Source organism: Psittacula echo (genome assembly GCF_963264785.1).
Source record: "Psittacula echo genome assembly, chromosome: 3".
NCBI lineage: Eukaryota > Metazoa > Chordata > Aves > Psittaciformes > Psittacidae > Psittacula > Psittacula echo.
The window spans coordinates 3,171,916-3,295,232 of record NC_137736.1 but is presented as its reverse complement, the minus strand read 5'-3'; the positions used below and the strand labels follow the sequence as shown (position 1 = coordinate 3,295,232).

The following is a 123,317-nucleotide window of genomic DNA, read 5'->3' as shown; positions in this document are numbered from 1 at the left end:
TACTGAGCTTCACATATGTTCTGCTGAGAACATAAAAATAACCATGGTGTTAAACTGAAGCGGCAACGAGAGTCAATTGAAAGGTAGAGTATTAAATGCGTGCTTTAAACCTGGTACGAAAATTATATACCATTTTCTCGAGACTATACAGAAAGGCTGAGATGAAAGTTATTTCCATCTCTTCAAAGAGGTAAATAACATTATTATGCACCTTTCACACATCTAAGGTGGATGGGGGCTGTAAAATAATAAGCAAAAACACAATGCTGAAGGAGGAGGATGCTCTCCAGGTGCCAGGATGGAGGCCTATGCTGCAGTCCATGTAGGAGACCACACTGGAGCAGTTGGATATTCCTAAAGGACTGCGGCCCACAGAAAGGCTGAGTTAAAGCAGAGGAAAAGAGTGAACACCATCCCTGGTGGTGTTCAAGGCCAGGTTGGACAAAGCCTTGGGTGCCATGGTTTAGTGTGAGGTGTCCCTGCCCATGGCAGGGGGGTTGGAACTGGATGATCTTAAGGTCCTTTCTAACCCTAACTATTCCATAATTCTATGATTCTATAAGAAGGATCGTCAGAGAGAAGCCATTGTACACTGACCATAACCCCCCGTCCCCACTGCACTACTCTGGGTTTGGGGGGTGGAATGAGGTGGGCAAGTAGAGGAGTGGTATGTGAAGAAATGAGGCTGAGCTTGGGCAAGGGGGAAGGAAAAGTGTTATTTCCATGTTTCAAAATAGTAGTTAAATTTTAATCGCCAACAAATTAAGTTGATTTTCCCCAAACTGATACTGTTTGGCCTGTGACAGAAATCGGCACACAACCTCGCTGTCTTTGTCTCAAACCATTATTCTTACCTCCTTGTTCTTCCCATTTTCTCCCCTAGTCCTGCTGAGGAGGGGAGGAAGGGACTGAGCAGCTGGGTGGGAGTCTGGGTGACAGCCATGGCTAACCCACGACAACGCTGCAGTACCTGGCACTTACTTTCCACCTCCTCCTTTACAAAGGCTTGAGGGGTTATTTTCCCAAGATAAGTACATTCTGTTTCCAAGCAAAGCTGAGAATAAAAAGGCTGGCAAAATGAAATAAAACACGAAACACATTAGCAATAAAATCATCTTACGTAAGCCAGCACTGCTGTTTCCTTCTGATCCATTAATTGCATGTTCCCTATATAAAAAAAGTCTGAAGACTAAAAAAAAAAAAAGATAAAATCAAGGCAATGCTCCCTCATGTTCCTCTGATATCAACCATTCCAGGTCACCTTGAAAAGTGAGCATAAGCCAGTTATTCCATTTCTGAGCTCTGTGAAGAAACATGCTTTCACATAGGTCCACCTGAAAGGGCTATTGGTTTTAAATCGTGGCTTAGTGTGCATGAACTGGCTGGTATTAAGCAGCTTGATTTTATCTCCTGCAAGTAACACATATCAAAAGACAACTCTCATCTCTTTCTGACGCAAACCAACATACCACCTACGTTGATTAATTTTCAGATGCATGCTATTTTCTTGCCCTTCATGACATCCACAGCAGTTCTACCTCCCCATGCTTTCCTACTGCTGCAAAACCCACTACCTCAAATCACAGACTTTCAGTTAATTCACACAATGACAGTGACTCTTGGGTTTACTCACACCATTCTCTCTTAGGGCTGTAGCTTTCTCATGCACATCTGTTTGGCAGCTTGGCTATCTGTTTCCCACCTCTCCAAGACCATCACAGAACCAGGGGCAGCTTTTTAGCTTAATATGTACTCCTCCCTCTTCCACACTGAGTCCCTGATTAAAGGAAGAGCTGCAAGCCACAGCTGTGATGCCTGCCTATATTCCACAGATATCATGCAGGAAGCCAGGGTACCAGCAGTTCAGCTCTGTAGGAGGAAAAAAGCTCATTTTGTGCTGCACAAACCTAGTGTGATGCTAGGAGAGCAGTAGGGTTTATCTCACCTGGCTCAGCCTGTCTAGAAGTTAGGCATATCAATCCAAGTTTGTTTTCAAAACTCAGTCTATACACAATGGTGACAAAAAAGCAATCAAAACAGAAAAGATGAATCACACTTTCACCACTGAGCACAGATAGAAAAGAGGCAATTATTTCAGCAAACTTGTCATCCACAAAATCCTCTCTGTGTAATAGAAATCTTTCCCTTCTGACCAAAGCTGCCTCCATGATCAGTTCCGAGGCAGTCTTTCTTGCTCCTTTAACTGGTAGGAGCCTAGAACCAGCTCACCAGCATCAGCCTACTAACTCATCAGGGTACTCTAAAGGGCTACCAACCTCAGCATGATGCTTTTTCCAAACTGCACAACAGAAGTGACAGTCTGCTTGTATCTCAGGATCTCCCTTTGCTAAGAGGGAATCATAGAATGATAGAATAGTTAGGGTTGGAAAGGACCTTAAGATCATCCAGTTCCAACCCCCCTGCCATGGGCAGGGACACCTCACACTAAACCATGGCACCCAAGGCTCTGTCCAACCTGGCCTTGAACATGGCCAGGGATGGAGCACTCACAACTTCCCTGGCCAACCCATTCCAGTGCCTCACCACCCTCACAGTAAAGAGCTTCTTCCTTATATCCAATCTAGACTTCCACTGTTTAAGTTTGAACCCTTGTCCTATCACTACAGTCCCTAATGAATATCTCACAAGCTGCAGAAAAACATAGAAGGAAGAATAGTGCATGTACAATGCAAAGCGTATTCTACCATGACCTTGTTGTAGTATCCGTAAGAAATCCTTTGCCTATTACTTGTAGCTTTTTCTTTCCTCAAACTCTGGTAAAGCACAGGTCTTAACGTGCCTGTGAAAACTGCAGTGTTGAAGTGAAGATTCATGATAACATTTGAGAAGGCATTCATAAATATTCTTGAGTCAATCAATTTTCATCACACCTGACAAAGACTAATGCCAAATGATTGCATATTTTGTCCCTTGAATCATTTCTTCAAATTACAGCCAAGATTACTTCCAACAGAGAAAGAAAAGTTTTTGGCTGCCCTTTCCAATTTATAATTCAGCTTCATTTTGAGCCCAGCTAAGGTCAAACACCTTTACCTTTGTTAAGAGCATACTCACAATGACTGGTAATCTATTAACACTACGCAAAGATTTGCATACACGCAGGCAAGTCAGTAACATTTTGGTCTTCCATCACAAGAGACAAAACCAGCACACAATAGCTGTCTCTTTTATTTCTTACTTTTTTGGAAGCTGAAATTGTGAGCAAATTGAAATGAGGATTTTACCAAAGTATGGAAATGAATTGCAATTGATTATTAAATGCTCAATTAGTAATTGTCTAGTAATATTTGTTTCAGTATCAAGTTTGAACCTCTTCCTCCTCCTCCACTGAATGAAGACCATGCTGCTTGCTTTGTCATGTGGAGATGCAGCTTCAAATCACAGCATTCATATTTACTTCTCTTCCCCTTGAGCTCTTAATTTCCAATTCCTGACAATGCTTGACTATGCACTAGAGGCCTCTGATGTGACACCACAGCTTACAACACACAAAATCATCTTGGACATCACAGCCAATTGAACTGTCTTCGTAAATCCAGACATGACATATAACTGCCATTGACAGAGCATCTCATCTAAAAGGAAGCAGTTGACTGCCCTGCCTAGCAGCTTCCCCGAGTGCTAATGGAGGAGCTATTTTGCCTCGCCTGTGTGGACTGAGAACAGCTTTGTTATTTGTATGCCCATCAATTCACAATAAAAAGGCTAAGCAAGCACATCTTTTCAGCACAGTATCCATTTATCAGTCTGTGGCATTTTAAAGGCAGACAAGACCTGCTATTCCATCAGTTAATGGTCTTGTTCCACTTGTCTGGCCACTAACCAATTTTACTCTCATTTTCCCCTCTTGCTTATACAGACAGCTACGTGTGGCAGGGAGCAAGAGAAGTAATATCGACATAGAGTATATGAATTGTAGATTAAATACAGCTTGTTAAGAGAATCACAGCACTCCGAAACCTGCTGCATTTCAAATAAATAATACATAAAAAAAGATGGAGTTTCTACAATAATGAGGTTGACCCAGTTAAGCTACCACTGAAGCCAATGATAACACCCTCTACAGAAGTCAAGCCATGGCAGTGCTTCAGCCAAGCAAAAGCAACGTTTGAGCTTTCCAGGTGATGACAAGTGCTGATGTGCAAACTCACATCTACCAGAGTGCTCAGTCATGTGCGCTCGGATAGGTCAGGCCTGAGCAGAGTTTGACAAGCCAAGTCAAAGCACTTTATCAGTGAACGTGCCTGTGCTCCCCCCTGCAAATCACACTTCACATGGTTCTTAATGGGTGCCCTGCTGAAAGTGGACAAAAAGTTAATTCATAAGTTCAAGGCTTCAGCTAATCAGCAGGGCTGTCCAAAAGCATTGGTCCACGAGGCTGAGACCCCCAGAGGCTGTTATGATTAATGGATACCCTGTTCTCTGTGCACCATGCGGAAGGCAAACAGGAAAACATCTCTCTTCTTACACATTATTAGCATCCAGTTGCCACAAGGGATGTGCAGCTGAAATGAGGCTACTTTTTAGTGCAAGCAAACCAAAGATATCTCATTCACATATGCAGAGCTGCAGTGTTTCCCCCAGGAAACACCATGCCCAGGACCTCCACAAGCTGCCTCATGTCAGCTTAGCCTCTCTCTTTGCCACAAATAAATTTACATGTGAAATGCCAATGTAATCTACTTGACCTGCCTCTCCACAGTTGCATTTTCCTTGCAATTAAGCAGAAAGTAGCTTTGATACCCTGTAAGAAAACCATCACTGGAAATTTACCTCTGTCTTTCAAAACCTATCCACGCCTCTCCCTTTCAGTCTTGACTTTTCATCTCATTTCAATTTCTCCTATCATCTTCTAAGTAGGAAAGGAGAACAAAAACGAGAGAGAAAAAATGAAAAGAAACTTCAGGTTTTGTTAGCATTATTATTTCCACCTAAACAACTTCAGCAGGTCATTCAGCCCACCTGTGCCACTTCTATCCCTACTCAATCAGGTCTCAGAGTTGTGTGATGCTATCACCCAGGCAGTGATGGGCTGCAGCAAGCACATAGAGCTTCATACTGTTAAACAGCAGAACAGATTTACTTTTTTTATAGGAAATACCTTGAATGAACTTACTATTACACCGATTATTTGCACTTCCAAGTGTTAAACAAGCTGTTTCATTCACTCTTTTGAATTCGGGATTTCAGTTTCTTTGTTCAGGGGTTATGGGGCAGCTCAACATTCCACCCCCTAGACACAACTTACATTGCTGTTGTCATCCCTCACCCACCAAATAGATTGCTAAGTAGATTACCCAAAACACCTGCAGAGGTTATTCAAGTACTGAAAATGCACACTTGACAGCGAGTGACACCAGGAAGTTAGTCCAGTTAACTTTCAAAGGAAAAGATAGACAAAAGTATTAGTAGCATTTGAATTACATAGCTGTGTTATAGGCAGGCTCCTCATTGACATAAAGGAAGTTGCAAGTGTCAGCAGAGGCAGGACAGTGCAACTAGATAACTTATAAAGAAAATCTGGTGTTCTGAATAAAAACCACACACAAGCACAGACAAACCAGTTGAGATCAATCATTAGAGAGGGCTGTTACCATGAATACAACCGACCAAGAATTGCACTGGCTCCTGGCTCCTGTTGACTATAGTGTACAGTCCCCTGCTCAAACCTTGTTTTCCTGTGACATTCCTGATGTTCTTGCTGGGTCATCACAGTCCCCTTTGACCTTGACATCCTTGAGCACTGACAGGCAACTGCTATGTGTCAGCAGCAGGGACACTAATCTTAAAATAGTTAGGGTTGGAAAGGACCTTAAGATCACCCAGTTCCAACCCCCCTGCCATGGGCAGGGACACCTCACACTAAACCGTGCCACCCAAGGCTCTGTCCAACCTGGCCTTGAACACCGCCAGGGATAGAGCATTCACAGCTTCCCCGGCCAACCCATTCCAGTGCCTCACCACCCTTACTGTAAAGAACTTCCTCCTTATATCCCATCTAAACTTCCCCTATTTAAGTTTTAACCCGTTACCCCTTGTCCCATCACTACAGTCCCTAATGAAGAGTCTCTCCTCAGCATCTTTACAGGCCACCTAATCTTCATTAGGGGGTTGATTGCTCACGCCCTTGGGCTGAGTGCAGTGAAGTAGCTGAGGATCTAGACTGGAGGAAACAAAAATGAAAGTAAACATAAAACTTGTTACTGTGACCCACATAAGCTGCATTTGTTTCTCCTGCTTGCTTCTAGATTCTGCATTATCAATACTGCTGTTTGTATGTCGGTTAAAGCACCAGGAGTTAGAAGGGCTGAATATGTTGTGGTCTGTATATGGTAGTGTTCACATACAGTGAACGAAATCACAACAGAAGAGCTATTAAGAGGATGGAGCTACAGCCCTGTCCACTCCATCTACAAGGTCATCACAAGACATTGACAGAGAAAAAGTGACCATAGTTTGCACTACAACTGAGGGGGATTTGTTTCACTTTTACCTTTTGCGTCTGCTGTGTGGAAGGTCAGCAGAGAGAAGGACCCTTTCCAGCCCTTGGGTCTCCACACAGCCTCAATTCAAGCTTATGAAACTTGTGAACCTTCCTCCAGCACCATGATATTACCCAGCTCCATCAGTCAACATCTCCTAGCAGTACCACTTGAGCCAGCTCTGTGCACATAATCTTTATCTGGGATTTAAACACTGCGTTTTTCCACAAGCAGTTCCCACTCCCTATTCTTTCAAGCAGGTTCAACTCATCCAATACTAGAGCCAATCACCTCACTGAAGATAAAACCAAGCTGATCAAGACCATTGGAGAAATCAGTCTGACTGGCCATGTGCCAGAGTGGCAAAGCCACCTGAGATTCGTTTAATGCTCTGTACTTGAGGATCAGGAGGATATCACAGCAAACAGAAGCTGATCACACATGTACCAGTACAGTGCCTGTTAAAGATAGCTGGACACATAAGCTGCATTTGCCTACTGCAGTGAAATTCCAGTATTCCTTGTTGTCTGGAAAGCACGAGATAAGGTTCCCACACCAAATCCTTTGTGTACAGTAATGTCAGAACCTGCCAAGACTTTGTGCTTCCTCTGTGTAACAGAGCAGAGCTGAAGGTCTGTGTGCCTTGACCTTTAAACACAGGATGCTTCCTATATCCACTTCCCTGTTGGCTGGTCATCTTCCTACCTTTTGCCTGTCCAGACTTGTAGTGAACAGATTTTAACAGGCAAGATGGATTCGTCATGGTGTTTTGCTATGTCAAAGGAGGGGAGAGCTAATTTAGGATCATCCAAGACGCTGACAGAGCCACCCTCTTAAGAGTTCTTACTGCCATGGCCGCAAAACAACACAAACATGACAAAGAATGGCTACAGTCTTATGCGGACCCCTCCTCACGTAGCTTAGGATCCTGTGCAGCCTCACAGTGTCTTGGATCTCAGTCTCGCAAGCGACATGGAGGGCTGTCAACATTTCTCCTTCAGAACCATTGCAGGGACACAGCTGTAAGGGCCTTGCCACCCTTGCCCTGCACCCATCACATAGCTGGGATCCTGTTCGAGACACCAGATGTCTGAACTTGCCTCAGCCTCATCATTTCTCAGACTCTTCTTTTCCTTACCTTCCAGGGGGGTGGTGTCGGATGGGACTGTATGCGCAACGTGATTCCTACCATTTAAATGAGTGATACAAACTGTGTTTTCCAACGAGTCTTCATAGCATTTTCAGTGCAGCCCTCCTCCAGAGGATTTTAAAGCACTCCTAGACACCACGATAAGTCTCAGAAGTACTTTGCATTTGTAATGAATCCCGAGGGAGGAAACATGATTCATTCTGCAAAACACCAAGCAAACGGCAATAGCCAAAGCTTTTATCTCAAAGGACAAAATGTAGTTACAAGAGCCCGGATCACAAGCAATGTTCTCTAAAGAGCTATTTCTGGAGTTAATTTTCCTCACTCCAAGGAGAAAAACAGTTGAAAAAAGGAAAGAAAAGAAACATGGCTTTTTGGAGGTCTGGGTTTCCTTTTGATGAACAGACACTTATCCACCTTAGAATAAAAACACTTCAGCAGGAACACTGTCTTTTGTTTCTTTGGTCTTCAGTAGCTCCCACTGGACACGGGTACAGCTTATCCCAGTGCAGCAGCTTTGCCTATGCAGAAGCTTGGTTCTGGGGAAAGCATGTACATTTTGCTGTGCATTTGGTCTTATTTTTAGACAGCCGAGGGAAACAAGCACATGCCAGTTCTCTTTAAGCAATGCACATTACCGGCCCCTGCTATGAGCAACTTCCCACTAATGCAAATAGAGATCCGCCTTCCCTCCTTCCCAGCCAAGATGACAGGACTTTCCCCGTCACTTGCTATATATAAGATTAAATTAGAGATATTATCTGTGAATATATAAAAACACTGACCAAAGGGACAACTAAAATTGGAGACCCTTGGTGGCTTGCAATGACAGAAGGAGTGGTATCAACAACATTAAACCTGACTCTTTTATGTTTCCATTTGTAGAGGTCACTCATCTCCTCCTCACAAATGAGGGGGATGCCCCTTTTTCTAATAGAGCAGTTGGCTCCCCTCCTAGGGATCCCCTCCACTCCAGTCTTCTTTTTGTCCAAGAAGATCTTATTGTGGCTATCTTTTCCCCTATTCCATGGGTTATATCAAGCCTGCTCACTGGAAAGACAACTTCAAATCCATCTATTCCTCTAATTCATCTATTTTCCAATCTGCATTTTTTCCCTACAGACCCACCACAAGTTTGAAACAGACAAGCCAGTACCAGGCAGAAAACCTTTGCTTTTGATTTCTCTTTCCTATCAGATCTTCCCCTCCTCTCTCTTTTTACTTCTAAACAAGGAGCCCAGGAATCAGCAAAATACCTTTGTTTTCTCTGCCCATCACAGGGTGCTGCATGCATCATCCCCCAGTTAGAGCAGTCATGACCACTGTGGTTCAGTTCGTTGCAGGCTTTGTTGACCACACAGTGCTCTGTTGGGAGTTCACAACTCACCACTATGACATAGCAAGCTAACAAAGAAATCCAGCTGTTTCCATCCTCCATTGTCTGATTCTCCTACTCTAAAAATATCAGGGCAAGGAAAGGTTTTGAAGTTTCAAGCACTCTTACTGCTCTCAGCTGGCCTTGATCACACATGGTAGACCTATAGTACTGATGAAACTACCATTTTAAGATGATTGTCCTAAACTCGAAGCTGAATCACTGCTTTTACTTCAAAATTACTATGAAGAAGGTAGCATTTTGCTGAAATTTGTTGTCTTCAAAACTGAAGATTCATTCTAGATGAATGCTAAGGTTTATGATTCATCCCAGTATAGCTGGTACACAGCCTCTTAATGAAAGCAGACGTTCAGAACTGAAACATCTTGCTCCATACCTTTTGTAAAAGACAGCATTTCTACTTAGCTGAAGGGCATGAGCATCAGCACTCCCTCAGTTAAGTGCTCCCAGGGCCCATTTATCTCCAGCTAATAATCCAATTTGCCTGGATGTGCTTACCTCCAGTGGGAGCGTAATTCACAGAGCAACTGCAGAAGGCAGTTCTTAAGGGACTCATCATATTACACCGAGACAGACATCTTAAATACAGAACATACTCTGCCAAAGTGAGGTTCACTCGTGCAGCCTGCTTCAGTGACATGGCAGTAGTACGGCTTGGTTTCATTTCACAGCTCCCACTTAAAAAGCAAACAGCATAAAAGCTGTTTAATCATTTATGGGTTCCTTTTGCAGAATACTGCTGAATCTGGCTGTAAAAAGTAACTTTGCTTTGATCCTTTGATCCTCATCCTACACCAAATATATAAAGAGAGGAAAAAAATAAAGAAGTAACAGGAGAAAAAGAAAAACAGACAATTACTACAAAGGCTATTTAATAATAGACAATTTAATAATAGACAATTACTACAAAGGCTACTACTCCTTTTTCTAGTTACTTTGACTCAACTGGTTACAGGTGCTTCACATCCAGAAAACATAGAAACCTACCACAACAATCACCTTCACTTAATGCTTCTCTTTTTATTCTCTCTCTAAAGGTTATGGCAATAGCTTGACTGATTAACACACATACAAAAATCATCTCTGTTCCAGCCATTGTTTTTAGCACCTCATAATGCAGCTTCTACTATAGTAATGCTTTTGGGGAAAGGATTCATGTGATTAAACCTTTCACAGCAGGAAGAGAAAGTAACATGTTTTGAAGCAAGACCTTCAGGGCTAAGTGAATGTCTTACAAAACACACACTGTGATTTCAGGGGGTCTCTTTCTGAGATCCAAGCAGAAATGCTTTTTAGTTACACTAAGGAAACCTAAAAGGATACCTCTCCAAGGCAAATGGTAGAGAATTAGACTGAATGCACAGGAACCTGAAAATCAGTTACTAGGAAATAGGGACTGCAGGTCTGTTCCTGAAAGCTCCCTACACTGACCTTCACAGTGCCACTCAACACATCTGAACCACCAGCCTTTCCAAAGAGAGCCAGCTGCCCTTTACCCCAGCAGCTCCTGCAAGGACCATGAGCACATAGGAGGCACATGCCATCCTCCTACACGGTTCTCTTTCAACTGTGGCCACACTGCCACAGCTCCATCAACATCCATTAATAACATCTCCATCAACATCCAGAAATAAAACACCCTTAATAACAAACAGCAAAGAAGGATTAATAGCTGCTTTGTTACGTTCCCAGCAGCTCCTGGCAGTGCTGAGCCATTTCAGGATCACCGCCTCAGAGCAAAAGCTCCCATAACAGCAAAACAAAATGCAATTCAGCTTACGCACATGAGCCTGAAGTTTTTGTAACCTCAACTTACCTTTCCCCAGCCGAGGCCTGAACCTTTCACTGCAGCTCCTTCATGCAATCTAGCAAAGAAGCCTCCTGACTACAGCTCAAGCTCTTGTACTGCAGTAGCAAAACCTTCTCCACCTGCTATTTGTATGGGGACTCAGCTGTAGCCCATCTTCACAGGGACAGAGAATCCTTTAGGTTGGAAAGGAGATCATCAAGTCCAGCTGTTAACCGTATTCTGGGTTCTTGGGAATCCCAAAAACACTGTTCTGATTTAACACCACTGCCACAACTGCGGCACAGTGCTTGATTCATCTGGACTGATGTGGCAGATCAGGGGAAAAGGTCCCTTTGGAGGATGTCAGGACATGATGATTGCCCTGGGCACATGCACAGATGCCCTTCATATCCTACTTGCACCCTCTGAGTTGCTACCTGGAGTACTGGTTTTCCTCCTTGTATCAAAAGCTTTTTCTATTCACTTGGAAAACCAATGTTGCCATGGTATCCAGGCAATTTAAAGCCAGACCTGCACTTATGCGGCTGTGGAAATGGTTTTGCTTCCCTCTTACCAAAGCCAAACACACAAAAACCAGGCCCGGTACTCAGCAGCTCTGGGGTGTTAAGGCACAACCATGGCACTCTAGCATCTTTAAGATCAAAACAATACCTTTTGGGTTGTGTGTTGGAAGGATCTGGAAGCAGCAGAGCAACCTTTCAATCTACGTTATGTGTGGGAGCTAATACAAAGAAACTTAGAGTGAAGTGTTGACTCATAATGACACTAATGCAAAACCTGTTCCTAAAAACAATCTCTGCTCGTTTTTGTCCTTCTCTTCTTCCGTGCCTTAACAAGAAATGAAAGAAACATAGCATTTAGCTGCTTTTTGTGCAAACACAAATGCTTTCATGCACCTCACACTGTTATTGACAAGATGACAATGCATACACTTCCTTAGAATCCAGTTTGGAAACACCCAGCAGTCATCAGTCTGTCTCAGGCACGTTGTGCTGCTTCAAGCCCCCGCTATCCACGTGCCTGATCCTTCCCTCTGGTTCTGCCTCTCCCCTCACAGTGCCAGCCTGGCCCTGCAGATCCTAAGACCAGAGCAGAGACCACTCCTGCGTTTCTGGACATCACTTCTGAACCTACACATGAGCATTGAACCTGCCACGTGGTCTGCAGAGCGCTGACTCATTGGGGCTTAGCATTTGCTCCTGCCCAATAGCAGAATAACATTTCTACCAAAGTGAGCCATTTAAGACAAATTTAATTAGCAAGAAAGGTCGCCTCTTTAATTTCCCCTATAAATCCAATAGGACTACAGTCCAATTTATTTCTGCATCTGAGAAATAGCGCTATAACTTTACGTGAATGTCACAGCATCGTGCGCCGTGCTGGTGCACAAACACTGCAAGATGCGAGCAGAAAAATATCCTTCCATCCAAGGCTGTGATTTTCCCCTTAAGGTAATAGTTAATGCCCTTTTTAACTCCCCTCTCTGCCATTTTATACCATGGTTTTCTACTGCTCGAGCTTTGTCGCGGAACTGTGGTGGGTTTATTTTGGAGGCTCAGGTGGGAATACCAACCTCAGAGAAGTGTGAATAGGTGTATCAATGTGTTAGAGTGGGAAGAGGAGGCTGTTGGACATGTTTTCCTGGCAGTCACTTGCGTTGTCTTCCTGCCTGTCTCACTTACCTTTTCTGCAGGACAGGCAGCCCCACAGAGAGGGAAAACGCAGTGAAGAAATGCATGGGCTCAAAGCACATGCCAACAAAATTGCCTGTTCCTCACCCTACCCTTTTGGTGATTGTCTTAAATTTAGGGTGTTGCAGATGGTTTGCCTTGGTAGCTTAGGCATGCATTAACAAATTAGCTTTTACGCTTCCTTTTAAGATTATAGAAGACAAAAGAGCTGGAAGGAGGTCTGCGTACACATGCTCATCTGCAGCCTTTGCGGTCCCTCTCTCTCTGGCTCAGGAACTACCATTGGCAGTGACAGAGCAGGCTTAAAGCAACTTAACTTAAAGCAGCCGCTTCTTCCAAAGGTGCTCACTTCACTTTTCAACATACTTAAAACTTATTTCTAGGAGACATTGCCACGTCACTGATCCTATTGATGTCTGGGATGTTCAGATCATCCTTATTCAGTATTAGCCCTGCTTCCATACAAAAGGAACAGAGGCAGCAAATTCAAACAATGCAGCCAGAGCCAAATTCAGTTAATCACAGACATAGAAATGAAAGTCTGACATCTTGAGTCCTTATTCTTCTCCTTGGTGGCTCTGTTTTGGCCTAAGCAGCTAGGAAAACAGGTCAGCTTGGTCTGAGCGCATTGTGGCTGGAGTGCAATCAGCCCACCCTGCCAGCTCATAGGCAGAAGGCAACCATGGGTACCATCAGCCCCTTCTCCTCGCACCCAGCTAGGCCTGGGGATGCCATTCAGCAGAGGCATGGAGCAAAGCCTCTTCATGCCATTCACTCTCATTAGTTTTTATTTAAAACACATGATGTTATTTTAGCCTAATGGTCCTTAAGCTCCAGCTTAATTGAACTGGCTGACCTTAATATTGACTTTCTGTTTGTTGTATTTTCTTTCTGCTCTCCTTATAAACGGGGATAAACTTCAATCCCATGCTCATTTATGTGGTTCTGCACTCATACCTATTGAGCATCCTTTTGGAAGGCCATTAGATGTCACTTTAGTGTTGTAAAGGTGTTACTAAGCAATTGTCCATAATGAGGTCATGATCTCAAAATCCTCATGAAGGCAGACAAATGTCATTTACGTTAGTACAAGCAAGGCAAACTGAAGCACAAGGAGGGCAATGTTTAAGGTGTTTCTCATCCAGCTTGCTCTGATGGGGCTTTCTCTGGTACAGCTGCTGAGGGGGAGGATATTGAAAGCACTTTCCTACAAAAACATTGTGGTTTATTTTTAAGCTGGGGCAGCTGACCAACTTACAGCCAGGCTTCAAAAAGCAACGTAAGGCAGCATGTGAGGTGCCTTATATTAGCTCATAGTTGCTGTCAAAGCCAGCCCACAGCCTCAAGTGAGATGCTGTTCATCATCTGTGGAAAGAACCATCCCCCAAGCATTAGCGAGCCAAATAGTCAGGAGAGGGAACACACACACATACAACATACCCTTCAGCACATGTTCAAAGCTCCCGTATGTCTCATTCTAATGTATATCAAGGCTTTTAGTAGGAACAACGCAGAAGGTTGTCATAGAAATCAATTAGGCTTCTGGAAGAGCCCAGCAAGTGCTTTTGGTGCAGTAGAAGCAAACTTACAATGGTTTGTTGTTAATGTAAGAAAAGCAATAATGCTTCCTGCTAACTTGGTTGCTAAACTAGCCTGGTATTGTATTAACTTACTTGCTGACTTAAGATGTTTGCAAACTTAGTAGTAAGGAGGTTTTAATAGAAGAACATTAGTAGGCCAGAATGCGTTAATATCTAATTAATAATAATATTAACATTTCTGTATCACGTGGGAATAGGGAAGGATCAGATTAACCCACAAGATAAACTATAATTTGCAGCATCTACCGCCTTTTTACTAAAATCTACCGATTTTAACAGCTAGATTAGTTTGATGCTTTAAGGTAAAGAAAGAATGTGTTGTGAGGAGGGGTTACCAAAAACAAGACCCTGGGGAATCAATCATTTTTGCTGCTGTTCCCATACTAAGTCAGGTCCTGTATCCGCAGCCACAGGGTGCAGATTTTCTTTCCTAACGCACTTGGCTGTTGTTGCTAATACAGGCTGCTAAAATTGCCTTTTCTTTTCAATTACTAGTTTTTGTTTCTATAACTTCCATGAAGCTAGAATGTCAAACCTAAGGAAAGGACATTCAATTAGCGACTGTAGCTTTGATGAAGGAACAGCTAATTCGGGCATGGTCTTTCTTTTGCTGGGACATACCCTATTGCAACAATATCAGATGCTGATGGAAAAGGAAGGGCAGGGACTGCAGAAAGCGGGGCTCAAGGGCTCTAAGCAGCCTTTTTGCCCCTGCTGCAGGCAGAGTGATGCGCTGGGCAGACCGCTGTGCTGACCAGTGGATCTGTCTGCCCTTTTGAGTCAGCTGTGTTGATGGCTGGGACCTGAATTTGGCCTGGTCCCCTCTGCTGGCTGCAAGGTCAGGAAGCAGATGTGACAGAGGAGGGCAGGCAGCAGGGATACAGAAAGCAACGTACCCTGGGAATCCAATTGGCACGTGGAACGTGAAAACCGTGTTTCCAGAGGGAAGGACATACAGAATGGCAATTCTGCAGCCAAACAGAGGGAAGAGACTGAGGTCACCAAGCTCAGGTCTGGCTCCTGGAGGCTGTGTCCCCCATGCAGGTGTTGTGGGACAGAGGGGTCAGGTTGTGACCTCTCAGACCTCTTCCCTGCAAGGCAGCTCTCACTCAACCACTTGGTCTGCTGTGGCTGTCACTTCCTAGTTTCTGTTGAGGGAGCATGGCTGCTGTTCCTATTCCCCAGGGTGAAGTTTCTGGTGGCAGTCATTTGCCTTGCCATCAGCCCGGATTTTCCTAATCAGCTGATTTGCTTTTAGGACATAAAACTGCTCTTCTCTTCACGTTACACCTCGTGTCATATCTAGGAAGAAGTTATGTGTTGTACTTTGCACTGAGCTAATGCCCCATCACAGCTGGAAGGTGACCTCCTACTCCAGACGCACCATCTGGGGTGTTCATCTGGCCCTCTACTGAGGTGATTCACTTAAGTAACTGAAAAATAGCCCTAAACAGGTAGTAAACACCAAAAAGATGCTTGACAAGAGCACAGCAGAGGAGCCAAGATGCCCCGGCAGATAGAAGAGGACTCTAGAAGTCACCTCTACCTACATACGTAGGCACTCAGCTGTCACAACAGATGACCCTTCATTCCTTACCTGGCCAGATATTATGTTTTCAAGCCTTCTTGGATGTCTGTCATGAGTTTAAACAGAAAAAGCCCACAGAATTCAATGATCATGTTTCCCTTCCCATTTGCCTGTGGGGAAGAAGCGAGTGAAACCGACAGATAGCTAAGAGCAAGAAAAACCTGCAGAGGAAACTGTGTGCATCCCCTAAGTGTACACGCCACATAGCAGCAAGGCAGCCTGTACTGACTAGCAGGTCAGCCTGCTCTGGTAAGATGGATAGACGACTATGTCAGCAAGTTCTTCTATTGACTCGCCAGCAAACTGTCCACAAGGAACTACGAGGTGCATTGACAGCCCATCACAGGTGAGCATTAACAGATTATTTGATTTTGAACTGTGGGAATTTTTCAAGTCAGAAGCATTCTGGAAATTGTCTGCTATTCCTTCCTTTGCATGTAAAACGCACCTTGTTTTTGTGTTCTCCTTGAAATGATATCAACTACCAAGGTAAAGCCTGTTCTCACCTCTGACCGACAGATTGTCCTTTCACAGTGCCCTGGTTTCAGATGGGATAGAGTTAATTTTCTTCCTAGTAGCTGGTTCAGTGCTGTGTTTTGGCTTTAGTCTGGGAACAATGCTGATAACACACCGATGGTTTAGCTGTTGCTCAGTAGCGTTTACCTTGACCAAGGACTTTGCAGTCTCAAGCTCTGCCAGTGAGGAGGGGCACAGGAAGCTGAGAGGCAGCACAGGCAGGACACCTGACCCAAACAAGCCAAAGGGGTATTCCACGCCAGAGCATGTCATGCCCAGTATATGAACTGGGGGGAGTTACCCAGGAGGCCCAGATTGCTGCTTAGGTTGGGCTGCGTATCAGTCGGCAGGTGGTGAGCTATGGTACTGTGCATTACACTTGCATTTCTTGGGGTTTATTCCTCTCTTCCTTTCCTATTATTTTACTTTGCTTCAATTATTAAACTGTTGTTATCTCAACCTGTGGGTTTGACCTTTTTCCAGTCCTCCTCACATCCCATTGAGGCAGGGGGAGCACAGGGAGTGAGTAAGCATCTGCATGGTCCTTAGTTGCTGGGTGGAGTTAAACCACAATACATGGTGAAGAATTCCCTAAGTCTGGAGACTCACCTGCTGCTGGGTGTACTGAGACTGGCTGGGATGGACTCAACCTTCTCCCCAGCAGCCTGCAGCATGCCGTGCTTTGGATTTGTGACTAAAGCAGTTGACAAACACCAGTGCAATGGCTATTGCTAAACAATGCCTGCACAGTGTCAAGGTCTTCTCCCTTTCTCATCCTGCCCCTGCAGCTGAGGGTGAGCAAGAAGCCGGGAGGGGACACAGCCAGGACAGCTGACCTCAACTGACCAAAGGGATATCCCATACATATGGTGTCATGGTCAGCAACCAAAACTCAGGGAAAAGGAGGAGGAAGGAGATACGTCTAAGGTAACAGGTTGCCACCACGCGTGTTGAGGCCTTGCTTTCCAGGAAGAGGCTAAATGTCTGTCTGCCAGTGGGAAGTAGGGAATTAATTCCTTATTTTGCTTTGTTTTCACACGCAGCTTTTGCCTTCTTTATTAAACTGATTCTAGGTCCATCCGCAAGTTTGCTGGCTGCAGTCAACCCAGTACGCTGAACTAAATTGGGTGGGACTACAGGAATCAAACTCAATAGATAACAATAGAATCATAGAATAATAATAATAATAATCATACATCATATAGAATAATAATAGAATAATCATACATCTTAGTTTAGAAAAATACGTTAGATGTCCCTTTAGAAAACCATTAAATTGAACATTAGCACAGACTGTAAAGACTACAGCAGGGAGTCACTCAGAGAGGGCTCAGAGTTAAGGATGAGAAAGACTGACCCTTCAAAACCCTTAACTCCTCAGCACTGTACCATGTGTTCATTGGTTTTGCTTTTGCCTCCTTTAAATAATGAGTCGAAGAGGTGGTGTCTTTAATTGGTCTTTATTCTTAGGTCAAACAATACCATCACCGAATCGAAGAACGAGGTTACCGGTTGAAATACAAGTGCAGTGTGAGACAAATACGGAAGATAACACTTCGCAAATAAATTAATACAGAATAATTCTCTTTGCATAGTTCAGGAGTGAAAAGGAGGAGGCAGCAGTGCGCACGTGCTGGGAACTGACACACACCACCACGAAAACCAGAGCTCCTAGGTGAACTCTTGCAGCTGCAAATAAAACAAACCAAACCCAAAATACCCCAAACCTCAGAGAGCACTAACTATTAAAAAACCAGGCAGAAAGGGAAATAATGAGCTTTTTTTTTCACTTTTTCTTGCTTTTTAAACAGACCATGCTGCAGAAGGAGTGTTTGCTCTACAGAGATGCTTCAGATAATCTGCCTTGGCATCCCATAGCCTGTCATACCCGACTGCGATGCTCCTTTGTTGCTGCCCATCTGAAGGCCTATAACATTCTGTCCCTGACGAAGCTGCTCTTCTGAAAATCCTCGTCGATTCTGCTGCGCTTTCCTGTCCAGACACACACAAAAAAGCAACATACATCATTCTGCGTGTGCCCAAAGGATCATGAAATATTGGCTGACGTTAATAGATGTGTCCCCTGTAATGCAATATTTCATTTGCAGCATCCCATGAGCTGGACAATACGGGCTGGGCTAATTGCTTTCCTGCAGTTAGAAGTAATGCTTTAGTCAAACCTACAACACTTCAGGCTCTCACTGTACCACTTATGCCAGAACCCAAAGGACCTTCCCAGCAGCTGTGACAGGTAAAATACTTACGTAGTGCTGTATATAACACACGTGATAGAGTTAATTGGTGTTAAACCTTACCGCTCTCAACAGAAACTTGTGCTATAATACAAACACCCGTACAATAATACAATTATTTCATAATACAATTATATATATTATGTGTATATTTTATAATACAAATTTATAATACTATTTTATAATACAATTTATATTTAATAATACAATTATGTGCTATAATACAAAACACCTGTGCTATAATACAAATTGATACCCATCTATGGCAACAGTAAAAATAGGCATAATTTAACTCTGTGGAGTAAATAGGAACTGGATGTACCCAGAGAAACAATGGGTCAGCGATGTGACATCCTCATTTTGGCAGAGCAGATGATGGCTGCTGGCTGGACAGAACAGTTGCTCTGTTGCCATTTCCAGTTCTCTCTCCTCTAAGCAATAGACTTTGCCCTTAGCACCTGTGTCTTAACTCTATGACAGTCCTTTATCTTCTGTCAAACCATACTGAGCGGGTTTGTTTGGTGTCCCTGGTCTCAAAAGCCCTTTGGATCAATAAACCTGTGTTGGAGTTTAGAAAGAGCATCTTTTCCCTGATAATGGCACTGGAGCCCAAAGAGAAGTTTGTACTGTGCTGCCCTGAGAGGAACTGTTCATCTTGGATTAGTCTTACATCTATAATAGGTGGGGAAAACAAGCAATTTTCACAGGGGAGAAGGATCAGCCTGTTGCTGCCAAATAAATCATATTGAAACAAAGATGAGAATGCTAGATTAGGGGCCTGCTGTGATCTAAAATCATCAACATGATCCTCTCCACAGGGGTCTGATCCTGCGCCATGCTGAACACCCTGGCTTGAGTCCACAGAAGCACTTGAAATCCTTGCTAGGCTCAGGGTGTTCAGGATCTTGCAGGAGAAGAACTCAGATGAAAGCCCAGCAAAGCAGAGAGGTGAGAAAGGTCCACAGGACATCAGTGCTGACCCATCACTTTCCAGAACGGGTCTCCAGTGTTAATGCATAGACTAATAAGAGGGCTTGGAGAAGCCCATGTTGAGCTCTCAGATGCCACAGCTCACAGAAGGCACGCCGCTTTGCAGGGACGCACACACAACTGCGGGCGCCTTAGAAAGCAACCTCACTGCTGCTTAATTCCTTTCCCAGAATACTTACACTGTAGGATCTCCACAAGAGGCTGTTTTTAGAACTACTCCTATTACCTCATTGAATCCCAGGTTCACTGTGCCTGCCTTGGTTTAAATTAAAATCCCAGGAATGCATTCTTCCAGTACCTGAAGGGGGCCTACAAGGATGCTGGGGAGGGGCTCTTCACCAGGGACTGCAGTGACAGGACAAGGGGTAACGGGTTCAAACTGAAACAGGGGAAGTTTAGACTGGATCTAAGGAAGAAGTTCTTTACTGTAAGAGTGGTGAGGCACTGGAATGGGTTGCCCAGGGAGGTTGTGAGTGCTCCATCCCTGGCGGTGTTCAAGGCCAGGTTGGACAGAGCCTTGGGTGCCATGGTTTAGTGTGAGGTGTCCCTGGGCATGGCAAGGGGTTGGAACTGGATGATCTTAAGGTCCTTTCCAACCCTAACTATTCTATGATTCTGTTCTTTCTTTCTCTTATCTCCTAGAGTTTTCAGCCGTGTGGTGGAGTAATTCCACAGTACTAATTCGTTGTACAGCTTGGGTTCTATAGCGTTATTTAACCATCATAAGCACCGCATTTATTATACAATGGTCTTGCAGATAAGAACATGTACTTATATTCTGCTTTTAGTTTGGTAGAAATAGCTTTAATTGAGACTGCAGAGAAAGAGGGGAGGGCAAGTCTTTCCCCCTCAGTGTCCTACACCACGTCAAGTTCTGTTTGGCCTGTCTGCCATAACCTGGCGTCACCCATACCACAGACTGAGCCCACCAGATTTGTTCACTTTTTATGCCAACTTGGCACCAGTGCTTGTGGTTGTCAAACCATAAGATAAGAAATAGCCACTGATCCATGAACCTTTCTAGGGCACACAAGGAAGGGCGAATCAGGCCTGGTGGGACTGGGCATGCGAGACACTGACAATGGAAAGCTAAACAGCTTAGCTCAAGTGTATCTTAATCACTGTAGATCCCTGCACGGATACTGTTACTCCATTTAATCTTGACTTCTTTCAATTTAACTTAAGGAGATTAAGAATGAGCCTGAAAGCCCTGACTCGCAACTAATACTGGGTGGCAGTGAGAGGGCTTGACCTGCCTACAAGGGATGGGTAAACTACTCAGAAAACAGCTCCTGATCTGCAATATGCTATCTCCTTATAGAAATAAAACCTGTTTTCCTTAAGGCAGTGGCAACAAAGTGGAAGTTCAGGGATTGCAATAGGTAGGGGTTGGCTATTCAAGCGGCACGGGCAGGAGAGACAGCTAGGGGAGGAGCGAGGTGATCACATCTTCATTTATGCCAATGAAAACTGTTCCCACCCACAATTAGGAGTCCAGATGTAAATTAGTTTTTCCATGTAGTACTTTGTTTTAGTTACATAAACCAAATAAGCCTGTCTGAGTCATAGTGATTTCATGTCTGGTTTATATTAAAGCATGTAACTGGATTTGAACCCAATTTTAAACCCAATTATATTCCATAAATACAAATCTATTTGTGCGCTGTATTAAGTTAAAGTAATTTCATATAAAGAATGCATGGGAGTTTGCAGTTATTCTCCTAAAACTCAAGTCTCCCTTAGCCTCAGTTAAACCAGGTGAAGGTTTAAGACAAACCAAGTGAAGTTTGTTATCCTTCTGCTGAGCCTCACCTTGACATCCGAAAAGCCAAGGACACCAAAGACAAGCAGTCAGGATTCACTTTGCTAACACGCTTCAGACATCTCAGCATAAGAAGTACTCGTGGATGGCAGAAGCTCACGTCAATAGCATGTCTGTGAGGCAGGAGTGCTAACTAACCATGGGAAGATTTCCTTTTCTTTCTGTGCCTGCTTCTCAACTCCAAAACAAATGGAGTCTTAAAGCAAATAAACAGCTTTGCCAGGATAGAAAATTCTCCATAGGGAAGTGGTTCTCTCCGAGGGAAAACAAAGACTGGAAATGAATTAATTTCTGGTGTGATAAAAAAAGGGAAAAGGCTTCACCCCTTCTGTTTGTTTGGTAAAGGGGTTGTTATATCGGGGTTTGCAGACATCCATGACAGCGATGTCTTCATTCGTCTTTCTGTCTGTTACCTGATGTGAGGCAAAAGTACACTTTGCCTGCCAGCTCCTCTTAGGACACGCGTATCTGCATGGCTGTTGCCATTTTTGTTCCCTTTCCTTCATAAATAGATAGAGAGGATTAGCTGAAGCTGCTAAATAGATGAAAGTCATCAAAACTGGTGGCTAAATTTCCTAAGTGTCGTTGACCTCCTTTTGGTGAATAAGAATCAGGGATAACATCAGTGGACAAGAGAATTATCTCTTCTTCCGCGATCAGTGTGGGCCCCTCATGAAGCAAGATGGATAAGCCCCAAAGGTGCTTGAAGCAGGGTACTGCAATCCTCCTCCCTGTGTGCACTACCAAAAGCCAGCCACCCAGGAGGGTCTCCACACCAGCACAGCCTCTAACAGCATCCTTCAAAAGGAGTGCCTCCAGGAGAAAACCAGAGCTGGAGCCAAGGCAATGTGCTCCTTACCCCTGGTACCAGTAATGCTGTCCCAGCTCTGGGGCAGGAGAGACAAGGAAGGTGGCCTGACTTGGCTACATGAGAAAAGGCTGCACTACACAGCTCCCACAAGGCTCCTCCCGGTTGTAACTCTAGGTTGACAAGATATAGTAAGACATGGGCCTGGCAGTGCTAATGATAAAGTTGGGAACCATTGAAGGGTAGAAAACGTTGCTGCATGGTGGGGTCTTTGCTTTCCTCCTCCAGGCTGTGGAAAGACAATCTTTCCCTTAGAAGGAAACTGGAAAGATTCTTCCTCTCTATTCCCAACCATATTACCAGCTTCTCAGGGAAGGCAGCTCTGAGCAGATGTGCTTTGGACTTTACCTGTGAAACCAGGATGGATCTCCTTTGTAGCAGCCGTCATCCTTGGTGACTGCCAAACTGCCTAGAGCCATTAAAGTTCTCTGCACTGCTGCCATGTCCTTCCCTAGAAAGCCAGACAGAGAAATGAACATAAGAAATCCTTGCACAACAAATAGCTTGGCACAGTAATTAACAGCCTTATCCAACGTATTAACTAACTCCTTCAGCCCCCCCCCCCCCCCCATTGCATTAATAGCATTTCAGAAGCTATTTTACTGTTGCTGAAATGGAGGTACCGACAGGCAAGAGCATATTAAAAGTCATCAAAGGGACAGCATTAAAGCTAAACTTGGCATTTCCAGGTTTCCAGGCCTCTGCCTATTTTAATGCCTTCCCCCATTCTATTCTATCCTTCCTCCTATTCCATTTAATGTCTTCCTCCTAATTCTATTCTAACTTTATTTAATGCCTTCCCTCTATTCTATTCTATCCTTCCAGATAACCCTTCTGGCAAAATTTACTCCTAATAAAAGATCCCTTTGGTGTACAAAGAACAATAAACAGACTCAGTAAAATGTGTCTTCAGGAGAACAGCGTGTTTCTTCACCTGTAACTTGCTAAAACTGCTCACACCATTTAATCCCTGGCAATTCCATGCAGTCCCTCTGCTAAAAGAACTCACAGCAGCCCCTGCACAGATAATCCCTATCAGTCCTTCCCAATTTAACGATAAAATGAGCTCCCAAATCCTTCCTACTGGCTTCCTTTCTCAGGCTGCCAAAAACTGATGCTTTGCGGTTTCATACCTTCGGTTCCTGCCATCCGGTCCCCAGTTCTTTCACCTCCTTCCTCACTTCACTCACCCCATTGCAAGAAGTCAGGGCTCATCTCATCTTTAGCCAGGTAGAAGCTACTGATCTGATCATCACTAGTTCTTTACGTTCCCTCCATAAACAACAGCAAGACAAAAGCTTCTCAGGAGATAATTTACCCCACCTGTATTGGGAAGGGTGAAATTGCCTGTCACTCGCTTAGAGGCAAGCCTTCCACCTAGCTGAAAATTCACCAGCTTTCCAAAAGGGCATCTGAAATCTTTGCCATACAAGGCTCACTTCCAATAGGGTTTGTGTGTAAAAATCCTGATTCCTCCTGTCTCTCCTTCAAAATTGAGGATAATCAATAAATTTTCCTTTTCGGTCATATCTTGCCCATTCCTCCAGGAAGTCAAACAAACAAACAGCAAACAAAACAAGGCAGGCATGGAAAATCTTATAAAGTTCAGATTGCTCCTCTTTTCTTGGTTCTACCCTTGCACTTTGCCACTTGGTGTAAAAAAGGAAGGGGCATAAAGATTTCAGCCAGACAGACTCTAAGCCATTACCCAATATCTTAACTTCTGGAACACTTCCTAGCCAAAATGAGCTGCAGAGTGTATTTCCAACTGTGTGAGGTGGTAAGTTATTGGAAATCTGCCTTTTGCCTCTCCCTTCTTCTGAAATCCTTCCATAAGCATTCCTATGAGTCCCCTCCCTTCCTTTTGGCTCCGGTTCTTCCTCTTTCCTAAAGTAATTTCTCTGGTTCACAGATTTGATTTTGACTGCAGGTTCTTCACAAGGGAAAAGAGGTAATTCATTACATTAACTGTAGATCCTAGAGACATGATGATGATAACAGATTTCAGAACTACCTCCAGAGGAGCGATATTAATGAAGATCCCTGTAGAGCAGCTGGAACAGAGAGGGAAGCGAGCTTTGCACATCCTCTGTTTATGCTGCGCATCACCCTGATTATAGGCAGATGCAGTTCAAGGCTTTGACTCATACAAACCTAACCGTGTAACACACTGGCTGAGGTGAGGAAGGCGCCCTAAAGCTGAAAATGTCTAGCAGCTTCCAACTGTGGCTGTCATACAGCCTATTATAGTTTATAGCAACCCTATCTGCAGGGGACCATTTGCTCAGACAATAAATTGTCAGCTATCCAGAACCCTCGTTTTACTGTATTTGTTAATGCAGGGTGCAGCAGACAAGGTCCTTGCTTAAGAGGGCAGCTGAAGAGCTGACATCCCACACATGCATGTACACAGGCGCTCATGGAAGAGGGTGAGGCAGAGGCACTCAGAGCTCCCCGAAGCAGCAGAGGTACCATATGCTGTAACAGATGCCACACGCAACGTCCTTGCCATGCCTCCCATATAACAAGGAGCGTGGCGACTGACTGGGATGAAGAGGGATGCGAAGACGGATTTAAAAGTGAATGAGCCGAATAATGACAGCAAGCACAGAAAACAAGAGAAAGAAACAAAAGACGGGTGGCAAAATACGATGATGGGCTCCATGGAGCCATCTGGCAGCCCCCCCCCCCACCATGCTCTGCACTCAGCTCTGCTTTATTTGTCGTTGCCGAGTGGGAGATGCTGCAGGGAAAAATAGACCCAGTGGGAGCTGAGCACCGTGTGACAAAACAAAGCCACGGCCCTGCTTTGCAGAGCCTTCCTGCTGTGTATGAGGGGTGCTGCAGGGGAGGGAACACCCCAAACCCATGTGGTCTTGTGATGTTTGCCTGCTTATAGCAGAGGATACGTGGGGCTCAATGGTCAGCAGAGAAAGGCATGTGAAGAGTAAGCGTCACCTCGCACTGCAGCGGCCTGACAGCAGGGACCATACACACTGTCCTAAGCCAGGCTTGAGCTGGCATTGCAGGAAACTGCAGCCAGAGCCTTTCCTCAGCTCCAGCACTTGTTCATCAACAGCCATGGGGGCTGCCCGCCGGGCCCCCCACATCAGCCCCCTTGACTCATGCTGCAGGGACCTATGCTGATGGCATTTCTTCTGCGTCTTCAGTGTCCCCTGCAGTACGCTATGGATAGCACAGCCTCATCAAGGATCTTGGCACTGCCTGCACAAGGAGGAAGGGGCCTCTGTTCGCTTCTTGTGCCAAGTCTTTCTCTTTGGGGAAACCTGGCTGGAAAGCCTTCTTCTCCAGGATCAGAAATGGGAAGTTTCAAAGCCAAAGACCAAGAACTGCTCTGCATAGTATTCCTAAAATGCTTTCTAGTAAAGATTAACAAGAACCTAGAGGTACATCTGCTGCTTGCCTGCCTCAAAATATACCAGGGAGGTATCTGTAAAAAACAATGACTATAGTATCATGGGATGGATTAGGGAAAGCTGCTCAGCATGCAACATTTACGTAAGAAAGGACCAGAAGAGGCAATACTTCTTCTGGACCAAGAAGTTGCAGAGATGAAGGAAAATGCACCAGATGGACTGAGTGAGTTGGAAACAGCCAACAGCAAATTGCATCCTAAACCATTTTCATTAACCATTACTAAGATTCAAAGCAAAAGCCCTCAGAAAACAACCAGTGCCAGAGAAAAGCTATTTTTCAGTCACAAATATTGTTATTTCCCTCTTTCTCTATAAACACACGTTGACACCTCTTCTGCTTCTGAAGAGGTTATGGTGTGAATTATGGGAGTGCTGTAATTATGATACAGTGAAAAAGAGACTGCCCTTTCTGTCCAGCTAATGCATCCAGGATTCAGCCCTGAAGCAGCACAGATGCTAGAGGTCAGAGTTACGGTTAGACACAAAAAGCTTGCGGCGAGTCCCTACTGGAGACACATACTGTTTCATCTCAGCACTGAAATGAGCAGCAGAAGGGATGAAAAGGGAGCAGGGAAGTGAGGAGACACAGATTAGCTTTGGTAAGTCCTAAAATAAGAGTGGAGCAATGACTTGCATGTTTCCCTCTTCCGTAGCAAGTTGGGTTTTTACTTCCTGGCCTCTGGAAGTTACCAGCTTTTCCCCTTACATTTGTTGAGAAAGGGTGATGAGTGAAAGGAAATGAGGAGAGAGCCACCGTCATTAGCAGCTTTTTGGTCTTCAAAGCAAGTTGTTTTGTACCATGTTTTCATTTGCATGCTGTGAAGCCATTATGAGAAGCAAAAGACTGCAAAGCTCATCTGAAATGAGCTATTATCATCCCTTGCAAGAGCTTCTCTTTCAACAGCATGCTAAGCTGAGGGGTGGGAGGGTATTACACCAGGGAAGTGAAAATCCCTTCCTTTGAGATACTTAAAGGTAGATGGGATGAAACCCTAAAGACTGAACTGGAAGAAACAATCCTGCCCTTGCACCCAAGGGAAGGGTTGTCAAGCAAATCTGGCACCCTGAGAACACCACAGATCCCAGTAACTCCAGCTGTCAGTACATCCTTCCCTTCTAACCCAGTCACAGAGTACCCTCAGTCTTTCATGTCCTTCAGAGGAGCGATCTCTTCCACGCATCCCGACACCCTGTGAATACAGACCCCACTGTTTGTGCGCCATGCGTGCCCCCACAAAACTGTGCCGGCCAGCTTTCCCCGTGGCTTGTTTTCCTCTTTCCACGGTTTCACTCTCATGGCAGACTTCTGATCCTTTCACTATCCTGCAGCTGTCCTTGCTCTGAGCCCGCACGCAAGGCATTTTGCCCTGCTTTGTCCAGAGAGATGCAGGATCTACAGTGAATTTGGTTAGCATCACCACAGAAGCGGGCAAACCCAGCCGTACAGATGCACAAATGACTCAGCTCTTCAGGAACCAGAACACACAGTTTCCATTTCGAGCATTGGATGGAGATATAGGCTTCACCTGGCTTACTGCAAAACCATCAGGGTACTCTGAATTATTTCTGCTGTTGCCATAGTGACCTCTCTTACAAGACTGTATCCTTAGAGATGCTCAGCTAACATGGCATAGCAGTGAGTTCTACTTCTCTCTATTCATAAACGAGCCCTCATACGCTTCAGAGAGGCATATATGCTCCTGGGAATGCATTTTAAAGCTCTAATTTAAGCTTTGCTTGTAATTTGAAAACTGCAATAAAATCTTCTCACCAGAAAATGAGGGGTTACCATATTTGCTAGTAGAAGCTATTTACTTGGAAATAATTAGCATAGAGAACATTGATTTTATTAGGTCTGTGGATTTCTATGAGAATGATGGGCTTTTGGATAACATGAGCTTGGAAAGGCTCCGTTATGCCCTCAGGGTAATATAAAACCCTCAGAGGAGATAATGCACCACGGGAAGAACATGGCAATAAGGTAAGGCAAACAGAAACAAAAGATAATTACATGAGAGACTGTGCCTTAGACAAAATGCACCGTTCACAACACATCAAAGCAAAGTCAAATGAAGATTGCAAGATCACTTCCAGTTCATTATTTTTACCTTCCCATAAATCCACTGTCTGGAAAATATCTGTTGTTCTGACTCCGTAGATTTCAGCAGCTTTTAAGAACTGAGAAATTTGTTCCATCTGCTTAAAAGCCATTTTTGACTCAGAGATCTTTGCAATGGGCTCATTTCCCTTTGGATGTAAACTGTTTATCAACTTGCATAACAGCTGAGAGAGAAACACAGAAACAAAATTAGACAGCAGTCACCAAGCTAGAAGGCAATTTCTGCACACGAAATGATGCTGCAAAATGCTTTTTTGACCCGGCCAGTTTCTGTCAAGGACACAATCCCTTCAATTCAAAACAAAAGCAGTGAATTGATAATAATCAAAGTATATTAGAAATACATTAAAGCTTTCATTAACTGATGGCAATAGCCTGACCATATAAATCCTAATCTGCTTGCCAGGAACAACAGAGCGATCGCTGGTAAAGGTTATATAACAACTGACAAGGAAGAAACCACATGCCCGTGCCAAAAACATAAGCAATGTCAATTGAAATATTGTTAAAGTCACTTTGGCAGAGGTTCAGCCATTAGCGTATTCTTACAGCCCACTGCAAACAGCAGCATCTGCCTGTTGTTCAATAGCCCAATGGAATACAATGTTTGAGCTGCAGAATTATTTCCCAAGGAGAAAACAGCTCTGACATAATTCAGTCCTTCACGTTTTCTAATCTCTAAACCTTTTCCTTCTCAACACTGATTGTTTCTTAATCGGGAAAGTATGCATCTGATTTTAAACCAAATCTCGTTTAACTGTATGAGAAAAGGTGGCTGAAGGAGTGAGTCATGCTCATATATAACATGCATGACTCACAAGAATCTGAACTAATCACACTGCACTGGTAGAATAATTATCTTCTGAGATTAAGACTCCGGTCAAAAGAAGATAAATCAGATACTAACATACCTATTTCTGCACTGGCCATAAGCTCTGACCAGTTTAGCTAGAGGAACACAGAAAATGAGGACACTGTGAATACAAACACATGCAAGAACATAATTGGACAAACCACTTACCGTTCCATCCATCAACCAGGTCTGAAAGTGTTGCCTGCCAGGAGGAGGGTGCTCTATCTGTTCTCCACACTGTACAATAATCCAGTTCACCAGCCTCGACTCTAATTCCGGGTCGTATTTCTGTTCAATCTTTTCCTGAACTTCTCGGCTTAAGCCATAGCTTGGTCCCCTGTTTGCCATCTCTGGAACCAAAGCAGAACTTTCTTAGTGGGCAGAGTCCAGATCTGCACCGGAAAATTAAAGGATAAAAGAGTGAGCAGCTTGCCCTGTACGTTAGACAGTTGAACAGATGTTCATCAACACTGAAAGTAACTGTATGGCACCGGTTATAGCTGTTCTGCAGAGCAGGGGAGGGATCAAAGAGGGAATATCCTTTTCCAAAAGCACAAATCAGCTACAACATTCTTTTTATTTAAAGAAGGAAAAAACAACAGTCCCCCCCTGCCCAACCACCACAGCAAAAGAAGAAAAGCAAGATCTAAAACAGAGTAGGTTTTAAAGAGAGGCTTCTGCTGTGTTTACAGAGAATACAATAGACTTTTCAGATCAACATTAAAGCTGCCGGCAAATCCAAAAGCGCTTTAAAATTGCCTACCTAATACTTGCTAATAAGAAGGCGGCTGTACATGGGAGCTCAATCAATCCGATTAAAGATGCAGTCAGGGTCTTCCTCAGCAGAGATGCAGGGATGGGTATCCAGAGATCAGCAAACCGAGAAGCTTTGATGAATTTAAGAGACGAAGGCTGCCACAACGCCCTGCTGCTGCTGCAGCATCGTGGTTTGAAGAACAGTGTATTGATTTGATTTTCCTCGCGTATGAGGAGGGTCAAAGCAGGGGCGTTGCTAAGAGCCATTAAAGAGGCCTGCCTACTCAGTCACAGCCTGGGGATCCTGTTTATCTCGCCCATCTGCAGTCTGTTTCCATGCATGTTTCCTCAGCCTGGCGCTGCTCACCCTACAGGCTCAGTTTTACTCCTCCTAGTCTGCATCAACCTAAACTGCACTGAGCACCTCAGTATCAGATAGTAAGGAATACAAATGGAGGGGATGCGTTCTCTTAAATGAAGATAACATAAATTACTACCGCTGAAACCAGGACACTGCACAGCTTGTGTATTTTTAATCACAAAGCAGAAGCAAAACCTTTTTCTCCCTGTTCTGCATCACACTACTAACAGGCTTTGAGCGTGAAAATTAACTTCTCCTCTTCCCTGTCCAAGTGCTGATAAAAAGTTTCAACAAGGGGGCAACAGGATGAAAAGCCAAGGAAGAGAAGGCAGGTAGTACAATATTGTTATCACCCTATCATCAGTATATATTTGACTATGCAATAGTGTAATAGTATCCTGAGAAAACAACTTGAACCCCTAAAACCAAGGGGAAGTTGCAGAAAACTAGCAAGCAGAGAGATCGTATGGTATGAGTCAGCATACCTCCAGTGATAACAAGGGAGCTATGGCCACGTACAGTAGTTTAAACTTTGATTACACCACTGCAGTGGTGGGAGGGTAGAGAAGGGAAGTTAAGACAAGAGACTTCACGTCTGGTCTGATTTGCACAGATTTACCTTTCATTAAGACCATGAATTCCAAGACATAAACAGCTTCAGATGCTGCTGGGCTTGGGCAGACGCAAGAGATGAAAAATTGAACAGATGACCCAGTTCATCGTTGTCCTCCACAGGCTTTTCATTGAGTGCTTTCTCTTCTCTGCACCGGTAGTTTTAAATCCCAATGAAATATTCGCTTACATAACTGAGAGCACGCTACGTGACAAGGCCATCACTTGAGTGCTTTCCGGCCCAGTGAACACGCTGTTGAAGGCACAGCAAACGCACAGGAACCAAGATGCAAACCAAGCCTGGAGTATAAACTGCAGCTGCAACGGTAAAAGGCAGTATGTGATTTTGACATCCTTTACATTCAAGTAACTGTTAAGGGTCAGGCCTCACGCTCTTTGGCTGGCCCCACAAAGAATAAAACACTTTATTTTGCACTTGGAGATATTTCTGCCCTCTTCTGTTCATAAGGGAGCTACCTAGGTTGCTTGGCTGCTTCTGGTCACACTCGGGTGTTCATTGCTTCAGAGGTCTCACAAAAGCCACCTTCCTTTGCCTCAGCCCCTGACCTCATTTTCCAACTTGGGGGCAGGGATGGGTAATTTAACCTTCCTAAGCTGCAGAGCAGAGGTCTCCCCCTTCACAGCTGTTGGCTACGCAGCCTGTTCTCCAGGGACCTTCCCATACTGTGAAGGCTGAAAAGCAAGCTTGTCCATCAATATCAATCTTTAATAAGGCTTTGAAAACCAGGAAAGCTGCAGAGAAATGGACAAATGCCAGCCCCCACCACAATTTCCAAAGTACGAACGATCCAATCATAAGCCCGCTTCTGTGCCATCAATCCTGGGGAAAACAATGGAATGATTTATTTCCTTTTAAAGCCATAGTGTTGATGCAATCTACTAAAAGCTCTGTAATATATTAGAGTTGGCCATGACACGTTGATTAGGGAACTAAAGCGATTCTGAAACAACATGACACTTTAAAGAGATGAAAGCTGGCTAACTAGTAGCTCCTATAGCATGCCTTTAACTGAAAAATCATTAATGACCGTATATTTTTATGCAGTTTGTACAAGAATGCATTCTCAGCCCTGAACTATTGACTAGGTTATCAGAAGCCATAAAAAAAGCCCAGACTTCCATCATCAGAAAAGTGCTTTTCAGAACACAGCAATGTCCCATGTGTTAAAATGCAGACGGTGATGGAAGATAAATAGGTGGGCAGAGACACTGAGTAAGACATCGTGACCAAAGGGCTTGGCTGAAGAAGACGTGGGAGGTGCAACAGGAATGGGGACATCATATCCAGTTCTGACCATCGCTCTTTGGACAAAGCGGGGAAAGAATGAAGTCAATTCAAATAGTCACTCCAGCAACCAGAGGATGGAAAATCAGAACCGGTACCGTAATCACTTGGGAAGGATTATCTGCTTAGCTCACCAAAACCAGAAGTTAAGAAATGGCAAACACTTGTGGCTACAAAGCCAAGAAGAACTGAAGGAACTCGAGTTCTTTCTGTGAGACACAGGCACATTAAAGCCTGGTGGCTAGAAACGTGATGTAGAAGAAAGGGAAGGGTTTCAGCAGCAAAGGTACTGCAGCAACAGTTCCATGTCCTTTTTATGTTGAACTGTTGGAACAAGTCCAGAGGAGGCCATGAGGATGATCAGGGGACTGGAGCACCTCCCGTATGGAGACAGGCTGAGAAAGTTGGGGCTGTTCAGCCTGGAGAAGAGAAGGCTGCGTGGAGACCTCATTTAAAATTCATATTCAAATAAACACTCATTATAAAAACTCCAACTTCCCCATTAATTTGAAATCTAAAATCTACAAAGCCTCAAAGACAAAAGCTGCTAACGTAAGCATCCTCTCTTACCCCTGCAGAAGGGTTTCCCTGCCAGCTCTGAAGATGTTAAACCCCAAGGAAATGCATAGTTTGAACACTTGAAATTTGAGATTAAAAGCAAAGTCATTTAGAAAGGAAGAACCTTCCTAGTTGTGAGACAGACCAAAATGGACTGACACTCTGGTCTGCAGAACAAGGCATCTCCTAAGGCTGCCATGGCCAGCAGGGTATCTGGGATTCTTATGCCATTAACCACCTTCCATGCAGCTTGCCAGCAGAAACTTTTCCCACTTACCATTGGAAATCAATTTCCGTGGCTATAATTGCCAGCATTCCCCAAATTCAAGATGGCCTTGGAGGTAAACTGTGCATTCTATTTCTCAGCATCTTTTGTCTTGTGCTGGATTGACAGGTTCCTGGAAGGAAAACCAACACAGCCCGTTTTTTATCTGTCCCCAACACAAATGATACCTTTGGAGAACTACCTTGGCTTGAAAATTACTCACTGGAAGAACAGAAAAATGGCAATGTCTTTATTTCATTGAAACATAGGTCAGACAGGCAGCAACATTTGCAAGCAAACAAAAAAGATCAAATCCCCACACTAAATCATAGAATAGTCAGGGTTGGAAAGGACCTTAAGATCATCCAGTTCCAACCCCCTGCCATGGGCAGGGACACCTCACACTAAACCATGGCACCCAAACTAATAAAAGCTGCTTCTTATGATTAGGGATTGAGCTTTGCTGTCGGGGACTTTTTCAACAGTTACTGTCCTAAGGGCACACTTTCTGCCAACAAACCGTATTGAATACAGAAGCAAAGGAGAAGCTTCTCACGAGGCCAACGCGCCTGATCCCAGGCAGCCTGTGCCCTTCAGGGATTGCTTTTCCAGGACCACAGCCTGGGCAGGCCATTTACATCCCTCCAACCTTTAAGTGTGCTGCTGTTCAGCATACCTTTGCCACAGACACGAGCACCTGCTTTCGCCCCAACAGGCAGCAGCGACCTTCTCATGTTGCCTTGTGGGAGGCGAGCAGGCAACACGGTGCAGGTCAGGAGGCCCAAAAAGAACGCAGCCTTTCACGTGCTAGCCTAAAAGCATTTGTATTTTAGTTTCAGAACCAAGCGAGTGGAAGCTCTAGCAGCTGTCACTTGCGCTTCATTCCAAGTATAAATGCAGAGCTAGGCAAAGCTCCTTTCCAAACGCAAATCAAGACGCAACAGCAGGCTGAGAGCGCGCCTATTCCTCATCCCCTGAGCAGAACACAAGCTACACTTACTGCATCGCACGGAAGACACTCGTTTATCTTTAATTATATAGAAGCATTGGACCATATAACTTACATATGCAGGACTTGAAAGAAATACAAGGTCAAGCCTGCAACTAGACTGCAATAGGTCCTGTAATTTAGATTTAGGCATAGCATGGCCAAGGCTGTAACTAAAATTCTTCTGTCCTAGGCAAACACATATTGAAGAGAGATGAGGTCCTACAGCCACAAAGTAAATCTGAGCTATAAAAACTGACCTATGAACAGTAAACCCGTGAGCAGGTATTTCTGTCCTTCATCTCTGCCTCTTCAACAGAGGCTGTAATACAGCTCTCTCTTCCCCTAGAAAACATCTGCCAGGAGAAAAGCACGATGCGCAGCAGCATTAAAATCCTGCATGCAGCAAGCTGCCTGCTGTTAAACAGGGTAACTGAGTTCCCTCGGCCTTTCCTGCCCCTGCAGGGCTCGAGAACAAGGGCAGAGGGGCAAGAGTGCGCACTGATTGTTGGTATTTCTGTGCCAGCCGGAACGCAGTTAGTGAATTCTCACCAAGCTTGAGTGAAATCCTGCGTTCTCACACATCTCATTGGATTTGTGCATCAGCTCAAAGCAGAGATTGCTCATGTTGCAGACAAGTGAAAGCCATAACCCTCTTCTATTTCCAGGGAAGCCTTTAACATGTTTTAGCATTAAGGAAAACCCCCAAAATCTGGAAGGGTAAGGTAGGCCCCTCTATAACAGCACAACTGTGTAACTTAAAACCTAAGTAAGTTCAAACCTCATTATTCCTCAAGACATCATTATTCCCTCCCACTGCTGCACCCTCCCCCAATCAGAGAAGGGGATAAAGCTCAAGGAGAAGTGACAAGCAGAGACCTAATGTAGTGACTCTGACCAAGTTCTGAACACGTAACTCTGCATTGCAGTATGACTAGAGCATTGGAAACATCTGAGCAGCTGCAGACACGGAGCTGGCTGGAAGTTGGGCTCTAAGCACGTTTTAATTCTGTGCGGAAAGTATGGTACCATAAATCTGTTAGCCCCATTGAATAACAGCCGTGTCCAAGAGAGCGCATCATCAAAATTAACATGAGAAAGAAACAGCACGAGGCAGTTCTTCTAAGGCCTATGCAGCTAGGAGGGTTTTGTGAACTGCTTTGTTTGCATTTAGCATTGATGCAAGAGAAAATAAGTGAAACTGAAATTACATGAAACACTTAACACCATTTAACAAAGAAAAAACAACAAACCCCAAAAGACCCCAACAAAACCAAAGCAGCTGAAATGTGTAATACAAAGCCAAACAATGGAAGAGACAGAACAAATAGAACACTTGACAAGATAAAAATACATGTATTTAAAGCTGCATTAGTACAGCTCAAAATACATTGAATAAGAGCCCTTGTTTATTAGGAAACAAGTTGAATAAGCTTTAGAGACTCCTTCAACACATACTGGTCTATTGCAGAGTTTAATCCCAAACAAGGAAAGCATGCCTCATCACTTCCCTTTTTAGAAGGTAAAATAGGATTGTTGGGGTTTTAGGTTTTGGGGTTTTGGGTTTTTTTCCCACAAGTTAAGGCACAAGTAGATTGATTTTGCAATAGAACTGAAACAAAAATGCTGGTAAGGACTAGGGACAGACAAGGTCAGCTGGCAACGCTTTTGCTTCTTGTTAACGAAAACAAGGTATTGCATGCTAATCAAGCTTTCTGCCTAGCTATAAAAGCTTTTTGTTATTAACTCATGAAACTTGACTGACTGGAACTCCCCAGCAGGAGCCATTTTTTAAGCATTACATAGATGACAAATACCTCCAGGTACTTCTTCAACTACTATTGTTTGATTAAAACCAACAACACAAGCAGCTGAGTTGCCCAGTCAGTGCCCAGAACCTCCTTGCACTGTGACAGCAGTGTCAGCCCCAACAGGTCCATACCACAGCCAGCGACAGATGAGCCCAGAAGTCACATTCACATCTGCCAAAGGTTATAGACAATTAGAAGGCTAACAACTTGAGCTAAGAGAGCTACTAAAAATAACTATGTGCAGATTACGGTAGTCAAAGAAAACCCAACTCCACAGGCAGCACAAGATGGAGCTGGTAAATTTGAAAGACACTGATTATTTTGTGCAAGGAAACACATATTCATTAGATACTCACAAAACATACTTTGTATGCAACAGCAAATTAGAAGTCCTTAAGAAAAAAACCCCAATGATTTTAAACATTTTCACCATGCAGAGCTTCCCAAATCTGTAACACCCTTGTTTAACATAGTATTTCTACAGAGAAAATGAATACTTGTTTTGAAACATGACTAATATTGAAAGTAATTCACTATCCGGGCACTTACTAGCAAAGACTAAAGAGATGCCACAGGGGACAAAACATGGTTCTGTATCATTCAAGATGGTCAAAAGTGCCTGACAGATCAAGAGCTAGTCATGGGTAGGATGCTAATCTCCCTGGTTATCATCTACCCCTTCTTTTCAGGCATTTGGACACGCCAAATTGACAGTAATCAACGTGCTGGTAATTTCCAGCATGAACACAAGAAAAATGCTATGCTTGCAAAATGAAACACCAATGGAACTATCGTGGCAAAGTCAGAGGAAAAACTCTCTGCTTAAGGTTACCTCAGAGCCACCTCTTCATACTTACGGAATATAGACTGGATTTAGAACATGATAGGTGAACACAGAGAGAAGGGCACTAGCACCCGCTGCATCTCAAAATACTATCTGGAGTACTGTATAAAGAAAGCATCATGTCTGCCTTTGCATTCATGCTGTATGTAGCAGATGTGGGATGTACCTGTAATATGAATGTTACCACTAACAGTCATATTACATTAACTGAGTTAGGAAGCAGAGAAGGAAAACAGCAAACAACAAAACTCCCTAGGACTAAGTTTCAGTAATGCTGTGGTTTGAGCAAACCGATGCTGCAGTTTTGGACCCTAGACAATTGTGTCAACCCTGTTACGCTGCCTTCTCCCACCTGAAGTTATTACAGCAGACTAATGTGGGAAAGGTTAGAAGAACCCCGAAAACCTAATCCTGACTGCTCCCCTTCATATTTGTTTTCATCTAGCTCTAAGGCATTGGAAAATAAGACCTTATCCATAGAAAATCAATTACTTAATAAAGGCTAAAGTGAAGCTTTGAATGACTACACCACCATTCTTGCAAGAGAAACACACTACAATGTATGCAGGCACATGAAGACTTTTCCCTGTCTGAAGTATTTTGGCTTAATTCAGTGTTTATAGGTATAAATCCCAATATAAAAGAAGAAATAGCTCAAAAGCTTTCAGTTACTGAAATACCTTTAACACCTGTGAACAAAAGGGACATCAAAACAACTCGTTACATTGAGCCTTAATTAAAATTAATTGCTCTGGAATTACTGCACTTCACTTTATGCCAACTTCCTCTTTCAAAAGCAACTCAAGAGCTGTGACAAGAGTAGGTTAAAAACATTGCCACAGGTAAGAGCAGAAAGCACTGAAGTAACTGGATTTTGATTTGCCTGTGTCCTTAAAACCCACAACGTCTATCTTTCAGGTTTTATCTGATACATAAAAAGATGGCAACTGTTTAACAATACACGAACATGAACACAGCTCAACCTTCAGGAGTGGAAGTGGCCGAGCAATCTGCATAAACCCCCTGAACTGATTTTTCTCACAAGTAAAAAACACATTCAAGAGGTTTTGAAGCTTAAGTAGTGGACAAAGAGGAAAAAAGTCTACTCCAGAAACAGAAATACCTGGAAATTCGTATTTTATGGAATGCTGCAATACATCAAACAAGTTTCCTGAGCTAGGGAATCAATACACTTGAATTAGAAGGTTTACATCTAAACTAGAGCTGTCTAATTTACTCTTATACCCAAATTCAATCTTTTATTACTTCATAGCGTCTTGAGTTTTGCAGTATTCAAGCCTAAATAAAACTGTATTTCACAGGAACTCATCTGAAATCTAGGGTTTGGAGTATTTTTGGTTTGTTGGTGGGTTTATTTTTTTGTTTGTGATTTAAAATTAAAACCTTAAATTAAAACTTTAGCAAAGCTCTGTACAACATACTTCTACTGAAAATAGCAATCTCTCTAGAAATACCTTACCCCCAAGAGCTTTAGTTTTTTAAGGTAGAATCATAGAATAGTTAGGGTTGGAAAGGACCTTAAGATCCAGTTCCAACCCCCTTGCCATGGGCAGGGACACCTCACACTAAACCATGGCACCCAAGGCTCTGTCCAGCCTGGCCTTGAACACCGCCAGAGATGGAGCATTCCCAGCTTCCCTGGGCAACCCATTCCAGTGCCTCACCACCCTCTCAGTAAAGAATTTCTTCCTTAGATCCAATCTAAACTAAGTTTGAACCCGTCACCCCTTGTCCTGTCACTGCAGTCCCTGATGAAGAGTCCCTCCCCAGCATCCTTGTAGGCCCCCTTCAGGTACTGGAAGGCTGCTCTGAGGTCTCCACGCAGTCTTCTCTTCTCCACGCTGAACAGCCCCAACTTTCTCAGCCTGTCTCCATACGGGAGGTGCTCCAGTCCCCTGATCATCCTCATGGCCTCCTCTGGACTTGTTCCAGCAGTTCCATGTCCTTTTTATGTTGAGGACACCAGAACTGCACACAATACTCCAGGTAGCAACAGTGATACCATTTACTACTTGAAATAACAAAGCCAGAACAACTATGTACTTTTGACTGATGTTTCATATTAAGGCCAGCCTGAACTAATTCCATCCTCTCACCTAAGCTCCTCTCTCTTTTTCAAGTGTATGAATGGGCCCGTATTTTTTGACAAAACAGATTACAGTCACATTTGCAATTAAATCCATTTACCATTAAATTCTACGGATTTATGTTACAGGAATTATCCAACTATCAAGTTGCATTCACAAGTTTCCAGGCTTGCACTCGTGCGCTTCAAAGTTCTAACTCTGAAGACACTGTTTCTACAGCTCCAAGTCACAGAGAAGAGCCAGCGTTACCCTATGATGCTGTACTTCCCACTTTATAAAGAAGTCACTTTAAGAGAGTCACTACATTGATCCAGTTTCAGTACACACCAAGATAATAGATTGATCCCTTAATAGTAGGCCCACAAATTAACTACTTCAAGATGTCAGCCCAGACAAGAGGACAGAAGCCCTACTGATAAACCTACATAAAAGAGGTCTGATTGCATTGTGAAGCCCTACGTTCTTTTAAGTTAACTTCTTCTTTACATAGCACTCAGAGCACACCATCAGGGTGTGCCTTCCACTTTTCAATTTTAACAGTACTAAAGAACAACATAATTTATCTGAAATCTGTTTATTGCACTTCATGGTATTTGCTATTTCTAGTAATAATAACATAAGTAAACACTTGTTATATTTTGCCTTGCACTGATGGTTTCAAACATAAGATACAAAAATGTTACAGCAAAAGGACAGTAGTGAAAGGGTGTCAAACACAGGAAATTAAAGTTTCACTGTACAGGCCAAGAGTGACAAAGACAAATCAACATTTCAGTACAAAAGTGTAGGAAGTCCATGAAAAAAGGCTTAAACAGTGGAGGAGAGGTTCTGAACACAACAGCAGCACTCCTTCAGCTTTGGGACTGTCTGTGCAAATACAGCATTAATACCTGTATTTACGAAACAGAGGTAAGAAAACAGCAGATAAAGCTCAGCTGCTACTGTGATAGTCACAGGCATCATCTTGTAAGATCAGGGTTTCTGCTACTCATGGAAAAGAGTCAGGTGGAGAGTTCATGCACTTATGCTACTCTGCAGCTTAAGAGAATGTTGCCAGCTTGTCAATTAAATCATCAACAGTGTTCACAAGAAGTTTTATGTCCTCCTTCTCACTCAGCCGATGTTGGCCAGTTTTGCGGAGGATAACATCCACATCTTTGCTCAAAACACGATCAGCAACTTGCATAGAGATCTGCCAAGGGACATCACTGTCCTTCATGCCATGAATAAGCCGTATGGGACATGTTACAGGAATAGGGCTATTTAGCAAACAGTGATTTTCTGCTTCTTGGATAACGTCATATCTCAAGGAGTAATATCCTTCCTCATTATACCTTGTTGGAAACCACCATTCACCTTTTTCTTCTATTTCGTTTTGTGTCTATAAAAAAGAGAGCAAAGAATAGACAAGACAGATGTTACAAGCTCTTTGGAGCACCTCAACTTATTTCTGTTCTAAATGCAGCAAAACTTCACCAGGCATAGAACTTCACTTTGTTCATTTTTATTAGCAGAGGAGCTACCTTCCTGTTTGCCTTCTAGCATTGGAAAAGACAAACCCATGTCACTAAAGCTACTCTGTGCGCCTCTCCTGCAAATTAATCTAATTGGGATTCACCAAGGAAATTAAGTTTCTCAGTCAGAATCTACCAGAAAGAAAAAGACATAGGGCCACCATGAGCAAGTAAGTCTCTTGGGCTTTAATCAGTTCACTTCAAACACGAAGAATCCTAGGAAAAAAGATTTTTCCAGTGATCAGGCTTTTTCAGTCATTGCCACAACAGCTATGTCTAAATACTGCGCTTCCAGAATCTCACCTAAGGTGCTATGAAGCGCCTTTAAAAAAAAAAATCAGTAAAATACTTTAATTATTCTAAGGTACAGTTATTTATTGCTACATTTATCTGTCACATTATTAACATCCGGCTTACTTTCCTTTAGACACCATTATCAGGGAAGCAACTCAAAGAAACTTCCCACCACCTAAATCTTCTAGTCTTTACAAACACACTGATTTGAAGAAATCCCTTTCTACACGCACACACAACCTATGTCAGACTCATCTCACCCAATGGCATCTGTACTACTTCAGCAGCTACTTCCCCATCCCTGAAAACATCAGGGATCCAATCTGAATGCAAATATAAGGTACTCAACACTGAAATCGAATGGACCCTAACTTCATGTCCTATATGCCACAGTAATACATGCCAGGTAGTGCTCACACTAGGTTCATACTCGAAGCACAGTATTTTGCACTTTTAGATTGATGTAAATTTGCAGCTTTTCTCCGCCACCAACACAGAAAATTTACAGAAAGACTTACAGGAAAAGTACAGTTTGAAGAACAGAAATTCTTAAATGCACGACAGACTTTTAGACTGCACAAAAACCAACAAACAACATTTACCTCAATGGGAAGCTTCTTAAAAGTTGTTACAAGATAGTCTGCTGCTGCAGCTACTCCAACTAGAGCAGCTACTTTACCTGGGCGTGCTATTGCGGCATGAAGCATCAGCCATCCACCCATGCTGGAGCCCACCAGAATCTGAAAAAGAGAGAAAATAAGATATTACTTTAAAGGAAATGGCTAACAATTTTCTTCTTTTGCAAGTTGTTTTTGTTTAACTACTTAAACCTTAGGCATTATCCTGCTGTCCATACCCAAGCAGAACTGCTGTCACCTCCAGTGGGAATTTTGCCTGAGTAAGCACCATAGGATCTGGTATTTTACTATTCTTTTTGCTTAGCATGGCTGGTTACTGCTGCCTGAGACTGAAATGCTGTAAACAAAATGAGAGTTGAAACAATTCAGTATCACATGCATACTTTATGCTTCTTTCTTAAAATAAATACACGTGGTAAAGGCTCAGTGCAGTGAAAGAGGTTAACAAATGCAGTAATACAAATCAAAATACAAATTCTTAATACAAAATCATTTTAGATACAACACTAGATATGGTATTTCCAGGCTGCAGGAGATTTTAAGTTTATTACAGTCATTTCTAAAGTAACTGAAGAAGTCAAGCACTGCTTCTGCTGATTTTTGTAAGTTATTTTATCATATAGAGTCTTTGGCAGCATCATCTAGTGCAAGGCATCCCTACACATGGCAGGGGGGTTGGAATCAGATGATCTTAAGGCCCTTCCCAACACTAACCATTCTATGATAGAATATCTTAACTTGTTACATTCCTGCGAATCCTTTAATTAATGTATCAGAATGGGGCAGTGACACTTTCCATTAGGAGGGATGACAGCCCTGCTATGAGCAGGAGGCTCTAATAAACAACCTCCAGGAGGTCCTGCCAATCCACATTTCCAAGATCTTGTGATCCACCCGCTTGCAAAAGAGGTCCCTATGAATATGACCTCTCAAATGAGTCAGCTTGAAAGTGAGCAGGTGGCAGTTGCTAAACAGAAGCTGCTGTTGACCAGAGCTATGATGATGTATTTTTGATTCATGTTCTACCTTGAGGACAAAAAGCATTCTATATTTAAAAATAAAATATAACCTGTGGTCCATCTGTAAGTTCATCCAGTACACACAGAACATCTTTTTTCCACTTCCCAAATGTACACTCTTCAAATTTACCATCTGAACTTCCACATCCTGTATAATCAAATCTGAAAAAGAAACCATCAAAATGAAAATCATCGTACTGTCTATAGCAATATAGAAGCCACCTAAATAGTACCATTTAACCAAATTAAACAGGGACAAGATACCGCATTAAATACTTTCTTACTTAGTCCTCTGCACCACTAGCAGCAGAAATCACATGAAAAGAGGTTTAAACGCAACACAGACAACTAGTGATGCAGTGCTCTCTTAAGATTTGATGTAACAATATCCCAAGTTACACGAGTATTTCCCAGCCAAAGAATTTCCCTTACAGACAAAAAAAACCCAAACCAACAAACAACCACCAAATACTGCAATTTTAAAAGTATTTTTTAAATATACAAACTCTCTTTCAAATGCTACACCCAAATATGAAGAATAACAAAACTCAGGATTCAACCCAGTCTATCAAAGGAGAGTATCACCAAGGATGCATGTGGTGTTGCAAAACTGCAGAAGACACTGGGTAACTTAAGATTTATTTGGCAGTTAAGAAGCACTCTTATAGTTGTAACTTAAAAACTGAGAACTCCTGGTCCTTTCTTCTTGATTTCTTGTGCCTATAGCCTTAATGTAACATATAGCACTGGCTAGACTACAAAAATCAATCAGTTTTCTGAATTACTTTCAGAACACATTGTCCTGATTTACCTCAGTCTTGCCACAGACAGAAAGCCCACATTTGAAGTGGAAGAAAGACACTTCTTAGCTTGTGTGCACAGCACAGCATGCATTCCAACCCAAATGCCAAAGTCTGTATATTTTTGTTAAAAACCCTTCCCCAACCCATGATATTAATCTTGTTTTCTCAAGACCAATGTAATTTAAATATACCTGACGAAGGCATGACCTAGAGAGCTGCAGAAATCTTCAAGGGCAGTTGCTTTCTGACCATTCATATTTGAATTAAAGCCTGGAAGGAAAATAACCCCTGGATTCCTGCCTTTTAGTTTATGATAAGCAAGATTTGGTTGATCTGGTCGAGTGAGAAAGCTGATCGATGATTTCAGCCTGCAAACTAATAAAAAGAACTATTTAGTACAACCATCATGAGAACCTTGGGAGAAATACTAATATTTTATAAAATTAGGATTCGGGAAATATGGGCATATTATGCGAAAATAAGATGTTCTGGTTCAAAAAAAGTAAGTATCTCCTTTATTTTTTAATGACTAACTAGCATTGAGCAATCTGAAAGGGAAAACTGATTGTGATTTATTCTCAAATCTTTAAAAGCCAATCACGTCTGCAAGGAGTTCACTCAGCAGAGTGGCTGACTGAAGCCAAATGCCAATATTCCCTATACGATATTTGTCTTTGTGTTTTATACCATCTAGAGTGTGTTCACTCAGTTTAACTCTTCATTTTTCACCTTTCCCTCCCCCTCTTCCTCCCAAATGAATTTCAAACAAATATAACTTTGGGACTGAATATGTGCAATGATAAGTCTACAATGACACGAGGAGACAAATTGTTTGATGAAAACTAAAACTGAAGGACAAAACTGCATCTGCGTAAAACCCCAGATCCACAAAACTTACGAAGATGACGTACAACAAGGAAGTTCAGAAGTGGAAACTGGGAAAGAATCTTGTGACTAGCTTTTCCAACATGATGAACATAAAACAACATTAGCATTGTTTCAAACCAAATGAAATAAATAACATCTTGCTTTTTTCATCATTCATCAATAGCTATTTTTGCTTAAGTGAAAAAATATTGCCAGGACAGTGAAAAAACGCCCATTTTAACACTATGCCATCTTAACATCAGTCCTTTTCTCAGATATGAAGCACAGAAGGCAAAAAACCAAAACAAACCTACATTTTCTGTAAATAACAAAGCAATACACTAAACACATCTCATAAGAAGAGAGAGCTGACCGTTGTAGAGCTATGATTTTCTTATGTCTCTACAAATGTGGCACAGATATCCCATTATATGGATTGGTGTATTCCCACTGTAGAGGTTACATTATTCCACTCCTCAAGACTGTTCTGTTTATACAGAATGAAATGGCACTGTGCAAATGAATTTGGTGCACAGTTTAAAAACGAAAGATCACTGAGTGCAACTTCAGTCAAAGTAACCTGCAACGTATTATGTAACAGCTTTCCTACTAGCATCAACTTCTTTTGCTGTTGTATAGCTCAAGATAATAAACTAGATACATCTGGAAACCAAACAGTTGGACCCTGTTATTCACATTAATAACTGAAAAAATAAAAAAGCTGGTTTTAAACAAGGAAAAAAGATTCACACAGGAAATATGCACTAATTAATAACTATGCTGAATGTCAACAGCTGCTAAAGTATTTAAGTTCAGCAGTTAATTGTACCTCTACTGTGGATGAGAAGTGATGCGTAGGGGTATGATGGAGACTTAATCTACTCTGATACCCTACCCAGGAAGATAATTTGTTAAACTGAAAGAGTGGTTGAGACTTCAACGACTCTGATACTCTTAATTCTTAGGTTAGAAGACGACTAGTTCTTCCACAGAGGGGTACATGCAAAAATTGGGCTTCCTAGTGTTATAAGTACTGGGTAAAATCAGTTGCAAACTGTTGCAAAATCAGGCTGTAACAGTGTCACCCAACTTAATCGTTTCACAAGTTTGAGTTCTGTTTTCTCGCTATCAGAGATATTACATTCAAGGGATTTGGGGGGTTTTGTCTGTCTGTTTTGAAGCTTGCACATGTATGAGCAAATATGGATGCATAACAGATGCAGGATGCAGCTAGTTTCAGCACTTTCCTTTCGTCAAACAGACATTATACCACTTAAACTATAGACTGAAACATACTACCTCTGAAACAATGGACATTTCTTTATCCTATTAATGCATCAAGTATTATATAGGAGAATAAACAACATAATGACGTATTCACTCATATGCATCCACACTACGGCTTTTTGATTGTGTGTGTGTCTATCAGTAAGCCAGTCACTTCTTCACCTGCCAGTAACAGAGGAAAAACACCAAGAATAAACTTGACAGAAAATGAACTAGGAGTATTTTTCTCTCCCTTAAGCCCCGATAATCATCTCTGAAGCCACAGTTTTCCCCTCTGCAGCACTCTGGAGGTGTCCTCATGCTGGTTTGACACTGGGAAGGGTTTCAACTGCAGCTACAAAACACAACTGCTGTCTAAGCTATTCCACAAACCAGTCTTCCACATTTAACAAGTCCCTGTAAATGCAGCAGCAGCAATCCTAACCTGAATAATGTAAAACTCTAAAACAACCACTTGGGCCAATTCAAAAGCAAGGTTGGTTGAGTCGTGCTCTGACTTCCCTTTAGACAGACAAAAGCATCAATAACTGAGGAGCTAGCCACGAATTTCTGCCCCTAATTTCAGTGAAAGACCTCGGTAAGAGCAGGGAAGCACTTCCGAAGGGTGCAAGGTAGTACTTAGAATTCATAAAAGCAAGTTACAGGCAGAACGACCTACCTACAGGATGTGTCCCCTCACCCCCACACCCCCAGACCTAATGCTATGGAACTCTCTTCCTATCGGAACCACTGTGCAATTTTTGGTTTATGACCACCAGAAATGTGACTGAGACCAGTGCTACATGCCAAAGAAATCCTCTTAAGAACCTTAGGAAGGTTCTAGGACTGTGACAGATAGCAGCAGCAGATTACCACTGTTCTGGAGATAATCGACTCAACAGTTTCCACGCCTCATTCCATGCAACCACTATGCTACAGGAGTAAGGCGGCCACCAGTTCTGCCAGCAGGATCTGCTGCTTAGCCCAGCCTCAGAGCACCTAACAGCACCCTCAACAACCAGCTATTCCGGCCACACCACCACTCTAAACACACGGAAGGAACACCAACACCACCCCGCTGTGTTAATGTTATTATGCGGATGCAAAGCCTGCACCTTTGGTAAGACTTAAGTTTTACCCCCTTCTACATCAAGCCACCTCAAATGAAGTTCATTACATCAGGAAGAAGCGGCTGTCTGTCAAATTTAAGGCAACGAACAAGCAAGTCGGACAAGCTCTGAGCCTCGAACAACACGAAAGGGCATCACGTGTTTGGGCAGCGGATCACCTGACACAAAAGCAGACACCAGCAAGGCTGCTCAGGTGCCTGGTGAAACCTCACCCATAGGCATGTTTCACCTCCGAGGAAGCGAACGGGCCCACCTCCTTCCTCTTACTGGCAGCTCCTCAGAAAGCAGCGGCTGCAAAGCCTACCGCGATCCAAACACCAATGTGAACGCAGCTGCCCTGCAAACAGACACAGGTTCGGCAGCAGCTGCTCTCCCCCATGCACAAGCTCCGACCCACGCCCCGCGGGCCCATCAGAAACCCCCTTCCCGCGGGGGGACCGGAGCCACATAGCCCCAGTCCCTGGAACGGGCCCGGCCGGGACGGCGACGCAGTGGAGGGGAGGCCCTCACCTCCTGCTACCCGCCCGCGCTCTGCTCTCCGCACGGCTGCTGCGGGTGCTGTACGCACCCACCGCGGACAAGCAGCCTCTCCCCTTTGGCAACCCCTCTCTCCTCGCGGGCTCCCACGCCGGCGGCGGCGGGACAGGAGAAGCCGCTCCGCAGTACCAGCACAAGTGCCCCGGGGCCCTTCCCTTACCCGGGAGCCCTAGGGCCGCCCTCATCGGCGACAACACCAAGGTGGCGGAGGCACGATGTCGGCAGCAGCCTCTCACCAGCCCCCCCAACGTGCCAGCCGCCGCCATGATCACTGCGACCCCACTATCCCGGCAGCCGGCCGCCACACTGCGCACGCGTAACCTGCAGGCACAAGGAACACGCGCATGCGCCGCTCGGACTCAGAAGCTCACACCGACGCGACCTTGCGTGCGCGGAGGGTCCGGAGTGCGCATGTGTAGCAGTGGGGTGGGAGGGATGGGGGTGCTGATCGTCAGCATCATTAAGTTTAAGGAGTAACAATTAAACGTTTTGCAAATAAAAGCACTTAATGAGCATCTCCTTGATGTGTATTCTGGAGAGGGGACTCTCGTAAAGGCCGCCTTCTACCAGACAGGGCTGGTAAGACCCGGCCTGAAGACCCGCATAGTTCCAGTTGTCTGCACACGTGTGGGTATAAACTGCTATACGGTATACATCTTACTTCGTGCCGGAGAGGGGCTCGCATCAGGGACTGCGGCAATAGGACAAGGGGCAATGGGTTCAAACCTAAACAGCGGAGATGCAGGTTGGGTATAGGTAAATATGTTATGAAGGTGGTGAGGCTCTGGCACAGGGTGCCCAGAGAAGCTGTGGCTGCCCCATCCCTGGCAGTGCTCAAGGCCAGGTTGGACACAGGGCTTGGAGCAACCTGCTCTAGTGGAAGGTGTCCCTGCCTGTGGCAGGGGTTGGAACTGGGTGAGCTTTAAGGGCCTTTCCAACCCAAACCATTCTGTGATTCTATGATAATTTGATGCTCGTAATTACATAGTACTCCAGACACCCAGAAAGGACATTTCAAACCCTTGTGTACCTGCACTGGTCACCTTTCCAGCAACATCAGGGCTTGGCCATGCCTTGGTCTGCAGGGCCTCTGAACCAGCTCATGCCTCCCCACTCATCTCTGCTCAGCCTAACTTGTACAGGAATGGTAGCCAAAACAACGCCTTTATGAACAGTACCTCTTACGTGAACCACCTGGATCAGAAGACAAGCAACATCTAACTTCAGAAAGAGTAGGAAGGCAGAAGTAATTTTGACAAAAAACTAGCAAATTGGAAGATAACTGTGTTCCTAAAGGAACTTGTTTCATTATATTGCTAAAAATCATAACCCTCTGAGATAAGAGACCCTTACGGAACATGTGTTGTGAAATACAGTGCCTTTAAACAGATGACAGAAGAGTCAATAATTGTAGGAACAGACTGTTACATAAACAGCGAGCACTGATTTTCACTGTTTGAAAGGTATAAAAGTGGATAGCTGGCAGACTGAGGGCATGCTAGCTTTGTGGAGTTACCACCTAACACTCATCTCTGCGAACATGAAATAATCAGGTTATCTTGACTCTGTGTTAATCTGCTCTCTGCATACTGAGGGAAGAACCCTGATTTGGGACAACAAGGCCAGCCCCTGTCAGCAGGTCAAGCGGTGCAGCAGCTAAGGTTTTAAGACACAAGCCTGTGTGGTTTGCAATTGCCCAAGATACTTTAGGGTAAGTGGGTACTTGGCTCCCATGGGGGTAAGCTCGGAGGGCTTGCATAAGGCCATAAAAGATGGTGCGTAATGCCATGCTTTGGTTACGCTGTCTTGATGGCTGTTATTACAAAACCCACCATGCTTTGTGATAGAATCATAGAACAGAATCATAGAATAGTTAGGGTTGGAAAGGACCTTAAGATCATCCAGTTCCAACCCCCCTGCCATGGGCAGGGACACCTCACACTAAACCATGGCACCCAAGGCTCTGTCCAACCTGGCCTTGAACACCGCCAGGGATGGAGCATTCACAACCTCCCTGGGCAACCCATTCCAGTGCCTCACCACCCTCACAGTAAAGAATTTCTTCCTTATATCCAATCTAAACTTCCCCTGTTTAAGTTTTAACCCGTTACCCCTTATCGCTACAGCCCCTAGCGAAGAGCCCCTCTCCAGCATCCTTGTAGGCCCCAAAGATGATGATAGCAAACTTAGTGGGGAAAAGAAAATGCCATAAAACTGCATGGGCCTCTACAGTGAGCAATTCCTGCAATTCAAGTCATGCCTGTGTCAAATATTGGGAAGAGTGGGAAAAACCTCGAACTTCAGCAATTTCTGTTTTGCTGTTGAACAAAACATATGTCTATATCCAAGGCTGGTGATCCATTTTTTATGACCCTTTTTGAAACATTTCAAGGTATTATATTATGTATGCAGTAAACAGGCTATGCTCCTAATTTCACTGCCACTTGAAGGACTATTGTGGAGAAACACATAGAATGGTTAGATTAAACACTACTAAGAAGTACAAGACTACTTGCACAACTAGATGCAACTTCAGAACAGGCAGAAATGTCTCACGACGAAGAATCAAGGGAATATCTAAACCAAGTGTATTTTTAAAAATGTTTATTGAAATGCCTTCATTGCATCATGCAGGATACAAAAATCATGATTAGAAAACCTTTATAACCATACTTAGGAGTAAAATCAAGATACATCAGGAAAAATAATAATTATATAAACCAAAGCAATTTCTCGTAGCGTTTTAAATCCTTAGATTACAAGGTGTGATCTGCACAGATGATAACAATTATCTTGTAGTAACAGTCCCTTCATGATTCAAGTCGAAACTGATGTTCCTCATGCTACAGCAACCATTATCACCTGTGTATACCACAAAGAAATTCAACCCGTTCATTACAGATACAAGGTTTAAAAAGTGTAACAAAATATTCTGCCAGCGTACTTCTGTTCTGCTTTCAGTCTTTTATGTGTTCCATCAAAAGCCATTAGGTTTTCATGAAGGAAAAAAGAAAAGGCTAATGTGCTTTCTTCTGTAACACAAACCACATAGCACATAAGTCTCGATTACTGAAATAGAACCTTTAAAGTCTATTATAAGAGACCTGCTTGAAGTTCAGTTCAAATAATTTATGTTTTTGCACTATTACTTGAGGACTTGGAAGGGGTTTTAAAATGGGAGACCACAGCACCCTTGGTATTCTCATGCTTTGATGCATCTCAATCTCCATCACTTAAAATGTTCAGGGTTTTTAATTCATACACTGCTTCACGTCAACTCTTAAAACTTGCCTCTGTTTATTCTATTTGACAGCACTATTCTGTGCAGATATGCATTAAAAAACCAAAAAGAAAACCAAAAACCAAACACTGGCTGGGGCTGAAAAATTGGCTCCGAGGAATTTAGGTAGGGATTTTGATGCTGGCTTCAAGGGAACCAGTGTTTGAGAGGTTTCAGTAGAGCTTTCACCTAAGGCAGAGTAAGGTTAGAACCACACTGTGACCTTATTAGATAAAAGAAAATTGCTGTAGGGGCTAGAATCACCTCATTCTATTCAGCAAGGAAAATTAAAGAAACCCAAACAGCTCCTTATGAGGAAGTTAATACATGTGTTTCCATTTCATATCCATGTGGAAAAATGCATCTTTATAAAGCTATCCTTCTCTTTTTTTTGTTGAGCTCCATAGATGCACACTTTAAACATACAGTTGGTGTTACTGAGTGTCTGAACACACAGAATATCATAACAATTTAATGACATTAAAAGTCATGAAGAGTTTGGCACTGTCCCCTTACAGAAAGTTAGGTACAACTAACATTATGAAAACATTACGATAAGGGAATCATGTAACTCTTTGGCTCTGTTGTAATACTTAACTACTAAGGCAAGAACTGTGTGTACCTTAGAGTTGCTTTTTTATCTTTTTATAAAGTACTTGACTACAAGTTTTTAAGCCACCTAATTGTCTATAAATGTCAAATGGTGCATATTAAAATATATGCCTGTTACAACTTTTTGTTCCATCACTACAACTGTTGCATCCTGATGAGAGCACGCACATTTGTAAACGGTTTCGTATGAATTTATGAAGATGTTCTGCGTGTAAGAGAATTTGTAGGAAATGATCGTTCAATCAAGATGCTGTAATTAAAATTGCCTCATTATCCATTTTGGAGCATTACGATTCTCTCAACAGTTTAGCTCTTTCATTCCTATAAAGATCAACTAAAAGGAGTAAACCTCCCCCCCCACCCCCCCTTTTCAATGCATTTGTAAACCCCTCTCATTCTGAGGTTTCAGGTGCACATCATAAGGAGGATGTCTCAGAGTATTCACTGGCTTTTCAGATTTCACTACATATGGCTAACTTCATATGTTAAGTTATTGCAGTACGCCCTATTGCCCCCTTTTATTATAACATGAAGTGGGTGTAGCCTTCTGCGCCTGTAACAATGACATCCATCCATATCCTCATGGCTTCTGGCGAAGGAGCGACCATATAGTATATCCGGTCATGCGTCTTAACACTGAAAGTGAGCAACGGGTTGGGACTCTAAAGTAAAACAGAAAGAAGCATATCAAAAGAAAGACATGAAATCCATTTATTGGTACCAGAAATGTAATTACTTGCAAGAAAATTTACGACAGCGTTAAGAAGAAAGATGAAATGCAAAATGCTGCACCACTGCATCCTGCATTGCAGCAGTGGAAGCAGAGACGTGTTTAAAGTGTCTGTATCCATCATAAACACTTTTTACAATGTATTTCCACTAGGCTATTACAGAATAGTACAGGGCTCCAAACTGTAGTTTCATGCCCAAATAACCACCCCACTCTGTACAGTGGTCAAAACCACCTTGGGTTTCACAAAGCCAAATGCCAAGGATATATTCATCTTGTTCACAGCTCATTTAAATTACAGATGAGAGGCAGGGGGTGCCTTGAGCTGCCAGTTAACCACCAGTACCAGTTAACTCCCTCCCTGTGACAGACACATTCAGACATCCCTTGATTTGCCAACACCACTGATTTCAGTGGTCTCACCACTAGACTAAGGAGTTCCTTTCAACAAATCCTAGGTAGACACTCGTATCTCTGCTTTCATTAGCATATATATAAAGAAAACACAACCCGACCAATAAAAAACCAACAACAGCATTAATCAGTGATCTACCTTCATCTTCCTTTTCCTCTACTCTTGGTTTGGGGTTTTTATTTGTGTTGTTATTTCTCTTTTTTCCTACTAATGTCAGCTCCCCCCTTTGACTTTACAGCAGCTACCATACTTTGGGTTCTGCTCTATGATACTCTGTTTACCTTGTATGCATTCTTTAGATGATCATAATAGACTTCTTCGATAGCTTGAAAATATATTACACCTTTTAATTTAGTTTCATGTTTGTCTGAAAAAGGAAAAGAGAGAACGACTTGAGAACCGAACAGTACTTTGAGAAGCAAAATCCTAACAGAATATAGACCTTAAGATCATTTAGTTCCAACCCCCCAGCCATGGGCAGGGACACCTCCCACTAAACCATGTCATGCAAGGCTCTCAACCTGGCCTTGAACACCGCCAGGGATGGAGAATGTGCATTTCCATATTTGTTTAGCTAATAAGTAACTGGATTAACACCAGTGCTTGTAAAATCCCACAGAAGTTTTCAACCTTTCTTACTAGCTGGTCAGCTTTGTTGAGAAGCAGTTCCTACTTTTATGTGTTTATTTCCCACATGGTTTTCAAGGAAATAAAGTTTTTGCCATTTCCTCATCTCTTTGCAAGTCACCCCCTTCACTGAAGTGCATTTTTGTGCAGCTGGTACAGAAGTCTCATGAAACTATGTTTGTTGGTTAGAATCCTTGAGGCATTATGAGAAGTTTTCTTTGGCAATTGAAATTGCATTATCACAGCTATACTGCACTCAAAACTGAACCTGTTAACTATTAACATAACCACTACAAACACATTAATAAAAACCAGTACCAGATGGGAACACTACTGGATGTTACAAGCCTTGCTAACCAATAAACCAGATGTTAAGAACAAGTTTGTCACATTCTTCGTATTACTACTGCAAACTGGTAAAGAAATATTGAGTGGGTATGTAATGAATGAGCGTAATGAGTTCAAACGTGTTTTAAAAAGATGGCCTGAGCACTGGATACCCTTACCATCAATTTCAGTTCAAAATGCATTAGACCCTCAAAATATGGCAAATTCAAAAAGTCTACCCCTGCGTATTTAATTTCCTGAAAGACTTTTTAGCACATCAAGCCATTTAATTTTCATGGCAAGTATAATAGATTATATTCTTGTAGGAAGGGTACAAGAAATCATTCTGTCACTGGCGAAAGTATATAATATTTAAGAATAAATCATGTGGAGCCATTATTCTGTCTGCTGGGGACCTGATGATCTGCTTTTAAGTCTTGCCTATCCCCATCTCTCCCTTTGCCTGTTATGCTCGTTTCTGCCTTACCTGGCATTACGATTGAACACTATAGGGAAGGGATTGCACAAGCTCTAAGCATACACGTGAAACACCCAGTGAAAAGGAAATGTAAGTCGTATCAGCTGAGGGGCAGATGTACCCCAGTAGTGATCCTGCAACCTACCTGCATAATAAGTAAAAGTTCTCTTGTTTCTGTCAAAAACAAACCATCGTTTTTTCCATGTTTTGATTTTGCCTCCCATCTTAATCAGAAAGCCTCGGCAGGTCTTCTCTGTGAGGGAGACATGGTAACAGGTCTCTATGTTGTGACCAGCTGTTTCGATGTGACTTCGTAGGTCAAAGTCTTCTTTCCTAACGGGCAAATAGCGAGTCAAGGGACGAGCCTACAGTAAAGAGAAGAAGATGCTATCATTTTTAACAGAAGTCTTTACTCTTTCTGCTGCACAGACATAACCACAAGCTGCCCATAGATTCTAAGAATGAATGTAAGAAAAATAAAGAGCTTTTTGCTGCAGCCCTGATTTTGTTCAAAAGACAAATCCTTAAAACTTGTAACTTTACAAAGTGTTGAATAGCTTCATAAAAGCATTAGAGCATAAGAGTTTCTTGAAATCATCACTTGATCAGCTGGCAAAACAGGGCCCACAGCATAGAAAGTTTGCTTTAGAATTAAAACATTAATGAAAGGTAAAGCTATGTTGCTGCATTCGATGAAGTGCAAGAACTTCATCTGCATGATGTTAAGCAAACCCTTTATTTCTCTGGGCTAGATGCTCACTACGCATATCTATCTCATTAACATTTTACTGCTAGATGTGTTTTCATGCAAAGTATAATACAAATATAAGACAAATAAGAACATTTTCTTCTAATAGAAGAAAAATTAATGAGTGAATTGCAATTGCTAGATAGATTTCACAGAGATTTCCGTGAATGAAGTGGGATTGTTTTCTTCTGAATGAATTAAATGGGGTATCTCGTCCACAGTCAGCAATTCAGCACACAGAGCTGAAGGGCACCCCTCTGCAAGAGACAGCCAAGGAGCACAGGAAGCCGTGCCTCATTCTTGATTGCAGTTCAAGGCTCTGCATCAAGCCTGGATAGCGTCAGCTGGGAGAGCCAGCAGGAGGAGGTAGTGGTTTGGGAACTGGGCCAGCCGAGGGAATATGCTCCTTTTCTGTCTATGCAGACCTCCCCTTCATTTTAAATATGGAAGACAAGTCTGCCAAGGCTCCTGCTGCAGTCAACGCAGACAGAGGCTACACTGCAGGGTGATTCAGAACAGAAGCTGAATTTAGGTGCTTTGAATGATCCATGTAAGGAGCATCTCCCTCTATCCCTTCCCCCTGACTCCAGGGAAAGTCAGTGACCTGGAGAATCTAACCTGCCCCTGCTCCATGCCTGAAGTTAGCCTCTTAAATCCCACTGCGAGTCACAGATCAAAGGGACTTTCCCTCACTGCGTTCTCAAGAACCTCTTGGCGCAATGGGAGCTCTGTTGCCTGCAAGAACTCTTAGCACCCTTCTTAAAATCCACAGCCCCGTATGATAAAAGCTGGCACCAGCTTTGGCAAGTACAAAGCTGGAGCTCCTTCCCCTAGTTTACATTTCTAAGTGTCGGGAAGTGCTGGAGAAGGTAAAAAAAGGAGGTCTTCCTGTACAAAGGAAAGAAGAAAGTTAACAAAATATCCCAGTCATTTCTGACAGATGCGTTTTGTCTTCCTGCCAATTCAGCCTCCAGCCTCTCTGCCAAGACTGCCAATTAGCAGTAAGCGATAGGGCATTCTATTACAACACATGCGCGCTCCAATTTGGGATAAGGATACAAGCATTGCATCGTTGTTTACGCCATACTTGAGCTGTCATTAAAATATCTTGGGGAAAAGTACACGTGAACATTTTATATTTGGTAATTACACTTCATATAAAAACAAAGGAACGGATATATTTAGCCAGAAACGGCTTAAAGTTCCTTTGGGGTTGTCCTATTGTTCTGATTTAGTGTTATCTATTACAAAAACAAGTTACGTAGGAATTTGCCTTAAAAAATATAATTGCAACTCATGAAACAAGCGGTAGTAAAGGTAGAAGAGATGAAACCAAAGATGGTCAAATATGATATGGAACCTTCCACACGCATATACATACATTAAGATGGAGACATTGTCTTGCTATACTATACTAATGATAAAATGACTACCTAGTCTATTTGCTATACCATGTAGATCTTCTTAGTTGTGGTGGAATAAACAAATAGGTAAGACCTGTAAGCCTAAAGCAAGCTCAAGATTCCTTTAAATCCTAACCAGAAGCAAGAAGATGTAGGGCACTGTTCTAAATAAATAGTGTTTCTCATGTGGTGTAGTCCAAGTAACAGAAGAAAACCTATGTCCTTTCTACAGTAGATGTGGAACAGGAAAAGCTTCTTTATCTGTATTTTTTTTCAGTCAAACACTTGGAAGTGACAATTCAAGATAGTTTATTTATTAAAAGAAAACAACCACCGATCGCTTATAAAAATTAACACATGAATTTCTCTTGTTGAGGCTAAAAAACTCTCCTCTGCCCATACTCAATAACAAACCTCATAGGACTACTATTTATACTTCAGATGTAAGATGCTAAATAGATATCTATTATATTCTTTAACTATAAATGAATACTCAGACATCTATCTAAGCCTCCAAGAGCCCAAACATACTTTAAGCAGCACAGATACACATCAGATATACTACAGCCATTTATTCAACTGAAAGCAGTTCTGTTTACCATTGGCAGAAATACACTTAGTCCCTTCTGTATATCAAGGGGAACTCTTGCACTTCAGCATTTCACGTCAACGCATCTCACCTGTGCTCTTTGTTTCTCACGTATTTTGACTTCCTTTTCAATTAACTTTTGCCTCTGGCTAGTTTCTTCCTCCAACCTTTTCTCCAGTTGCTCTCTGCGGCGCTTCTCTTCCTCCAGAGCTCGTTTTTTGGCTTCCATCTCCCGTTCCTAAATACCACAGCACATAGAGAACTTCACTTATATGTGAAACTGTAGTTGGTAATGTATTTTCTAACCTAGGACTAAGTACCTTTTAGCCTCTTAAGAAGTCAGTAATATATATCCAGCCAAGTGGACCAAGAATTACAATCAGAATTGCAATATTACCACTCCAGAAATCAAGGTTCTTCTTAAGCAGCTCTCCTACAGGTGTGGCAGCAGTGCTGACCTAACTGTTGATGGGATTTTGCTGTCAACTCACCCACTAGGATAGCAGCTATTGCATATGGGCTCAAAGATGTATTATGAGAGTGAAACCAGACCAAACGAAGGGGAGAGAGGTAATTTTTTAAGTGTCTATTAGGTGTAAACTGTTCAGGGTATCTAACGTGCCCACTCTTGGTTTTACTCACAAAATTATGCTTACCCTGCTCTCAAGCAGCCTCGTCTTCTCAGCGTGCGCTTGTTTCAGAAGTCTCTCCATCTCTTCTATTCTCGCAACATTTGAAGTGCTAGCACTGCAAAAAACCCCCCAAAATCTGAGTTATTTAAAAGAATACTTGGTATTTAAAGACATATGATCCAACACAAGACAGCTTAAGAACGGAGTTGACACTGTTCTCATTCAGTTCAGTGCTGTAGGCACTTTAGAGTCTGATATAGCTAGAAAAGGTTCTTGAACACCATCGAGACTAATCTGAATTAATGTTGCTTAAGGGAGTTTTTGTCAAGGAAAACTAACTGCTTATCTTCTATGTTTTATCAACAAAATCAGCACAGACTCTTTTCTTCCCTCACCAAAGTTTGCCTTGTGAGAAACTGAAAGATCTGTTGTAATGGGTCCTTTTCTGGTTTTCTGATTGGTTTAGGGTTTTGTCTTTTGGGGTTTATTTTTCTTTCCAGCCATCATTGGCTGGAAGTTGTAGAAGAGCAGAAGGAGGCAGAAGAGCAAACGGCAGCAGTGAAATTCAACAGCTCCTGGCTTGGAGATTCCACTTACAGGATGGCCCCGAGGCAGCTCAGACACATGCTATATTCCCCCAGAAGGGTCAGAGAGGCAAGTCAAAGAGAGACAGATTTCAACCACTGCCATGTTAAATCACTGCACAGATAGAGTTAATTCCCAGACTGTCTCCAGCTATTGGAAACTTCCCACTGTATATCTAAAGCAAAAATCCTCAAACGCTGAGTCCTAATGCAGTCCACATTGCAGTGACAAAGACTACAAGAGGAAATCAGTGGGCTGATACCCTGTTACAGGAAACAGATGCTGAATGAAACACAACATGCTAGCCATAAAAGCTGTCCTTGTGTTTCACAGGGAATTCTTAATGCTGTGACAATGATGTACTTAATTATCAGCCTCCGCTTATGCTTCTGAAACTGCTGGTGCAGGACTGTGAGCAGAAATGAGAGTACTATCATTAAAACCAGACTGTCAGAAGAAAACTGTTTGCAAACAATTCTGAGACTCAGCTGGACTTCTTTTTTAACACAGATCATTGATGTTTCTCTTATCTGAGGCTCAGTGTCTGAGCTGTCAGCCTCTGAGGATGAGAAAAGCAGCTGAGGGCCATAAGCCTTTCATTGTCATATCTTCATGATTACTGATCTAGGAAAAAGAAAGGGCAAAAAAGACCGTCGGAGCAGCCCTGTGTGTTTCAGCATACAGCGCCAGCAAGTTAACATGCTGGACTTGCAGAACAAGTGCTCTTCATCGCCGGCAGATGTCTCTGAGAAATTGCCTATCACAGGGAATTCCTTTCCTGTAGTGACCAGGGAAGGAAGCTCAGGTATCACCCACTCTGAAAAGAGCATTGACAGCTTCATCATTTCAGTTCAGGACTGACATCGATTCCTCTGTGGCCTTCAACATGATGTGATACTTTCATTTTCCATCTTTAAATAACCACGTGAGATGATAGTTAAACCTGATTATGAAGGGCTACCCAACTACTAAATACGGTGCTTGTCTAATGATCTTATATTTTCTTAACCAGTCAGCAGCATTCACATTACCATAGCATCAACTTGTACATATTCTCTTTTTCCCATTGTAACCCTACGGCCGTTAGATCAGACAGAAAGATGGTTTACCTGGAAATGTTATCTGGTGAGCATGCCGATATGCTTGTCTCCATGCTGTCAGAACTGTCTAAGCTTAAGGTATCGAAGGTGTGGTCCTTGTAACTGCGATCTGGGTAATGGAAACTGTTCAAGTACACGTTTGATTCGGACGCTGTTCTGCTGTAGAATTCAGGAGACTTCTGCCTTTGGCTTTCACAGATGCGATGATGGTTGTACCCTGCACAATGCAGAGGAAATACTTGGTGAGGAAGTTTCACACAGAAATGTTGTGACACAAATGTAACACGTTAGCAGCACAAGCATCCTGAACATCGCCTCAGTCTTCACCGCATTGTGACCAAGGGACTACAGTATTACTGTTAATCATAACTGAAGTAAAACCTTTTAATAACTGTTTTATCTATGACGGACACAGATATAGGCAGATTAGTATGGCTGACTTTTCAATATATATACGTACAGTATGGAAATCTAATTTGCATGAACGTAATTGTAATTTGAAATTGAAAATTAGACCTAATCTGGAAAGCAATGCAGCTTAATTCAGGGATGTGGAAGAACGGACACTGATTAAAGAGGAAAAAAAAGTCCTGATATTCAATGATCTTGAGTACTTGTTTGATTGATTTTACGGAATGTGGATTATTTTTTGTCTGTTTGGGGAACTTTGCCTCCTGGTAGCTGCAAATTGGGCTTTCAGTTTCAGCTGAAATAATACAGGCTACTTGTCACATCATCATAGTGATGTGGCTATTATATGCGACATAGTGATGTTACTAGTGTAGAGGTACGTCACTGGAGCTTTACAACTGCAATTCACTGTACGTGATTGAAGCAGATCCCTATAGCTCAACGTCTGTAAAGAAAAAGGAGGTTTATGCAACATTTAAGGTCTTTGCACTGTTATTTTCCCGCAAAGTCACCCCTTCTGAAAAGCCATCCTCCTTGAACACAGGGAGCTTCGGCTATGATTCCTTTCAAAACTATTCATTCAGATTTATTTCTGTCTCATGTCTCCATTGCTCTTCCTAAATAATGCAGCAGTATTTATACTGACTTGCAGAGAGGTTGTTGAGCTTGCCAGACGCAGAGGAAAGTATAATGAACAGCTGAAGTTATTTTACAGTGCCCTTTTGAGGTCTGTTCAATCTGATTACAGATGCAACTGCACTGCTCATCTTTTCCTTCAGTGGATGCAAGCACTGACTTTCTCACAGTTCTGATACTCAGTCAGGGTTAAAATAGTCTGCATATTCCTGACCCCAAATCTGAGCTGGTGGCAGAGCTGGAGATTAGGAAGGACTGTTAAAACAGTGTGAAAAACTCCCATTCACACAGCAGGACAGCCAGTGACATTTCACATGTTTAAGATACAGAGAAAATGCAGACAAATGGACAAAGGCAGCAGAATCCAGATAAAAACTTTTACTAGGCACCATTAAGACACTGATGTTAAGAAAACATGCTTAAAGCAGGAATATTCTCCTGCCTTATTCCCACTCTCTATCTGCACATACAAGGTTACTGTTCATTTTGCCATGCTGGAGAGGGGAGTGTCCCAGTTCAGGGAGCCAACAACTGCAGCTATACCTTGGAAAGGCTATAATATTCTCCAAAAGGTACCTGAAAAGCATGACTGAAGCTGAATAATTAAAGCATATTCTAATGGAAATCATGCCCTGCAAGCTTTTCCAAGGCAGATAGTTTCCTCTTTGCTCCTCGCTTTCCTCTGTACCATACAAAGATTTCTCGCACACGTTAAAGCTGGTTTCTAAGGAACTAATAGGACTTTACTTGCCATTTGGAAGAACATTAAATTTCAGTAAAAGTTCAATTGCACCAATTAGTCAAAGAGACAAAAGGGACACAAACACAGCTCAGCAGTCGCAGATAATAGCCTCACACGACACAGGTGTTACTGATTCACATGTGCAGTTAGGGTTTTGCCCCCCATTATTATGGCAAATGCTGCTGTTATTGCAGAAAAGCAATTACCTTTCATACTGGAACCTTTGGAATGACTAATTGCTCCTGTGAAATGGTTATCAATTATTCATTATGGAAAGAGAAAGGGAAAACAATAAATGACTGAGAGAACTTCATTCAAATTCATGTTTTGCTGGTGAGCCCTTTGCAAAACCTTTCCTACTCGAATCTGAATCTCATATCTTATATTTCACTGAAAAATAAACCCATCTAAAAGGCATAGAGAAACGTAACAGTTTTACAAACACTCTCCTAAAGGAAAGTCAGCCTTACATAAAGGACCCATTTTTAAGTAAAACATCAGTTAAATCGATGTAATCACGCAAGCACAACTAACCACTGCCAGAAAAATACAGTCGTTAGGCTGCAAAACGAGATGCGTTCACAAAACCAAAGCATAGCTTGATGTTCTCATCTTCCCATCATGCTGTAAGCAGCAAGCAGTTCAAAGCTCAGGATCAGCTGCGTACCGGCACCCAGAAGCCTTGGAACCGACCTGCCTGTTACAGTCCCACCTACAGGTTGCACAGGCACAATCAGTTGCATAGGGAGTTTTTAACTGCTCAGGTGCCCATTCACAGAACACGCACCTAAAAATATTAGGCTCCTCATCCACCACTTCACTAAAAGCCTCCCACAAGCCGAGATTTGTATCAGCCGAGTGTAAGCTGATACAAGAGCTAACACATTTCTTGCATTCTCTCTAGTAAAACAGTAAACGTAACACTGCTGACAGCCATACTGTTCAGCAAAATATTGCAAATATCCATAAAGCCATATCATGAATATATATATATATATTCCAAAAGAGTTATTGCAAAATCATAGAAGACAGGTACGCTACCACAAAAGTACGGTGGGCTCAGACCTATATAGTTGACCTATATAGGTCTATGTAAACCTATAGTTGAATGCTGTTATTGGAAGTGGCACTGTCAAGTACATTATAAAAAACCCCAAATCAGCATTTCATTAAAAAAATCACAGTACATTTTCTTTCATTTCCATTCTTTCTCAAGAGATTGACATTACCATGTCAAGATACATCTTTTGTATGGAAACATGTCCAAGTAGGAAGCCCATGCCTGTCTACCTTGTCATCGTCACCCATAGATCTGCAAAGACTTCGACGTTTTCTGCTCTACTTGGATGGCTATGAGCAAAGAAGCGAAAAATTAGGCCTGCACAAAGCTATAGCTCTGCAGATATTAGCATTAATCACAAGTGGTGTTGTGACAGGTTATTTGACAGCAGGAAAAAAAGGCTTTTTGACGTGTTGTCATTATTTAACAATTATTAAAGTTTTCCTACATTTTGGGAACTACTTGACAGTGCTGATGCAATCATGACAGTGACAGATACAGCCAGATGAAGGGATGTTCTCATACCTTTTCTGGCTTTTCCTGGGTTCGAGAGGAGAAAGAGGGGGGAAAAAAAGGGAAAAAATAAACAAAAAAGCAAACTACTTTAAAAAACCCTTATAATTTGTTTGTATGTATGTGCCTTGCCCTCAGTATACTGGTTTTCTATAAAGCTTAGAAAGAACACAAATAACCGTGTTCCCGATTTTGTGTCTGGCCTTATATCTTAACCATTCCCACTTCCCTTCTGGATTCCATCCTCAATCAATGGGACTGAAGTGAAAAGGCAAACCTGATCTACCCCAAAGATGTTCTTGTAAGAACTACAGTGTATTTATTATATAATAACCGTTTATCACAGAGTGATAGAATAAGGGAACATCACCAAGAATGTCCACTGACGTGACGCTTGGCTTTGTTTTCAGTGATGTAGTTAAGGATGTCTGCTGAAATTAATCTTAGTTACACAGACTTAAGTTGAGCTGACTTTAGTGGAAGCCACATAAAACCCCAGGATTTTAATTTACAATAGTCAATTCAGCGCGTGGTATGATTAAATACTACACCACCTTCAAAACATTTCCTAGATCTCACTGTCCCACAGGAATGCATTTTCTTTACTCATGACTTTCAAGCTTGTTTTTCCTCCATGTAATAGGCATAGGTATGAGGTGCGAGGGGAAACTAGAAATCACACCTAGTTGAACTCGGTTCCTTCCGTGCTTGTATCACAACATTCATTAAGGCTGTGCCTATAAGAATGAAAGGTGCCTGAAGCAGTTTCTGTGGGCCTTGCGTATAGCTGTACCATATAGCCATCCAACTTGGACACCTCTGCCCTTGCCAAGTTCTGCTCTGCACTGCAGAAGGAGCTCTGCAAAAACTTTTGTGGTGTGTTACCAACACCAAGGAGCTTTCCCCTGCCTAGAAACATGGTACTTCAGAGCAAGAGAAAGGAGTTACGCTCTTCCAACTGCAATACATTCAGGGAGGTCCATACTGAACACAAAGGGAGTAAAACCTTCACTAACTACTAGGAGAGGTAGTCAAGCCACAAACAATCCTTGCATTCCTGTATCCTTTGTATTTTGACTCTGTCTCTTACTTTGCAAATCCTGTGGCAGTTCAAGTAAAGCACCTGCCAGCAGCATTATTTGTCTTTGGCAAAGCTGATGTTTCAGAAAAGGGCATCTAGAAGCGTCCTCTCACACAGGACACATTAATCCCTTACAGCTCTCTTCTTAATTCAGTATTTCCATTTAAACTGTTGAATCTCTCAAAAAATAATGGTCAACAGTATGATAGGCAATATAACAGACATGATTCCTCGCGGCGTATGAGTAGTGCCATGCCAAATGCCTTAATGAATAAATCTCATTCTCCCCTGCCACTCTTATTTCTCAGACCATAATTCTGTTTTGGTTTGTGATGCTTCTTTCTTTCTCACTCTTGGGACAAGAAATCTGACTCTACTCTGCCAATTGACTTAATTGCATGGTGGTAAAAGATTAAGCATTAAAACTGGTTGATTTATTCTGAAAACTCTTGCCTTTGCGTTAGGTTTGGTAACATCTTGTAATTAGAAATCACTCACTAACACTACTGCAACCCTTTTACAGAAGTATTTCCAACTTTAAGCACTTGATCTCTCGTCATCAAAGTTTAACCAAAACATCCTCGCTGATTTTCAAACTGAAACAGAGTGCTTTCTACACAACAGCGTAATGATGAGTCTGAGCGAAGCTCTTCCACCCTTGCACACACAATACATGAAAGCAGCTTTTCAAGCTGACTATGAAGCTCCTTTTGTATCGCATCTGAAATACTTCAAGATAAGTCAGCCACGACACGGTAGGCTCGTGGAAGGCCTGCTGTGTAACTAAAGCTCAAAACCAACACTCACAAGTGGAACAGCTCTCTAAAGTGAATGCAGTAAGTCATGATCCTTTCTCAACAAGCTTGTTCTATCCTTGCATTGAGTCATCTTGTTGCATAAGGCTGACCTCAGCCTTCCCCTTTGACCTTTACCAGCTGCTAGCTCTGGCAAGTCCCATAACAACAGGATGGATGTTATCCCAGCTCAGGCTTAGTCAGTGCAATTCTACATAAGGACCTCTTGGTCTTGCGCTTACATTGGTAACAATGATGAAGATGCCAGAAAGAAAATAAACTGACAGATGGCACTGAGGAGCAACTCCGCTTGAAGATGGGACACTTAAGACTAATACATCCCATTAAAGCAGTAATTAGGTGTATCGACTCAAGTTGACAAATGACAGACCCAGAATCCCATAGCCTCCAAGACCATGCTTCAAAGATGTAACTTTCTTTTGGATTCATCATCGCTATATCCCTATTATATAAATAAAAGCATTTATCCATGACAGAACACCTCTCTCCTTGCCTATTTTATAGCCCAAATATTTAAGACCACTTATAAAACTGCAGTTAAGAGATTCTCAGAGCTATTTATGGGGAATTTGTCCAGGCAAAAACACATTGTTGAAAAACAATTTGTAAGATCACAAAATGAAAAAGGTAAAAAAACCAAACCAAACCAAACCACCCAAAAGCAAAAACCAACCCCAAAAGAAAGCCATATGTAATATATTGCCTCCAAAATCACTCACAGGAATTACCTACTTAACCAATGTGTGTTTTTTCAATATACTTTTCTCGCTTACTAGATATTTGGTGACCGTGTACTTCAAAACTAGGTGCACACCTACCTCATAATCCTGACATCTTATTTTGGCAATATCTCTAAATTATATTTAGAACTTGCTTTTTTCCAGTAAGAAGTAAACTTCTCATTTACAGCCCTGTCGATTATAGCAACACCAGTTTCAAGCTTATCTCCTGAAGAACTAAACACTGACTTTAAGCAGAATGAATCACATACAAAGGCCTTACCTTTGTGCATCCTTCTCGATTCTGACTCTTTGGTCATGGTTGCCAGGCAGTGAGGGAGGACACTCCCACAGCTGTTGCTTTGTCCTAATGGTAAATGCCCCTGCAGGAAATTGTGCAAATATGTGCTTAAAACTACATTTCAAGACCTTGGTTTTATTCTTTAAACTTGCTTTGTCAAGGGTATCAATGTCGTGTCACATTCATCAGCCATGGATGTGGCTGATGTAGTTGTGCACAGTCTCTATTAGGCAAAGTTTTTCCCAAGTATCTTCACCTTCCTGCTGTTTGTTGATTTAGCACACCACAAATAAAGAGTGTTTTCACTTTATACATAACCTTATCTTTACTATTTAGAGGCTTTAGGTAAGAAGGAATACAACCTGTTGTGTCTCTAGAATCAACTGAAACTAGCCTGAAAATACAATCTTTGGGACAGTGACCACGCATTTATGATGAATGTACTACAGCACGGCATTTCCAGAGGTCAGAATAAAGGCTGGAAGTATGGAAGGTTTTATGTATATTTCCATGCATTAATAAACCTGAAGTTCTTTCAAAGGCACTTTCAGATGTGAATCTGGTGGATTACATAAGGTTGGGAACCGCTATAAGCATTATCCCTGACATAATAAAGGGTTTTTGTATAGACACTGGAAGGCTATTAATATCATGGAGCTACGTACTTTAGACGCAATGTTTCGTCCAAGCGTAGAGCTATTGAAGTGCGGTGATACAGTTGGAGTTGTTTTCTTGCGAGGTAAAGTATCACTCATGTACATGCCTTCCCTGTGCTGCTTCTTTCGCTCTTCCAGGTTTCTGAAATGCTTCAAATGCAATTTGTTATGGTTTTGACAAAATGAATTGACCTACTTGCTCAGTTCTGCACTATAGAGAATACACTGTTTGGTGACAGTCTAGGAGCTTCACTGGAGAGAATAAACTCTAAAATACAGAGTACCTCCTGTTTCCCGGTGCTTTGCAAGATTTCTACTAATATCACATTAAAACCATGCTGATTAAGAAAATACATGAAATCCATGTGCACATTTTGTGAATTAAAAAAAAACTAAAAAAGAACCCAAAACCCCTCCAGTCTAGTGTACAAGTGTTACCCAATTACAAAGAAAACCATTTATTCACCTTTAATAGTTACTTTAACGATTTGGTGGCTTAAAAACAATATAGCTTTTGAGAGGCACTGTTCAAATGTATATGAAAACTTAATTTAGGCTTTTCAAACACAGTCACTTGTACTTTATTGCTGGAAGTCTTCTGGCAGTTATAGTGGCTCCTAAAGATTAATATTTGCCTCTGGGTTGTTTACATAAGGAGAACTTTAGTTCAGCGATATTCTATAATGCATCGTGTTGATTTTTAACTGAGCAACGCCTTTAAGTGCAACACTCTGCAAGCACGATCAACTTATAATCTATCATAGCACTAAAAACCTCACACGTAAATAAACCTCACGGCCACCATAACAAACACACACAACAATCCCAAGTTATCAGCTTTGAATCTGTTACCTGTTGTTGCCTGCGGTGTTTCTTAGCTGGCAGAGGTGGAGGTGTGTCAGATAAAGGAATAGGATCTACATGAGTAGCCATGACCTCAGGCCAATGGACTGATGGAAGTTGAGCAATAGAGCGAGGAGAAAGAGAGTGAGGAAACACAAATCCAGAACAGAGAGGTGATCTTAGCTTCATAGAAAAAAGAGAAATTACACACAGAGTTTTCTTTTTGGAATTGCTCAAAAGATACGGCACATACAAGCTGCAGTTTTAGCACTGTGTTGGAGCGTTTAGCAGGAAAGGAGGTGCGTTGTATTGCAACTCTCAAGGCATACTGAGCTACCAGAAGCAGCGCAGAAACGCCAAATTCTAAACCAGTTGCTGCCTTGTTGCAACACAAAGGTAGGTGGGTTTGCATTCGTAAGGTTATGCCACTCATTCAAAAGGGGATTTATTTAAAGTTTGCTATAGTCATTACATAGGCAAAAACATCACAAAGGATGGGGAAAAGAGAGAATAAGCTAGACGACACAGACTGGACAGACTCTGTGGAATAGCTAAGTCGGAAGCTACCCATTTCCCACAGATATTCAAGATATATTTCTACCACCTCACAGGGAAAAAAGGAAAAGGAAGAAAAGGCTACAGGACATACAAAATGAACACCTATGGACTCCAGAGACCATTTACTAAAGGTGTATTATATTATATTATATTATATTATATTATATTATATTGTATTATATTATATTATATTATATTATATTATATTATATTATATTATAGTGTTTGACAGGCAAAGATGGTCCCTTACTGCTGCTTAGGTCATAATCATTCAGGATTTTGGCCTTCAGAGTCCCATCTACATCACCAAAGACACTTCCCAACCGGAGCAGCCCTTCACCTTTACTCTTACGCTGTTATCTGACCTGGTAACTGGCAGAAGGCACTTTGCCTTAGGGTCAATTTGTTACACGTCAAATTACCAAAAAATAATATAAAGAAAAGAAAAAGGCAGCCATGAAAGAACAATGCAAACAAAGGGAAATGTCTCTCAAACAAACCTCTTTATTTTGTGGCTGGCTCGTCAGCACAGCCGTGGAAGGCTCAGTGGCAACTGCTTCAGCATCTGTGGGGGGCTGAGTGGAAGGGGGTATATTCGTGGAATTGCCATACAGCTCACTAATTTCACTTACACTGATATAACCCTAAAAGGAGGAATTGAGAAGTTAAAAGGAGCAAAAGCCAAAAGACGTGCAAGAGTATTAATGTATCCAGTACGATGAAAGTTAGTTTAGAGTGATACAGCCACATTTTTGTTAACATTGAAACACTTCATCGCAATAAAATTATCATCAAGCTCTTCAAATGTTGAACACTTGGATTCGGGAAATTGTTCTTCATTTAATTCCAAAACCATGTGGAGTAAGTAATAGAAAAGCAAATGTACATGAGGTGACCAAAATGTAAATACCCTTTAGAAATGATGCATGTAGCTCTTTCTTGGGAAAGCAGACTGGGGGGAAAAGAGCTAATTTTATTCACCCATCTTATTTCTTCACTTTTTTTTGTCCATGTTTAAGTAAAATACCTTGTTTCTTGCCTAGCTATTCAGCTAGTTTGAGTAAACCAAATAACTAACAGAACTGAGAAGAACTTGCATAAGGACCAGCCATTGCTACTCTATAAAATATGCTGACACAGCACCTTCCATTTGTATTGTCTGGAAGTCACTTTGAACTTCTAGCTCTTACCAGGAGACAGGTAAGATGCTGTTAGAGTTAGCCCCGCAGCCATTGCAAATGGACTGAGGAACAGCACGTACATCAGAGTGTGCTTCCGCCTGCAGAGAATATTATGCATGCAGATTCGAGAGATGATGACAGAATACAATTAATGCATTGTTTTGATGTTAACTGAACAAATGTTGCCTGAAAAATAAAACATGGATTCTAATCCATGGCGTATAGGATGCCAGACTAAAACGTCAAATACCCTAACTTTTTATCCATAGAAAACAAGGCTATGCAAAGGGAAGAATAAATCACTGCTGAAGCAATGTCATTAAAATTAGAGAGAAATAAGCTTATTTTTCAAATCAAGATGGTTAAGTTGCTTTTAACTTGGGAAGGTTTCGAAGGGGCTGTGTTTCTATTATTATACCACCACACTGACTTCCAGTAAGTATACTTCAGGAATTCAATAAGAGAAGCCACGGACTGCTATAGTATTTCTTCTTTTTAAAAATGGATATAACTTAATAATGATCATAGAAGGAAAGCAGGAAAAAAGTACCAACCCTTCTATCTATTAGCACAATTTCCAGTGTATTTTATCAGTTATTTCAAGCAGATACCTAATTTTTCAGAAGCCTGTATCACACTGTGAACACAGCACTCTAAAAATAGGACACACATCTTAACTCTGATATTATTTGGTGAACCATTAAATGAGAAGGGTAAGGACACTAAAGTTTACCACTCAAAACATGTGGCCACATTATGGTAAAATGAAGTCCAATACGAATAAACATAAAGCTTGCTTAAGCATCTGGTATATGTATCAGTAACCAAAACTTAGCACGTCTATGAATGCAATACTGTACTCATTTTTATGGAGGATAAAAGCACTTTCACCATTTGATGAAAAACATTCAGTTCAGACTCACAACCCCAATGGGCATTCAGCATGGAGTTAAAACGAAAAGGCAAACAACAAATGACAGTGTTGTGCATTATCTCATGCCCCTACTACATTAGATGAATAAATGGTTTCAAGCCAGATTAGGCATCCAAGTAATTTTGTCAATGCTGAACTTTGAAGCAGCACTGATTTTCCTCACTTATGTAAGTACTGGGATAACTATCCTGCCTCTTTACTTGAGGCTGTTACTCTCTATTACTGTGTATGCAGGCAGTAAGCTTCATGACGGGTGGAAGAGAGTTAGAAATGTGTGCTTCGGTGAAGAGGGGCTTGGGATATGTGAGCAACCACATGGTGAAATTAACTTCTGTGTGCAGGCAGTCTGTTTAAGCTGTGTACCATTTGGTGCCTGACTTCTAAAGGTGCCAGAACAGTTGGAGAAAAATTAAACTGGACTGAAGCAAACGTAACATCTGGCTGTTCCTTCTCTCGTTTGCCTTGGAGTAAGTCCTAACCGACCTCACTGCAGTGAACAGACTGACACCGCTGAATAATCCATGTCATTAAAAAGAGTGCCAGGCTCGCTTAATGTAGCTGCATTTTGAAATACCTGTGATTAAGCAAACCGGTGCGTGGAGACGAAGATAAAAATCAGAGATAGAACCCACCATCTAGTGAGAAAATAAACAGATCCATCTCAAAATGAGAAAAAACCCCACCAAAACCCAAACAAAACCACCCAAATGCTTAGACTTTCCAGATGTACTGGTCCAAGTTGAAACACAACCTAGGATACTGAAAGTCTAAGCATCTGCAATGTGGGTTGCAGTGAGGAAGGGTGCGCAGCCCCGCTGGCATGTGGAACTGCACACCAGGAACTTGGGAGGCCAAACCAGCAAGATCACACTTCCCAGGTGCTGAAAGGACATGTGGTTGCTTTAGACTTCAAGAGCCCAACTTCCCACAGTGACACCTACATCATTAGATGTGGTAGAGCTTGTTCAGGGCTTTGCTACAAGCAGATCTGGCAAGTCCAGTCAAACCTCTTAAGTAGAAGTTAAAGAAGCGGCCATAGAAACCTGTCAGTGTACTTTAAATGCTACATTTCCCACTATTCCACTATTCAAAACAGTTGAATAAATAGCTAAATAGGTATCTTACAACCACAATAGCTTGAAGTCTTCAATTCAATGCTTTTTACGAAGACCAAAACATACACTTGTCATGCTTTACTGCAGAGCCTCAGAATAAAGGGAGGGGAAGCAATGATAAAATCTACAGTGCAAAAATAAGACTGAACTGTATTCATACTCAAACAGAGTTATTCTTGGACCTCATTCTTCTTCACTTCAATGAGATTTAATTGTCTATTTTGAGAAAATTAGACACACACACAAAAGCGATCATTTTTTTCCAGAGCAAGAGATTAAGGCAATGCCAATCACATCTGGGAAAACTTCAAGGGAAGCTATTTTTGCTCCTCCATCCATTTGAACTTCCAGGAATAGCTTTACAAAGCAATTTCATCACATCTCAAAAAACTGTGTTAATAGGACTCCACTAAATACTCAGGTGCTTTTGTATGAAGTGTTGTTAAAAGTTACTTATGGTGAAGTCAAAAGCAGTGAATCTCTTTACCTCTTTTAGACTATTGGGACTGACAGGAAACCCCTTTCCTCCAGAAAGTGTGGAATATTTCTTTTCCAGATTACAGAGATTCTCTTTTTCCTGTTAAGAAAAAGAGGCATTTTATGCTAAAACCAAACAGCCATGTACTGAAAATAAACATTAGCCACTTTTTAAACCATCTAAAGAAACACGCTGAAATAGAAGGGTAGAAATGGCACCCCAGCGCTTCAACTTCCTCCATGTACTGTGTAACTGAACAAAAAGTAGAGGTACAGAAGGTCTGTTTTCAAAAGCTAGTAAAGGAATTTATTTAATGACCACAGCCAAACCAAATAGGTTCATTGTGCTTAATGAACCCAACATGATTTCTCTTGTGATTTAAAGCAAAATGTAAAATGGACGTGAAACATTAGTGCCAGCTTCTTACTAACCAGATGTTCAGTATCTCATCTTGTGGCCTAGTATGGACTATTACAAGCCAAAACTCTGAACACATTGTGCATGCTTTGAGCAGCCATACATGGAGCACATGCTTCCAGCTTCAGCACCTGGGTGGGTGCCTCTGGTGGAGCTCCTTGGAAGGAGGACACCTGTAAAACCCTCTTGATTATCAAATGCCGCTAACTTTTATCATTGTAAATCTGCTGACAAATCACAAAAGACTTCTTTTGGTTAAAGGTTAATGGATACAAACGTCTCTCATATTATTAGTTACTTGCTAGCTTCTGCATAACTGATGCTTTTATTGTGCTTCACATGCTTTTATTCCGAGGGAAGCTCTTTTATTACACGCCAAAATATTTGACAGGCAATAAGTACTTACTCTTTGCAGCATCATTATTAAGTTGTTTTTCTCTTTTACAAAATGATCTTGTTCTCTTTGTGCTTGTTGGACAATATGATTGGCTTGTTTCTTGAGAGCAGATATCTTTTCCTAATATAAAGAAAAAACCAACACAATTTAGGTTTCACTCTCAAGGCACAAGACAACCTGCAGCAAGGATTCTATTCATGAGTTCACTCATTCGTATGAGTGAAGGAGGAGGAAAATAAGGTTTACAAGGCAGCTCACTGCTCTGAAAGAGAGAATTAAGATTTAGACAGTAAAGAGTTTATTCAAGAGACAGAACAAAGGCACAGTTGCATATATCTTTTGATAATATAGTGAATAGCATCCATATACCGAATAGAACCAATTTAAAGACGCAGCTTCTGATCTCCGAAAAAGTGGTATTTAATTGGTTGAGATGGGACCTTTACAACTGATGCTAAAAATCAAGGTGTTTTCTTAATTTGCTGCTCTATAGTTATTTTAACAAAATCATTTAACATCAACACCAACGATGAGCATAAAATAACTGTAGTTTTGTCCAGACTGTATAGATCTCTTCTCTTAAAGGAGAAAACCCAACGCTTTGGTACCTTCTGTAGCAAATTAAAGGGTTTACTTTTTACACGCAAATATAAAAAGAGAGCACGGATTTCGTTTATTTCCTTTTGGAGAAGTGCACGGTTTGGTCTCTGTGGCATTACCAGTCCATCACCTTTGCTCTGCTTCAAAAGCTTTTTCACAGAGGAAACTTTTGCATCATTTCTTACAGATGGGCAGGTTAAAGATCTGCTCCATCTCCTTTATGCTACACAACAAACAACATATGAGCTGAGTGTCAGTGCTTTTACCTTTCTACTGACAATGCTGCGCTGATACTCAGCCACTTCATGCAGGAGCTGTTGTGTCAGATTTTCTTTCTCTTCATCTAACCTGCTCTCATGTTCAAGCTGTTGAAATTCCAGGTCTTCAAAGTGTTTGCTTTCTATGTCCAAAAGGTCAGCATCCTGACACAAAAAGATAAGATAAACCCATGCTTTCACTGAAACTGAAGTAGAGATGCTTACAAACACAAAACCTCAGTCTGAAACGGTATTTATATACCTCATGCAACATGTTCAAACAGGAGATGAATGCTTTTAATGATCTATTGTCATAATAAGAGAACAAATAGGGCTAGTTGAGCTCACAGAGTGCTATGTGTTCTGTGTGAGATGTGCTATGGAACAAGAACTGAGCTCCATTCTATACACCTCTGTCCACCAGGGAAACAATAAATAAATTAAATCCTAGAATCACGAAATGGTTTGGGTTGAAGGGACCTTAAAGCTCATCCAGTCCCAACCCCTTGCCATGCGAAGGGACACCTTCCACTGGAGCAGGTTGCTCCAAGCCCCATCTAACCTGTCTTTGAACACTGCCAGGGATGGGGCATCCACGGTTTCTCTGAGCAGCCTGTTCCAGCATCTCATCACCCTCACAGCAGAGAACTTCTTCCTAATGTCTCATCTAAACCCACCTGAAACCAAGTCCATTTTCAAATTAAAAACCCTCCAAAGGGTAAGTGGTGGTAGCTTAGCTCTACCAGTGGCTGCAAACAGTGACTTGTTCGCAACAAAGCCAGGTCACCAACCAGGCAAGCCCCTGGGGACTGATACCTTGGGTAGCTTGCAGGGCACAGTGGCAAAAGCAGAAGATCTGGCTCTCAAGCGTGCCTATAGGGTCCTTGCTGTAACCTTCACGAGGATCCTAGTCAGCAGCATAGGACTTGTAGGAGAATTGTTCTTGCTGTAGGCAATGGCTTCCTGAACCAAGTAGCAAGTGTACTCCCTCCCTTTTATTAAAACAATTGACCTCAAAATATTATCAATTATAATCTATATACAAACAACAGACACAGCGTTTCCATATTGTGTTTCCAAACCATAAATTTCTCCTGCATCTCTAATACTTCAGTAAGGACACTGGAGAAAATTCAATGGGAGAGAACCCGGCCATTACTTCAAGATGTGGTGGGAGCTCCATAGGCCCACATCACCTCTAAAAATCAGAACCTCTTACGAAGAGTAAGATATTTCCTAGCAATGGATGCTGTCTTTTCAGAGCTCTGCAGGAATCCAGGCATCTATTCTCATTTTCCATTTACATGCATCTTTATAAACCTAGGCACAGGAGAACAAACAAGCTTTGGTGCCTTCATACTAAGAGTAAAGGATGGAGCATGCTAATAAACCATCCCATTGCCAGCTGCGCACCAACATCCCCAACCCAAACTTCAGACCCACCATGCAGCCAATGCTACGGTGAAAGTGGCTGCCTGTGACCCTGGCCACAAATGACAAAGTTTCTGAGGTCCCAGAGATGAAGCAATAAGGGAATTCATCACCTCCAGATCCTTCCATATTGGCACTAAAGCAGCACAACATAACCTGCTGCAGGGTCAAGTATTTAACCCTGTACCAGGCTTATTTTGGGGGAAGAAGGTATCTCCTGTATTTTGGATATGATACTTATGGTAATTTCATAACAGCTCTCACACTTGATACCCATTTGAGAGCTACTGTGCGCTAATTCGGTGATAACTTCTTCGATCACAGCAGCCACAGCTAATATTCACTACAATTGGCCTGGAATAATATGCAGTAGGACTAACTGGACCTGTAACTGCACCCCAGATCTCAAGTTTTGTCCCGCTTTAGTTATTAAGTTATTATTTATTTATCATTTATTAAGTTATTTAGTTATTAAGCCGATTTCAAGGGAACAAAATAATTAACACCATTTAATCAAACAGACTACCAGAAGCCCCTCTCATGGTCTGCCCTTGAGGAGGGGCACAAGAAGCCAGGAGGCATGAGAACATGAGGGACTGAAAAGTCCTTGATCAGGGTAAGTGCTACTTAGCAACAACTAAAACAATGCTGTGTTACCAGCACTGTTCTCAGACTAAAGCCAAAACTCAGCACTGCACCAGCTCCTAGGAAGGAGAAAAATAACTGTTAGAGCTGAAACCAGGGCAGCAGTCAATAGTGGAAAAGGATTTACCACCATCCCACAGTAACAGGACCACAACTTCTCATTAATTAATACCTTCAAGGATGTGACTACAGCAAGAAAGGCTTCATTTCCTTTGAATTTGAATGAGATATTGTAGAATATTGCCTTTTTTTCTTTAAAGGTAACTTACAGAAAATCCCAAGTGTCTCAAACCCATCAAACTTCCCAATTACTACAGAATTTAACACTTTTATTTCCCAAGATGGACTTTTAAAAGATCAAGTTTGTCTTTCAGATGGTACTGATGCTTGGAAAATTATCCCCTCTGCCCCCCAAAGGTAACTGTATGTGCTGTAGAACCCACTTAACGTTAATGAATACTAAAATCTTTCTACAGATAATAACTGGACCTTCACAGACTATAATGCAGCTTTTCCAGTTACAAATAATGCAAAGTAAAAATCAAGTTGCATTTGCACTTCATGCAAAGGTTATACCAAGATGAAACGGCTGAAACCGCAGGAAAAAAATAGACCTGTTTTAGTAAGTGGCATCATCTTAAAAATGAGTTTCCCAAAGCGCAGGTCAGGCTAAGCTGTAAGTTACACACTGTTCAGGCTGCAAGTTATATACTGAGAAAGACAAATTATCCACGGCTTCACTGAGACAGCCTTTTACAGCATTGCAAAGGCGAGGTACACGATAAGATCAAACAACAGAGCAGGAAAGCCTGCTAAAATGGCTGATCCCACTAACAAAAGTTCAATTCCCATCTTTGCTCCCACAGGTAAAGAGGGATGCTCCTCCATCCATCTAAACATCACAACAGCTTTCACACCACCCACAAGCCCTAAGGTGCTAACTACAGGCAAGCAGCCCAAAGCTTTGAAAGCAGTCAACACAAAATGATTCCTAACCCACCCATTTGCACTCTGCTCATTTGCCACTGTGCACACCATCTATCACAAGCATTCCACAAGGAAACACAAGCCTCATGACTAGTAACAGGTATAAGTTGCAAATACGTTCAGACACTGGATACTTGAAACACAATCAGTAATACTTTACTCTAAAATAAAGAAAAGAAACCATCAAAAAGTTAGTGCAATCTTGAAACTTGCTACTGACCCTCTTCAGCTGCTGCTGTAATTGTTCCCTCATGGACTCAGGGCAATTATCAAGCTGCGTCTTCTGCTCGGAGTAAAGCTCCTGAAGCCTCTCTAGTTTTTCCCTCTCAGCATCAAGTTTTAATTTCTCCTGAAGCATGAACCAGAAAATAAGACACAATTACCTTCAAACCCAAGACGTTGTTAGTGATGATGACAGTGCGTGGCGAAACCTGAATGAACGGTTGAAGCATGTCGGTCAAAGACAGAAACCTCTTGTTAGTCGAAATGCAACGGTGGGATGCAAAATGATCAAAACAAAACAGTAAGCATTTTAGTGCGGGGCTAAATTCTCTCCCTCATCACTGTACGACGCTGTTAAAGCAAACTGCCCAAACGCTTGTCTCACCTAATATATACAAAAATAAAACACAATAAAGGAAATGGTAGCCATGTTAGTGAGGTAACTGATGAAGGAGAGAGCAAAGAGTGGATTTAGAAAGCAAAATGGGTGGGAAACGACTAGACTGGCAGGGAGGGGAAAATGGATCATCCCGGGACAATGAATTACATGCCTACATGCTTCTGTATAGATAAGTACATTTAGCAAGCAGTGAGAAAACAGAATGAGACAGAATCTTCTAAAGCAATAACCCTGGGCCAGGAAATCCTGTTGCAGCAGAAACACCAAGTGATTTAACACATTTGCTTCAGGGTACAGCAATCTTATCCTGTTCTTGGGGATAAAAGGGGACTGCTCGACCTCCCTGCCCTCACTCATCTTTCCTCTCACGCCGAGTAACAGTATTTGGCACACAGCTTCTCACCTCCAAAAGCCTTAAACGTTTACATCTTTATTACAAAGGACTGCATGGTTTACCGTGCAGAACTGCTCCGGAGACTGACTGCACATCCCTTAAAGCTACCTGGTACAGTATTCTTTATTTAAGGATCAAAGTGCGGGAACCAATAAATCAGAGCGCAGAGAAGTTTTCCAATGCCTTTTACTTGCACCTACACTGGCCAACATAGCAGATGCATTTTCTTCAACTGAGCAATTAAGAACTGGAAAAGCCAATATACTTGATATGCCAGGTATAAATAAACCAGCTCTGAAGCCCAGCTCTCTGCTACCTTCTGCAGTCACACTGGAATAGATCCCTTTTCTACTTCTTGTTCTGTAGTTATATACTTCCTCTCGGATAATGTCTAACTCTCCTTAATACTCCAAAATTAACAGTATCAGCCCCAAAATTTCAGCTTTTCCTTGTGGATGCTCCAAGATCAGTTGAATTCTGTCACAGCATCCAGTCATTTGTCCTCTCTCCAATCCCAATTATCATTTAACATCAAACGTGTGGCTCAGCAGATGCTATATGGTCAGACACTCTGCAGCACCCTATGGCACGTGCCATAGAGAAGAAACTTCTAGTATACAGTACTTGCCATTTCAAACTGTAGAAAGGCCTTTCCTAAAACCTTCTCTTTGTGGATCCTGACAAGGTTTTCAAACCCTCACGCATGGTGTAGGGACAGCATCAAACATGTATTAGCTGCCTGCTTTCTTTATGGTTTTATCTCTAAATCTGAGTGGAATCAGGATCTGGGATTTAATTTCCCCAGTATTTAGAAACAACAACAGGAAGCATCCTCATTCAAGTCTAACGTCAACCGAATTCCCAGCTCTGTAACTTTCATTTACACCTGCAGCTTCTCAGCTCGTACAATCAGAGGAGCAAAATACTGAACACAAATGATTACTCTGGGGTTTCTTTAAGCTCGTAAAACTGAGCAACTGAGCCAGCATATTCAATTACCTGGACTTCCTGTATTAGTTTCTGTCTTCCAACAGCAGCAGCAGGGCTCAGGAAAACAGAGGATGTAGCACATGCAAGCAGCACAATGAAAGAGAAGCATGCAACTCTTGACAGGTCACCTCTAGACCTCTGTCCCCACGGAACCCCCACTTAGCCGAATCATCCTTACTTCCAACACGGGAGGGAATCTATAAATAAACTGGTAGTTCCCCTCCTCACAAACCCTCCTGTCCATTTAACATTCAATTTACGTCTGACGCATCGTTTCCTGCTTTCCTTTTCTGCCCACATAACAATCTAAGGCAGCAAGGACTTCTCTGATGCTATTGTGCCTCTGAAGCTATTGGTAGCTAAGCATCTATGCGCTGCAACGAGCACGCTCATTCATTAACAAGCAAGTCAAATCTTGAGTGTGAGAAGACATCATCAGCCAGTATAAAACTCTCTGAGAATCCTGCCAGAGGTACCATTACTTCTCTCAAGAAATCAGAAATGTGTTCCTTTGAGACTGAAAGCGATACCCATCTGGTCTATTTCTAGCATAGGAAGTGCTAACATCCCAGCAAACTGGCTCCCTCCAAAATGTGCAGTCTTAACAGGAAATATCACTTTCAGCAATGAGAGGCATTTGCAGCTGTGGAGTTCAGTTCGCTGACATCTCTGGCTGTGCACTGGTAAAGTCCGTTTAATTCACAAAAAAATAATTTGATAAAATAAAGGGATAATCAGGGTTTTTTTTTTTTTCCAGCTTCTTTTATAAATGGATCAAGGCACGTTCTTTTAGAAGGGAAAACACTAATAACCGTGCAAGCTAAGTGCAAGATGCAGCTAAGGCAAGCCTAAGGCTGCCTCCATAAGCTGTCTGCTCAGGACCAGCAGCAGCAGAGCTGTGAGCTCCAGCTGCTCATCCTCATTTAACCGCATGAGCTTGTCCTTGGTAAACGTTTCTCTGCAGACAACCGTGTCCCAGCCCCAGTGTTGACTCCAGAGTCACAGGAACTGCAGTCTGGCTGGATTCTTAACACCCTGTTTCCAGAGAAGTACAGCTCAGGAAAGCATAACATCTGGTTTCAGCCTACTGCCCAGCTTGCTTATGGTCTGCCTCTAGATACATGTTAAATGAACTTTAGGCTAGCCAGGATATGGAGCAGGACTGACTTGGATTTTGATGATGCTGGGGCACAGCTTGGATCAGTTTTGGCAGGTACGTGTATATCGTGAAGGACAGCAACTGAAAGAATTGAGGTGTGACACTGTCCCCCAAGAGCCCAGACACGGGATGTCAGCAGAGCACCCATACTATGAACGCAGCCCTGAAGTGATCAACATGGTCACAAAAGCAGATCAACCTTTAGATCTCACAGAACTGATTTTGGGGACAAGAGAGAAGAATAATATATATATATATATATATCTCCAGCACAACTCCTAGATGATGAGGACACAGAGATGAAGGATAGTATTAAAGACAATCACAGCTCCTACAAGAACGGGAACAACAGAAAAAGAGAGACCAATTGCTTCCATGCAGTCTCCTGTGGCTAAGGATGCCCTATGCCAAATCAATACCCATACTTAAAACCCTAGCAGGGCCCCACACCCCTTCTGCAGAGAAGTTCTGCTTTTCAATTTGTCATTCATCACATTCTGCTACTGCAGGCAGGCAGGCTGGCTAAAACTGTGGAGCAGCATGTGCCTGCATGCATATGTGCCTTCTGAACCAACTCTCCTGCATAAACTGGTAGGCTCTGATAAAATGAATTAATGTGGATCAAACAAGAAAGCTGCTCAAAAATCCAGATAAAAACCAGAAAAGACTAAAGCAAGGAACCAGGTCACTATGAAACGGATTGTATGGCTGGTGACATGGGCTTCTTTACAAGCTTCCACCGCACCCCCCTAGAACAAAACCAACCAACCAACCAAAAGCCCCAAGCAAACACAAAACCAAAGCATTAAAACCCCATAGCATGTGTTATTTTTGGATAGAAACTGCAAAGAAACCTACAAGCCATCAATGAAGGAAAAACAAACCCCAAACAAAGAAAAAACCAACCAACCAAAACCCTGAATGCCTTCCCATCCAGCAGGCATGAAACACTTTAAATGTTCCAGTCTAAGTATTCCAAGACCTTCCTCAGTCCAACTCACACATCCTCATGGTTTAAGGTAGCCACCTGTCATTACCCACACCAAGCTTCAGACATGCACACCCTTCTCTCTCAGTACGGAATCAGCTAGTCTCACCATTCCCACTGGCTTCCGAGAAATAAGGAAGCACGTGCGCTTCTTTGTCCTGAAGTTTCTCCATCTCCTCTTCATGCTCTCATCTCTAGACAAACTTTATTTGTTTCCACTTCAAAAGGACATCCCTGCCCTTCTCCAAATTAATCTACTGCAAAAGCTAGAAGTGGAGGAGAAATAACGTGTTACAGAAATTATTCCTTTCTACTTGGAAGCGGTGTGATGCTACAGAGCTCACCTATTCAATAAAACGCCTTGGAGAATGAGTGGAAGAGCAAGGAAACTTGACTTTAACAACTCACTGACAAAACTGGCTTAACTCATGCCATGTATTTGTAAGAAGATAGTCTAGTCCCTGACAGAAAGCAGGCTAGGAAATGTAATCTGCTCTTCGGTGGAGCAAATGATTGGGGAAAGTGTTAAACCTGAGGTCTACCAACTCTGCCAGCAAATGACAAACACTTCCTATGCTATGGCTGACACAAATCAGACCACATACAGCTCTAATTAAAAAAGATACTGTTGAAATGAAACAGATCCTTCTGTGTGCAAACTGTATGTGCTCCTTTTCTATGTTTTTCAGACTACTCTTTCCCACATTCCTTGAGCTCTTTCAGAACAGAAGCATAAAACTTGCCACGATTTAGTTGTCTGTCCCTAAATCCCTGTGGGTTTCATGAAAGAAACCATTAAGAGGAGAAAAAATAATATGCCGGGCTTAACAGGAGCTTAATATGATAGGAGGTATTTCACAGTAGCTCTTGTTACTATAAGAGTGGTAACTAATTAATTATTATATAAAAGACTGTATACAGTAATAGCATCCGTGTGAGAGATCTCAGTGGGTTTGTTGCACATGCATGTATAATGCTAATGTTAAAAAGCATTTTAAATCAGTGTAAGCGATCCCTCTGCTGCAAGTAAAAAAGTCACAGCAGTTGCACACATTCACTTGCCCCTAAGACAACTCAAGGGTGGGTTTTTTTTTCATTTCTAAGCTTATTCTCAGACCATTGCAATGTGCTGTCCTAGTGAACAGATTGGGAGGCAAAAGGAAACCCCTGAATCTACAGCACTATTTCTTCATGAATGTAGAAGAGGACAAAGTAATGATCCAAGCCAGAAGAAAAGAACCAGAAGAGAAAGGATTGAGACACCACTCGTATATTGAACTTTGATTGCTAGTGGCTCATCAGACAGCTGCTCTTTCCTTGACTCGATTCTTGTGAGTCTTTGCAGTACTAAGCCAGCAAAGAGGCCGAGCTTCAAACATTTTGGCATGTCTGGGATATTCTGTTAATGACTGCAAAATATTGCCACAAAGGCATGTGGACAAAATTAAATGTATTCCAAAAAAAAAAAGAGAGGAGTTATCCGCTGCCAGCTGGCCCTGATTTCTGCTTTCGAAGAGGAACAGGAAACCCAGGTTGATAAAGGAGTTGCAGAGCACGTATTTCCATCGTGACAAAAGGCAAAGGTCCTCCATGAGAAAAGCAATAACCTCCCTTTCTTCAAAAGCAGTCTAAACTTTTACATGCTAATTGTTTTGAAACTCTCTGCCAAAACTCCCATGTAGCTCTGATTACCGCCCACAGCACTTCTGCTGAATCCATTACTCATTTTCAGTTATTCCTGTTTATTCACGCTCACTGATTATTCTTTCCTTCCCCAGCTACGTTGTTACTTTCAACCTCATGAGTTAACTTGGAAACATCAGGCATGGCAAATCATTAAAGCATCCTTCTCCACATGTGCTGGACCGCATGTTTTAAAGCTACACAGACCAAGGAAGACTATGGAAACAGGACTTTGGATATTATCCAGTCAGGCAAATACCATTTTCGCCAGCTTCCTTATAGACAGACCTCAATCCTGACCTAAGTCTTGTGAGCAAAGGGTCATCGGGAGGCAGTCACAATTGTAAACAGCACCGTGGACCTGAGCTGCTATTCTATTTGAAACAACAGCATCATTATTGCACACCTACAGCACAGTAACATGAATGACTGCCACGGTAATTACAGGGAGCCAGGCCTGGACAGCAGGGAAAAGGGGAGATATTGGCTCACCTGCCTGCTTGTTTCTGGGTACTGCCCAGGTTGGCTCTATCCAGAGCAGGCTGTGCTCAAAGTAGTTTTGTTAGTATCTGAAGCAAAGCTCTTCACTGGATTACTTCAAGCTTTATCTGTCAAATTGCATTACTAGTGACTTATTAGGGCTGTCCCTGGAAAACTGGAACTCGGGATGAATAGCTTAAATGCTGCTATTCAAATATACAGTTGGTCATCTTTTTTTTGTGGATAAAACCAAGTATGTAGCACATGGTAGTTAACGGAAAGAAGGAATGAGATGACTTTAAGCTGTGCTCAAGAAGCACAGTCATGGAGACAAAGCTGGACCGTCCTCCATACATTAGCACAATTTCCAGTATAGCTGAAAGCACAAGCCACACCAAACAGCTCTGGAAGTAGCTACCCCAGCTGAGTCCTGGTAGCACTTGTATCTGGCAGAGATGCACCACAGCCAGAACTACACTGAGTCTTGAAATGGTGCTGAAAGGCTCTGCTGTCACCACTCATAGCTGTTATTTCCAAACCCTAAGTAGATCAACCCTAACTGCTTCATTCCTTACAGTGTGTGTGGTGGCGTGCTCACAAAAGCAAGGGAAACGCTTTCAAACCCACTGCAGAGTGTGCACCACACTGTCTTCCCCACCAAATCGTCTGTTCTTCCTCACCATGACTCCTGCCATGTGCTCAGGCAGGGCTGAGCACAGGACTCGACCAAAATCAGAACGTAGCTCACCATCTAACGCACAGACCCACTTACACAATCCCCCCCCGAATCACAAGTAAGGTGCTGGGACACAGAGATGTTGTACCACGGCAAAGAGCACGCTGGCACGGCCTGAAACTGAACTCACAATTCTCCCACCTTCAAGTATGTTTTCCAGCTGATTCTCTTGTCTTGCAAGGGCTAAAATCTGTGGCTTTAGAACTGCGCAAAACTTGGCAATGCTTTGTGTCCTTATCTAAGTGAATCGTGAAAGGAAATAAACCAAAGAATTGGGCAGAAAGCAGTACAAGAGCTTCCACCAGAGTCTATTTCCGTACATAACACATCACTGGGTTGTGGTTTATGATCTCTCTTTTCAAGTATTTCACAAGTTTTGCAAACAGGTGCATGGTAAGGGTGAAACACAACCAGGCAGGGCTTTCCTGTCAAACAGGTGCTGAGATCAGTGGCAAATTCCAGGGGCTGCTCAAGTCGCTCCCGAGACAAGTGCCCTCATGTACGGCACCAACACCCCACCATCATTTTGGGAGTGACATTAACCCTCACCTCAAGACAACACCATGAGGTGCATTCAGATATCACTCCCTTACCCTGAGAGAAACGTAACCACTGTCTGAGCAATAGCACCTGACAGCTTCTGGCCAGGAAGCTAGACCAAAACCAAGACCACCGGTTGTTCTTATGGGTGAACATATTCGGGCAAGTAGAAGATCACCGTGTGGACGCTGGGCCATTTCCTCTTGCAAGAAGCAACACAAAAAATAGCATCAGCACAGTGGCAGCAACTGGTCAAAACCTGAGCTTTTCAAATTGTTTCAGCAAAAAGGACCACCTACAGCCTCCACCCCAGCACCCTTTCCCTGGGGGGCTGATCCTGCACTACTACAGAGGCAAGATGCTGCCTGTCTGGCATCAGGTCTGTAGGGCTTAGTCGTACAGACACACAAATCAAGCTTTAAAAACTGCTGTTGTTTCAAGCCAGCCAGAACTTTGTTGCCACAATCAGTGCCATCTGTTTTGCTGGCTGACACTACTGTCTCCAGAACCCTTCAGCTGTCACTTTGTGTTTTGCCCATCCGCAGAAACTCGTCTCCCACTTCTTTCTTAAACCTTCCCCTTTATACATCGCTTCCAGGCATCTTCCAGAACAAAACCTGCGCCCTTGCTTTGAGTTTGTATCTACAAAGACCATTTCAGTATTAACTGAGCCACGGCTTTAAGTCTAAAGCACACACTCACAGCTGGGCTTTTGCTTGTTTGTTATAGAATAAAAAGGAACACAACAGAAACGACAACTAAAATATTGTATCTGCTCTGACTAGTGGCGTGCTTCCTACTGGGGGAAAACAAGCGGTTTGAGTGAATTTGCCTTTTAAATAACAGAAGTGCTATTTCTAGGCTGCTTTCCCTGTTTCAGTCCAACTGAAAATTTAAACTAGAGCTAGAATTGTAGCATTCTGACAGCTACTCACTCACGTTCCATCATACGGCCAAAAGGAAGGTTTAAAACCCCACGTTTTAAAATCATTTCCATTAGTTTCATTGAACTTTGAGGCTAGTAGAGAATACATACAAAAGGCAAAAGAGCTCTTGAATTTCTGGATATGTGGTTTGTTACCACCTACCAATCGCAACTTCCAGCAGCATCCTTTCGAAGGGTATGCGCTTGCACCACCCGATCTTCTGTTGCCAACGCTAAACTCATCTTTATGCCAAAACTCATCCATGCAACACGTTCTACGGGCAACTTAAAATGTGACCACACCGAAAGCTGAACGATCACTGAGGAGTACACAGGAACAAGGAAAGCGCAGGTAGGAAAGTCCACAAAAGCTCAAGCTTAAACGGGATGTGTGCTATCACGCCACAGCGCGGAGAGGTGGGAGCACCATCCTCATCGGGCACAGGCTCGATGAGTACAGCTGCAAAACAGCACTCAAGCTCGTGACAGGGTAGGCAGAAACTGAAGACAAAAAGCTGAGAGTAAGACAATGCAAGCTGTAAGACGTGAATTAAATGGGAACTGTGAAAGAGCTAAAATTGTCAAAGGAAAAGCAAATAAAGCAGAAGACTTCCAGATATTTCTGGAGAGCTGACAAAATAAAAAGGGAGATACTAGCTAGAGCATTCCCACAAGTGACAGGTTTAAATTATGGGGTAGAGGATGAAATTTAAAAGGGACACATCACTGGCTGAAAGCCCTGGAAAAACTTCCTGACCTTGAGATATTATTGGCCATGGCTTATCCCCTGTGGAGAAGGTAACTGCTTGCCTGGAGAGGCCACCCGAGGGCCTGCTGGAGAGAGCCAGGGCTCCCTGGTTTGAGGGGGACAGCTTCATCTTGTGGGCCCTTTTCTATTCTGTACTTAAAATCTTATTGTAGTGCTATTCTCTTCTGCAAATGCATGCTTTTATATGTGTGTATTTACTGCATATTTGAGAGCAATTATATGACTGCATAGGAGAAATGATTAATTCCCTGGACTTAATCACAGAGAGAATGTTCTACAGGACTAAAATTGCAGTCAGTCAGCAAACAAAATAAACCAACGTAATTGCTTTAAAATTACATGCTTGACAGATGTCACATATCATATATTCTATATAATAATAAAGGCATTCTCTGAAACCATAGCCTTCTTTCCTTCTGCTCCTTTGCTGAGAAAGGATTTATTACTTTTTTTTCCAATTCAAAATATAGAAGCTACATTGGAAGGCAGTGGAACAGTTCAATCAATACTGTTCTTTTAAACAACAGATAACCCAAGTCTGAGCGCTACATGGATGTTTCATTAATCAAAAATATCTTTATATTAGGTCAGGCCTTTTGACTTGAGCATATTGTATTTTGCTGGTCAAACACACCTGGGGAAATCAGAGTTTCCCAGAAAGATGATGTCAAGATAACTATATTGTTCTTCCACATTTATCAAGTAAATTTACTTAGACAGTACTTCATAAAATAACCTCCATCAATACGTTAATCATATAAATGCATTTTGAAGACCAAGCGGAACAGAGCAAACATCTAGCTAAGATAACTCAATTACCTTTGTCTTTTCACCAATAACATTTCTCTCCAGCTCAGCTATTTTTCTGTTTAGATGATCCAATATTTCCTTCTCTTTCAGCAGCTCTGTTGTTTCCGATTTCTGTTCCCCATCCAAGAGGGCACATTCCATATCCAACTAGGAACACAAAACATTTTTCAGAAGCAGTCCAGATTAGGAAGACATCTTGATACATATTATTTGCTGGGGAAAGGGGAGTGAGCAGGTGATTATTCACAAGGAAGAAACCTTTAAAAAAGGGGGAAGGGATGGAAGCAGGAAATAAGTTTCGCTGCCACAAAAGTTAAAAAGAGATCAACAAAACTAAGAAAAAGTCAAACTGCAACATAAAATACTGCAAAATAAAGTCCAAACCAGCTTTAGTCTGAAGATACTTTTTCTTTTCTGTCGCTTCTCTGGGCTTCCTCCTGTTATGATACTGTACCCAGGCTCCATAGGAAACCCTTCTGCAACAGCTGTTTCTTTCCTGTCGCTGATAATTGGAGCAAGCACAACCCAAATGCCTGGCCAGCTTAGCCTGCAACTGTGAGATTCCAGACATCAAGTGGGTGCCAACATACCCTTGCCACTGTAAAGCCAAAGAGGTTTGAAAGGAAGTTGTCTCACTTCCTTTCTCTTTAAACAGTCACAGGAGATACCACCATAAAACTCCCAAGTGACACAAGGTATTTAGATCAACTGAGTGACCGTTAAACAGGCGAGATTGTTCTAATTCCACTTAGGAGTATAATGGTTACAGCTGGGAACGTCTAATCTGAGCATCACATCCACCTCCCAGCTGGGGAAAGATAACCTTCGTTAAGTCGGAGACTGCCAGGTCCATCATTCTGTGCCTAATCCTGGTGTAAAAGCACAGAATGTGAAGGCTTCACACATCCATGTATTTGCTGAACCCATCAGACTTCTGCTATGTAGACATACCTTACAAGCACGACTTTTAACCCGAAAACGTGTTCCATACCTCTCTCGAAGATTCGTCCATCTGGTCGTTTAAATCTTTGATCTTCTGCTCAAGTTCTTCCAAGTTATTTAGTATTACTATGCGCTCCTCCTCCAGTCGACCAAGCTCCTGCCCTCTTTGCTCATCACTTGTGCATTCTGGTATCTGCAGTTGCATGTCACAAGAGGTTCATTACAAAGAGAGCTAAACACAGTCTTTGCTTTCCCCTTTCATACTGTGTTCATTGAAAGCAAGCATAGTACTGCTGGTTTTGAACTCATTACATATTTCAGATATACTATATTGCTATTTCTGTATTTAGAATGTGCACATGAGATATAAGCACGATAGTTTACATCCAGGCACCGGAAGTAAATTCTATACGTAACAGTAAATACCATTCATTCTACAGGAATTATTAAAACCTAACCTTTGAGAATACTTTACATGCTGTGCTATTCAGGTTGCAAAAATCCAATTGTTCCCTTATAAAGATAACAGAGAGATAAAGATGCTTTTTATGTGAATTTCAGCTGTCCATATAATAAAAGCCAGGAGGTAGGACAGGACATTTTTGTTACCAGCCATTAAGATGGGCAGCTTCTGTAAAATAAGGACAAAAGTTGGTTCTGTCTCCCCAGTTAGCACTGAGGAAGTAGTACCCCTAACGTTGCTCTTTCCATTGCCTTACTAGGTTTACTTACATTTACTTACTAGCTGCCTGTGCCAAGAATTAAACAACATTATGAAGGAAACACCTGTGATCTTACACCAGCAAAGGCTAGATCAAAGAGTATTGAGTTTCAAACATATTCTTCATGTTCATCTGACCCCAGGGGCTTGCGATCCAATTACCCTGGTAAAGCTGCTCGCTCATTGTCCCCAGTCAGAATTAGAGGTGGACTATGAGCAGGGCAGTGTTAAACACTGGACCACACAGCCTTGATCAAAGGAGGCTCAGCTCAGCTACTGAATGGCTATTCTGAGAGCAGGCATTTTATCCTGAACAAATCCGATCTCGATATGTTAAAACAATGAGCTGTGTTTCATTGACACAGTTGCTTGCCATTGCTTTTCCGAGGGCTTAGCAGAAAACACTTTACAATGAATGAATGAATGGTATTCCTCGATTAGCATTAGTAATCCTAGCAGGAAAGCTTCTTTTTGTCCGGTATCCTGCTCGGATAATGCTGACATAACATCTTTGATTTCAACTTCCTAATAAGGATTTAAAATGGGATCTTTTGACTCGCACAAGGAAAGCAACAAAGGGGAAAGAAATGCAAGCCCACAGTAACTCGTGTCTTACTACCTTTCAACACAGACCAAGTGAAACCATAATAGCATGTTGCTGTTCAGCATAATTTCACATCGAAAGACTCAGCAGATTTCCAGGCTGATTCTCCCTTATAAGATAAATGTTTGTCTATCACACCTCTCTCTTCTATACCTACATACTTCTATAGACAACAAAGATGTAAGTAAGTTAGCAGAGGTTAAATGCCATTTACGTTAGGCATATAACCATGCTGAAACGCACACAGTGTGCAAATAATAATGAAAAGGAGACACAAAGTACTTCGAAAGCTTGAATTTGTTAAACAGAAACCTGGTTTTCTGGCTTTGCTTGGCCATATTATGTCCCGATTCTAACTCCTGAATACAGATATTCAACACCCTGCCTGTCCCCAGGATTTGCTGCACTGCTGGTCTGGCACACCAGAGCCTGGGCACTGACTCAAAACTACGAAAGGCCCCTGACCCAGCCCAGAGGATGCTGCTGCTGCTCTAGCTGAAGGAAATTGTTTGGAATGCTGCTAGCTCATTCTTTAAAGGACAAACTCCCTTCAGTAATGGAATAGCAGTGTGAAGTACATAGGAAAGGAGCTGCAGCTCATTAAACACAGGAGCTGGGTGAGGGAGGCAGGAGGCTGGCTGCTGCTGTGCACCCCAGGAGAGGCAACAGGTGATTACAAGGGGCTCAGATCCAAACCTGGGAAAGGAGGCAGGACAGTAAATCTGGCTCACGGAACATTTCTTCGCCTCCTGTGCAACTGTTCTGGTTCGCCATGAGGAAACATCCTCCTCTTACAGGAGACAGGAGCCTCAGGCTGGGAGAAGACAGCAGAGCTTCCCTTCCCTCCTACATCCCAGCACGATGCTAAACAGGGTTCCTGAAACCCTCCTTTATTCAGGTGGCTATGACTGTTCAAGCAAATCCTTCTCCCTCAGAAAATCTTAAAACTCTTCCTGAACTGTACATACCTCTGAAATAAAACCCCAACCCTTCCAGTACCAAGAGCTTCCATAGAAAACGGACATTGCCAGGCTGCTGAACTGTATGAGCTCCTATGAGCTGACTCCTAAAGGAGGATTTCCATCGGTCAGACCTGGATTGTACTCTTTCCTCCTACAGAGCGTTACCTTTGGTGTGATGCTCAGGTAGGAGGATTCGGTGGCATCCTTCAGGAAGCCAGGAGCAGCGAAAGGTGGTGACTTGGCACCGTCATTGAAGTGCTCCTCAGCTCTCAACCCTCTAGAGGAGAGGAGAGCGGCAGTGCCGCGACTGTGGCTGCTCAGCTCCGAGAAATCGGAATCACTTGCGGATGACTTCAGGTGGCTCCTGAACCTCGTTTCCAGACTCATCTGGGAGTCTTCGAACACCGAATCCTCATCGGAGAGCTGAAGTTTTTCGAGTTCTTTGTTAATCTTCTGGACATCAGCAACTGTTGTGGCTGCAGCCGGGTCGCTGTCAGATTTGGAGTACTCCGCACACAGGTTGAGGATCGTCTCCAGCCGCTGTCGTTCCTAGTTTGAGAAAGAAAGATAATAGCCCTAAGCAGCGCATGTGAGCTAAAGTAAACATGAAGTGAGAAGTTTGCTGGGGGGTTTGGGTCTGTTTGCTTGGTATAGGAGTTTTTTAGAGTGAAAGATTAAAGCCCTCCCGTTCCATCAATATCTGTGGCACTCAGAGATAACACATAAATAAATCGCAATGCAAGATGATGAATCGGAGTTCACATGGAAGAGCTTGCAAAATCAAAAGAGCATTTCACAGAAATCAATTATTGCTTATATAAGATGCTCTAACACTTATCTTGCCAATATCGAAAATTTTAATAGTAATATTGTTTCTAATATTGTATATAATATTGTTGCTGTAACCATACCGCATTCGCACATACAGATGCCCACTGAGGTCACTGTACAAGTCACTATTGGGTCCCCTTTACACTTACGCTATACTGCTACCAAGCTGCAAAACACCACACAGATTTTCCATGACCTCGCTCATTCCTGACTTTTCTGTTTTGCTAACTCTGACTCCCTTTCCTTGAGAGAGAATTAGTCCCCATTTAGAAAAACACAGTTTTAGGAGCATTACCAGGAAAAATGAGGCATCACGTCTAAAATACAACACATGTCAAATACAAAGAAATGGGGGAAATCTTTACTTACCAGTTAACTCAAATTCCCCATGGATTCATGCCAACATTTCAAACTTGAGGATCTGAATAGCTACCCCAGTTTGACCTGATGTATTTCAAGTTGCTACAAACATTAATGCTCTAAGGATTTCTAGATCTATACGGTAATTATCATAAAGCACCAGAAAGCTATATTTGGGTTATATTACTGTATACATAGCTTCCTGTAACTTCAGTTTCAGATGATTTTTCTTCTACATTTTCATTTTTAAGGGGTAATTCTTTTCGTTTGCTAAAAAAGAAGAATAATATTAATAAAAAATGCTTACCATAAGCCTTATTGAAAGTTCCGCTGGAAAAAAAAAGACCTCTGTGAGAGTTGCATGCTTGGCATTAATACCTGCCCTAATGAGCTCATTTCTGATTTCTAGGAAATCCTACTTGTATTTCGTAGTATTTAAAAGGAAAGCCAGAAAACCAAAACCCTCAGCCTCCTGCCCCAAGAACCACTGCAGACACACTCACTTTCCAGGCTCTACCTGGCATTACATTTGCATTACGGTTTGCAAGCCATTTGTGACAGTCCTAACGCTCCCTACGCCCAACAGCAAGCAATAACAAGGATCAAGCAAAGCAGTTTGGGCAATGCATCGCCTGCCCCTTCCCTGCAGCAAGCCATGGGAGTTTCATGTCAGATTAATACCAGTTTACGAGCACATAGCATTTTATACAGCTACCAAGAGATTACCCGGTTGGATGAGCTACCCATTCACATCACCCCACATCACCCGCAGTTAAGAGCTGCCTTTCCCAGCTGGAGAACCCATCCATTTCCAAGCACTACCCAACCGAGACGGCGTCACAAGACAGAAGTTTTGCCTTCAGGTAGCTTATTCCCAGGTTCCCTCCGAAGCCTCCTGTATCGGCACCGGCAGGGACGAGCCTCTGGAATAACAGAGCCTGAGGCAGCTGCGGAGCAGCGATTGCAAGCTTGTATTTTCCACAACATGGGTCCAAGCAAATTCTGCAGACATCTTTCAACCCCAAATGATCGACATAATTATAACTCCCCAAAGCCTTGCTGCCTCAAGGCAACCACTGCCTCTCCCCTTACCCCTCCAACGCCGCTATCGTCCCTCTTACTAAGTCTTTTGGCCACGCAACCCAATTCCTAAAGCGCTGTGCAAGTGCTGGCTGGGACCGCCGGCAATTATGCAGCTCTCCCTGTTGTGACGGCATCGGGCCTGGCCCTTTCATACAGTCAGCGTAATGGTTTTATAGATGGGAAACATCTATAAACGCCATCAGGACATCCTTCCCTGCAACAACAGGTATATCAGGTTACCCCATGCCAAGCCTCCATCCCTTCGACAATAATAGGAAATGGCCAATTTCAAAGCGCAGCTGCTGCTTACCCTGACCTAAGCACTCAGGTAAAGGGGCTCTCACTGCAAACTGCCCTTTGCTGAGCAGTCAGGAAAAAGGGGGGGGAAAAAAAGGATTATTTTTTCCACAAATCCCAGATGCTTAAAAATTGCAGGAAAATCTCTGCCAGTCTCCAAAAAATTCCTGATGAACGTTCAGGCACATTACAGAAATACTGATATCTCTCGCTTCTATTTTGACATGTGCTGAGAGGCTTATGGACAGGAAGCTCTGTGGTTATTTTATACTCTCTATTCTCATCATTTCATCTCGGCCAACTCATTCCCTCTACAGCACATCTGCATTTAACTGTTTCCAGCATAAATTTCCGAGTCAAGCAGCGAGCTAGGAAAGCACCCCTGCAATGAAAAGTGCGAAAGAGTAGCACATGGAAAGTCCAGTCTCTATTTCGGCAAGGAATACGACACGAGTTATTTGTGATGCTGAACGCAGCGGAAGGGAAAAATAAAGGTATGTCACAAGAGGGAAATTGGTTTAAAATTGGCTCTGGGTTGAATCAAGCCTTGTAAACCTTCTGGTTTATTTCCCCGTATAATGTCTTTTCCAACAGTCTAAAATGCCTGCATGCATTTTCTGTGGATCTCTTCCCTACTACGAAGGGGCACGGAGGTCTTGTGCACCTTCTGCCCAAGCAGTTTCACCACCTCTGGCTTAGACAAAGCCACACATCACCTATGTATTGATGGCACCGAAGGAGATGGGTGGGATAAGCGGAGGATAACCCCTGCCTGTTATCGATTAACAATGACATCAACAGACATCCCTGGCACACTGTAAAGTATTCCAAAATAGCAGGGATAAATACCTCCCCCCTTGTTTTAACAGCAGCCACATCAGTGACTCCTGGATTTGTTTGTCTGCTGCATGCCACGTATATGAACTTTACAAGTGCATAAAGGTGATGCTGTATCTAGATATCAAGGCAAGACTTGGTTAATCAGCTGTGGCAAGCATGAAGCTTCTTCAATAAATGCTATTAACAAGTGGATAACCCCAGATTTCATTAAAAATACAGGTGCACTCTAATCCTGTGTGACAAGCACCAAACAGAATTATGGCTACTCCATAAAGGCAGGGCTCCCTTTGCCTGCAGAAGAGGCTGTTGCTCTTTTCAGCTACCAAGGAACAGTACTTATCCACTGTTGCTCTTTTAGAACAACCAAGCTTCATAGCAAAAGCTTGGAGCAGCAGCTAGTCACAAAGGATGGTGGGGAAAGAGGTGGAGAGACGGGGAAAGAGAGCAGCAGAAACTTCCCAAACTTACTTGATTACAACCACATTCAGTATCCCACAGACAAGAGGCAGGAAAAAGGTTTCTCTTTCCTTCCTGCATTTCTAAGGAGCGGGTCATTTCACATGTGTCAGATAGTGAGAAGCTGATTTCAAAGGTAGGCTTTAGCTGGGTGTGAGAACAGCTCGACAACTGTCCCTCCCCTTCCCTCCAGTCCGCACCAATTTCTCACCCCAGCCGCATTTACTTTCTCATTTTCAGTCCTTGTTTTGCTATAGACTTTTGGCTCTGAGGTTACCACTCAGCACAGAAGTCAGGAAAAGCGCCCGTATTCCACATCCATCTCTGACACAGGATGCACAGGAGCATTAAGTCTTCCGTGACAAAGGCACCTGCATGGAGAGGAGCTCCAGAGGGACCACCTCAGCTCAAAGCAGAGGATGGGGTGCAGAGCCCGGGTTAGCACAGCTCATCTTTACCTTCCTGTTACAGGCACAGAGGAAATGGACCAGTAAAAGCAGAAGAGATCAGTGGCACTGAGCAATGCCAGTCTCTAGGGAGGAACTGGGCAGCCAGCTCTCTGCAGAATTAGCTCCTGTATCTACAGGCATGCATTAGGCTGCTGAGGAAATGCCACTGGCTTCCAAAATAACAGTATTATTCAGACCAGTGCCCTTTTGCCCCTACAGTACCTATGCAGAAGCTCCTTTTCAAATCACACTGAGGGCAAGAGCCTGAAGACGAGAGCTCCAGTGCGGTACTGTAAGTCCTGTCAATGAGAACAGGTCTCCTGACATTTATTTCTTCCTGGCCCACATTCCACAAAAATGAAGTATATTTAATAATCCAAAGTGTGGATTACAGACCTCCCCCAGGAATGTTTTGGAACACAATTAAAACTGAATGTTCCTGAAAACCTACTAAGTTATTAGTATTATATTAGTTATTAGTGTATTAGCATTAATCTGCAGAGGTTTTTTTATCCTATTACACACTTGTTAATGTACTGAACTAAACTGATGTTAAGTAGCAGTAATGCTAGAGAGACTGTCCTATCCTAGTGGTGAGAAAAATTACCTTGATCTAGCCTTTGTCTACTTGGCTGGGCTTTCTATTAAGAGTCAAGTCACTTATACTTTTACATGCAGCTTGGGCACTTTGTGTTTAAAGGGTCTATAAAAAGATACAGTGCCAATATAAATGTATAAAACATATATACGATGCTGTTCCGAGCTGTATGGGAGATTTACACAAGCTCTAATACCCATAATTTTAAAGCAGCACCACCATGCAAATTCCAAGTATCCTTTCTTTTCATTTTCCCCTCCCATAAGCGCGTCTTTCTGAGCTGTAAATGCATCAATGCAAACCAGGCACAGAGATATTCGGCATTATTTCCTACTTGCTGAATAAACTTCATGAAATCCGATGCTCCTTTGACCATGCAAACGTGGACTACGGGATAAAGTCATTGAATTCTATTATCGCTTATTGAGGCATTGGTCATATAAACTGAAATCTCCCCCAGCACAATTCCTGGGGAGAATTTCATTAACAAGCATATGCTTACGGATCCGTACTAACAGCTGGACTATGGAAGGTGTCATGCAGCTACTGCATGTCTAATTGTTAAGTACCTACCACCATCTAGAGGAAATAAACTGTACTGCCTAAAACCCAGCAGTACACAAATCATGTTCAGTGCTATTCAAATGAGCGGGCATCAAACAAAACAGATGGCCTTAATATCTATCTGGCTGTGTTGGCTGTGCTGTTCCACCCCCAACCTCCCCACAGGCTGAAGAGAAAGGCTGCCTTTCAGTTCCAGCTGCTACCACAATTGGGCTTTTATCTCAGATAGGGAAAAACAAGGCAAGATCTCCTCTTCAACAAAAATTCAATAGCTCACTGAATCCCACTGAATATCCTTGGAACACAGTGATAACTTTTCTCCTTGTTTATCAGGCTTCTGGGCTAGCTTCAGCAAAGCTAACCCTCACTTCTACTTGTCAGAGTACTATACTTAACATCTGGATAAACATCCCTACACCAAGATGCTATGTCCGGTCAGCTGGGCTGGAAGAGGAAGCAGCAGCAGACTGTGACCCACCAGCCCTGTGCCAGGCCCAGGAGCAATGTGGTGCCATCCCACCAGTCCCCAGCGCTCAGCAGTAATGCTGGAGGGATGGCAATGACCGGAACCCTGTTCCTCCCTGCTCCTGGAGTCACAGAGGAACAGGCTGGCAAAACAGAAGTGGCACAAGCCCAGAAGGGCAAATCTAAAGACAGAGAAACACCAAATTCTACACCAGTACATACATGTCTTCTCTGTTTGGTACATTGGAGCAAATTAAAACTCAGATGTTTAAATCGTTCTTAAAAAAAGGAAAAAAAACCAAAAAACCTCAACCCCCCCCCCCCAAAAAAAAAAGTGTATCTCCACTATTTGTACCTTTTTTCCATAACTCTAACATGCTTGGAAAAACAGCAGGCATATTCTCTCTTTAAAGAATCAGGATTTAACAGTTGAGTACTGTCCAGTAAGAAAAGAAATGAGGGGAAGGGAGAGGTGGTCGTTACATCCAAATAAAAGACCCAGAACAACTTCTAACACTATCGAATACCAAAACAACTCCGTATCTTCCATCCCTCGCAAGAAACCTACCCAATACTCAAACCAAAAAATCAACCCCAACCCTGTTCTCTTTGAAATACAAATACACTCTACTATGTTGTCTTTTATGACTGATTATCTCAGGTTTTACAGCACAACTGTCTGGAAAACCCTCTGATAAGAAGCAAACAGCACCTTGCACACACTAAACCACCACGACTAGGGAAAAGGGAGATTTCCTATAGGAGTGGGGGAACAGCAGGGAGAAGGCAGCAAAAAGGAGAGAGGAACAACCCACCGGTATTTCTGCTGATGCTTCCCACTCCTGCACGCACAAGCAGAGCAACCTTTCCTAAACTGCCCAGTCTTTTCCATTCATATCTGGCCCTCCTTGCCCCAGTGAGCCCGGCTCCTGAGAAGCTTCATGGGGAGCCAGCAGAGGTTTCGGTGGGCAAAGGGTACAAGGCAGGGCAGAGACACAGAGTGTGCCACTCACCAAGGGGGAAAGGGGCTGTGCCTGCCGCCCCTTTACACCTCAGCTCTACAGACCTGGTTCTAAGCAGGCAAAGATAACACTTCGGCATCTTGCAAACCAACAGCATGTATCTTACAGGCTACGGTGCTGAGCCTATTAGAGATGAAACAGCAGGCTCCTGCTCACAGAACAGGTTCTTCACCAACTTGTGTCAAGGACATAGGTGAGATGCGAGGGAGACATCTGAATGGGTTACCATCCTTTAGATGAACCTGCTAGCAAGTGGGGTTTGAAATGGGAGCAGTGGCCCTGCACAACCAATGGACCACTGCTATTGAGACCTAATGGGCATCCCGCTGCTCTTGCATCCCGCTGCTCCTGCATCCTGCTGCTCCTCATGGCTTTTCAGCCCAGCCGGCCTGGGAAGTGAACTCCCCTGCAGCTCCGCTGCCTGTATGCAAACTAGACAGGTTTAAGAGTATCCTACCCCCACTTTGCTCAGACCCATAAAGACTTTAAATATAGCACACGTTTAAAGTTAAGGTCTCAAATCTAAGACTCAGTAATATAAATTGGCCCATCTAACAACCTCAGTTTCCATGTGGACAGTAAAATCAGTGTAACATGAATGCATGCTAATAGGGTCAGAGAAAACTTCTTTCACAGAAAGGATCCTTTCAGAGACAGCTTCAATAAGAAACTTTTCCAGCTATCTTTGTGTGTTCTGAAGATCTTTTCCAGTTTTCCTACCCAAAAGTTGTTTCAGTAACACATATATTACATTTTGCTCCCAAGTTTCATCCCAAGCTGAAGCAGTATGCGCTGCTTCACGTTCTGACTAGAAGAAAAGAGAGAAACCCTGTCCCTCTCTTCTAGTCTCCATTTTGTGATGGGGAGAAGCAAGGAGGCCTATATTTTAATGACAATATTCAGAAAGGAAAACCACAACCAGGTAGAGAAAGCTCTGATGACAGATGTTGAATCCACACCAATGCATACCTGACAGCACAGCACACATGGCTGAGCAGCTTATAGTGGAGTCTCTTTATTTTACCCGCTTACCACAAAACGGTGCCATCATCTAAACCAAAACGTGCTGGATCCCTGCAGTGTCATTTGTGGGGTTTATGTATGGAGGCATTTTAACAGAGCCCACAGGATGACTGATGAACCCAATTTACACGGGTTCCAACATCTTTGACGATGGCTGAATGGTCTATCCCTATCCAAGCTGTTACAGCAGCACGCTATTTAAGCACTAGCTTCATGGACAGCAATAACAAACAAGGCATCTGAAGCAGGCATTTGAATCGCAAAGCATGTCAGCCTATGCTTTGCTGTACTTTCCTGATGGCCAGATCTGGGATGGACATTATCCAAACGCTAAATGCCACGAAAAACTAAAAGGAAAAGAAGAAATTACCAGCCGTTCCATCTCCTGCTCCCGAAGCCGCTCTTCCCTCTGCCTCCTGTGATAGTCCATGAGGTCTTCTCTTCCCGAAATGGAGCTAATGCTGTTCTTCCGCTCTCGCATGGACGTTTGCAGTGAGTTTGGCGTCTGCCTGTAACTGTCCAGCTCTGGGTCATCAAGTTCCACAGAGCTGGTGGAAAGGTTCCTTCGGACAGAGAACGACCTGTCAAAATCCACTGGGGAGAAAGAGCTACTGGGACTTGTTCCTGAGAGTCCAAGTCTATCAAAGTCATCAGGAAGATACGGGGAAGAAGGTGCTAAAAGCATTTTCTTAGCAATTCGAGGGCTTGCAGGAACGCTGAGCGTTGAACTGGCGTAGGAATTACCCGCGGAGACCGAGCTGGCGTGTGGTGAAACCCCTGAGCTGCAGGAAGAAAAGTTCAGGTAATTGTCAGCATCTAACACGTTCTGAGGTAGATCTTTTTCTCCGAGTTTTTTCCTTTTAGTATTCCCCAAAGAGCTTCTGGGGGGCAAACTTAATGGCACCAGTTGGCTTTCTGTTGATTTATAAAGTCTGGGGAGGGAACGACTGTACATTCCCATATGACTCAGAGATCCACCAGAATATTTCCTAGGCCGTGAACCCAGAGACTCCATCATCACGTCCTTGTGCTTAACTGGTTTTATGTGAAGGGCCAGGTTGTCTTCAATGTTCATCCTCCTGCCTTGCTTTGGGCTAGAAGGCATGCTGGCTGCCCCTGAATTGCTAGCAGGTGAAAGCATCAGCTCGTTCCCTGAGCTTCCATTCCACATGGTCAGAAGAGAGCCCGAGATCTTCTTTGTCTCCAGCATTCCCGGGAAGTAGACATTGTCATAGGATTTGTTTTTCTGACTGTACTTGGAGTAGTGAAACTTATCCACCTGCCCAAGGGATTTCATGTTTTCTCTGCTGGTGTGAATATCAAAGTCTGTCCTTCCTAAGTTGTACCCACTGAGGGATGAAGGCATGCCCGACAGGGAAACCAAATGCTTTACAGAGATGCTTTTATCCGGAAGATAAGGGCTTTCACAGGGGAACTGCTTGCCTCCTTGCAGCTTGTTAACAGAGTGTGCATTTTTAACACTGGAGGAAGGGCTGGGTTTAACTGGCAGAGGTTGTGAGAGGGTTAAATATGAGCCAGCATAGTCCCCATTTGTTTTAAATTTGAGACTTGATGAATACTTCTTCTGGTTGAGGTTTTCCATAATATCCTGGAGACCATTTTCAAGGGAATTCACCGCAGAACCCTTTCCCAAAGTAGCATTTTGTAATTCCATCTGGTTTTGCGTGTGGCTATACTCTGCCATAACCTTACTGGAATCTGTAAGGAAGAGAAAATAAGGGGGAAAAGAAAAGTAAGTAGCAAGTAAGTAGCTGCCTCTTGCATGTGTATGCCTGCACGTTCATTTGAAATGAACACGCTTATAATAATTACTGTGCTTGTAATAACTGTGTCTCAGATCATTAAACAAAGGAAGGGATGCACAACTTTCCCATCTCTCTTTTTGCAACAGATGGAAGCTAAAAAAGAAGGGGTAGTTGGACATGACCAAATCCATATTACAAATCAGCAACACAGTTGGAAAGAGGCTAGACCGTTTCTTTGGTGGCCTATCCATGGCAGGAGTCTGGCTTAGCCTTTATAATCCTGAGCCTCCTAAGATGGCCATGACGTAAAGCAGCATTATTGTCCTGATGTCTTATACCTGAGGAACTGAGGTATAAGGAGAAGATGCAAAGCAGACTCCTGAGTAAAGAACTGAGAGCAGGTCTCCCAGGGCTCAGGATACAGAACATAAGATGCTGCTTTGGACCACCTCTTTGAACGTGTGCAGTTAGTGCATCCAAGCCCAAATAAATTAATGAGCTTAACCAAAGCTCAGTAGGAGCTTGTCATATTTCTGCTTACTCAATGGATTGTCATGCAAAGCTTCATGGAAAAGTACATAAGCAAGGCCCATTTTTCAAGGTGTTTTAGCTCAGTGCTCTTAAAATATAAACCAGTAACTACACCTGCAAAGAGCACTTTAGTTAAAAGGCAGCCTGAAGGATGTATAATGCTAAGCTCTATAACTTCACTCAAAAACAACAACAGAAACACTACTACTAAAAACACTGACGCTGACAGGGGTTTAAGGTTCCAGGTCTTAACACTTGTTTGGCATTATAATGGACTTCCTTGAAGAGGACAACAACCAAACAAGCCTTTGCTGTGGTGGAGGTTATTGTTCAATGCGTTAAGCTCCAGCCTACAGCTCCTGCTCCGCCAAAAGCAAAGAAACTAATTCAGCTCCTGCAAGTGTCAGTTACTGCAGGAGATAAATGGGACCTCCACAGGCTTGCGCTTAGACCTCAAGTGATGTAGAAATGGCACCGCTAACACCTACAGCATCGCCTTGGATGTGCTAGGCTGTGCTTTGAACTAATGAAGCACTCTTCAGTGTCAGGTCCTGCAGTACCAGCGAATGCTACTTGTGAAAATAAGGGTCAAATCTGGGATTTACTCTTGGCTTAGTCACATTTCACCTGCGACTTCAGCCACCTCGTGAGAAACCTAATTTCAGCTTGCCACTCGGCAGGAAAACCTAGCATCCAATTGTGAAAAGTGCTTTTAAACTCCTCAGAGGCAATACTTTAATCCTCTTCCAGGTACCACTTCAGGCAATTATACGAACCTAGACACAAAACTCGGATTCCTGCACTCCCACCAGGCTGGATATGATCTGGTTGAACTGAGGATCGCTAGGTTCAGATACCTAGTGGTAGCTGGCAATGCAGTCTTTGAGCGGGTCCTTGTTTCTGGTACCTTCCTTGCTAACAAGGCAAAAACACCTGGAATTCATTACTGAACAGGCATCATACAATATACCTCTGTTGCACAAGCTTCCTCTGTGCTAGCTGTAGTAAGTCTAAGTGAGTAACAACACACTCTCTTCAATTCTTAAGGAACAAACCCCTAAGTTTAAGAACAAAGGTAAACCTCATTAACAATGTAATTGAATGGGCAGAAGACAAAAGGAGTCAGCATTACAGGGGGGAACAAAACCAAATCAAACCAGAAGAAAACCACAAACACCTTCTTGAACATCGGTGGACCTGGCTAAGCTTGTGTTAATTACAAACTCTGGTAGTGGCCGAAACCACTAACTTGCAGCTTCATAACCAAGCCTCAGGTTTACTATTACGCAGACTTAGTATTTTTATGCTGACAGTGATTTTATTTGCTGTAATCTTAACACATTGCGATGATGATACAGCTATCTCAGTTGTCTTTGAACCACTAAGTTCACAGAGCTCTCTGTCAGACCATCACTGCTGTGAGCAGTGAAACTGCAGTTTCTTACAGTCTGACATTTGACTTGACATTTTTTTAGCTATTTTCACAACTTTTGATCAATGGCAATGATGAAGATCTAAAGAAAAAAAGGAGGAATGTGACCCACGTTCAACAGAACTCTTGTAGGGACAAGACAAAATCAGATGGCAATGATCAAGCATTCATCCCATTAGTGGTGTTATAAGGAAGAACAACAAGACACAGAAGTTACTTAAAAGCACAGCTATAAAGTACAATGTGCATGCCTTGTGTACTTGAATGCTTAGTTGTACCTTCCATTCTCTCCCCTTCCCTCTTCCAAATCTCTCAAACTTGAAAGCTAATCCCATATCAAAATTGTACTGCCCACATCCTAACTTCAACACAACTGAACTTTTCTTTTTTGCATAAACTCTACAGGCCCCCATATAAGTAAGTTGGCAGACACGTTAATGGAACATTACTAATCGTTTATTGCTCCCTTGCAACACTAGCAGGGCACATTTAATCCTACAAAGACAGGACACTTATGCCAAAACACAAGTTAGCTCATGGAAACTTTCAGGCCTGTTCACCGCAGCAATGAAGGGTTTATTGTACTTGAAATCCAAACAAGCACAGTAAGAAAAGGTCACAATACCTTCATGTAGCCACTTGGATTCAACAGTTCTCTATCGTACCTTATGCCAGTTCTTCTGCGTTTTTGGTTCCAGCACCACACTGCCCGCAATCATCCAGTTAAATTCCAACTGGACAACAGCGTATGTTTAACCGAACCATAGCTGCTTCCCACAAGCCAGATCTTGTTTGTTTTGTTTATTTTCAGGGTTATGTTTGGGATGAGACTTTAGGAATACGCTAGGATGCATCACACGGCCTGGATGACGCTGCCCTCACAGGCAAGGTAGAGGGACTGAGGCTGGTTGCTCTGGCACACAGTGTGTACTGAACCCATCCTGCATCCAGGTCAGCCCCAGCTTTCACTTGTTAACCTTCAGTGCACAGCACAAGGCTCCTCTGTTCAGCAGGGTATTTGCTGCCTGGAGCTATATGGAAAGAAATTCTTCCTTTCTTATTAGTCTTATTTCCCCCCCCCTCATTCCTTTTCTTCCTTTCCTGAGTTGTTCAGCTGAGGGTCACTGATATCTGTTCCAGTCAGGCATCAAACTGATGGGGGAGGGTTGGCTGTCTGCAGCATATCCAGCTGTGGCCTTCTTCTGGCTGGTAAATGGAGTTAGACATGGAATAAGAACAGAGCACTGATCTTATCCACGTGTCAGGAGAATTAAAGGGCCAAAACCACTAACAAATTCTAACAGATTTCAGTACATTTACAAACAAGCTTTGGTTTTATTAACGGATTACCTGATCCAACATTCTGAAAAGAGGAGGAGAGGTTGCTTCTGTTTGGCATCATATTCGTCCTCTACAGGATGGTTAAAACAACGCTAATTTGAGCGAACCCAATAAACCTTGACCTGCAAATAAAGCAACAGAAGAAAAAGATGTTGTTAAGAAGCGTACTCTGAGAACATCTTTCAAGTGTGTAATATAGACCAAAACTGGCTTTCCTTATGGTAAAATCCCCAGAGACAACACAAAAAGAAATATGTTAAGGTCATATAAAAGGCCATATAAAGGGCACTCCATGTTTAATGCGGAGATCAGAAAAAAAACAAACCAAAAACCCAAACAAACACTTTCTGCAGCTGTTTTATCAGTTAAAAAGTCCATATCATTTGATTTGCTAATCAACTCTTATCTCTGATCCTGACCCTGTGCAGGCAGTTACTGGTCACAGCTCCCGAGTTTTGTCTGTGACCCTGTGGCTGCCTTAAGAAATCATTAACAAGGTCAGACTTTTCTGCTGAATCATAGAATCATAGAATTGTTAGGGTTGGAAAGGACCTTAAGATCATCCAGTTCCAACCCCCCTGCCATGGGCAAGGACACCTCACACTAAACCATAGCACCCAAGGCTCTGTCCAACCTGGCCTTGAACACCGCCAGGGATGGAGCATTCACAACTTCCCTGGGCAACCCATTCCAGTGCCTCACCACCCTCACAGTAAAGAATTTCTTCCTTATATCCAATCTAAACTTCCCCTGTTTAAGTTTGAACCCGTTACCCCTTGTCCTGTCACTGCAGTCCCTGATGAAGAGTCCCTCCCCAGCATCCTTGTAGGCCCCCTTCAGATACTGGAAGGCTGCTCTGAGGTCTCCACGCAGCCTTCTCTTCTCCAGGCTGAACAGCCCCAACTTTCTCAGCCTGTCTCCATACGGGAGGTGCTCCAGCCCCCTGATCATCCTCGTGGCCTCCTCTGGACTTGTTCCAACAGTTCCATGTCCTTTTTATGTTGAGGACACCAGAACTGCACACAATGCTCCAAGTGAGGTCTCACGAGAAGGTTTTATATTTGAAAGCCCGTAGCCTACTTTCAGCCCACGCAACACCAGCATCCTGCAATCACGAAGAAACCCATGCAAAAACAGGTATGTGATCCAAAGCACAGAAAACGTTTTGGCACGCAGTGATTCCTGAGGTTCCAAAGAAGCCAGACTTGGAACGCAAGGAGATTTTTTTTTTTTCTTCCTTTTTTTTTTAAGTTTATTAGAAAAATATTTCTTAAAAAATCGCTATAACAGAGACGTGGCTTAAAAGGAACGTCCAAATCAAATCCCAGCCACTAAAGGCTAAAATTAAACCTAAATCCACTCAGAAGACCTCTAGTGAGTTGTTCTATTGAAAGATCTATTTATTTTTTATACACACATCTGGTTTTAAAAGGTCGAAAAAAAAAAAAGCTTTAAATAAAACCCCACATTGAGTGACAAAAGTAATGGTGACCATCTGTAGGTCCGCTGGGCTTTAACTGCGGACAAGCAAATAGAAACGCAGCAGAAAAACAAGCGAAGAATGGAGACAGATGTCTGGGGCTGTCTAGAGACAAGGCACCTATTTAATTAACCTCAGTCGTCACAGCCCCAGTGTTTCAGGTCTCTTGCACAGACTTTTCGTGCCATGCCTCTTCATGTTACTCTATTGGGAGGACAGCCCTGGGAGAAGGGAGCTGGCTGTAATCCCTGCCGCAGAAGGAGGCTCCTTTGCCATGACCTCTGGCTGCTCCCTTACCTGTTTCCCCCCCCTAAAGATGCTCTCTCCATGGGGAGCAGGTGCTGTCCTTCCCCTTTGCTACCCCAGGAAACCCCCGGTGCTGCCGTCGCTTCAAAGTGCTTTTTCTTTCTCTGCAAAGGTCATTTCTCAGCCCTAAAGAGAGAGGTGGGCTTCCTCCAACAGCCACACCATCTACCACGGTGCTGCTCCCCCCAAGGAGCCAAAGTGAGGAAGGAGACCCTCAGAGCACAGAACCCCCTAAGGGGCCTCAGCCACCACATCTGCCCTCTCCAGCATCAGAAGGCTGAAGCTGTCCCCAGCAGATGGTGCACAACAGCCTGGACAGCAGATAGCTTTTCAACCCATTTCATGCTCAACAGGTCCTTCTGTTGACATGAAACATTCAGGATCCTTTTCACCCCCCCTGGGTCTTCCACCACACAAAGAGACTCCTTCCTTCATCCCTTCCAGCTTGCCTCACATCCTCCAAACCTGAAACCCGTGCAGCATCCCAGTCTTGAAACCTGTGTAGCATCCTAAGTGCCTTCCTTGCCAGGAGTGGGGCTGGGGGGCAAGCCAAGGACCCCCTGGCTGGACTGCAGTGGACAGGCAAGGGACCCCAGCAAGAATTAACAGTGCTTCTCCTACTTGTCAGCCTGGCTCTTTGCCTTTTGCCTGCATACACAATGTGAAGGACCAGGGCAGAAATCCTGTTGATAACACCTCTACGTTGCTGTCTTGGAATATCGCATGCAGAATCTCTATTAAAATGCTGCACTTCAAGCCCAGAGCTCCCCTGGAAAAGACCCAATAATTTAACTTTCCTGGACTTGTTCAACCTGACACAGAAAACCGGCTCTCAACATCTCACCCTGTTCTGTAACAACAGTGTAATTATATCATCAAACAGAGAACTAAAGTAAGGACAACTTGGAACGAAAAGGCAGAAGGAGCGGTTGCTTTGAAAGGAAGGAAAGGTGTAGTAGGATTTCCTGCATCTTTAACATTGCTGCTTTGATGTTAAAATCATTGGTAAGATCACCAAAAAACCCCAATCCTTTCTCATAAAATGATGGCTAAAACTTAATGTGACAAATACAAAGGAGAGAACAGCTGAGAGGGAAGGGTTTCTATGTAATTGAAAATTCAATCTTCGACTCAGTTTGGTGAATATCTGGGTTTGCTAATAGCTAAGAGGGAAAATGTCCTTTTTAAGGTTAAATATGGTTTCAGTTCGAGTTTGAGAACTCATTACACATCTCTCTTCTTAGTGGATGAGAGATCAGAGGAGTCATCACCTAGCAATGATTGGATTGGGGAGGGGGGGGGGGCAGAACTTCCTAAAACTCTCTGCTGTGGGCATAAATGAGAAACAATGAATGAATGAATGAGCCAAGGAGATGAGCAGCTCAACATCGACAGTTTATCTGCTCTCATGAAAACATATTCTTTCAGATTAGGGTTATGCAGGGCCTCATCCAACAGCCAGAGAGGCTGACTCTCGTTACAGAGCACGTGCTTTACTCTGCCTTGGCTGGAACAAAGCAAACTGATTTCATCTGGGTTTTATAAAGTCATCCGATGTGAGTGTACACAGCATTAACAATCATGTTTCATCTCTCCAGTGCCCAGGCCAAATTCAGTTTTGTTTCACTAACAACCAGAAAAAACAGTGATTCATGACTCAAACAGGCAGCAAGTCAAACAAAGGATTCCAATCTTAAGATGCTTTAACGCAGGGTGACTCTACAGTAAAAGCTCCTTTCCCTTGTGTTGTGGTTTGACTCCAGCTCAGCCCCCTCAGCCACTCGCTCCCCACTGTGGGATGGGGGAGAGAACCAAAAGGTAAAGGCGAGATCCAGACAGTTTAACAGGTAAAGCAAAAGCTGCACGTGTAAGCAGAGAAAACAAGGAATCCATTCCCCACTTCCCATGAGCACATGGGATTCAGCCATCACCAGGAAAGCAGGGCTCCATCACGTGTAACGGTGACTTGGGAAGACAAATGACACCACTCTGAATGACACCCCCCCCCCTTCCTTATTTCTCCACCAGCTTTATATACTGAGCATTATGCCATATGGTGTGGAATATCCCTTTTGGTCAGCTGGGGTCAGCTATCCTGGCTGCACACCCTCCAAACTTCTTGGTCACCTCCAGCCTCTACACTGGCAGGGCATGAAAACTAAAAACTCCTTGACTTAACAGAAACACGACTTAGCAACAACTAAAACCATCGGTGTGTTATCGACATCATCCTCACACTAAATCCAAACCACAGCACTATATCCGCTACTATAGAGAAAACTAACTCTATCCCCACTGAAACCATGACACCTTGGCATAGGAGCCTGAAGCTGCAGCTCAACCAAGGCACAGATACAGCTCTACCCATCATTTAGTCCATAGATTTAGGGCAACATTTTCTCAGTGTGCAGTTTCTCATCTCTTCCTTGACTTCTGCCTGGCCTGATACCTACACCTCCCTTTAGCAGAGACTGCTCTGGCACCCACTTGGCTCTCACATTACCAACCAAGTGGATTGCAATGCCTCAGGCATTGCTAAAATGCTACCCTGACTGAATATAAACAGCCAGTTTCAAACCAGCTCTCAAATTTGGCCATCTCTCCTTTAAAGCTTTTCTACTCTTTATTGCTTCTTCATTTTCAGTTTCTCGTAAAACATTACCAGTGGTTCCCAGCAGCTCCTGTTCCCTTTCCCATCTCTGACACTTCCCTTCAGAAACTCCTACAGCAGCGTACAGCCACCCACAGAAAACAGAGGAAACCCAAAGTGATGGAGAGGGCAAGGCCAAAACCCTATCACTGCCACTGTCCTCACAACATCACTAGAGTTGCATTTATTCTGCAACAAGAAGGTTTTCAGACGATACGGGTCTGTTTCAACTGTTCCAATAACACACACACTGTTCTGGAAACAAAAAAGCCTCTTCAGTCTTTACACCCTAAACACAATTCGGTGAATGAGTGCTGACAGCTTCGGCGCCCAGAGATTTAAGTGGTATGACACGCCGACGCTGATAAAGGGACTGCTTCGTTATCAAGTTGATTTACCTTTTTCCTGCATAATCTGAAGACAATGTACTTGCTCTTGATTAAATCAAGACTGGGTTTTTCCCCTGACTTACCTCACTTACTCACCAACAAGCGTCCTGGTAGGCTTAACCTGATGGGAAAGTAAAACTCAGCCTCATCTACAGCTTATCTCCAAAAGCACTTAAGTATAAATCTATCTTTCCCCAACCCCATAAAGCTTACTGTCAAACTACAACAACATAATAACAGAAGGGCACCTGCATAATTTGGTGGAGATTCTATACCCATAAACTAGCAAATGGACACATCCTTAAAAGAGAATGCAGTCATCTCTGCCAAAAACCGGACAACTCAGCAAGGCTGTTATTTAAAGGTCGCCTCAAACATCCTTCTTCATTTCCTCCTCTCCCACAACACAATATACTAGACTAGGAAAATTAGCTACAGCTAATTTCCTGCCGGCATAGTCCTGAAATCTACTCAGTCCTTGGTTTTTCATGGTATAGGACCTGCAACACCTTGGTCCCCATGGCGCAAGCGAGCTCAAGGTCTTGTTAGGGGCATAGGGTGTTTTGGTTCCCAAAGCTCACAAGCTTGGCACCTCCGCCAACACTAGAGAAATCAAAAATCAAGTATCTGTGAATCGGATTTGTCTAAGTCACTCCTTTGTAATCCTGCAGGCTTCCGATGTGGAAAAGGGAGAGGCAGAGGAAGTTGCTCTTACGGCTTATCTCTTCCTCTGAGAGATTATCGTGTTGGATATTGCCGAAGGAACAGAAAGAGAGCACTACAACAACAACAGAAAACACCCTTCAATGACTTCAGTCTCTTCATAAACCACATCTATTTCACTGGAATAACTACACCAAAAATTGTACCCAAATACACATTTTTAAGTATTCTGTCCAACTGTACAAGCACGATTCTCTCCTACTTGATAAGGATCCATGTTGTAGGCATTGTCAAACCAACTGCTCTTTCCAATAGACAGACATAATCACTTTAATCAGGTCACGACAACTGACGATTTTAAATGTGCATCGAAAAAGGAAACATTCATCACCACGTAAATATAACAGCTTGGTGACTACAAATGGAGATTAACACCATTGACATAAGAGCCGCTGACTGCCAAGGGCATTCAATAAAGATTGCAGTGAAAATGTTGAAGCTTTAGAACTTTTGTACCACGACAGCTGCTCTTACCTGAAAGTGAAACTCTTAAAGTACACATTCCAATAAATCTAACCTCGTTCCTGTGTGTTTGGTAGGGGAAGAGATGAGACCACCTACTCAAACCGCATTATTTTAGTAGACATCACTGCCTCCTCCTTGTTTTGCAGCCACAAACCCCACTGGTTCATCTGGAGTATTTCAATGAGACAAATCGAGGCAAGGACAGTTCTTTTTTCTACCCAAACAAAAGCCATCGACAGTTAGAAACACATTAGAAGAGATTTCTGTTAAAACAATGAACTCTTCACGCAGACAGGGCTGGCAGAGGACAAGATAACTCCAAGTCATCCTCCTTTATTCTGTCTTGGTACCTTTCTGATAGCGAAGCTTAAGAGTTGGTTATCTGACCCAATGACTGATTCATCTCCCAGCAGCAATGAGGAGCTCCCTGCTATTATCCTGACACTATTCCATTAGCTTCTTTCCTATTGAAAATACAAGCGTGCTCAAAAGGTCTGCAAAGGAAGACTCAAACATTTCACCCAGACATGGCAAACAGAAAGCTCTGCGGCGGACTGCACCCTGCAGATGAACAAACCCACAAGCAACCAACATACCTGGTGCACTTATAAATGCACATAAATATTTGAGACCAACATCCGAGAAGCCCAAGAAATACAGACTTTCTGCGTCTAAAATTTCAGGAAAAACAATTAGGAATGCGAATTCCAGACTGCACAGGAGCAGAAATTCCTACTGTAGGAGAGCAGAAAGAACCTAAAGAAAAGTTTCTCCTTTCCCATCCTAGCTGACATGATAAACTTGTCTCTAAGGGCACCCCTAACAAATTCAATGAGAGCTTGTCATACACAGCAGGTAGGTAAGTCACAGAAAATCAAAGCAGCTGGAAAAATGAATCAGAACCGCCTCAAAGATCATCTGCTCCCTCTTTTTTGGCGTGCCTGAATGTCCTCAGCATTTTTTCCCTGTCTACTACATTACTCTCTTAGGCAACCTTTGCCCACAATCTGCTTTCCTCTGTGCTGATTTCTTTCACTGCCACTTTGGGCCTGTCACTTCCTTTCATTAATACTTCCCTCCAGTGCCCGCTTATTCTGACAGTTTCTGTCTCTCTTATTCCGTTTGCCCATTTCTCCTCAATTTGTCTCCTTCCTGAGATGCTTGCCCCATATTTCCAAACGTCCCCTCCAGCTCCTTAACGCTTCTTCATTTCCCAGCACTCCCAGGGCAGGGAGCATGCCTCCAGACTAAATGCTTCTCATCACACTTGCTTGGCAAACCACATCATGACAGTGACAGCTCAAGTGGCATCCGCTTTGGCTGCTGTGCTACCATCCATGGGGCTGCCTACACAAATACAGGGCAGCATCTGTCCGCAAGTCCCAGTACTGCATTCCCTCAAGGGAGGAATACAGGTACTAAACCTGCGGTTACACCATTTAACATCATTAAGGAAGTTAACTAACACGGTTCTCTTAAAAATTGATTCTACCTGCATGAGATCTGAGTAAGAAAACACAAGCCTGGTTACATCTGTGGAGTTCACTCCTGTATTGCAGCCTCTGGACGACCTTCTACAGATGAGAACTCCCCTTGGATTCCCACAGCATCTTGGATGTGCCCCACCATTCCAAAACAAAACCTAAATGAACAGTATCTGCTCTGAACACCCGAAACAAGGCATTGTCTTACAGCTGTTTAATTCAACAGGAAGCACTACTTGCCATCCAGCAGTTACTACCCATCAGAATTAACTGTTTAACAAACAAAAATTGAGAGAATCCCCTCCACGTGCAATGAACACAGCACTAATTCCTTTATGGGCAACCACCAGCACTTCCCCCCACCCACTTTCATGATTTCAACTTCCCTCAGGATATTTAAGTGGAAAAGACAAGACCTTCCCATCCAAACCCCTTTGGTCCTTCTGATCCAACTCCAGCCTCAAGGTGGACCTGCAATCTTGACCTCACCCATCCTCTGCTTCCTATCTAAAACTAAACTACTCCAGATTTATCATGATTGACTTTGTTCCTTTCCCAGTAGTGGTCAGCCTGTGTCTTTGCATACCTTCAAGGAACTGCCTTGATAAGCACGGAGAGTAACCAATACTTAAAAAATGACTAATCTTCCTGTCCTGGTCACTGCCAAAATTTTCCATTCCCTCAGTAAAAACATGGGCACACAAAAGAGTCAATTTAGCATTTGTCAAAATGGAAGGGAAATGCATTGCTGGTATGGAAGCGGAACTGCATAAACCAAACAAAACCCTCTGGAGATGATGGGGTGTTACTATTTGACTGCCCTAAAAGCATCTCTTTCTCTGTCACCCTCTCAGCTCAGCGTACACCACACCCGCCCCTTGACAGCAAAGGTAAGTGCTTTTCCACCTCCTTTTTCTCATACGTTGCTTCCTTCTGCTGTGGGAAAAGCAAGCCCGTCCTCGGTCTTCGTGATTCCATTTGACGCTGCTCTGCCTCACCTCCTCCCTTCCTTTCCCATGTTAATACCTTATCTTTGGGAACCTTATCTGTGACAACAGGGGAAAGGAAAAATTGAGAAGTGGACTTGCAAAACTACCTCCCTCTTCTCCCTACTCCCCCAAAAGAGAGGGAATGCACAGCACATAGGTGAGGTACCCACCACATACTCCCAGCTACCCTGGCGATGCAGACACGGGGGATTTGGGCATGAGCAGAGACAAAACATCCCGTTGACAAACTGAGCATTTTGGGGGGAAATGACCTGGTGATAAAACCCCATGTGTTTAAAATCACGCAAACACTCAGTGGCAGGAGCAGAAAGCCCATCTCTTGAGCCTTTATGTAAGCACAGGCAGTCTATTTACACTTCTGCACATGGGGAAATTCCTCAGGCAGCAGCTCTGGTAAGGAGCAGAAGGAGCGAGGGGAATGTCGGTTCCCAGCCTCGCTCCTCCTGTTGCGGGTGAGCAGCAGGTAGCTTTCCGAAAGAGCTCTGAGACCCACGATGAATTCTCCACCGAGCATGCGGCTATAGGGGTCACCAAGGCGCACCCCGACCCGGGGTGCTGACCGGGCTACCATGGCTGGGTGCCTTCCAGGCTCCAAATCGGTCAGGGAAGACCGAACCCAAACCCTCTCGGTCCCCGCAAGCCAGTCAGACGTAACGCCGGGCTCCTGCTGCCGAACTCCAGCGACGGCATCCACCGCCCTGGGCTCAGCTCTGGGAGGGACCCCGCTCCGCTGGGCGCAGCAGCCTTCGCACAGCCGCAGGAGGCTTTAAAAGCAAGCAGCCTAACAAAGAAGCACGGACAAAGAGCCCGGTCCTACGTCCTCCTTTCCACCAGGTAGATTACTGACGACGGAAAACCGAGCCGAGCCCTGCGCTTCCTCCCTTACCTCCCCGGCCCATAAGCAGCGCGGGGACCGGCGCCCTCGCCGCCGGCCGGAGCAAACGCTTTGTTCCCCGCTAGCACCGGGGGGGGGAAACACCGGGACAAAGAGAGAGAAGCGGCCGGCGCCGATAGGGACGCAGGGGGAGTCCCATCCCTTTGAGCTGCAGGGTCTCCGCCGAGCCAGGCAGTAAGGGGAGATCCCACCGCCCATACCTGCCAGAAACGCGAAGGGAGCGACGGGAGGGGGACTGACACAAACTCCCTTAAAAGTAGCCAAAACCCGGGCACAGCTGTGAGCAGCTGCGCCGGCGGCAGCCCCGGCTCTGCTCGCTCGGGAGGGACCTTCTCCCCTTCCCCGCAAGGCTCCAACACCGGAGCCGCCACCGCCGCCCCGGAGCGCAGCAGCCGCCCCACGGGACAGCGCTTCCCCCGGTTCCACACTCACCACCATCACCACCGCCTCCTCCTCCTCCTCGCCCTGCTGCCTCCGCCGCTGCCCCCCGCGCATCCCGCTGCCCGCCCGGCTGCCACCGCCTCCCGCCTCCCTCCACCGCCACCGGGAGCCGCCTCCCGCGCCGCAGCCAGCGCCGCCCCGCGCAGGGGCGCGCCCGCCCCACGGCGGGGCTGGTGTGCGGGGCACCCCCGCGGGCGGAATGGTTCGCTCCCCTCAGGCCCGGGTCACGGCAGCGGGGCGGCCGCAAGGGGGACGGAACGGGGGGAGGCAGGCGAGGGACGGAAAGTGGACGGGCGGAAAGGGGGAAACGCGCACACGGATACCCGAGGGAGGTGGAGGAGTCTTGCCGGGGCCGTCCCGGGGCACAGGCAGCGGAGGGGCCTCCGGCGGCGCTTCACGATCCATAGATAGGAATCGCGCGTCAATTTCCTGCCCGCGAGATGAGCTGAGCAAACAGGGCGGCTCTGCGAGGGCGCGGGCCCGGTTTTCCGCGCCTGGGGCTGGGGATGCGTTTACCTGCGCCCTTCCTCCTCCTCGGGCAAACGCGCTGGGGAGGTGGCTGCCCTGCGCCGTCCCTGATGCTCACCGCAGCCCGGGGTCACACCCGACCAGAGTCTCCCATAATGCAGGCTAACATGAGGAACACACACGTGTGCGTGCAGGTCTGTATACATCTATGTACAGACGTGTGCGTGCACCCCCGGGGGCGCCTAAAAGACCCCAGGTGCCGAGCATCACGGAAGGATGCAGGCAGGTGGCAGCTGCCACCATCACCATTTCAGCATCCCAAAGTGGGGAGCAGGCGGGTGAGGCCGGGTGAGCCTCACTCGTGGGGTTTCCAAACCAAAGCGAGCGTACAAACCAACACCAGCTCAGCACAGCACCCAACTGTACAAACCAACACGCGATTGGGGGTGCCAATCCAGGTCCTTCCAGAGGTCGCTGCTTGGGAGGCTGCTGGGTGGTAGAGGCAGCGAGGATAACCGATGGGCTGCAGCTGTTACCAAGGCAAAGCATCCTGCATGGCAATCTTGTTTCGTGCTGTGTGTGGCCCCATCACTCTGTTTCCCAAAGAGGAAATCTGGGGATTGCAGCACATACCTGCTGCACACGGGTCCTGGGGGATGAGTTGAAGCTCACGCAGCGCTTGGCAGATGTAAACTGCTACCACAATCACAGTGTTCCCATCCACCGTGGGGGAATAGTGTTGTTTGTGGTCTGCTTTCTTCCTTGAGTATTCCAGGGGATATTTGGCTTGGCTAAAACCATTACTTTAGCACGATGTAAACTTAGTAATAACTCATTAAAATCTGGAATCTGTATAGTAACACAGTACCAGAGAGTATTAAAGGACAAAAAGAGGGCTTGTCTGCCCTGGTTTCTACTGTAGTTTACATAGAAAAAGACAAACTTGCTATAGGCCAGAACCTAGATGTGCTTTTCAGTGCTGCCTCAGCAAATCACGTCCAAATGCTTCATTTACTACTAGTGTTGAACCTGGCTCTTCCATTTCTTGTCACTGAACAAGCAAGGAGAACACACAGTTAAAATAAATAAAGGCATATATATATAGCAAATGCAGAATTAAGGACATGCTCACAGCTGGAAGAGGCAAGAATGACTTTTAACTCTGGCACAGCTGAAGCCAAAGCAGCCAGCCTTCTCTTGGTCTCATGTGATCTTGGCTTTCCTTTTAAGTGGGAAAACTCTAAGTGATCGTGTGCAAAAAATCTCCCTAGGGAAAATGATGTCAAATAATGCGGAAAGGAGAAACTTGGCTCTTGTGGTTAAACTGTTACTCTGAAAGACTTTCAACATGCTGAAGAGTGCCTTTAGTTGGTTCCTACACAGCAGGTGGGATGGCAGCAAAGCTGGGTCAGGCAGAGCATGTACTTCCCCTCATACATGTCTGCTGGGAAAATCTTATCTGAGTCAGTGTCATCTGTTTCTTGGCAGCAAAGGAGAGAAAAATAAGGAATAGGGTTTACTTCTAACATAACAAGAGGTACTCAAAACCAGCCTTAGCTGCAGCCTTAAAATAACTTGATAGGTTGGAATGTCTAACAGGCAGGAGTCTGGCAATTTAAACCAAAAGACACTCTCCTGGACATTTTAGGAGTAGGGAATACTTTAAAATCAGCATGCAAGGGAAACTCCAAGAACTAAAGAGCTGAGAGCCGTTGCTGTAATGAAAGAAACGATACTACTAATATTAAAGGCAGGAAAAGGGTATGGAAACTTGCATGACAGCGACAAGCAGTACGTGGGTTCAGCAGTCCACCTAGTTAGCTTTAACTGCTTTCATGGCAGTTGCATGGCTACATCAACTATACTGCATAACACAGAGGCTCTCCACCCCTGAGTATGCAAGCATGCCCAATAAAGTTTAGTTTCCATGGCAATTCGTATAAGTAGAAATGAAATGTTGGAATGTTTGCAAAAAAAAAGAAAAGATGCTTTAATCTGGAGCATCGAAAATGATAACAAAAACCTTCAGTGCCATGCTGCTGCAACAGGGAAGGGGAGATCGCTGCAGAACTGAAGTCAGCCCTGAGCAGGCACCTGCAATCACAGCCTCTGCATTGTTGTGTCCCTTACCTTTCCAGATTTTATCCACATCAGGTGTGGACATGACTGCATTGCTGTCAAATGAGCCAGAGCCCGCAGCTGGGAGTTGGTTCAGGCTTTATGCTACCTGCAGGAGGAGGGCAAACATTAAGCCTGACAAAATCAGTCAAGATAAGGCTACCCATTGATGAGTGGGTGTAGTTACACACAGTCTTGTCTTTGGTGGCAAAACTGGTCTGGTTTCTTCCTCTTCCTGCCTTAGCTATCCATTTGGATTGCCAGTCTGTAGTTTGTGACCTTCTTTGGAGGGCTGATGCAGTTATCTGGGAAAACCAGACCAAGAAAATGATCCAGGTAAAACCTCTTCCTTCCTTCCTTCCTTCCACCTCTTTCCCCTCTAAATAAGGTCCAAGTTTTTGCAGTAGTGTGTTTGCTAAGAAGAGGAACACATAGATCTGAGCAGATGCGCTTGAAACCCAGCCTCTGTTTCTTGACCTGGCGTCACCGATACACCAATAGATTATTGAAATGGCACCCTTTTTGTACAAACATGTGTCAGCAAATTAAGTTGCAAAGGTTCAGTGCTTTCCAGCGTGTAACCAGAGCATTTGTAACCACTGCCTCAGTGAAGAAACCCAGCTGTTGCTTGCCACTGCAGAGCAAAAACACGCGTTGGTTTATAGCTTGAAAATAGTAACAATGGTCACAAACAGAACTCCTGTTGAAATGTCAAAGCAAACAGTGATTCTGCTGTTGTAACTTCCTCAAAGACTTCTCAAGGCAGTGCTGCAGGCTGGATTCTAGATACTGAAAGCAACTTGATTTTGAAGGCTCACTGGGGTTCTGCAGCATAAAAAGGCAATCTGGAACATGCCTGCATTCACCAGTACCACTCCAATGAAAACATCAAGTCTGACAGTTACACTGCTCATCCGAGTTAAACAACCTAAAAGCCTGTTAATGCAGCACATAGTAGAGAGGTAGATCAAACAATAGAAGACAATGTCAGCTCAGGTTCAACCAGTGCAGTGCTCTTGTGACTTGCTCTGAACCTTCCTCAAACTGTCTCACAAGAGCTATCAAGAAGAAACTGCCCAGGGAAAATAAGTTCCATGAGTAATCAAATCTCATGCTCCAGGGCACAAGTCAATTGCTGGAAGGGTCAAGAAAGGAATTTCCTCACCCTCTTCCTTTGCACAGTTGTACACAATTAACTAGGTTGTAATTGCAAGGCACGAAAGCAGTTAGGTTTTGCATTCCTCTGGATCATCAAGTGCTGCTGCTTTTGCAGCTGAATTGGGAGCTCAAGGGACAGGTCTGGGAGGTGGCTTTTGTTGCACTTCTGTAAGGCTTTGCTTAGATTTGCAGCACAGTTGTGTGGTCTGTTCTTCCTTTGATGCTGACTGCCTAGCTCACAGTATGGCTATCATTAAAGTGAGGACTCAACTAATCTAAGCAGTCCGCTTCCTGTTAATAAGACGTTACCTTAAACATGTCTCTATTGATAATTGCACAGCTCATAATGACTCATTTAGGGAGCAGCAACATTGTAGCCATAATGGCCTAAAGATATAAACAAGACAAGATTTGTTAGGAAGTTACCTACTTTTATTAAAGCACCTATACCATATAGCGCAATAAAAAAGCATACTATTTCTTCTTTAAACAGAATATTTTAGTAATGAAAGGGATTTTTACTGACACAGGCCAGACATTATTCTGCTTCAAACCAAAAGAGCGCTACCCTGTTAGCTTCTGTACGGCTATCTGTCTTTGCAGCTGATAAATTGCTTCCCTTTGCTAGAATAGGCATGCTTCTGTGAATGGGGGTGGCTTAGGGCTTAATTATCCCACTCTGGTACTGCAGTTAAACTCACTACAGTGTTGCTAAAGTTCTTCTGTACACAAATACATTTTTATACATGATCTGTGAGCAAACATGTTGAAAACTGCAAGCACCAGGTCTACAGGCGAAACCTTGGTCCGTGCTCCTCACAGGTGTTAAATCGGTAGGCAGATTGTTGGCAGAAGACACGGTGCAAATACTATAGCTACATTGGTATAGTCACAGTCATGGATTAGGGTAGCTAACCATTTTGTACTACTAGTAGTTGGATGCAAGGGTATCTTCATCCTAGTTGCCCATTCCAGACTCATCAATGTGGTAGGTTATGTCAGTGAGATAGTACTTTCTTTAGTTAGAAATTAGAAGAAACCTAAAAGCATTTAAGCCGCTCGTCCAAGGTCACACAAGAAATCTTAGCAGGAGCAAGGCGTGGAACACAAGAAGCCAAGATATTACTTTGATTTCACAGTTAATCAGTGGAAAGAAATATCCCCCTGTGTTGAAATAAATGTTCATTTGGTTTCTTCCTCCTGCGTAAAACTATTCTCGTCCTCCAGGTGAATCTCAGTTCATTAACACACAGTCAAAAAGAGGTAAAGCAATGCTTTTCTGCCAAAAGGAAAGATGATGGCCAAAACTTAATTCATCATGTTCAGAGTCATTTTGGCTGGAAACGGTGTCATGGCTTTCATAAAGGACAAAGCATTGCCAAACAAAGCTCAGATCAAATATATCCTCACAAGTCATTCTTGAGGCTGCCTTTGCTGATGAATTTTCGTATGTGCATTAAGAAGGTTTGTAGAGGATTTTTCTCAGCAGATGGCTCCCAAATGTGGAATTAAATCCTATTAGCAGCACAAAGGATGACACAGTATCGCTACTGCTTTCCTGCACTAATAGGAGCAGAATAAGAGGCAGAGGTACATGTTAACCTCTGCTTACTGGGGTTTTTCTCCAGAGATAAGATTAAAAGCAACTAAAAGAAAGAGAAGTTACAACAAGTTTTTTCCTACATAGTCTTTACTTAAAGCTACCTTACATGTTTAAACAAAAAAGAGAAACCCAAAGGATAGACATCATGAAGATGCACTAATGCCTAGAGCCAATTCAGCCTAAAGCAAAACAGTAGTCAAGCGACAATTCACCATCTGACCTCCCCATTGCACTTCAACCCCTTCAACTAAATTCTAACAGTATAGTGCAGTGGAGAGGGTTGCAGAATTGAACACATTCAGCTCCTGTCAGAGTGTGCAGGGCAACACGAACCAGCATTTCCCTGCAGGCTTTTAACTGATGGATGCTGTAGGAATCCGGCTCCTGAGGCCAAGGCAGCATTTGTACCAGACGGGCTGTTGGTGTGCAAGGCACAATAAGTCACATACCCATCGCGTATGCCCTGTGCCAGATGAATCCATATCCTCTTCTCCCCTATTCTCCTTATGTCAGGCCCATTTTGGGTTACTATGGGCTGTGCCCAGCCATCCTACTGGTAATGCTAGTTCCTTGTGCCCACTGTTGGATGTGCACCTTCCTCACAGAGTCTGTCCTCATGCCAATAACAGGACTGGGTTCCTGCAGGCAGGGCAGGGAGTGAAAACATGGGGGGGCATAGGCTGCAAACAGCTGGAAGAGCTTTTGGGACCGTGAGCTTAGTTTAAAGGAAGTAAAGCACTTGGGTACTTGAGATTCAAAGCCCCGCATCTCTCCACCTACACAGCCTGCGATGGCTAGGGCCACTGCACTTTAACCAGAAATTGAAGCTTTACAGGGTACGATGGTAAACTGGAAAGCAAACAAACTCAGACATATGGGGAATATGAGTAGTTTGGAAATGCTGTTTTACAGGAGCCAGGCTGTGTAAAGCCTGCTGATTTAGGCATGTATCCTTGTCTGCTCACCTGCGAGCATCCATCCCCGTCCCACAGTATTGCTCCTGGCAGCCTGTTTACAGCAAAGCCCTGTCTATGCTCTTCAGTCTGGGCCTGCACCACTGCAGCCACAACAACGCGTGCTTCCCATGAAATTCCCACTGACTGATGTAGGATTAGGCCCACAGGAAGCAATAAAATATGCTTGCTGATCCCAGGGTATCACAGGAAATTAATATATGACAATCTTTAACACATTGTTTTCATAAATTATAAGTTTGTACTGCAGTTTAAAGACCACTGTGAAATCTGAGATAGGAAGCTGGGGGTGGTCTCTCTTCTTTGTCCTAATGCCTTGTTTGCACATTGCTTTTTGGGTTTTTCCCTTGCTCTTTGTGCTACTGAATCCTTCAAACCGTCAGGAAAGCAGCCCAGTGTTTGTAAGCAACAACCTTCATTTTGTTTGTAAGGTTCTCGGACCATCCTGTAAACTATAAACCCATACTAAACAGCAAGAGAAATGCACTAACTTGGTGATACACTTTCCTGACCCGACATACATAAGGTAGCAATAGGAAATGGGGACACAAAAGCAGCCCATAGGAGCCAGGTGATTAACGCATAAAGGGCTGACAGCAGATTCTCATTAGACTTGGAACCAGTTTGTCATTGGTGTGCTGTTTTAAAACCTCAGACCTTTAACAGGAGGAAAATATCCCTTTATGCCTCAAATCTCCTCTTCAGTTAACAGAGGCTTTAGGTTCCCCCTCCCCCTTCATTTCTGGAGAGGCTGCCAAGTTTTCCCAGGGCTAAAAGCAACAACTTTCTGTTAAACGTTACTTCATGCTTCTGGTATTAATCTAATAGGAGGCTAGATGGGAAGGAGGGGGAAGCAGCTATGAAAGCTGATTTCCTGCCGTGCAGCGGGAAAGCCGTAGCAAATTCAGACCTAACAGTAATTTTAGCAGCTGGACGACTGCTCTGGCTTTTACTCGCCATAGGAACATGCGACTGCATACTCTTTTTTGTTGTTCTCACAAGAAAACATACATCAAGCAAGAGGCGGAAAGAAGGCTTGCAATTGTAAACACCCAGATTAAAGCATCCTGTTCGGCTATGCTAGAAATATCAACACACTCTGCAAATTGCCTCTCGTTTCTGTTAACGTCTCTAATAAGAATGTCCGTGGAAACAGAAAATAGACAAAGACACCATCTTGCTAATAAGCACTTCAACAACTATTGACTTGGGAAGTGCTCCAGCCACCACTTTAAGAAGGGTCTTAGCGGGTTTGAGAATCACGCAATTGGGACGTTGAAATAAAACTCCCTGATGGAGGAGAAAAAAAAATCACAGCAAGAAGAGCAGATGGCAAACACTCAACATTTAAGCCAGATCCAACAGTCCTGCACCAGTTTGGGGCCGTAACTAACCTACACCAGAGAGAACTGTTGGCAGCACCCCTCTCAAGCATGAGGCACTCGGGTGGATAACTTCTTATACTCAGTGTCCATTCTCTGGATAAGTTCTTAGGAAGAGCTTGACTATTATAATTGTCAATAATAATAACGGTTGGGAGGGTGATGGCCACAAGTGCAGTCCTTTATCTTAACTATTAAAAAGAAAATGGGCTTTTTCCCCTCCTTTCATGCTTTTTGCTCAGCCTTTGCTCCACCTGTTTCTCACACACCATATGGCTCAAATCACGACATACTGCAGCAGATTTTTTTACATTGATGCAAAAAAAGCTTAATAGCATACACATGCTGAAATTGAACCCTGTTTTGTAGATAAAGCAGGGCTATAGCTTGTTTATGTGTGCTGTGTATACTAGTAAGGATCCTCACCGCAGGTTGTCTTGTTTATAATGCCTTACCTGCCCACTGATGCATGCCATCCTCAGAACACAGCAGCTGGGTTTTATGTCACTAGCTGCAGCCAGCTGTTAGACTGAAAGCGTTAACGACCCTTTTCATCGGTCCCAGGCTTGCATTAAGCAAACTGGAAGACTCACTCTCAAGGGTAGTGATGGCAGAAAAACCCCAGGAGCTAACACCCAAAACACAAAGTAGAAGCTACGCTATGTGAGCCAGGAGACTTCTCATGGGGCAGATAAACACAGGGCTGGAACGTTTGATAGCTACAAGTACCGAAAGCCTTGAAAACAAGTAAGACCATGAGAAAAGTTGCTGTGGATATCACACTAGAAAAGCTGAAAGAGATGGAAGCTGCTTGGGGGTGCAGTACTGCTGGGAAGGCAGAGATGTGTATAAAGAAAACTGTTCCCAGTTTCTTTATCATTTTATTCTTTCATAAACCCCAGCACATTATGCACAGTTTTTAAGTCAACAGGACCATGGCCATCGCTCCCTCTGTACTCCAGAAATTCCAGCTGGTATCAGGTTTGCCTTGTAATGGAAACAAGCTGGCAGAACTTCAAAGACTTGATAACAGCTCATACAGAGGAAGGACAGCAATCATTAGTTAGACTTGGCTATTAAAACTGTTGTTTACACCTCTTCTTTTTTAAGAGAAGTTGCATAGAATTTGGCAAGGCTTAAAATGGTGCCACTTCGGTCTGGCCACAGCTCAGGAAGAGAATGTGAACATGGAGCTGTACAGGAATTTGTTTGGGAAAAGCTATCTAACAGCTCAACGTCCATCAAATATGCTGTAGCCAGGGGCTACGAGCACCCTGAAATCACTGAGCTCACTCGGACAGCTTTGAAAAGACTGGAAAACTGAAATGGAAGCTTTGAAGAACAGGGTTAAATACCCTGCTTATGTCTTCATTTTGAAGGCACAGAAACCACCCAACCCTGATAAGTATTGCCTTGAGAGCCTGAACACTCCGAAGAACCTAGGAAGCCGAGTGATGAAACATTAAGTGGAAATAAGCCTTTGATTTATAATTTCAGGTATCAAACTATAAATATGCCTTTGATGGACAAATCCACTTGAAACAATTCCCTCTCAGTGTTGCATCTTCTCATTTTTGAACGCAGTAGGATTGTAGGTTTAGTTTCAAGACTGTCCTAACGTTCAATGTCGTGCCAAACAGAGCATCTATACTATGTTTAAGTGCTGTGATCCGTGCCACTTAGCAGAGGTTCAAGAGTTACGCTGGGGCTCACAGTAACCCGAGGCGGAGTATCTATACAAATAAGACTTCTTTACTCCTCTGGAAAAGAATGTTTCTCTTTTAAAACCATTACAGTCCCTCATTTCTTTTCCTACTCCTCTCCTCCTTCGCTGATCATATGCAACCAAAGAAACGGCCTTTGTTAGCTTTTTCTGGGCTGGCAAGAAGCCCAAAGATCCAGCTGACAAAACCCTCAAGTCAGCAAATCCAATGGGAGGAATGCCCTTTTCAGAGCCCCCATTTCACAGTCTCCCTGTCACGGACCATCTCAATGGCACCACACAGAAAAGCCTTGCATGGCTTTTCCTTACAAGGGGAATCACCCTTATTCTGGTCCTTGTGCTTAGGTAATTAACTCTCATTACCCACCCGCTGCTGCCCAGCATTTGGACACTTAGTTCTGAAGAAGGCTGATGAGAGAGCATCAGTCCAAAATGAAGCCCCCATCAGTGGGTCCAAGCAGCTATCAAAAAGCCCAGAGGATCGGCTCCTGTCTCTCCCACTCGTTGTTGTGCATGTAACATGCCATCCCGTACTCTAAAGCAAGCAGCTTGAGAGGGCCGGGTTAGCCTATACAATGTATGGTCAGCAAAAGGTCCCTGGAGTTCAATACATGTGTACTGCTGTACATCCCATCCCACTACCAGATGACTGAGTTTGCACCGATATAACATGAGAGAGTCAAAGACTTCACAGAACCTTCTGGTTCACAGCAGTCAGCAATAGGGGAGACAGATGCTGTGAAGAAACTTAAGGTTCCATTAAGCTGGATAAGGTGAATTTCAAGGTTGTGGGTTTTTTTTTTCTCCCAAAAGGAATTCAGTGCTTTTTAAGGAAGCAAAGAACACAGTAAATAAAGACTTCACCAGGCGGCACAGCAATCTGCACTGCAGCTTCACAGCATGGAAGTGGTTCATCCTGCAATCAGAGCATTTCATACACTGTCAAAATAAGCACTCATTTCCCATGCAGTTTTCTTTCCTGAACCTTTCCTTAACCAACACAACAAGCAAGCACTGTTCTTTCTGTTCCTTCTCCTCCCCTTTCCTCAGCAGGCCTTTGGTATTTACCTCCTCTCAATTTGGATTTCCTGTCTGTACCCTAGGGAAAGGATTTTCCTGTGAGAAACAAATGTCACACTGCTGATCTGTTTGGATGCCAATAGACCGAGTCTTTCCTCCTTGTGAAGCTAATCTCTCATTCACCTGCTATCAGAACAGTACTGCTCTCAGATGTTATGGAAACAATTCACTTTCTGGTCCCTAGCAGAGCTGTTATATCCATGTGAATTAAGATGGAGGCGACTGTTCGGGGTAAATGAAGACCTAAAAGGGATTAAATCTCAAAATTAAAACCACACATCAATCATTTTGAAGACATACCTCCTTGCATAGCACTGTTACTGTAGTTGGCCTTTTGGTCTGAGAGGGGGAGAAAAGCAAGTGAGAATACTCTTAACTCTTCTGCACACTTGCAGAGAGCAGGGCACAGTGATTCTCCCAGAAGAAGCCAGATATAGTGATACTAAACATACACAGCTGTTTCTGAAATTACCATGGTTGCTTTTCATGAGGGGAGAAATCTTCCTGGCAATTCACACCTAATTATGTGTGGAAATGAAAGCCACCAGCAGGACACGGGAGGAAAGAAAGCCCTGCATCTGAGTGGTCAAAGTCGCAGGAGATGTGACTGCTCAGATGGCTGGGACCCAAAACTTGCTTCACCTCAGACACAGAGCAGATCTTTTCATCTTGCCTCATCAACCAAAGAGACCAGGAAACCTTGAGTCTCTGAGCTGGATCATGGCCAAGGATGCCGACTAATTGACAGGCTCTGAAGTGCTTGGGAAGGACAGCGGTGCCACTTGTCTTTTCTGGCCCTGCAGAGGCCAGAGGATGCAATACAACTGTGCCATAAAGACAGAAAAGTCATTTCTGGAAGACCATTGAGGAATGCATTTATGTGCATTCACACTCAAGTACAAGGTCTGCATGCTATACAGAGCATAGGTAACACCAGCATAGTGCACAAGCCTGGCTAAAGAATGCAGTCAGATAGACCACTTAGTGCATTCTCATTTCAAGGTCTTCATGGTGCTTGGGATGTTGAAAATGCCTTACATCTCTTGAGGTACATTATAAGAGATGCTAGATTGCCGGGACTGCAACAGCCCAACTGTGGCAAACAACAGCCCATGGCTTTGAATCTGTTATAGAGCACTAGGGAGCATTTTGTGGCTTCTGGTACATGCAGAATGGGTGATTTGTAGACCTTTTGGGTCTAACCAGCTATTACCCCTGTGCTTGTGAGGCACTGGATTGGATGACCCTGGTGGCTTATTCCACATACAGTGTCTCACACTGCTTACTATTTTGTGGGAAATAAATAACCGCCTTCATAGTATTCTCACTTAAAAGTTGACTAAAAACTTTGTTATGACATATGAAAGGATTTTTGTGCACAGAAAAGGTTGAACTCTGGGTAGTGCATTCTGGAAAGCTGAGAAAGGCCAACAGTCTGGCCAGTGCATCGCCAGACAGCTATCTGGGGTTCAGAAGAATGCAGTAGAATTACATACAGCCTTGCTTCACTTTACCTTAGGCTCATTTGCTTTGCATTTTCTGCAATGTAAACACAGAGAAGAACCTAAATCTACACTTAGTTATCATTCATGGGAGTGATGAATTGCAGATTCAGACAGGGCTTTAATAAAAGTCAGGCTCAGTTGTACGGGAAATTAAGCAAAGCCTGCAAACACTTTAAAAGCAGAGGAACTATCTGTGGAAGGCACTGTTTAGATGGTCTTTGTCTTCAGTCGCAGTCCAAACTCATAATGTTAGAAATCTTTTAAGGTCATGCTTATACATAGACTGTCAAAAGGCTTCTTCAGATAACTCATAGAATGGTTCAGGTTGGAAAGGATCTCTAGATCTCTACTTCCAACCCCTCTGCCATGGGCAGGGACACCTCACACTAGACCATGTCACCCAAGGCTATGTTCAACCTGGCCTAAAGACAACAAGACACAACCTTTCTGTCATAACCAGACAACCCATTCACATGCTAAATCTAGTAAAAAAAGCAAACATTG

General features: G+C 43.3%; 3 protein-coding genes across 4 annotated transcripts; all 3 read right to left on the bottom strand.

The window, feature by feature from the left end:
* Nucleotides 1–17,734: 17,734 nt before the first annotated feature.
* Nucleotides 17,735–30,622, bottom strand: TAGLN3 (transgelin 3). Of its 2 annotated transcripts, XM_080612441.1 has the most exons (6): nt 30,333–30,397; nt 29,360–29,430; nt 28,765–28,946; nt 27,733–27,907; nt 22,536–22,638; nt 17,735–18,247 (listed from the first exon to the last, which is right to left on the bottom strand). In XM_080612441.1, the coding sequence occupies exons 3-6, from the start codon at nt 28,942–28,944 to the stop codon at nt 18,106–18,108; spliced, it is 600 nt and encodes a 199-aa protein (XP_080468567.1). In that variant the 5' UTR covers nt 28,945–28,946; nt 29,360–29,430; nt 30,333–30,397; the 3' UTR covers nt 17,735–18,105. The 2 variants fall into 2 exon arrangements, with proteins under 2 accessions (XP_080468567.1, XP_080468566.1); XM_080612440.1 differs by lacking the exon at nt 29,360–29,430 and having other exon boundaries at nt 30,333–30,622.
* Nucleotides 30,623–38,149: 7,527 nt separating this feature from the next.
* ABHD10 (abhydrolase domain containing 10, depalmitoylase) lies at nt 38,150–46,589 on the bottom strand. The gene is made up of 5 exons (XM_080612439.1): nt 46,434–46,589; nt 42,665–42,848; nt 41,721–41,832; nt 40,616–40,753; nt 38,150–39,586 (listed from the first exon to the last, which is right to left on the bottom strand). The coding sequence occupies exons 1-5, from the start codon at nt 46,537–46,539 to the stop codon at nt 39,245–39,247; spliced, it is 882 nt and encodes a 293-aa protein (XP_080468565.1). The 5' UTR covers nt 46,540–46,589; the 3' UTR covers nt 38,150–39,244.
* A 4,097-nt stretch (nt 46,590–50,686) lies between these two features.
* On the bottom strand, nt 50,687–101,020 carry PHLDB2 (pleckstrin homology like domain family B member 2; the record flags this gene model as incomplete). The annotated part of the gene is made up of 18 exons (XM_080613620.1): nt 50,687–50,827; nt 51,592–51,677; nt 52,888–53,107; nt 55,574–55,720; nt 56,139–56,229; nt 57,809–58,016; nt 64,060–64,159; nt 64,743–64,883; nt 66,635–66,778; nt 69,852–69,941; nt 70,666–70,776; nt 71,523–71,678; nt 74,797–74,925; nt 84,682–84,819; nt 85,664–85,807; nt 88,067–88,450; nt 96,260–97,608; nt 100,969–101,020. 18 exons carry the CDS (start codon nt 101,018–101,020, stop codon nt 50,687–50,689), a joined length of 3,831 nt encoding a protein of 1,276 aa, XP_080469746.1.
* Between the last annotated feature and the right edge of the window lie 22,297 nt (nt 101,021–123,317).

Bases quoted from the DNA above. Each gene is read 5' to 3' on its own strand.
- ABHD10 (XM_080612439.1), bottom strand. From the start codon at position 46,539: ATGGCGGCGGCTGGCACGTTGGGGGGGCTGGTGAGAGGCTGCTGCCGA. The intron at 40,754-41,720 runs GTTATATTTTAT...TCTCTTTTTCAG, and splicing joins AACTTACAGATGGACCACAG to ATTCTGGTGGGCTCCAGCAT. The intron at 39,587-40,615 runs GTAAATGTTGTT...TCTTTTTTATAG, and splicing joins TTAAGAAGCTTCCCATTGAG to ACACAAAACGAAATAGAAGA.
- TAGLN3 (XM_080612440.1), bottom strand. The intron at 22,639-27,732 runs GTAAAAATAATG...CTGGCTTTCTAG, and splicing joins GACAGTGGATTTATGGGAAG to GGAAGGACATGGCAGCAGTG. The intron at 18,248-22,535 runs GTAAAGTCCAAA...GTGTCTGGACAG, and splicing joins GATCCATCCTGGTTTCACAG to GAAAGCGCAGCAGAATCGAC.